Consider the following 117,869-nt stretch of genomic DNA (forward strand, 5'->3'; position numbering starts at 1 on the left):
CAAAACATGGGAAGATTCAGTCTATAAGCTCAATATTTTCCTATTAACTGACTTGCAATAAACTAGCCACAGTTTGCTTTAGAAATTATTTTCTTTCCTGCATTTAACTATTAATTGATTATGGATCTACCGTGATCATTTGATTTTGATTTATCGTAGTCACATATACCTAAGTACAGAGAGAGGCTTTGTTTTGTAAGTAGTACAGAGAGATCATAGCAAACATATCGGCTACCCTTAAGTAGAAGTGTTATTCTATTCCCATCGTAAATAAGATAAAACATTAACATGCTTTTTGTGAACCACTCCACACACCAGACATAATGTATGCTGCCAAACATCATTATCAAACATTACCAACACAAAATGGTCTGAAAATAGAACAAAGTTTTCAAAACCATATTAATCATCTGTAGTACTTGAAAGGCAGGATTACAGCCAGTGAACCTATTGCACTTTTAAGGATGATTAGAGGCTTTTCAGGGCTTCTTCTTCCCAATTTAGCATCACTGGAATTTTTCACTTAAAACCTATAATTATTCTTTTGTTTAATTTTTTACATGATTTATGCAAAATGAACTGCAACATATCTAGGTAGGTGATCATTGAGGTACAATATTTTTAAAACACAAACATTTGGGAAAATCTGAAATACAATGTCAAATATTTAATTTTTGGAGAATAGAATGTTAAATCATAGAGGCTGTATATTCATTTGGAATCACTTAAAATAAAGATAACTATATATAGAATGTCAAATTCTTTATAAAAGACATCTTGTGATATTTTGGTGATATTAAGTAGTTTAATCCATCTACACAAGGAGAATTCATCATTATAGAGCTAGATAAGGACACCACTCAGTGATGTTACACCCCCTTGGTGTTAAGTAGTGCCTAAAAATAGAATGAGACGTGAAAAGAATGGAAGATCATATATTGAGGAGACATCTTTTACGTTCAAGATCAAATCAAGCTATTTCTTTTCCATAAAATAAATACTGATAATATTTCAAATAAACTAGTGCTAATCACATCAATTTTTTTTTAAAAGTCCATATTTTCTAGGGCATACTATATAGCATTGAATATGGCTGATGTCTGCTTTTTACATTGCTTATACAGAGACTGATGTTCAACAGATATAAATATTTGCCTCCACAGCAAATTTTAAGAGAACCCAATCTATTTGTACTGTGGCCAACACTATATATTTGGTAAAATTCAGTTTGTTTGGTATTTTCTATTCTTTTTGTTTGGAAAATTGCACATTAAATTGTACAATAAAATCAGTTTTTTTTTCTAACTTGCAGCTTTAGAAACATGCACACATTTTCTACCACATAGCATCCCAAAATTCGTTTTTTTTCTGAGAAGCGTTGCAAACAATTATTAAAGTCAGAATGAGGAAAATGTGACTTTTCTTTTAGAAAAAAGACAGTAAAATAGTCAATCCCATAAATGTAATAAATATAGTTTCTGAAATCTTAATTGACGTAAGACAAAGGGCAACATTTTTATTTTGTCCTGCCCTTTCATTAATGCACGCACAATCGAATATTTAGTCTGGAATCCAACATTGACTGCCAGGATTTTTAAGTGTAATAATTCACCTTAGTATTTGAACCAACTCACATAATTCAATTTTGCTTGCACTCACTTAAATCATCGCAGATAAAATCAGTCACAAAGACTTATTAACCAACCCTTCCTCATTGAAGCATGTGTGATAACTTTGCCAACACTATCATCAAGCTATGCACTGAAAATGGTAGTACTTGTCATACCTAATTAATTGAAAGATGAGATCACCAGTGACATAAATGTCTAGTAATGGGTCATGATTTGCTCCTGTTTGCGAGTAAATGGTAGTTTGTTCATTACACATTCACTTGCCCACATATTTTATATGGCTTTTTCCCTATGGGGCATCTGGATTCCATTTAGACAAATGAGAGATAAATGAAATGGACATTTTAGTTCTAGAGTAATTAACATCTGAAGAAATGAGAATTCATACCTGTAAAAGTTAATTTTCAGTGCCAAAGAGTTTAGTTGGCATCAAGCAGTTTAAAAAATATTGCATTTAAAATGGAAGAGCAAATCTCTGTCTTTATCTGAATATTGTATGTAAATATAATGTGGGTACAGCAATTTCTCCCCACTCATTTATTTCTTTGTCAAGGCATCAATATAGTGTAGATTTTCAGAAAGGAGAGGAATTTCCTAACATCCAAGTTCAACAGTATATATGTGGTTGCCAGATCTACCTTTTTTTTTCTCCCCACGTTCACTCTTGAGACATCTGTAGCAAGTATTGTCATTGGTAGACCAGCATTATTGCTGATTTCTAGTTGCCCAGAGAATAGTCAAGAGTCAAACACATTGTTTTAGTCATGTGCTGCTGAGACCAGGTGAGGATGGCAGATTTTGTTCTCTAAAGAATGTTAATGAACCAAATAGATTTTTATAACAGTAGACAGTGTTAGCCCAAAAACACCAAAGAACTATGGGTGTTAGAAATCAGAAATTGCTAGAAAAACTCAGCAGGTCTGGCAGCATCTGTGGAGAGAAAGCAGAATCAACATTTCGGATTCAGTGACCCTTCAGAACTGACAGTTGTTAGCATCCGATTAGCCTGAATTTTTGTTCTAGATTTTTATTGAATTCAAATTTCACCATCCATCATGAAATGAGTCAAACCCCTGAACATTAGTTTGGGGTTCTGGATTACTAGTTCAGTGATGTTACCACCACACTACTGACTTACCATTCAATATTAGTGAAAGCTTCATACATACTTCTACAATAAAATTGGCCCATAATTTCTGCTTTGTCTGGATTTTATTGCAGAGCAGTTTCACAAAGCAATGTTCAGTGTTAAAGAATAGAGAGATTGGGTGAGTGTGCGGTAGCAGAGAGAAGATTGTAGCACTTACCCTTGCAGAATGCAGAAGGTCATTAGAAGAAGGTCATGCAGGAAGTCTTGTGGTATTGCTGCATGTTGTTTTGGATGGTGGAAGGCTGGCAGTATTTAGTGCTATGTGGGTCCTGGGAAAAGACAATGGCCCTTTACTCCACCAACCTATTCACCAGGACCTCCAGGCACCTGTGAGCAAAGTGGAGTGCTAACTTGCTAATATCCAGCCATGTCATTTGGAATTTCACTTTAATATACTAATGTCAGGTTCTGCCTTGCAGAGTGTGAAATGGTGCACAGCTGGGGTTAAAATTGGTGACCAGGTTATGCTGGAAGCTTCTGACACCAGTGAGCAGGTTCACCTCCGCTTGGTGTAAGATTGTGTGATAGCAGCATATGGAGGCAGGATGCCTAAGGAGGTGAGCGATGGAGAATTACAAGAGAAACAGTGTAAGGACTCACAGAGAGAAGCCATCCATGATAGTTCACCAAGATTGACACTTAGCCAAAGTATGGGAAATATTCAGCATAATGATTGTTATGTTTATATGATGTGGTCTATGTTGATCTCTAGTTCATAAACTATATGCTGAATGCTGCTTTGCTATTTTGCTTTTGTTTGTGTTTGGTCTGATAACAATTTCCCAACATTAAAATGTGGTTTTAGTGGAAAATAGTCTTGGATACATTAGTTTACAGGATTATTTGCCCTTCTGTCAAGTGGCTCTCAGCTTTGAAAAGAGTGGTATTACAGGAGAGAAGACAAGCAATGGGTGTCAGTGAGAGCAATGGATTGTTCCCAATTGGACTGTTTTGTGCTGGGGCTGCTGGGATTGGGCTGCACTCTGGTTTCTGTATTGGTATGTCAAGTGGCTGCACTTAGATTAGATGAGGTTCAAATAATGTGCTTGTCATGGACATCCCTGGGAATGAATTAAGCGGCTTCAGATACACCTTTAAGCTCCTCTTCTCCCATAAGAGTGAAGCAATCATCTTTTTGTTTCCTTGTCGTTGTCCTCCTCTGGTTCCAGTTTGCAAAACAATATTATGTCATGCAAGTGACAGAAGACTACTATCATTCTGGATATCCTGCTGGTGCACACTGGTCACCCGTGGATTTGACCACTCACTTTAGTTCTATCCCCTGCATCCAATGTGCTTCTGAGGCTTCTATTGTAACTTCCTGGATGCCAATAGTTGGGGTGTTCCAATATGGCATCAGCCACATCTTTAAAAGGTAGCCGTTATCTCCAAGTGTTAACCACGGAGTTTATGGGCCATTCAAATATATGTGGGAGACTTGAAATGCACAGATGAAGGCATCATATCAGGTTTGTGGATATGTTGCATGTGCATGATAATTCTTCAGGGGTCACATACCCAGTGAAGATAAATGGAATGGAATCCGTTTTGATTTTTGAATATTGCTCGGTGATATCAGGTTGCCTTGATCATTGCACGTGTGCAGTCGATTGAAGCTGTGAAAATTCAGCCAGAACAGCAAACCCCTCATTCCTACCAGTTTTATTGTATTGAAGTGGAAGGAAGTGGTTGCTGTATACAGCATGGAATCCTTCAGCTTGGAATTGTGCAATTGCACAACAGATGTAAAATTCTACAGGTATCAGATGAAGACCCCTGGGAGAAGCCAGAAGAAATGAAGTGCTGTGGTGATCTTTGCCATCACTAGCACTGCGTATCCACCTCGTTTAGAAGGAAGGAGATCATCTAGTTGGCTACATATGTCAGTAGCGACCTGATGTGAAGGTATGAGCTTCACAACTCACTCATGCTCAACCATGTCCTGAAAGCTATTCTTCTTACTAAATATTCTATGGCAGGAGTGTTAACACTGTGACCTTTAGCTCTGCGAAGTGACAGGGAGGTGAGTTGCAGGCAGCTTGGACTTCTCCTCATGGTGCTGCTCCTTTTGTTCCTCCTTACAGTCCAAGGTAGCCACTTGCATAAGTGGCTTCCATGCTGCTGTGAAGGCTACTGTCAAGTACAGATCAAAGCAAAGAAAAACTTCAAGGTAGACCTGCAAAGATTTTCAACGTTTGATAAACACTTCTGAAGCACAGTCTCAGAACAAGTACAGTTCTTGAAATCTGCAGTTCTTGAAATCTGAAATAAAACCAGAAAATGCTGAAAATACTTGATGCCTGTGGAGAAAGAAACTGTTAAAATATCAGGTATGTGACCTTTACAAATACCGCAACCATAAGCCTTTCACCCAGGTTAAAAAAAAATTGCCAGATTGTTGCCTTCAAAAACTTTCTAGCCTGTCAATTAGTCATCCTGCCAATCCTTGCAGTCCTTTTTCTTTTTGTTGAACTTGATGAATCCAGGAAGGCTTGGAAACCTGTGAGTCAGAATCCATAGTTAGATGAGAAGTCAAGTCTTTGTAGTAACAGAAGCACCACAGGGCTTTCCTATGAATTCAGGAATGAATTCAATGATGACATTCCAATATGCTGGCAATTTGTAATGTTTTAACTTTTTGCATATATCAATATGAACTCATTCTGACAGGTTAAAGTTTATTTATGAAGAGTACATAAGCTCTTGAGTAATAAAGCCTTTTCAATAACAAATTGGTGTTCTAGTTGGTTAATTAACTTCTCGGGGCTTACGTTAATATTCAATTAATATATGGTTCAAATGTGTTTCAAGAACCAAATGAATCCATTTGTGTGAAAATGTTCAAAAATTAGAACGTAAAGTATGATAATATAATAGTGATGCACTGAAGCTTTATTAAGATGATTTAAGTTTTCTCTATACTTACCATGGGAACCTGGAGTAGTGCAGCACATTTATCTCTCACTAGGTTAAAATAACACCAACTCAGCCTGTTGTTTCTGTCTAGGTTCCCTTGATAGTTCATGTTTCAGTTGCATGAGGGGTGACTACTGTACAAGTGGAATGTATCCAATGTGCTGTTAGGTCTAAAAATCCAAGATTTTGACCAAGTGTCAATGAAGAAATGGTGATATGTCCTCAACTCAGAATTGGTAACCTGTTCGTGGTCAGAGAGGAGAGATTACATTGGGAGTAAAACACGACCCGAGTGAATATATAGTTCGGGGTATTTGAAGGCTGCATGGGAATTTGGTGCAGAGGAGAAGAGATGCTTTTTTTTTTTGGTTGTGTTTGTAAGAATCTCTTTTAACCATGAAGAATTGAAGCCCAGGATGAGTAGTCCAGCACAAACATTTGACATTACATGCAAACTGCAAGTTCATTTGGTGTTGGTGATAGCTACTAATTTGACTATCTATTATAGATTGCTTTCAGATTGAAGTATATAAGGGAAATATTTACAGATTACAAACTAAAAGACCAGTCATCATTTTAAAAAAAAATCAATTAAGAACTATGTAAGTAAAATAGAGATGCTGGGCCAGACGATGTGTTGAAACTGTATGATGTGGGAGCTGATGGAACTTATTGTGGTTCATATAGACTACATCTTTAGGAAGTGTTGGTTGCTTGATCAACTGTGGCTCAGAGCTGATGAGCCAGAGTCTGAGCTTTGAACTTTGCACTCAGCACTCACCAGAAAGAGGGCAAGTTAACTAGACGCTGTGTTTCAGGAGGCAGTCACACCCTTTTGATTAACTACATCAAATTCAGTCAGTGGTCAGGGACAGGAGCATGTAACTATGAATGAGGCGGGTGGAAGGATCCAGGAGGTAAGCTGAAGGAGCCTCAGCCCTTGAGTTGATTGACAGGTTTGAGCTTCTTTCTCCCTGTGTCAATGTGAGTAGGGGCTTTAGGAAGGATGAGCAAACTGACCCATAGCATCTGGTTCATGGAGCCGTTCAAGAGGGGAGGAAAAGAGAAGTGTAGTTGTAATTGGGGTTAGTATAGTCGATAGGAATAGATACAGTTCTCTGGCCAGGATAGATAGTCCCAAAGGCAGTGTTGCCTGCCTGGTGTTTGGGTTCAGTATATCTTACGTGGGCTGCAGAGGAGCTTGGCGTGGGAGGGGAAAACCCAGTTGTCATGGTCCACGTAGGTACCAGTGATATAGGGAGAAAGAAGAAAGAGGTTCTGCTAAGGGAATAAGAACAGCTAGGAGCTAAATTAAAAACCACAACCAAAAAGATGATAATCTTTTGGTTACTAACTGAGTTATGACAAAATTGGCACAGGGTCAACAAGGTTAAAGAGATAAATACGTGGCTCAAACATTGGTGGGAGAAATGAGTTCAAATTCATGGAACACTGACACTCTTACTGGGGAAGAAGGCAGCTGTTCCAATGGGATGGGCTCCACCTGAACCATGCTGGAACCAGAGTCCTAGTGAATCACAAAACTTAGGGGTCTGGATAGGGCTTTAAACTAAATAGTGTAGGGTGGGATGGTTCAGCTGCATGGAAAATTATGAAATATGTTATGCGGAGAGCACTCAGTAATGGTTATGAAAGATACCTGAACGTGAATTAGGAGAGCGAGTATGAAAAGGCTTGGGAATTTAACTTCAGGCACAACAGATGAGGGGACAGTTATGAAAGGAGAGGGAGGGCAGACAACGCAAGGCTGAGGGTGTTGTACTTAACTGCATGCCATATACAAAACAAGTTAAATGAGCTTGTAGCGCAGATTAAAATTGGTAGGCACAATCTTGTGGGTATCTCAGAGACATGGCTGAAAGGGGATCAGGGCTAGGAACTGAATATCCAAGGATACGTGTTACATCAAAAGAACAGGCAGATGGGCAGAGGTTCAGACTTGCTTTATTGGTAAGAAATGAAATGAAACTAAATTGATAGCAAGAAATGATATGGTGTCAGAAAGCATAGAAATCTGTGTGGCTAGAGTTGAGGAACAGCACAGGAAAAAAAGACCCTGATGGGAATTATGTATAGGCCTCCTGGAAGTAGTCAGAATGTGGAGCAGAAAATGAATCAAGGGATATAAAAGACATGTAAGAAAGGCACTGTTACAATAATCATAGGGGACTTCAATATGCAGGTGGACTGGGAAAATTAAGTTGTAGCGGATCTCAAGAAAATAAATTTATGAAATGATTCCTTCTATGAGATGGTCTTTGGTGCAGCTTCTGTTAAAACCCACTAGAGAGTTCTGGATTTGGTGATAGTGTAATGAGGCACACTTGAATAGAGATCTTGAGGTGAAGGAACCCTCGGGTGCAGTGACCATAATATGGCAGAATTCACCCTGAAGTTTGAGGGAGAAGCTGGAATTAGATGTAAAGATATTTACAATTGAGTGAAGATAACTACAAAAATGTGAAGGAGGAGCAGGCCAGAGTTGATTGGAAGGGGAGCTGAGCAGGGTAGACAGAGGAGCAATGGTGACGAGATTCTGGGTGTAATTTTGGAGGCAAAGCTTAGATTCATTCTAAGGTAGAAGAAATATACTCAGGGAAGGCGATACAACCTTGGCTGACGAAGGTAGTTGAACAGCATAAAAGCTAAAGGAAAAGCATACAACATGGTAAAGGTTAGTGGGAGCCAGAGGATGTGGAAGCTTTAAAAAAGCAGCAGAGGATAATTTAAAAAAAAAGTTAGGGAGACAGGATGAAGTAGGAGGGTAAGCTAGCTAGTAAAGTTAAATAAGATTGCAAGAAGTGAGAGAGAGGCAAGATTGGACACTGGACTGCAGGAAAATGAGGCTGGAGAAGTAGTAATAGGAACAAAGAAATGGTGAGGAACTGAATAGGTACTTTGCATCAGTCTTTACAGTGGAAAACATCAGCTGCATACCAAAATTTCAAGGAAGTCAGGGCCAGAGGTAGGTGAAGCCATCATTAAGGAGAAGGGGAAACTGAAAGGTCTGAAGATGGACAGATGGACTATACCCCAGAGTTCTGAAGGAGATAGCTGAGGAGATTGTGAAGGCATTGGTGGTCTTTCAGGAATTAATGAAATCAGCAAGAGTACCAGAGGACTGGAAAATGGCTAATTTAACACCCTTGTTTCTGAAGGGAGAGAGAAGGAAGACAGGAATCTATGGGCTAATTAGCCTGACCTCCAGTCATTGATTAGATTTTAGAGTCCACTATTAAAGATGTGATTGCAGAGTACTTGAAAGTACATGGTAAAATAGGGCTGAGTTAGCATGGTTTCATCAAAGTGAAGTCGTGCCTGACAATGTGCTGGAATTCTTTGAGGAGGTAATGAGTAAGTTAGACAAGGGAAAGCCAGTGGATGTGATCTATTTGTATTTCCAGAAGGCAGTTGATAATTTGCCTCACAGGCTGCTAAATAAGATTGTCCCAACATAGTGGACTCATGTTTTGGCATGGATAGAGGATTGGCTCACTGGCAGAAGGCAGAGAATGGGAATAAAGGGTCTTTAACAGGATGTGGTGGCATTGGAGGAGGTACAGAGAGTCATTTCCAAGAATGATTCAGGAAATGAAGGGCATGCCATATAAGGAGCAGTTAATGATGCTGGGTCTGTACTTGATTGAGATCTGAAGGATGAGGGGGCACTTTATTGAAACTTAGAGTACTGAGAGGCCTGGATAAAGTGAATATGAAGAAAATGCTTCCATGAGTAGGAGAGATGAGAACCCGAGTACACAGCCTCAGAGTGAAGGGATGATCCTTTAGTTTTGAGATGAGGAGGAATTTCTTCAGCCAGTGGGTGATTAATCTGGAACTCATTGCTGCATAGAGCCCATTAAGTGCATTTAAGATAGATTCCTAATCAGTAAGGGGATAAAAGGTTATGGGGAGAAGGCAGGAGAATGAATTTTAATGGCAGAGCAGCCTTGATGGGCTGAATGATCAGGTTCTGCTCCAATTTTATGATTTTACAGACAGAACTTCGAGATCATGGTATTCCCACGTGCTTGGATGCTCTTGTCTTTCTTGGCAGAGGAGATCACACATTTGGAAGGTGCTGTTGAAGAAGACTTGATAAGCCATTGCTGTACACTTGGTATGTGGTGCATGCTGTAGTTATGGCACGCTGAGATGTTTAAGATGGTGGATAGGATGACAATCTACTAGGTTGCTTTGCGTTGGATGGTGTCAAGATTCTTGAATATTTTTGGACCCACACTTGTATAATCCTCACGTATGACTTTTGGATGGCAGAAATGATGAGCAGGAATTGAATACATGTGTAACTCACACAACTGAATAACTGGCCTCTAGTTGCTGCTTCTTGTAGCTACATTAATTAAGTGGCTGGTATTGTTTGGTTTCTGGTCGACAATAACCCCAGAATATTAATGATTGGGAATTCCATGGTGGCAATGCATTGAAAGTCCAACTACAACTTTTTGACAATGTCCTGTTGGTAATGGTAATTGACTGTTACTCATACAATGCAAATATTATATGCCATTTGTTAAGACAAGCCAAAATGTTTAAGGTCTTGCTGCATATAGATGCAGACTGCCACACTATCTGCAAAATTGAAATGTTATTCAACACTGTCAAATGATGGAGTGAACATCATTGATAATATAGCTGAATATTGTTGTGGCTGGAACACTGCTCTGAGAAACAGCTGCTGTGATGTCTTTGGGCTGAGATGACTGGTCTCCAAAAACTTCACTATCTTCTTTTCTCCTAAGTATGATACCAGACAGTGGAAAACTTTCCTCTGATGGCTACTGTCCTCCGTTTTACAGGGGCTCCTTGAGGCTACCTTTGGTCAAAAGCTACTTTAATGTCAAAAAGCATAAAATTTCACTTCATTTCTGGAACTTAGCTTTATTTATCATATTTAGACCAAAGCTATAATAAAGGTGTGAAGTTGAGAGGTCTAGGGGAAATCTAATTTGGTATTGACAAAAAAGAGACACTTGATAACACTCGATAATTTCTGTCCATCAGTTAATCAACTGATTTGGATTTGTCCTGCTTTTTATGGATAGAACATATGTGGGAAATTTTCCACGTTGTTGGCTTTGTTATCTGTGACTCTAGGTTTGCCTATTTTAAATAGTAAAGCTTATCTTCTCAATAGATAGACTTGAGTCAAATATTTATGGACATTGAACATACAAAGAAAATTCATGCAAATTTATCAAAACATTGTCTTTTTTTTGAAGGAATTATTTTCAAACAATGGCTCAAGAAAAACATGGGCCCAATTTTAACTTTGTGTAAGTGAATGGATTTTGAGCTGGAGATGACTGGTAAATTCCTACTCAAAACCAACAAAATAACAAGGACAATTCAATCGTGGGGCAGGGAACCATTTGAGGGATAAATCATCTCTAAGTAGAACTGACAAAATCTGTGAGGAGTTGTTCCTCTAACCACTGGCTACTTCTCTCCTGTGCTTGCTACTGGTTCACTGGTGAGACTATCATTGACAAATATAGGAGAGAAATAGCCTATCATTGGAGGAGCAGTAAGGAAAATGAATGGTGGCAGTGAAGCAAGTACCATGGTAGTCTGAGCTACCTTTGCCAAAGGCCAAGATTTTGGCAGGAAGCCATGCCTTTTGCTGGAGCCCTTGATTTGGTTTGACTTATTATTATCACATGTACCCAGATACCTACATAAAGTTTTGTTTTGCATGCAGTACACGCAGTTCATACCATACAAAGTGCATTACGGAAATAGAACAGAGCAAAGAATGCAATGTTGTGGCTGCAGAGAAGCTGCACAAAGAGCGAGATCAACATTTAAACTTAAAATTTGAGAAGTCTGATTACAGTGGGGAAGAAGCTGTTCTTAAGTTGGTAGGTGAGTCTGGAGCTTTTGCAGGAAGCCCTGGCAAAAGACAGCCAAGGGCCGTTCCATTTGCTGAGTGCTGGTGCCTTTTGCTGGAGGCTGGGGTGTTGTCTATCAGTCTCATCTTGGGAGACTGACAACTGCTGGGTTAGAAAATAGCCACATGGGATAAAGGGATAATAAAAAGGCACAAAGGGGTATTGAGGGAGGAGGTTCTTACAAGAGGAGTGCGTGAGAAGGACTCTGTAATAATGGGATGGTAGGAGAAGATTACAAGAAGACTTGGGATTGGCAGATTTCGCAAGAAGTGTGTGAGAGAGGGAGGCTGCAAAGAAGTTTAAAATCTCTCTCAAATAAAACCTCAGCTAACTGGGAGTCAGGAAAGTTGAAATCACGATAAAATATCCCTTGCAAATAGATGTGAAATATCTAGTTTGAGCTGCAAATGTCAGGAGCCATCATATGTGAAAAGATGTCATGTATGTTATTGCAATGAACAATGTGTGTCAATTGTTAAATTTGAACCTGACACTGAGATCTGAGAAGGAAAAAGGTAAATGGCCTTTATGAAATGTTCCCTGCTTTGAGTATATGCAATGTGAAATAACTTCACAGAAGCTGGAATCCCATCACCAAGTCACCCTTTATTTATAAATGGAGAGTCCTTGGCACTTATTCAGCTTTCTCAGACCCAACTCTGAGTGAACAGAATTTCCTAGTTATCTTTTTTTAAATTTTCTTCCATGTTGTATGTGTGCAGGTGTCACTCCCCTTTTCATTTTTTTCCCACACTACCACCTAACTGCGGTAGTGCTTATTCTTTCCCCAGCACCCATGTTGTGTGTCTGCAGGTGTGAGACACAGTGAGAAACACAAGGTGTACGAATCTTTATTCAATTTCCTAGTTTTTTTTTCTTTTTTCAATTTGTTTCATACGTGCATCATGATCCAGTGTGAGCTTATGCAGAACTTTGAGATTTTGTCAGGATCTGCTCAATGGTAATCTTACAGGATGATAGTGCAGATTTATTTTTATTCTTGTATGGGATCTGGGCACTGTTCGCATTTGCTGTCCTTGAATTGATTGGCTCCTGAAATAACTCCACAGAGGCCGGTATCCTGTCACCAAGTCACCCTTTATTTACATGTGGAGAGCCCTTGGCACTGATCCAACTTCCTCTGAGCCAGCTCTGAGTGAACAGAACCTCTGCTCCTGTTTATTATTTTAAATTTTTTTTCCAGAACCTCTGACTTTCCTATTTATTTTTTTATTTTTTTTCACACTACCGCCTAACTGCAGTAGTGCTTATTTTTCCCCCAGCACCCATGTTGTGTGTGTGCAGGTGTGAGACACAGTGAGAGACACAAGGTGTATGAATCTTTATTCAATTTCCTAGTTTTTTTTTGGTGGGCCTCCTGTTTATATATATTTTTTTTTCTTTCTTTTTTTTCCTCTTTTTTTATATTAACCCCCACACTACCGCCTAACTGCAGTAGTGCTTATTTTTCCCCCAGCACCCATGTTGTGTGTGTGCAGGTGTGAGACACAGTGAGGGACACAAGGTGTACGAATCTTTATTCAATTTCCTAGTTATATCTGTCAGCCAGGGCTCACTGATTGGGCTGTTAATCTGGTCCAATCAGGCCCACCAGGTTGACCTCATTACTATCGCTATACAATGGAAATACATTAGCTGTGACTTGCCAATTTAACATTGCTTGTTAGGTATCAAAGTGTGGGTATGTTATTTTGAGAAAAATAAAAGTTGTTAACTTTTGTCTACTGTCTTGTTTAGGAAATACGGTTGTTTAGGAAATTAAAGTTTTTCTTATGTGCTGTGTTAGATTTGATGGAGTATTATTAATTATTGAGGATGTTGATGAATTATTCTTTTCTAATTCTGTGTGAGTCCAGATACCTCATATGTCACACTAATACATAAGGTATATTGATTGCATCATACAATAAATTAGTGAGAATATAAAAGAAGCCCCTGAGAATAAAAAAAAGTGCTCAAGAAAATCTAAAGAAGCTGTCTCAAAAATATTTTATATACTGGTTTGAGGGAGTTAGATCTCATTATATCATTGCTAAATGATTGTTACTGTTATTGATGGTGATTATTTTTTAATTTAGCAGATTTGATCTGAAGATGTATGAACAATCAAAACTTTTCTTCCATTCACCATTCTGTTTTGGATGAGAGCTAATAAATCACATCTTCTGATTTATATCTATATGCCAAACCTCACTTTAATTGGAATGTAATCTAAGATTAAAAGATTCGTCAATATTGTAGATATCTAGAGTGATCATTGTGTTTTTCATTTTGCCTGACTCTCTTTTCAGTCTAGATATTCCCTTCCATTGGTGAGAACAATTAAGAAAAATACATAAACTCTAGTTCAATTTCATAATGAAAGTGTGACAAAATCTTTGTGTTAAAAGTAAAAAATTTATGAAATATCTATTTTTTATCTTCCCATATCTATAGTATGCTTTATTCCAAAATATGTATAAAAGAATTTTAAGTAGCAATACTGAGTTTTTTTCAAACATGCAATGCAAAACAGGCTTAGTGTAATGTGATTTTAATTTTTTTAGAATATTGATATTTTAGTTAGAATGCTTGTCAAAATGATTGAGAATTTTGTCATCAAAAAAACACTTTCTGTTTGTGTATAATGTGTTGTAACATAGCATGCTGCGTTTGTCTTTTATGGCTGCAAAATGGCTTCTGTAGCCAACAATGAACCACAAACTCAAAATGAATCTTCTGTTGAACAAAAATACCTGAAATTGATCAGACAAGAAGAATGAAAGAATTGTTCTCTGGTGATGTTTATATCAATAAATCAGTAGAATCACAGAGATGTACAGCACAGAAACAGACCTTTCGGTCCAACCCATCCAAGCCAACCAGATATCCCAACCTGATCTAGACACACCTGCAAACACCTGGCCTATATCCCTCCAAACCATTCCTATTCATATACCCATCCAAATGTCTATTAAATGTTGCAATTGTACCAACCTCCACCACTTCCTCTGGCAGCTCATTCCATACATGTTACCACCTTCTGTATGAAAACGTTGCCCCATAGATCTCTTTTATATCTTTCTCCTCTCACCTTAAACCAATGCCGTCTAGTTCTGGACTCCCCGACCCCAGGGAAAAGACTTTGCCTATTTACCCTATCCTTGCCCCTCATAATTTTGTAAACCTCTATAAGGTCACCCCTCAGCCTCCGACGCTCCAGGGAAAACAGCCCCAGCCTGTTCAGCCTCTCCCTATAGCTCAAATCCTCCAACCCTGGCAACATCCTGGTAAGTTTTTTCTGAACCCTTTCAAGTTTCACAACATCTTTCCGATATGAAGGAGACCAGAATTGCACCAATATTCCAACAGTGGCCTAATCAATGTCCTGTACAGCCACAATATGACCTCCCAACTCCTGATGGAAATGTTTCATATATAACAGTATAGTATTTGTAGAAATCAAACATTTCCAAAATTATTACAAGTAACAATTAAATGTATATAATGAAATGTGTCTAATTCCTCTATCCATAAACCAGTCTGTGCATAATGGAGTCAGAGTCATAAAGCACAGAAACAGTCCCTTTGGTCCAACCAGTCCATGCCGAACATAATCCCAAACTAAACTAGTCCCAGCTGCCTGCACTTGACCCATATCCCTCCAATCATTTTCTATTCATGCACTTATCTAAATATCCTTTAAACATTATAACTGTGGCTGCATCCAACACCCTCCTCAGGAAGTTCACTCCACATGTGAATCACCCTCTATGTAAAACATTTGCCCCTCATGTCTTTTTTAAATCCCTCCTCTCACCTTAAAAATATACTCCCCAGTCTTGAAATCTCCCATTCACCTGCCATTCACCTGATCTATACTCATTTGTTTTATAAACCTCTATAAGATCACCCCTCAACCTCTGGTTCAGTTACTCCATGAAAATTCTGTTTGTGCAAAGGAAAAATGCATTTGTGCATATTATATAATGATAGTATTATTTCCTAAGAATCAGTCCACATCATAGTCATTTGTTTTGTGCAGTGTAGATGTCAAACATGCAGATTGGAACAAGAGTAAGCCTCTTGATCGCTCAATCTTGTTCCACAATTAGTAAGATCACAAAACAAAAGAACTGTGGATGCTGGAAATCTGAAAAACAAAACATAAATTATTAGAGAAACCCAACAGGTCTGACAAAATCTGTGCAGAGATAGCAGAGTTAATGTTTTGGCTCCAGTAACCCTCCTTCAGATCACAGTTGATCTAAATGTTCCACATTTCTGCCTACCGCTGATAACCTTTCAACACTTGGTGTCAATAATCTATCTCTCTACCTTACAAAGATTCAAAGACTCCACTTCCACAACCTTCCAAAGATACTCAACCCTCCGTGAGTAAACATTTCCCCTCATGTTTTTCTTAAGTAGGTGATCCTTTAATAGATTACTTAGTGTGGAAACAGGCCCTTCGGCCCAACAAGTCCACACCGACCCGCCGAAGCGCAACCTACCCAGACCCATTCCCCTACATTTACCCCTTCACCTAACACTACAGGCAATTTAGCATGGCCAATTCACCTAACCCGCACATTTTTGGACTGTGGGAGGAAACCGGAGCACCCGGAGGAAACCCACGCAGACACTGGGAGAACGTGCAAACTCCACACAGTCAGTCAGCTGAGGTGGGAATTGAAATTGGGTCTCTGGCGCTGTGAGGCAGCAGTGCTAACCCACTGTGCCACCCACTGTTTATTCTTAAACCGTGCCTCCTAGTTCTAGAATCACCTATGCCTCTGGTGCCTTTATTCAATACATTTATAAAATTTGTAAAAGTGCTGTGGCCCCAGGCACACCATTTATTACATCTTGTCAACCAGAAAATTGCCCATTTATGCATATTCTCTGTTTTCTATTGGCTAACCAATCTCCTATTGAAGGAGAAAGTGAGGACTGCTGGTTATCCAAATCAGAGTGTGGTGCTGGAATGAGGCTCCTGGAAAAGCACAGCCGATCAGGCAGCATCTGAGCAGCAGGAGAATTGACATTTCAAGCATAAGCCTTTCATCAGGAATGAGGCAATGCCTGATGAAGGGCTTATGCTCAATGTCAATTCCCCTGCTGCTCAGATGCTGCCTGACCGCCTGTGCTTTTCCAACACCACGGTCTTCTAAGTCAATATGTATACATCTACATCACTAATTTTGTTTTCTGTAATTATCTTTTATAATGTCACCTTATCAAATTCATTTTGGAAGTCTAGATATGGTACCACACCACTTTATCTACAACACATGTTGCTTCTTCAATTGGGCCTACTCCCATAATAATGCTTCCTATGATGTATTCTATCACAGTTCCCAGCATACTATTTCCATCATATTTGTCTGCCATTTCTGAATGATGCACTTATTGACTTACTTTACATACATCAAACTGCATTCTTCCAGTTCCCATCAATGAAGCCAAGTGTTATTGTAGTATCAAATGCCTAAATTCTGTAAAAGTTGGACTTTCCCCATTATACTTTTTTTTTTACTGCTTGTTCCAGCTCCTTATTTCTGCCTTCTATGCACCTCAAGTGCAAAAGTCATCTTCCTGTGTCTTTTGGCTGTTTTATATAATCCTACTCACTGATTGTCAAAACTACTTCCATGCTGTCGTCAAATTTTGTGACTGTGCTCCTTGTACCCATCCAAATGTTTATATCTATTGAAAATTAAAAGTGAACACAGCATTGATGTTAGAAACAGAAAAAATCCAATTCCACCTTGATATGACGATACACTTTGGTCTAATAATTTGTGTTCTTGCTATCAATTAATTTTCTATCCATGCTGATATATCTTCTATTGTTCCAGACACCTGAACGTAATGAGCATCCTTGACGTACCTAATCAAATGCATTCAGAAAATTTAGATGAATCATTGTTACTGTATTTTCATTATTCATTAAATTAGTTACATTTTTGAAACAGAATATGCCTTTATAAGCTACACCTCTTAGTTTATCCTGAGCCCACTTCTTGGACAGACATATTAAATTAGGAAACTCCCATCCAATCAAATCTGCATAACTAGCAATACAGTTAATAGTCTTAAATTAGGGAAGAAAAAATTAACAGCTTCTATTTGGAAGGTTAGAGACAAAAAACTGAAGATGCTGAAATCCAAGGTAGACTAGTAGGAGGCTGGAAGAGCACAGCAAGCCAGGCAGCAATTAGGAGGTGGAGGTTGATGTTTCGGGTGCAACCCTTCTTCAGGACTGGGGAAGGGCTACATCCGAATCGTTGACTTCCCCACCGCCTGGCTGGCTGTGTTGTCCCTGCTTCTTGCTTGTCTATTTGGAAGGTAGCAACCTATCTTTGAAGTACTTGAATAAAGGCAAGATATTGTAGATGTTGGATATCTGAAACAAATACAGGGAATGCTGGAGAAAGTAAGCAAATTTGGCAGCATCTGTGGAGAGAGGAGTTCTGAAGAAGAGTCATACTGGGCTCAAAATGTTAACGCTATCTCTGTCTCCAGAGTTGCTGCCAGACATGAGTTTCTCCAGCTGTTTGTGTGTGTGTGTGTGTGTGTGTGTGTGTGTGTGTGTGTGTGTGTGTGTGTGTGTGTGTGTGTGTGTGTGTGTGTGCATGTTTTTTTTTTGAATGGATGCTCCTGTGGGTGTTAAGATGGGACAGAATTTGTTGTAATTCTGTTTTTCCAATACATTTTGCTTCTGAAATTCAAAGTTACGAGACCAAATTATTGAATAATTCAAATAGTTAAATGTCAATTTGCGTGACTTTTAACAATCAGGAACAGACTACTAATTGTTCAGAAGAGTGACAATTTGTCCTCCAAGCTGTATCAAAGCATTTTTTAACTTAAGGCAAAGCAGTGGCAGGGAAGGAAAGAAAAGTTAAGTAAATCTGATACTCTGGATCTGACCACATCATGGGCCATCCTGCCCCAGGTGTTCAAAGATCTCCATACATAGAGCCATGAAGGCCCATGGCAGAAAAAGTAACTTCAACCTTGAGTAGACATCTTCCTCAAATTGAAGGACAACTGACATTTAGAAAATTTGCACAATTTTCATCACTGTATAAAAGTTTAACCAGAAGTGTAGAACTATGAGAAGGACATTGGCTGACCTATACTGTGTTGGACTCACACATATTTCTCGATTTTTCAAAACAGCAGCAAGTTCCTAGTACCAAAAATGTCTGTGTCTGGAAGTTTCGTTATTTACTGTACAGGAAATTGCATTGTTCTGCAGCAGCCAAAAGGAGTAGGCAACATCCTTCTCTTTGCAAATATTTCTGCAACTAATTGAACTAGGAACAACATGACCTGCTTCTCAAATCAATAGGAATGCCAGATGGAATGAATAACAGGTGTGGCATCAAAAATTGCATTTTGTTTGTACCAAACTTGAAATTCCCGATCGAGATATTCTTGGCTAATATGCTTTTTCTTTTGGAACTTCAACAGTTTCTTTATTTCTTAGCACCAACTAATTCAGGGAAAAGTAAGAGTGGGATAGATTGAGTCAACCATGAGATGGAAATAATATCAGATTATTGGCCTTTACTATTCATGGCTTGGTTACAAAGAGCATGCATGTAAAGTTGAATGTTGTCACAACAAGCTGAACTTCCAAAGTAAACTGTAACACTGCTATCCTATTACTGCTTAATAATCATTTTCTTTTTTTGTCCATCTTTTTGTTGCATTTTTGCATCTTAATATTACAAGGATTCCAATAATTCCATTGCTGCTCATGTCAGACCTTTTCCTTTAAGATTTTCTTCTCCTTTTTCTTTTGTTTTCCTCAGCCATGTCTCAGTTGCCTCTGAATCACAAGATTCCAGAATCCAGTTTTGCTCCAATGCTGAAGTACAAAAACAACTCTGATACTGGTGCAGTACTGAGAAAGCACTGCACTGTTAGACATGCCATTTTTCCAGTGAGATGCATGTATGACCAGTGCAACTCTTCCTGGAGTTCTGGTCAATATTTATTACTCAATGTCATAACAACAGAAATGCTACATAAACGCACATCTTTGTTACTTTTCCATTCACCTATGAGTCAATCGAATCCCATAAGTTGTAATATTTTGTCTCATAATCTGAGATTTACTTCTCCCTATACTGGCACAAACTTACAAACTTTCCAGTTTCTACATCTCTCAAACAATTATAATTTTGTTTATAATTGTAAGAAAATTGCCAAAATTTGCATTGTTGCATCTGTTCATAAACTATATTTGATTTTTATTATTCGTTTCAAAAACCTTCAGGGATAGGACAATTGTACTATTGTACAATTACACTTTACTACCACCATTGTATCAGATAACATACTGACAGAACATGAAGTTATAGCGTTGCATTCAAGCGTCTTCAATGGTCTTGCTGAAACTGTTTAGATTCCTGGTTAGACTAACTTCAATATTTCATGTAAAGACTAGAACATTAATGTATCACTGAACTCTACATGAAATCAACAGGAATAATTAGGTGCCAGAGGAAAAGCTATAAAGACTGACTCAACAAATCAGGTGTCTTGAGAAATGCTTATTTTTTCATACAATATATTTTATTTATTTCCTTCCCTCATCTAACAACGTAAGGACCAAACAGTTCCTGATGAAGAGCTTTTGCCCTAAACTTCGATTTTCCTGGGATGCTGCTTGATCTGCTTTGCTTTTCCAGCACCATACTCTCGACTCTAATCTCCAGCATCTGCAGTCCTCACTTTCGCCTAATGTATCTAGTTATGTCTGTTTCAATCGCTAGATTTCTTTAGAACATGTTTGCAGCCTATCGCCTGAGGCTCTGGTAGCACAATCGCATAAAGTATAGCTGACCAATAGACTCTTCCACTCTTATACCAGACCAATCGGAAGAATCTCCAAGTTCAGCGCCAACCTATTTAGCCACAATCTCGTTGCACCTTCCTTAGCCATCAGGTCCTAAGTGGGACTTGAATCTCGTTCTTCTGTTTCTGTAGTGGGGACACAGCCCACTGCATTACAAAATTTCCTTCATAAGGTTATGTAACCTGAAATATATCAGATTACCAGAGAAAGTTGGTAGAGAGTTATACATGGTACTTTTAAGGTGATCGACAGCTGGAAGGACTTGTCAAGAAAGGTGCGTTTAGTTCGGGTCCGTAGATGTTGAGTGATGAAGACAAGGTAGATGGTACAATTTGAAGTCTTCCTTTGTAATCAAATTTCTGTAGTATTTAGAACAACATATTGAATCGGTAAATGAAAATGTACAGGTTAGAAACTGTGTTCGAAAACGGAAACTCCCCACGCACATTGAACAGGTGCATGAAGAACACGTCCGAAGCTGCCCTGGCTACAAACTATGGTGAACACTCATTGAAAAGCAATTGTTTGCTGGAGATTTCTCAAAGTTAATGGAAGATTTTTGATATAATATAATCAAAATGTTTGACTGAATGTATTCCAGCTTTGCAATTTGACGGAAAAGTTTGAATTTTTAATTCAAACAAAATTGAAAGTAGACTCCCAGGAATGATGCATCGGCAAAGACAGAACAGGTCTCACATATCACTGATGTCTGATGAATTTCGGCAATTTCTTTTGAAATAGATTGTAAAATGGAAATAACATGTAAACTTCAAGTAACAGTTGTCAAAGACTTTTATGGATTTAGGTCGGGACAATAAATGAACCAATTAAACTGATCGAATCTCGGGCATATAAGTTATAAAGGAAAAACGCGATTCCTAGAAACAAAATTGGAAAATTATATAGCATGTCAGTTAGTGTATGTCAAACCGTGGTTATATTTTCGAGGCTTTTTAAAAGAAACAGAATTCCAAACAGAATACAGTCTGCAGTATATGAATACTTTCGGTGTCATTGGGAATTGTATACACAGGGAAGACGAAATAGCTTACTGCAAATTGATGGGATTTTGGTAAACTTGACAACAGGCTGGGCGCATACAATCCTAAGTGATATTTTATAATGCAAATAATTCACGATTTTAAATATCACCTCTTTCAATATGCTCACAAATTAGGTACTCCTTAATTTTATTTCATCTTAATATTTCGACGTGCTTTGTGTTTGACAATAGAGAACCATTGTCCCAATATGCTGAAAATGCACAGCAAATCCACCTTCGTCTGAAAAGATGGGAAGGTTATATTTCAGGCAGTTCTAAAATATGATAAGTATTTCCGGTACTGTTACTGTTTTTATTTCAGATTTACACGCTTTACACATCTGTACTTTTGGATGTTATGCGCGCGTTTCAATTCGACAAATGAACAATGTTACGGGGGAAACAAAGGAAAATGTAAGCGTATATTGATGCACTAGGTATATATGTATCTGTGGTCCGGTCAACTTGAGCCCTTCATCTGACTTCATGAGGCTTTAAGCTAATTCTTTTTTGAGGATTTGAAGGTCTACAATGATTGGAAGTGTTAATGTAATGCTCTGTGCAAAGGGCTGGCCATGGTTGTCGTGGACTGACTATGGACCACGCTCTGATTGCGCGTCAGTTTGCTGCTGAAGCTCATGCCGCTCTCTCCAGGGTTAAAGCTGTCAGGAGCTGCAGACCCGGACCACCGCACTACGTCAATGCCTTAATCCCCATGGTAACCACCAATCAACTGGAAGCTTCAAGGTCCAAGGGAATCCATCTGTCTATTAAAAGTAGCAGTTTCAAGTAAAAGAAGTTCACATTCTAAGCTATAATAACGGAAGTGAATGTCACTGTTTTAACGTTTTCTAGAAGTTGGTTTTCTGCTTTAGATCTCAACTGTCTTCCATTTCCCAAAGATAGATGAACTCCACGACTTGAGCTGGGGTTTGCATTCCCAATGATAAAGAGCCACGAAAAACACACAAGCTTATCATAATAAATGTTAGGCATTTATATTACAGTTGCCCATTTTGTTGTACAACCGTTGTCTTTTTTGTGAATCTGCCTATTTCACTTCCAGTCTATTCTTGAGCTGTTTTCGGGCCAAAAGACTTTCTATCTGGCGGAGGGGATAGCCTGAATATTTCGGCGTTTGGAAACAACTTGAATAATTTTGTGAACAAATGGAAACGATTGCACAGTGGTAAATAATTATGATGGTGCTGAGTTCAGATCGTATTTTTTGTTTGGATCTGTAGTTAAGTGTTGTTTTTGTGGAGTGGGGGTGTGAGATCCCCCCCTCATGCTCCGCCTTTGGCAGGTCTCGGTTGCCAGGGTGCCGGGTCCTGGGTGTGGTCGGCGAGAGCGAGAGCGAGCGCGAGCGGCTGTTCCGCGGTCACTGACTAACGGTCCAGCAGGAGCGGTTACTAATACAGCTCAGCGCCGCCGTTATTATTAAACCGAGTTACAGTCATAACCCAAGGTCATGATTCAAGACTGAGGGGGCGACTCGGGGAAGAGCGACAGGAAGCCCCTCCACAATAACGAGTGCGGAGGGCCGGAGTCGGGGCTACTCATTCTCAGGTTAGATACTGCCGGGCTCCGCCGATAACATCCCTCCCACCTCACTCCCCACCCCCCGCTCGAGGTATCCCCTACTCCCCTCACATCCCAACCCCGCTCCCATCCCCAGCCCCTCTTCCCCCCCCCCCCCCCCCCCCACACACACACACACACACACACACGTGCCCCAGGTATCGCCCTAACCCATCTCCTCTTTCTCCCCGGCATCTACTCTCCTAATCTCCTCTACCCCCATCCCAACATCTACTCTCTCTCTCCCTCTCCTTTCTGTTTCCCACACTGGCACCTTCTCTTCACACATCCACCACCACCACCCAACAGCATCTACTGTCCCTCTTCTCCCCCACCTGGCATCTACTGGCGTCCCCCCGCCCCACCACAACCCCAGGCATTTACTCTCCCTTCCCACGCCCCCCCCAACCTGATATCTCCACCCCACCACTCCACCTCACCTCACTACCCCTCCAAATACCCCCACCCCACCAAATATCCCCACCCTGGCATCGTCTACTCCCCCAAACCATGGCAACATTTGCCCCCCACCCCCCCCACGCTGCCCTTGTCGCTCCCCCCCCACGCTGCCCTTGTCGCTCCCCCCCCACGCTGCCCTTGTCGCTCCCCCCCCACGCTGCCCTTGTCGCTCCCCCCCCACGCTGCCCTTGTCGCTCCCCCCCCACGCTGCCCTTGTCGCTCCCCCCCCACGCTGCCCTTGTCGCTCCCCCCCCACGCTGCCCTTGTCGCTCCCCCCCCACGCTGCCCTTGTCGCTCCCCCCCCACGCTGCCCTTGTCGCTCCCCCCCCACGCTGCCCTTGTCGCTCCCCCCCCACGCTGCCCTTGTCGCTCCCCCCCCACGCTGCCCTTGTCGCTCCCCCCCCACGCTGCCCTTGTCGCTCCCCCCCCACGCTGCCCTTGTCGCTCCCCCCCCACGCTGCCCTTGTCGCTCCCCCCCCACGCTGCCCTTGTCGCTCCCCCCCCACGCTGCCCTTGTCGCTCCCCCCCCACGCTGCCCTTGTCGCTCCCCCCCCACGCTGCCCTTGTCGCTCCCCCCCCACGCTGCCCTTGTCGCTCCCCCCCCACGCTGCCCTTGTCGCTCCCCCCCCACGCTGCCCTTGTCGCTCCCCCCCCACGCTGCCCTTGTCGCTCCCCCCCCACGCTGCCCTTGTCGCTCCCCCCCCACGCTGCCCTTGTCGCTCCCCCCCCACGCTGCCCTTGTCGCTCCCCCCCCACGCTGCCCTTGTCGCTCCCCCCCCACGCTGCCCTTGTCGCTCCCCCCCCACGCTGCCCTTGTCGCTCCCCCCCCACGCTGCCCTTGTCGCTCCCCCCCCACGCTGCCCTTGTCGCTCCCCCCCCACGCTGCCCTTGTCGCTCCCCCCCCACGCTGCCCTTGTCGCTCCCCCCCCACGCTGCCCTTGTCGCTCCCCCCCCACGCTGCCCTTGTCGCTCCCCCCCCACGCTGCCCTTGTCGCTCCCCCCCCACGCTGCCCTTGTCGCTCCCCCCCCACGCTGCCCTTGTCGCTCCCCCCCCACGCTGCCCTTGTCGCTCCCCCCCCACGCTGCCCTTGTCGCTCCCCCCCCCACGCTGCCCTTGTCGCTCCCCCCCCACGCTGCCCTTGTCGCTCCCCCCCCACGCTGCCCTTGTCGCTCCCCCCCCACGCTGCCCTTGTCGCTCCCCCCCCACGCTGCCCTTGTCGCTCCCCCCCCACGCTGCCCTTGTCGCTCCCCCCCCACGCTGCCCTTGTCGCTCCCCCCCCACGCTGCCCTTGTCGCTCCCCCCCCACGCTGCCCTTGTCGCTCCCTCCCCCACGCTGCCCTTGTCGCTCCCTCCCCCACGCTGCCCTTGTCGCTCCCTCCCCCACGCTGCCCTAGTCGCTCCCTCCCCCACGCTGCCCTAGTCGCTCCCTCCCTGTTCCCCATCGTCACTCCCCCCCCGTTCCCCACGCTGTTCTCATCGCTTCCCCCATTTCCAATGCTGTCCTCCTTGTCTCCTCCCTCTCTCTCCCCCCCCCCCCCAACATTGTCCTCGTCTCTCTCTCTCTCCCCCCCTCCCCCCATTCCCAACTACCCACGTTGTCCTCCTTGTCCCTTAACCCCCTTCCCCCCAATCAACGCTGTCCTTGTTGAGTCTAGAATACTGACAATCCAATTAATCTTGTAGTCCAAGATGTGGTAGATGCAGTAAAGGTGGTTAAAACATGGTAGGAAATCCATAATGTCCGTTCTTAAGACGAAACCCATTTTGAAAGAATTCCAAGTCTTTGTAGAACAACAATGTTTTTAAAAATTGAATTGCAACTTTTATACCTAAGTTAATACAAGAATAGCCTTGATGAAGTATAGTATAACTAGTATGTAATATAACTATGAGCAATACTGTACAATAAGGTTGTATGTACCACATTGACATTCAGATGATTAACTGCTGTGGTGAAATGAGGACGAGTTGCCTTTTATTGCCAAATATCTTTGCCTTTGAAGTATTCCCCTTTTGATTATAATGCACAATATTGGAGTAGCTGATTGCACGGGATTCTTTGACCTGAAGCACTTAGCATGTTATTTAATATAGTGTTACGGCTTTTTGATTGTGCTGTACATTAATAGCAGGCAGTGATATTTAGGCTATGTCAGAGTAAAAGGCTTATCAAAGTTAAGTAACATTTCTGTAGGTAATAGCCTATTGTGAGGATGACATTTGTTCAACTGCAAGAAAATCATTTTAAAATCCTTTGAATCTAATGCAGATCAAGTTCTCTTTATAAATTCTGCCTCAGAAATACTTGAATGTTTAGAATGTGCATACTGTAGAAAAATTGTTTGTAATTTGGAACTAAGCATCAATTCTGACGTTTCAGAAGCAGAGGGTCTATTGCTAACAAGCTATGTTAGATTACAGGTAGGATTTGTCTTGTGCTTCAGTAAGCAATATATGTTTGATAGTCAATTGGATGGCCCTCCTGTAATGCTCTATTCTGCATTGATGAGGGCAGAGCGGTAGATGTGACTTGTATGGACTTCAGTAAGGTGTTTGACAAGGTTCCCTGTGGGAGACTGGTTACCAAGGTTTGATCTCACGGAATAAAGGGAGCACTAGCCATTTGTATACAGAACTAGCTCAAAGGTAGAAGACAGAGGGTGGTGGTGGAGGGTTGTTTTTCAGACTGGAGGCCTGTGACGAGTGGAATGCCACAAGGATCAGTGCTCGGTCCTTTACTTTTTGTCATTTACATAAATGATTTGGATACGAGCATAAGAGGTACAGTTACTAAGTTTGCAGATGACACCAAAATTGGAGGTGTAGTGGACAGCGAAGAAGGTTACCACAGATTACAACAAAATCTTGATCAGATAGGCCAGTGAGCTGAGAAGTGGCAGATGGAGTTTAATTCAGATAAATGCGAGGGAAAGCAAATCTTAGCAGGACTTATACACTTAATGGTAAGGTCCTAGGGAGTGTTGCTGAACAAAGTGACCTTGGAGTGCAGGTTCATAGCTCCTTGAAAGTGGAGTCGCAGGTCGATAGGATAGTGAAGAAGGCATTTGGTATGCTTTCCTTTATTGGTCAGAGTATTGAGTACAGGTGTTGGGAGGTCGTGTTGCGGCTGTACAGGACATTGGTTAGGCCACTGTTGGAATATTGCGTGCAATTCTGGTCTCCTTCCTATCAGAAAGATGTTGTGAAACTTAAAGGGTTCAGAAAAGATTTACAAGGATGTTGCCAGGGTTGGAGGATTTGAGCTATAGAGAGAGGCTGAACAGGCTGGGGCTGTTTTCCCTGGAGCGTCAGAGGTTTACAAAATTATGAGGGGCATGGATAGGATAAATAGGCAAAGTCTTTTACCTGGGGTCGGGGAGTCCAGATCTAGAGGGCATAGGTATAGGGTGAGAGGGAAAAGGTATAAAAGAGACCTAAGCAGCAACGTTTTCACGCAGAGGATGGTATGTGTATGGAATGAGATGAGGTGGTGGAGGCTGGTACAGTTGCAACATTTAAAAGCCATATGGATGGGTCTGTGAATAAGAAGGGTTTGGAGGGAAATGGGCCAGGTGCTGACAGGTGGGACTAGATCGGGTTGGGATATCTGGTCAGCGTAGACGGGTTGGACCGAAGGGTCTGTTTCCATGCTGTACATCTCTATGACTCTATCTAGAAAAAGCAGTTTGGCTCCTCACCTCAGGCTGTGTGTATTTATTTCAAAGGATAGGAGGGTTAAATATTTCTGATTGCATCTAGGGCAAGGCTGATAATTGTCTTGTCATCTGATTCTCTTATACTGTTTTGTAATGTAACAGTGGTGCATTATATATTTCATTTAATTTTTGTTTAGATAAGAATCACTTAGCAAGAAATATCTTTATGGAATGTTGAGGTAATGCAGATAATTTGAAAATGTTTCCTACAAATAAGTGGAATGTGGATACTTCAGGGATAAATTCTAAAGAATCAGTTTTGTAAGCATGCAGTATGTCAAACGTCTTGCTATATTCTCTTTTTCTATCTCCATGTAAAATATTTCAAGACAGAATGCAATAGTTGTACTTCGACATAGAAGATATTTGTCCAAGGTTCAGCTGGTAAACTCAACATGTAATAGAGCCATTGAGGTTTGGTCATTCTATTGTTTAATCCTTTCTGTATATTGTTTTTCCAATTATTATGTTTACTGTGTGATAAATAATGAGATAAAGCAACACTTAAATGTTAAATGAGTACGGCAATGCTTGTAGACTTGTAGTTTCAGGCATTTCCTTCACCTAAAGATTCATAGGTATTTGCCCTCATCTCCACTACTTGAATTTGTCTTGCAATGTCACTGTCTCTGTGGTGGCTCATTAGCTAATGTCAATATGGGCAGCAACTGGGCATCTACAATTGGCCTTATAACCTGGACTGGGAAAGGAAACCTGGCCAAAGTCTGCTGTTGCTATCTTGTTGCTCCTACTTGAAAGTACATGCGAGCACACATTGGTTAATGACAGCATTGAACTTGACTGTGTGTGGTTGTGTTTGGTCAAATGTTTTGATGTTTAGACTATCTTGAATGAGGTCTTGGTAAGGATTGCTAGTGCTTATTATACAGCATAAACTGAGACAGAGAAAAGGTAGAATAAATCTGCATTAGAATTATATAGACCATATCAACTGTTGTTCTGATTTCAACTTTAAATAAAAACATGAATGAAAATACTTGTCCTGTCATGCCAATTCTTATGATTTAACTTTAATGCACAAACTTTTAGATGCAATGTCAATGTCACATTTGAGTAGGATTATTATTTGAATATATAGTCTATCTTCCTTCCCACCCATCCACTACACTCTCCCCATTAAACTATCACAACCATCCCCCACCTGCATTCACCAAGGTCTTCTCACTTACCTCCCATCCAGCCCCATTCCCACCCTCCTATTTACCTCTCAGCCCTCTTCACCCCCCCCCCCCCCCCCAAACGTTCCTGTTGAAGGACTTATGGTCAAAACATCAACACTCCTTGTTGGATGCTGCCAAACTTGCGCCTTTCCAGCGCCACACTTGGACTCTGACTCTCCAGCATCTGTCATCGTCACATTTTGTCATTGCCATACACTTGACAAGTGTTGCTAAATCATTTGTCAGAGGAGACTTGCTTAACACAAAACAAAAGAATTGCAGATGCTATAAATCAGAAACAAAAACAGAAGTTGCTGGAAAAGCTCAGCAGGTCTGGCAGCATCTGTAAAGAGAAATCAGTGTTAACGTTTCAGGTCTGGTGACCCTTCCTCAGAACTGATGGTACATTGGAAAATGTTGGTTTATATGCAGAAGATAGAGTGGGGGAAGGAGGTATGGATTAAATGGTAGGTGGGGATAGAGTCCAAAGAGAGCATGGAACAGTTTGACAGACAAAGAAGTCTGTAATAACTATCTAGCTGGAAGAGTGAATAGCTGTTAATGGAAACTGTTAGTGGCTGTAGAGACTGTATGTGTAATGGCAGCCTGTGTGGTAACAAGGTCTGGTGTGTGGGGTATGGGGCGAAGAGAGTTTAGGCCCTAAAATTATTGAACTTGATATTGAATCTGGAGGGCTGTAGGGTTCCCAAGTGGAAAATGAAGTGTTATTCTTCCAATCTGCACTGAGCTTTGCTGGATTACGACAGCAAGCCTGAGATGGATGTTGGCCAGGGAACAGAATAGTGTGTTGAAGTGGCAGGCAACTGGAAGCTCAGGACCATTTTTGCAGCCAGAACACAGATGTTCTGTGAAGTGGTCACCCAGTCTACGCTTCATTTCCCCAAAGTGGAGAAGGCCACATTGTGAGCAGACTTGCTTGTTGTCCATTCACTGTTATACAATGGGGATAAAAAAGTGGAAGGCAATACAGCATGTTTTGTTTTAGTAATTTTGTTTACTGTAGGTATTAGAACGTAAACAAAATACAGCAGCATTTCATATAGTTAGATATTTTATTATGCCTCGCTTGAGGTGTTTCAAGTGGATGAACATAAGTGGAACAAATAGAATAATACCTCTTTCCCTACCTTTTGCAGACTAAATTATTGTTCACTGGTGCACCTATTTCAGCTCAACAAACTAGGTGACAACCATGTGTTGATTGATTTATCAGGGCAGCGACTTGATCAGTCTGAGTCGACTTGCATGGTTTAAACAGTGTGGCATTTGACTGTCATCATCATTGGTGCATTTTCCATGGCAATGCCTCTAACAGAGTCCACTTGCCAACTAATAAACACACTCCATTCACACTCAAATGTTCATTTTCCTCTTAAATTGATATTCTTGTGACATTTTCTGATGAGTGCAAGATGAAAAACTTTGAAAGTTTTTTACAGGAACAATCTAATTGCTACAGCGCCACTGGGTTAGGTTTATATGTTAGAGAAAGAGAGAGCCATCAATTGGTTTCCATAGTTGTAACTCTGTTCCTTTTCTGTGCGTTCTTAGGATCCGCATTTGTGGTTATAGTCTTGATGCATTACAAGTTTGGTGCATGATTCTTGAAATGAATAAAATTACCAATATTTAAGTGTTGGTTTGGCTCAATGGTTGCTTTTACCTCAGTCAGAAAGTTGAGAGTTCCAGCCTTATTCCAGTGAATAAATGCTTACACCACTCCAAAGTGTTTACTGCTTGTTGGGGAGCTGTGTTTTGAATGTGATGTTCAATCAGTTCAAATGTGGGGGGAAAACAAAATACCTTGCTGCTATGGGATAAATAACAAGGTGCCTTATTGATGGCTGAAGGGTATATGTTGCATCAAAATAATTTGGCAATATAAATATTTCAAATGAGTTTATAATGTTTTATAATGAGTATTGAGTATTTATAATGTTTTAATACTTTTAAGGAAGGTGCTGTAGAATCTAATTTAACATAATTTATAATAGAAAACAGTGTTTCACTTAGTCTGTGGGTGGCACGGTGGCACAGTGGTTAGCACTGCTGCCTCACAGCGCCAAAGACCCGGGTTCAATTCCCGCCTCAGGCAACTGTCTGTGTGGAGATTGCACATTCTCCCTGTGTCTGCTTGGGTTTCCTCTGGGTGCTCCAGTTTCCTCCCACAGTCCAAAAATGTGCAGGTTAGGTGAATTGGCCATAATAAATTGCCTGTTATGTTAGGTGAAGGTAAATGTAGAGGAATGGATTTGGGTGGGTTGCTCTTCGGAGGGTCGGTGTGGACACTTCTGACGGGAGTTATATTGCAGAGTGAGAGGCAAAGAACAGGCTAATGAGGTTGACCTGAATTGTTCCAGCAGAAAGCTGCAAGGGACTCGATGGATGACATTGGTCACAGCTCAGGTGGTAGCATTCTATGATTCTATAATTATAGTGAGTTAGATTAGTCTTTGATATTTCACCCGAATGTCGATGCTTTGTATAATTTCACATGAAAACGGTTTTAATTGCTCCTTATGTAAAATAACATTTTTTTTGTCGTCATACCATAGTACTTGGTCGCAATCAATGCTAAATATCAGTCCAACTAGATTATTTTGACTAAATTACATTAGTTTTCAGCTAAATTACAGCTTTCTTTAAGGTTGTAATCTTCATGATTTCAGATTAGAAATGTTATGTCTCTATGCAATTAAGGCTTTTTCAGGGTGGCAGTACAAAAGATGCAAACACAATTGTTTTGGACCAAAGTCATTGAGAGTTGTGTAATATTTTTGCACGATTTAATATTTGACCTCTCAGATCAAAACCACATTGTGCAGAGGGACTAAAAAGTGGAAAATTAAGTGAGATCAAACTTGGTGAAAGATTCCAGGAAATGTATATGGCATTGTAGTACATGGTTGTACTTTGTGGTTACTTGTATCAATGTTTTGTGAATTTGAAAAATTGAATTGAGTACATTGACAAGTGTTTTCTCATCAAACAAAATTTATATTTTATGTATGAAAATTATTTCCTGAATAATTGCACATGCATTTCCAGCACTGGAATATTCTGAAGTGCACCTGTAGAGTAGGATAGATTTATTCGTTCTTCAGCTAACTATTGAAAATGTGTCTGAGAATATTGGCTAATTACTTGAGTGCATCTCAGTTGCTGTGCAGTACTAATGCCTACTCATTTGTGGTGTATGTTATCAAACTTCCGTAACATTACTGTTGCATTAAAAGTGCATCATTAAATGGAGGTTTTCCAGTATTTATAAAATGTCAATGTGGAAAAAGTCATGTATGCCTTCAAGTTTTTCACATTTTTATAAAACCAAAGGTGAAGTGCAACTTTATTTTACATCTGGAGTCTAGTCCAAAGAGAGACAGCATCTCAAATATTTTTAATTGTGCTGTAAATGCAGATTTAATGCACTTGCTATTTTTAAAACTCTAACTTGTTTCTGGCTCAACAATGGTAAAGTTATTTGAATTGCAAGTGGTTTTCTTGTTAACCAACTTATTGCAAATAACAGGATTAATTTGCACTTCACTAAGTGCTACTTTAGTGTATAACTGTGCAAAATTTTATAAATTGGCAGTCAGATAAATTTCAGAGCTCACTGGAGACTTCAACAAATTTATCACTTTTGGTAATTAGATGTCACATTTATTTAAACCCAGATCTCATTCCTTGTAGCCAATTAATAAAGTTTTTTAAAAAAATATAAAAACTCCAATGTTTTTATAACTGCTGAGAATGGGTAAACATGAAAATGGAAAAACAAATTAGGATTTTGGATCGTGAAATTGAAGTACAATTTAACTGAGTGTTATAATTGCCAACTGATTTTTTTTCTCTCAATACACTGTTAATGGTGTGAGTAATGCAGCATTAGTTGCAGAGCTTACTGCTTTTTTTAAAGAAATAATAGAACCTGTAATTGGAGAGTGAATTTGCAGAGTTTGTCGTCTTATGGGAAGTTACACAAGTTCTGTATGTTTGACCTGGATTTTAGCTGTAGAAAAAAAGTAACTATTTAAGGGGAAGTGGTGGCAGAGGAGGAGTACTTTGGAGGCCTAGGCTCTGGGTACACTGGTTAAAATTCCACTGTAACAAATAGAATTTAAATTCAGTTCCTAAATCTGATCCATAAAGCCAGTCAGAGTAATTTGCACCATGAAGCTATCGTTGATTTTTGTCGGAAAAAAAGGCACCTGGAAAACTAATGTCCTTTAGGAAAGGAAAGGAGGCCTGCCATCCTTGCCTTGTGTGGCCTACATGTGACTCTAGTTTCACAGCAATAAATCAGAGCAAACCAACATCCCCTGAAAAGGCCAAGGTCGTTCTGCTATAACACGCATTTCGTTAACACGAGTTCGCTATAACATGATTGACAAATTGAGGACACTGTTTGTAAAGCGCAAAGTTCTAAAGCATGTATTGGTCATAACGTGATTCCAACCCCATTAGTTTAAATGATGCTGCTATTATGCAATTTTCTTAACACGGGATTGCATGAGAATGGAACTATATGTTATAACAGAACTGACTATAAGCTAGTTGGATCAAAGGCAATTAGAGATGGCCAAGACATATTTGCATTGTCAGTATGAAGCCAGCATTCTGAAAGAATAAAGGAAAAAACAAAGTTACTATTTTTAGTTCTGATATCACATGGAATTATGTAGAAAATCTTGTCATTCTATGATCTTGGAATTCAAAAGATCATAAATGCAAATAATTATCATTTGATCCAACATGTCATCAGATCATTGAGCTAAACTTAAAAACTGAAAGCCGAACAGATACAAATATGTTATCCATAATGATTTAAACTAATATTTTTCTTCTTGATTGCTTTCTGTCAAGATTAACCACATTGTCATCTTGTTTGTGTGATATTTTTAATTTTTCTATTTTTAAAGGTGGCTTTTTGCCCTGCTTTGTTATATCCAGCCTGTCTGTCTGTCAAACCCGTCTGTCTCTGTCTGACCTATCTGCATATTGCCATTGTTCCAACCCCTACTACCTCATACCACCGACTCTCACTCTTTATATTGCCTGTTCCTGAATCTCTCCATCTTTTGAGGTTAGATGCCTGAGCAGTAGCAGTAATGAGAGCAAGCAACACAAGATGCTTTCTCACTTAAACTGAGATCATTTTATTTAATTTTAAAGAATGGAGAATCAGTATAAAGTTTTCAAAAGAGAAGTATTGAATATTTTTGAATATTGCTTTTCATTAGAACAGTTTTAATTTTCATAGCATCCACTAACACTTTCACGCAGAAGGTGGTACGTGTATGGAATGAGCTGCCAGAGGAATGATGGAGGCTAGTACAATTGCAACATTTTAAAAGGCATCTTGATGGGTATATGAATAGTAAGGTTTGGAGGGATATGGACCTGGTGCTGGTAGGTCATAGAGTCATAGAAATGTACAGCACGGAAACAGACCCTTCTGTCCAACTCGTCCATGCCGACCAGATATCCCAACCCAATCTAGTCCCACCTGCCAGCACCTAGCCCATCCTACTCCTATAACCATCCAGATGCCTTATAAATGTTGCAACTGCACTGGCCTCCACCACTTCCTCTGGCAGCTCATTCCATACACATACCAAGGTTGTCCCTTAGGTCTCTTATATCTTTCCCCCCTCACCCTAAACCTACGCTTTCTAGTTCTGGACTCCTCCCCCCCCCCCCCCCCCCCCCCCCCCAAGGAAAAAAAACTTTGTCTATTTACTTTGAGAAACAAATGTAAAACTTTAAAACACTTGCACCATCACACTTACAGCCAATAAATATTTTTCTTTCAACGTTCCTGTCTCATTGCTTCTTCTGGAACGCAGTGACTCATTATGTAAGATGGAAAATCGGGGCTTGACATTGGCACTCCAATAATCCCTTGCACATTTGACCATTCTTCAAGTGCAAGCTTGCAATATAAGCAATTATAGGACACAAAAACAGAAACTGCTGGAAAAGCTCAGCATGACTGGCAGAAAACAGTTAACATTTTGGGTCGAGTGACCCTTCTTCAGAACTCCTCGTTTGTGCTTGGACAAATCTAAATCTTCCAACTCCTTTCAGCTATAAAGCTCACAAACCCACAACTTTTTGTAATCCTGAGCATCTTCATCATCTCTAATCTTATACTTCAATTTTACATACCAGCTTCATTGTATCACAGCAGCAACATTTAAATCACAAGCCATTCTTAAAGCTAACATTCAGAATAATACTTTAAAATACTTGGCATTTTAAAATTAATACTAATAGTTTTGGGTTGAGGATATAATTTTCAGCTATACGATTCAATTTCCAAGCTAAAGAGTGAGAGTTCAAGTTCAATCACTTAACACCTGAAAAACATGGGATTAGATTGGGTTGGGATATCTGGTTGGCAAGGACGAGTTGGACCGAAGGGTCTGTTTCCATGCTGTACATCTTTATGACTCTATAAACATAAGTTTAAGAATGTTAATCACCAAAATGAATGACAAGAAGTGGTTAACTAACAACCGTAGCAATAATATAGTTTAGGTTGTGAAAGGTTAATATTCCAGATCAGGGCAGTTTCAGTCTGCAGGAATGATCACTTGTGATGGATAAAATTTATTTTGCGATTTTTGTTCATGTTCAAAAGCCTTTTACGTTAGTTTATTAACTGTGTTAAAATGGTAACTTTTGCTTTTGTTGAACATATTTACGTGCATTCAATACCTGAAATTTTGAAACATTAGAACTTAAATTACAGGTAATCAGATGCTGGTGTTAAAGCTTCAGCTCTTTTGATCAGTATACACTTTCCTGACAAAGAATTGATCCAAGTGTAATGCTATTCTCTGTTTTGGAAAGATGGTGTATATATAGTTGAGGTTTTCTTCTATAAGGGATGGAGGAGAAACTAAACTTGTTTGACTCCTGTAGTGTGCTTATTGACAGTGTTTCATTCTTGCTGTTTTATATTTAAAAAAATCTTGTGTTAATATTCTTCAGTAAAAGTAAATGATTTGAGAATGGATACTATTTTTGTTTGCAGGTAAAGTGTTCTAGATGCCATACGGAGGGACATGGAGGAGTTGTGTTACTAATCAGGGGGAATGTTATATCTCCATTCAGAGAGGACACACCGGAGGACTCATCCACTCAGGCAGTATGGGTAGAGATCAAAGGAATGTTGGGTGCAATCACTCTGATAGGATTATACTACAGGCCCCTCCAGCAGCCACCAAGAAATTGAGGAACAAATATATATAACAGATTATTGAAAGATATAATTTAAAAAATTGTCATAGTGAGTAACTTTAATTTCACCAATTTGACTGGGCCTCCCTTAGAGTAAGAGGCTTAGACGGGACAGAATTTGTTAAATGCATCTGAGAGGTTCTCTTGAAATAGTATGTGGATAGTCCAACTAGAGGAGGGGCCATACTGGACCTTTTGCTGGTTAATGAGCCTGGCCAGGAAACAGTGATCACAACTCCTTAAGTTTTAAGATATTTATGAAAAAGGATAAGCCAGCACCTTGTGGCAAAGTACTATATTGGAGGAGGGCAAATTATGTCAGTATTAGGCAGGAACCAGAGAGTGTTAATTGGTAGGAGCTGATATCGAGCAAATCCACATTTATAGAGTCATAGAGATGTACAGCATGGAAACAGATACTTCGGTCCAAGCCGTCCATGCCGACCAGATATCCCAACCCAATCTAGTTCCACCTGCCAGCACCCGGCCCATATCCCTCCAAACCCTTCCTATTCATATACCCATCCAAATGACTCTTAAATGTTGCAATTGTACCAGCCTCCACCACATCCTTTGTCAGCTCATTCCATACACGTACCACCCTCTGTGTGAAAAAGTTGCCCCTTAGGTCTCTTTTATATCTTTCCCTTCTCACCCTAAACCTATGCCCTCTAGTCCTGGACTCCCCCACCCCAGGGAAAAGACTTTGTCTATTTATCCTATCCATGCCCCTCATAATTTTGTAAACCTCTATACGGTCACCCCTCAGCCTCCGACGCTCCAGGAAAACAGCCCCAGCCTGTTCAGCCTTTCCCCATAGCTCAGATCCTCCAACCCTGGCAACATCCTTGTAAATCTTTTCTGAACCCTTTCAAGTTTCATAACCTCTTTCCGATAGGAAGGAGATCAGAATTGCACGCAATATTCCAACAGTGGCCTAACCACTGTCCTGTATAGCTGCAACATGACCTCCCAACTCCTGTACTTAATACTCTGACCAATAAAGGAAAGCATACCAAATGCCGCCTTCACTATCCTATCTACCTGCGACTCCACTTTCAAGGAGCTCTGAACCTGCACTCCAAGGTCTCTTTGTTCAGCAACACTCCCTAGGACCTTACCATTAAGTGTATAAGTCCTGCTAAGATTTGCTTTCACAAAATGCAGCACCTTGCATTTATCTGAATTAAACTCCATCTGCCACTTCTCAGACTATTGGCCCATCTGGTCAAGATCTTGTTTTAATCTGAGGTAACCCTCTTCACTGTCCGCTACACCTCCAATTTTGGTGTCATCTGCAAACTTACTAACTCTACCTCATATGCTCGCATCCAAATCATTTATGTAAATGACAAAAAGTAGAGAGGCCCAGCACCGATCCTTGTGGCACTCCACTGGTCACAGGCCTCCAGTCTGAAAAACAACCCTCCACCGCCACACTTTGCCTTCTACCTTTGAGCCCGTTCTGTATCCAAATGGCTAGTTCTCCCTTTATTCCATGAGATCTAACCTTGCTAATCAGTCTCCCATGAGGAACCTTGTCAAACGCCTTACTGAAGTCCATATAGGTCACATCTACTGCTCTGCTCTCATCAATCATCTTTGCTCCTTCTTCAAAAAACTCAATCAAGCTTGACGTGTGGGAATAATTTAAAGACCTGCTCTTTCCAGTGAGGAAGGACAAGGATGGCAAGGTAAGGGACCCTTGGATAACGAGGGAGGTTATGAATTTCATCAAAAGGAAAAATAAGTAAGTGTAAAGTTTAGGAAGCTAAGGTCAAACACGACCCATGAGGGATATAAACAAAGCAGGAAAGAACTCTAACAGGGAATTAGAGCAAGAACGGGCCATGAATTGACCTTGGCAAGTAGGTTAAAGAGAATCCTGAGGCATTCTATACATATTACAAAAACAAGATGATAATTAGGGAGAAGGTAGGACCATTCAAGGATAAAGGAGGGAACTTGTGTTTGGAGGCAAAAGATATCGGTGAAATCCCAAATCAGTAATTTGAGTCAGTACTCACTCAAGAGAAGGATCTGGAAGATAGTGAGATTTTGTGTGGAGCATGCTAACATGCTAGGTCATTTTGAGATCAAGAAAGAGGTCGTGTTGGGTCTCTTGAAGAGTATTAGGGTGGATAGGTCCCCCGGGCCTGATGGTGTCTACCCAGATTACTGAGAGAGGCAGAAGAGGAGATTGCTAGGGTCTTGACCAAGATCTTTGTATCCTTTATTAGCCACTGGAAAGATCCCAAAGGACTGGCGAGTAGCTATTCAAGAAGGGAAATTGTGATAATCCAGGCATGGTGGCTCAGTGGTTAGCACAGCTGCCTCACAGCGCCAGGGACCTAGGTTCAATTCCAGCCTCTGGCAACTGTCTGTGTGGAATTTGCACATTCTCCCCATGTCTACGTGGGTTTCCTCCAGTTTCCTCACGCAGTCAAAGATGTGCAGGTTAGGTGAATTGGTCATGCTAAATTGCCTATACTGTTCAGGAATGTGCACCTAGGTTAGGTGCATTAGTCAGGGGAGATGTAGAGTAATACATGGTAGGGGGATGAGTCTGGGTGGGTTACTCTTTGGAGGGTTGGTGTGGACTTGTTAGGCCAAATGGTCTGTTTCCACACTGTAGGGATTCCTGATGATCTATCAAACTATAGACTGGCAAGTCTTACACTGGTGGTTAAGAAGATGTTGGAGAGAATTTTTAGGATTTATGTGCATTTGGAAAAGTATGGTCTAATTATGGACAGTCAGTATGGCTTGTGCAGGACAGGTCTTGTCTTACTAACTTGCTTGAACCTTTCATGGAGGTGACAAAGGTCATTGAGGATAGAACAGTGGATATTGTCTACATGGATTTTGTAAGGCTTTTGACAAGGTCCCTCATGATAGGCTCATCCAGAAGGTTAAGAATCATGAGATCCATGGTAATTTGGCTGCGTGGATTCAGAATTGGTTTGACTATAGAAGGCAGAGGGTAATGGTGGAAGGTTGTTTTTCAGGCTGGAGGTCTGTGACTCATGGTGTTCCACAGGGATCTGTATACTGGGACCTCTGTTGTTTGTGATATATATAAATGACTTGGATGAAAATGAAAATTATTAAGTTTGCAGACGATACAAAGATTGGTGGAGTTATCGATAGTGTAGACAGTTGACAAAGGATGATGTCGGATATAGATGTAGTTGCATATATGGGCAGAGAAGTAGCAGTTGGAATTTAATCTGTGTAAGTGAGAGATGCTGCTCTTTAGGAGATCAAATGTTAAGAAAAAGTACACCGTTAATGGCAAGACCCTGAATAGCATGTACAGAGGAATCTTTGGGTTCAAGTCCAGATTCTTGCAAGTGGCCATGCAAGTAGATAGGGTGGTGAAGAGGGTATTGGCATGCTTGCCTTTATTGGTTGGGGAAATGAGTGCAAGAGTATCATGTTGCAGCTTTATAAGACTTTGGTTCGGCCACACTTAGAATACTGCTTTCAGTTCTGGTTGCCACATTTACAGGAAGAATGTGGATGCTTTGGAGAGAATGTGGAGGCTTTGGAGAGGATGTGGAAGAGATTTACCAGGATGCTGCCTGAATTAGAGGGTATAAACTATGAGGAGAGGCTAGAAGAACTGGGCTCGTTATCTCTGGAGTGGCGAAGGCTAAGGAGAGACTTGATAGAAATCTATAAAATTATGAGATGCATAGATAGGGTTGACAGTCAGAATCTTTTGTCACCGATGTAATGTCAGAAACCAGGGGCATGCATTTAAGATGAACAGGGGAAAGTTCAAAGCAGATGTGAGGGGCAAGTTTTTTTTTTACTCAATGGCTTGCTGCTGGGGTGGTTGTGGAGGCAGATATAGTAGGGGCATTTAAGAGATTTTTAAATAAGCACATAAATATATAAGGAATGGAGGGATTTGGACCAACGGCTGTCAGAAAGGATTAGTTTAATTTGGTGCCATGTTCGGTACAGCGTCTTGGGCCGAAGGGCCTGTTCCTGTGTTGTATGATTCTGTATTCTGTGTTCTAAACTGGGAAATAGCTACGTTGTAGTGCTTTGGAACCTTTATCATATTTTGTATAGATTTTATTTGAAACTAGTCATAAAGTACCTCTGTTGAAAACATTAACAGTTTTAGGTGCTAACTTTTCATTTAGATTTTTATTCAGTTGAGAATATTGTTGAAGTTGCTTGGAAAAGCAGCATTTGTTGTCCTTGAGATAAGGAATGATTGGCTTGATTTCAGATGGCAGTTAAGAATCAACCATGTTGCTATGGGTCTAGTGCCACTTAGCCCAGACTGGATAAAACCAGTGAACTTCATTCACTAAAGGACAGTAGTGAACTAGATAGGATTTATGACAATTTAAAAGTTTGTCGTATTAGTAGTTCCTATAGAAAATGAGTCAGGGGTATTAGTAATGAGAATAAAGAGATGACAGATAAATTAAGCAGGTATTTGGCATTGGACTTCCCTCGAGTATACAAGTAACATCCTAGAGATAACTAAAGTAGCAATTGAAAGGGAGGAAGGAGTTCAAGAAAATTACGATTAGCAGAGAAATAGTACTGAGTAAATTGTATCAACTGTGAATTGACAAGTACCTAGGTCCTGATGGATTTTAAAAGAAGTAGCCAGTAAAATAGTTGTGTTGATTTTAATTTTTAAACTCAAGATTAGAAAATTGCTGATTTAAATTCTTTTATTTAAAAAAAGAGGGGGGCAGAAAGCAGGAAACCTACAGGCCAGTTAGCTTAACAGCTATCAAAGGGAAAATGTTGGAGGCTATTAGAACCAATATGATTCTGTCAAAAGGAAATCATGTTTAATTTTATTGGGAGTTCTTTTGAAGTATGAATTTGTGGTGTAGATAAAAGGGAGCCAGTGAATGTATTGTATTTAGATTTCCAGAAGGCGAGGAGAGAAGGAGAAATGAAGCAAGGGATGCCGGGAAGGGTGAGTTTTCCTGCATTAAAAGGGACTTACCTCGGCAGTTGGACCTCCATTTGCCGGGAGGTGCGAGGGAGGAGCGAAGGGCTTCTGGGAAGTCATATATTTGTGTGGTTGCGTTACCCGAAACACTACTCAGGTAGTGTCTCCCACCCATCCTCCTCGTCCTCTAACAAAATAAATGACCTGTGCGCCAGATTGGTAAGGTAACGAGTTTTTTTTTAATTCCTAATTTTTTCAACAGTCTCTTTGGGAATTTAGAATATTGGGAATGAAGGTTAAGGCAATTGAATGTTCCTCCTGCAGAATGTGGGAGGTAAGGATCACCACTAGTGTCCCTGCTGACTACATCTGTGGGAACTGCACCCACTCCAGCTCCTAGAAAACCGCATTAGGGAATTGGAGCTGGAGCTGGATGAACTTTGGATCATTTGGGAGGCAGCGGGGGTTATTGAGAGGAGTTACAGGGAGGTAGTCACTCCTAAGGTACAAAAAAAAGGCAAATGGGTTACAGTCAGGGGACGGAAAGGGAACCGGCAGGTAGTGCAGGGATCCCCTGTGGCCATTCTCCTCAACAATAAGTATACCGTTTTGGATACTGTTGGGGGGGGGGGGGGGACTTAGCAGGGGAAAGCAGTGGGGTACAGGACTGTGGCACAGAGTCTGTCTCTGCTGCTCAGAAGGGAAAGGGGAAGAGGAGCAGAGCAGTAGTCATTGGGGACTCCATAGTTAGGGGGACAGAGAGGAGGTTCTGTGCGGACAAGAGAGAGAGACTCATGGTTGGTGTGTTGCCTCCCAGGTGCCATGGTTCATGATGTCTCTGATCGTGTTCTTGGGATCCTTAAGGGGGAGCAGCCCCAAGTCATGGTCCACATATACACCAACGACATAGGTAGGAAGAGAGATGGGGATTTAAGGCAGAAATTCAGAGAGCTAGGATGGAAGCTTCGAGCTAGGATGAACAGAGTTGTTGCCTGTGCCACGTGCTAGTGAGACAAGGAATAGGGAGAGAGATGAGTTGAACACGTGGCTACAGGGATGGTGCAGGAGGGAGGGTTTTGGATTCTTGGATAACTGAGGCTCTTTCTGGGGTAGGTGGGACCTCTACAAGCAGGATGGTCTTGATCTGAACCAGAGGGGTACCAATATCCTGGGGGGTAAATTCGCTAAGGCTATTGGCGTGGGTTTAAACTAATCCAGCAGGGGGATGGGAACCAAAATTGTAGTTCGAGTATAGAAAATGTTGAGAGTAGGGAGGTCCAAAATCAAGTTTCAGGGACACAACATGGCACCGGCAAGCAAGAAGTTGGTTTGAAGTGTGTCTACTTCAATGCCAGGAGCATCCGGAATAAGGTGGGTGAACTTGCAGCATGGGTTGGTACCTGGGACTTCAATGTTGTAGCCATTTTGGAGATATGGTTAGGGCAGGGACAGGAATGGTTGGTGCAGGTTCCAGGATTTAGATATTTCAGTAAGAACAGAGAAGATGGTAAAAGAGGGGGAGGTGTAGCATTGTTGGTCAAGGACAGTATTACAGTTGCAGAAAGGATGTTTGGGGACTCGTCAACTGAGGTAGTATGGGCTGAAGTTAGAAACAGAAAAGGAGAGGTCACCCTGTTGGGAGTTTTCTATAGGCCTCCGAATAGTTCCAGCGATGTAGAGGAAAGGATAGCAAAGATGATTCTCGATAGGAGTGAGAGAGACAGGGTAATTGTCATGGGGGACTTCAACTTTGCAAATATTGACTGGGAACACTATAGTACTATAGATGGGTCAGTTTTTGTCCAGTGTGTGCAGGAGGGCTTCCTGACACAGTATGGAGACAGGCCAACAAGGGGTGAAGCCACATTAGATTTGGTACTGGGTAATGAGCCTAGCCAGGTTTAGGCTTGGAAATAGATGAGCACTTTGGTGATAGCGATCACAATTCTGTTAAGTTTACTTTAGTGATAGAAAGGAATAGGTGTATACCACTGGGCAAGAGTTACAGCTGGGGCAAAGGCAATTACGATGCGATTAGGCAAGATTTAGGAAGCATAGGATGGGGAAGGAAACTGCAGGGGATGGGCACATTAGAAATGTGGAGCTTATTTGAGAAAAAGCTCCTGTGTGTCCTAGATAAGTATGTACCTGTCAGGCAGGGAGGAAGCTTTAGAGCGCGGGAGCTGTGGTTTACGAAAGAAGTGGAATCTCTGGTCAAGAGGAAGAAGAAGGCATATGTTAGGATGAGATATGAAGGCTCAGTTAGGGTGCTTGAGGCTTACAAGGTAGCCAGGAAAGACCTAAAGAGAGCTCAGAAGAGCCAGGAGGAGACATGAGAATTTGTTGGTGGATAAGATCAGGTTAACCCTAAGACTTTTTATAGGCATTTAAGGAATAAAAGAATGACAAGAGTAAGATTAGGGCCAATCAAGGATAGCAGTGGGAAGTTGTGTGTGGAGTCAGAGGAGATAGGGGAAGCACTTAATGAATATTTTTCGACAGTATTCACTCTAGAAAACGACAATGTTGTCGAGGAGAATACTGAGATACAGGCTACTAGACTAGGTGTGATTGAGGTTCACAAGGAAGAGGTATTAGAAATCCTGCAGAGTGTGAAAATAGATAAGTCCCCTGGGCCGGATAGGATTTATCCTAGGATCCTCTGGGAAGCTAGGGAGGAGATTGCCGAGCCTTTGGCATTGATCTTTAAATCGTAATTGTCTACAGGAATAGTGCCAGAAGACTGGGGGATAGCAAATGTGGTTCCCCTGTTCAAGAAGGGGAGTCGAGACATTCCTGGTAATTATAGACCAGTGAGCCTTACTTCAGTTGTTGGTAAAGTGTTGGAAAAGGTTATAAGAGATACGATTTATAATCATCCAGAAAAGAATAATTTGATTAGGGATAGTCAGCATGGTTTTGTGATGGGTAGGTCGAGCCTCACAAACCTTATTGAGTTCTTTGAGAAGGTTCCCCACAGTAGGCTATTGTACAAAATGCGGAGGAATGGGATTGTGGGAGATATAGCAGTTTGGATCAGTAATTGGCTTGCTGAAAGAAGACAGAGGGTGGTGGTTGATGGGAATTTTCATCCTGGAGTCCAGTTACCAGTGGTGTACTGCAATGGTCGGTGTTGGGTCCACTGCTGTTCATCATTTTTACAAACAACCTGGATGAGGGCATAGAAGGGTGGGTTAGTAAATTTGCAGATGACACTAAGGTCGGTGGAGTTGTGGATAGTGATGAAGGATGTTGTAGGTTACAGACAGACATCGATAAGCTGCAGACCTGGGCTGAGAGGTGGCAAATGGAGTTTAACGCGGACAAGTGTGAGGTGATTCACTTTGGTCGGAGTAACTGGAATGCAAAGTACTGGGCTAATGATAAGATTCTTGGTAGTGTAGATGAGCAGAGAGATCTTGGTGTCCAGGTACACAGATCCTTGAAAGTTGCCACCCAGGTTGACAGGGTTGTTAAGAAGGCATACCAGTGCTTTAGCTTTTATTAATAGAGGGATAGAGTTCCGGAACCATGAGGTTATGCTACAGTTATACAAAACTCTAGTGCGGCCGCACTTGAGTATTGTGTACAGTTCTGGTCGCCGCATTCTAAGAAGGATGTGGAAGCTTTGGAAAGGGTGCAGAGGAGGTTTACTAGGATGTTGCCTGGTATGGAGGGAAGGTCTTACGAGGAAAGGCTGAGTGACTTGGAGAGAAGAAGGTTGAGAGGTGACTTAATAGAGACGTATAAGATAATCAGAGGGTTAGATAGGGTGAACAGGGAGAGCCTTTTTCCAAGAATGGTGATGGCGAACACGAGGGGGCATAGATATAGGACACATGTCAGAGGTAGTTTCTTTAGTCAGAGAGTGGTAAGGGTATGGAATGCTTTGACTGCAACGGTAGTAGATTCGCCAACTTTAAGTTCATTTAAGTTGTCATTGGACAAGCATATGGACGTACATGGAATAGTGTGGTTAAATGAGCTTCAGATTGGTATGACAGGTCGGCGCAACATCGAGGGCCAAAGGGCCTGTACTGCGCTGTAATGTTCTATAAGGCATTTGAAGAAGTGCAACAAAGATTGTGGAAAATCAAAGCTCGTCATGTAAAGATGACATATTGACACAGATTGGCTTGCAAACAGGAAACAGTAGGCATAAAATGGGTCTTTTTCAGTTGGCTGATTGTCTTGAGTAATGTACCATGGGAATTGGTGCTTGGGCCTCAAACCTTTACAATTTTATATAAATGATTGGGATGAAAGGACCAAAGGTATGGTAGCTAAATTTGCTGATAGATAGGAAAGTGAGTTGAGAAGAGATCATAAAGAGCCTACAAAAGGATATTTATAGGTTGTGTTTTGGGTATAATGCGGGAAAATGTGAAATTGTCCATTTTGACAGAAAAAAGAAGCATGTTATCTAAATAGTGAGAGGTTGCAGAGTTCTGGGTGCCCTAGTGCATGAATCACAGAGAGTTAGTATGCAGGTCCAGCCTAATAGGCTGAGAGAATAATATAGGAGAAAGTGAGGACTGCAGATGCTGGAGATCAGAGTTTAAAAATGTGTTGCTGGGAAAGCGCAGCAGGTCAGGCAGCATCCAAGGAGAAGGAGAATCGTCTGAGGGCTGGGACTGAGAAAAGGTCGGGGGAGGGGAAATGAGGAAGCTGGAGAAATCCGCATTCATCCCCTGTGGCTGGAGGGTTCCTTGGTGGTTCTGTGGCTGTGGTAGCGAGTCTGTTTGAGGACGTGGCTGAAGAGCTTCAGGGAGAGGAGATGACCTGGGGGATGCAGTGAGAGAGGTACTCACTGAGATCCTTGTAGAGGGAGGAGGAGAGCTTCTTCAAGGAAGGCATCCTTGTAAGAGAATTCACAGTAGATTATGTGGCTGTGATGAATGCGGATTTCTCCAGCTTCCTCATTTCACCTCCCCTCACCTTTTCTCAGTCCCAGCCCTCAGACTCAGCACCGCCTTCTTGACCTGCAATCTTCTTCCCGACCTCTCCGCCCCCACCCCTTCTCCGGCCTATCACCCTCACCTTAACCTCCTTCCACCTATCGCATTCCCAACGCCCCTCCCGCAAGTCCCTCATTTTTATCTTAGCCTGCTTGGCACACCCTCCTCATTCCTGAAGAAGGGCTTATGCCCGAAACGTCGATTCTCCTTCTCCTTGGATGCTGCCTGACCTGCTGCGCATTTCCAGCAACACATTTTTAAGCTGAGAGAATTTTATGGTTTATTGTGAGGGGAATTGAATGCAAGAGCAGGGAAGTTATGTATCAATTATACAGGCCATTGGTGTGACTCCATCTGGATACTGAATACAGTAATGGTCACCAAACCTGTGGAAGGAGGTTAATGCTTTCGAAGCAGTTCAGGGAAAGTTTGCTAGACCAATGGTCAGAATCAGAGGTGACTTAATTGAAACATACAAGATTCTGAGGGAACTTGACCAGGTTGCTGTTGAAAGGATGTTTCCTCTTAAAATAGAATCTTGAGCTAAAGGGATCATTGTTTAAAACTAAGGGAATGCCCATTCTAAAACCGAGAAGAGGAGGCAGTTTTTCTGAGTGTTGAGCGTCTTTGGAATTCTCTTCCTCAAAAGATGGTGGATGCAGAATCTTTAAATTTTCAAGGTAGACAAATTCTTGATTACCAAAGGGATGAAAGATAATCATGGGTATGCAGGAATGTAGAGCTTGGCATAAAATTGGAACAAGCTTGAAAGAAGTAAGTGGTCTACTTGTGGTCTAGAAATGTTCACCATTCATTTCTTGAAGCATTATTTTTATTTCAGGCTTTTTAAGATTAAGTTTAAATTGCTCAGTTGGCACAATGAGTTTTACAGTTGTTTCTTGAGGTCAAGGCCTCTGGGTTAGTGCAGTAATGTGACCAGTAACCCTTAATTCAGAAGGCTGAATGCAAATTGTACAATGTGATGTTTGTCACCAGCAGTGAGACTTGGTTGCGTGAATTTAAAATAGAACGTGAACAATTGTGATTCGAATGAGGATTTGAATGTTCTGATTCAATCTTTTGTGGAAGTACCTGTGTTGTTTTCCACAGTACCAAAATAAAAATCAGGAGCGGGTTGGTAAAGCATAGTTTTGGCAGAATGTGAGAGTATTTTGACGCTAAATTTGTTGATGATTAAAGGATGCAGCAGTCAATTGAATATAGAAAGTAAACCTTTGTCATGAGCTTAGGAATGATATTTGGTTCAACAGCAGAGCTGATTTGTGCAGTTTTTAATTGTAAAGATTTCAGGAAATTATTTGAATACAGGTTCAGTGGGATAAAATATCCTGTTTCTAAATAAGGCAGCATTGGTATTTTGCCTGGCTGTTGAATTGAATCCTTTTGTATTCAAGTGCCACTTAGTCCATTTTGATAGATTTCGGTATTAATACTGAACAGCACTGGTAGTGCCTGGAAGTAGGATATCAGCATGTGTTGAATGGTCTGGAAAGAACAAAAGTCTAGATACTATGTACCTAATTTCTTTTTATAATGAAAAACACCCACACACCTTTATGGGAATACAAAATAGTTTCATATTTGGAAATAATTCTCTCATCTTGTTAAACATACATTGGCTTCCCAAGGGATACAGTGCTGTCATTTCAGAAAATGTTAATTTACAGCAAAAGAAATACAAGAAAATCAACATACTAGAAAAATGTAGGATACAAAATTCAAGGCATTCCTCTTGGCCGACAGTATCATAGTCATAGAGATGTACAGCATGAAATAGACCCTTCGATCAAACTCGTCCATACCGACCAGATATCCTAAATTAATCTAGTCCCATTTGCCAGCATTTGGCCTGTATCCTTCTAAATCCTTTCTATTCACATACCCATCCAGATACCTTTTTAAATGTTGCAATTGTACCAGCCTCCATCATTTCCTCTGGCAGCTCATTCCATACACGCACCACCCTGTGTGAGAAAGTTACTCCTTAGGTCCGTTTAAATTTTTTCACCTCTCCCCTTCAACCTATGTCCTCTTTCCTGGGACTTGCCTTTCCTGGGAAGAAGATCTTGGTTAATCACCTTATCCATGCCACTCATAATTTTATAAACCTCTATAAAGTCACGTCTCAGCCTCTGTTGCCCAAGGGAAAATAGCCCCAGCCTATTCAGCCTCTCCATATATTTCAACTGCTCCAACTCTGGCAACATTCTTGTAAAATTTTTCTGAATCCTTTCAAGTTTCACAACATCCTGCCTATAGCAGGAAGACCAGAGTTGAATGCAGTATTCGAAAAGTGGCCTGACCAATGTCCTGTAGAGCCACAACATGACACCCTAACTCCCAAGCATACCAAATATCTATTTCACTATCCTGTCTACCTACAACTCCACTTCCAAGGATCTATGCACCTGCACTTCAGGGTCTCAAATCAGACTCGTGGAAACTACTTGCCTTTTTCTGATTTGTGGTGCTCACTTTGAAAAATCTATATTCTATAGAAGATTTATTCTTGTGTGTTAATTTGGCCCTGTCTGATCCACCTTGGAATCTAATGTCAAATGCAGACTGTTAATTACCAGAACAATAAGGTGAACTCAATTTCTCTTCATTCCTCAAATGCTATAGCAGGAGCTTTGCACTTAATGCATGTACATAACTCCCATCCTATCCTTTACTCCCTTCTACTCCCCCCTCTCCACTCCCTGTCAAGTAACGCCATGCAAATTTGTTTATTTACAAAAAAATTGAGTCAGTCACTTTGCTAAAACAGGGAGAAAGTGAGGACTGCAGATGCTGGAGATCAGAGCTGAAAAATGTGTTGCTGGAAAAGCATTTCCCGAAACGTCGATTCTCCTGCTCCTTTGATGCTGCCTGACCTGCTGCGCTTTTCCAGCAACACATTTTTCAACTTTGCTAAAACAATCTTCAATAGCTGTTCAAGTTGGGATGTTAAATCCTTCAATTGATTGAAAAATGACTGGTGAGAATGAACAGCTCAGTTGTCATCCCTGGGCATCACTGTAGGGACTCATCAGGGTAATGTTCTACGCTGAACCATCTTCAACTGTTTTTATCAATGACCTTCATCAGAAACGGGGATGTTTGGTGATTGCATAGTGTTGAGCATTTGTGATTCCTCAGATACTGAAGAAGCCTGTCGCCAATGTCAGTATGCAGCAAGACCTGGACAAGTGGCAGGGTCATTTTTGTCTCCAGTGACAAGCATCTTCAACAAGAGAGAATCTAACCATTGATCAGAAACTGAACTGAATCAGTCCTATAAATACTGTAGGTATGAGCGACATATTCTTTGCTCCAGTGTTCTGTGCACAGCAGTCAGTCTGCCACTGTGGTTTGCAGTATTGACCTTTGGTTCTAGAAGTCACTACCACACATGAACTCAGAAAATAGAACAATTAGAGGACAGTGGTTACAAGAACAGGATGGAACATGGGAATTTTGCAGCAAGTAATCTCATCTGTCCACCATCAATGTGGTCCAAGTTCCTCTTCAAGCTGCAGATCATACTGATGTAGAACTTGTGTTGTTATACCTTTGTTGTCACTAGATCAAAGTCCTGGATCTCCGTTTTTAATATCACTGTGTCTCTGCCGCCTCCGGGCCCATCCACCAAAGTTTGCAACATTTCAAAGCAGTTCATCACTTTTAGGATAATTTGAGATGGGTAATAAATGCTGACCTGGCCAATGATGTCCACATCCCAAGAACAAATTAAACAGAAGTGTTTATATGCTTTTTATGCACAAGCATGCCTACTTGGTATGATTCAAACTGGTGCCTTACCCTCCAACAATTGATGCCATGACTCTCCAAATGAAATACACTGAGAACAGATTTGCTCTTACCTGGTCATAGCTTCATTCCAGTAATTCTACATTCCAAATTAATTGGAAACAGCTGGTCATTTAAAGGCAAGCTGTCTCTGGAAACCATAAATGTGCAAACTGTAGACCATGCCCAATCCTGTCATACAAAAATGAGATGCTGGCTTAGGGCATGCCTTGGCATTCCCAGCTTTTCTAAACACAGCAGAGATTCTGCATTGCAGAAAGAATCTGGGCCTTTGTGCCTTTCTAAGAATGTTCTGGAAGCAATAGCAGAGTAGTTATTGGCGACAGGCTGGATGAGAGGTTTTGGGTTGACTGGATTAATATAGTTAAAATGCTTCACCAATATGGAACATTGCTTTTGGACAAATTTTACTAAATATATTTGCAATGATTACTTAGGGCTTGAGATTCCTAATGAATAAAATCTGCATTGTACATTATGTATCTTTCTTTAACAGATTTGTGCTTTCAGGTAATCTCAAGGCACCTAAGTTGTGCCATTGCAGTGGTATTAAGATCCACAAACTGCTGACCTCAGTTCATTTGGTTCTCACGTGCATCCAATATGGATTTGTGATACTGCTAAAGCAAGATGGAGACTTCATTACATTCATTAAAAAAATTAGAAAATTGTCTGTGTGGACTATACTTTTTCCTTTTCCCTTGTGTCTGAGTTGAAGATTGTACAGTGTACTTTACCAACTTGTTTTTCTAATTAGGAGGCCAAGGTGAACTGCATAAAATGGCAGTTTCACCCTGTGGGTGAAGCTAAAAATTTTTAAAGAAAAATATGCAGTGCATTCATGTTTCCATGATTGAGGGGCATATAGCAGGTTTGGGCAAACATAAATATGTAATGCAGTGACTCAATCTGTAAAGAAAATCCCTGTAATTTAAAGGGCTCAAGATATGACAAATAAAATGTTGCTTGAATTCATGTTTACTCTTAAAGATAGTTCTTGACTATCATAATTTAATAATGACACTTCTGATAACTCATGATTTGCATCTTGTGACGTGTTTGACTGTTGACTTCTTGCTGTATCATGTTGGAAACTCAACATTAGGGAAAGGAAACTTCTGGTATTGTTTCAAAATATATCCAGGTTACAAAAATGTAATGACTGGCAATACCGTGGATAGCTGTAAGCTTTATTTTTAGTTTTAAGTTTAAAATCTGATGGTTTTAAATTCACCTTTCACTTCTGTAATTTAGGCTAAACTTTTGAGACAGCTGTGCACAGATGAGCCCTTTCCAGGGCTTCCCAATGAGACTAAGTTTTGTACTTACATTATTGCAGTAATTACTGTTAGAGCTTCAAGTGCACAAATGTAAGACAGTGTGATAGTTATGATTACATAGCCCTACTTGGTTTTAGATTTTTAATAGACATTTCAGAAGTTTATTTGAAAAGTAAAATTGAATGTAAATCAGCACACTGATGTTTCAGCAAGTTCAATTAAGTTATTTTTTGCAGCTCTTGCTACTTTTGAGATCAAATGGGTGTAGCAACTTTAATGGGTTTATGTTGCACATCCAGTTTGATTCAAGACTTGCAGTGCAGAAAGGTTGTTGCTCCCTAGTTAGACTATATCAATTGCAAAGAGGTGTGGTTTTGAGTTTCCTGTTTTTTTTTAAGATAGAACTGCAATTAAGCACAGAGTTTCAAAACTTTTCCAAATAGCTGTTGCAAGTATCACTATTCAAACTTATGACTTGAAGGTGTCAGTGTTGGACCGGGGGGGGGGGGGGGGGGCAAAATTAAAAATCACATAACACCAGTTTATAGTCCAATAGATTTATTTGGAAGCACTGGCTTTTGGAGTGCTGCTCCTTCTTCAATGATTGTGGAGGATAAGATCGCGATCACAGAATTTATAGCCGACAGAGTCCAGTGTCAAGGAGATGTGATACATTAAACAATTTTAGGTTAAATCTTTCTTCTTTTAGAATTGGATATGCTGGTTTATGTTCTTTGATATGTAAATCCCAGAACTACTTTTAAATTACATTCTCAAGATAGTTCAGCTTTTTTAACATTAGGTGTGAATTCTGTCTCTGTCGTAATGTTTAGTCAGACTGACAAGCCCTCTGTGTAGTTTTACAGAGTTTTACATGGATTCATGCAGTTTTGAGAAAAATAAACCGCAATTCTGCAAAAACAAATTCACCCCATAAACTTGTGCGCGCGCATAGGAGCGACAAAGTGAGTATGCATGTGGGTGTGAGTGCATGTGATGATGTGTGTGTGATGGGGTATGTGTCTGTAAGAGGGTGCATATGTGGATGAGAGTCTGGGTGGGGGGGTCTTGTGTGTGCATATGAGAGAGGGTTTGCACGGGGGTGTGTGTGTGAGAGAGAGAGTATTGTACAGTCGGGTTACCAGTCGCATGACATGAACCCAGGGTCCTGGTTGAGGCCATTTCCATGGCTACCGAACTTTGCTATCGGCTTCTGCACAGGGACTCTGCATTGTTGCTTGTTCTGAAGTCCGCCTTGGAGGATGGTCACCTGAAAGTCCAAGGCCAAATGTCCTGGATCGCTGAAGTATTCCTCGACTGGGAGGGAACAGTCCTGTCTGGTGATTGTTGCATGGTGTCCATTTATCTGTTGTCGCAGCGCCTGCTCGGTCTTTGCAATGAACCATGCCTCATGGCATCCTTGCCTACAGAGTATGAGATAGACCACATTGGCCACGTCACATGTGTCCTCACCAAGGTACGATGCTCAACTCATTGACTGCCAGTTCTGACACAGCGAGAAACCGTAATGACCTCCTCCGGAGACTGACAGAGCTACAACAGATAGGGTACCCTTCATTGTCTAGTACTTTCTTAGAGCCAAATGACTACGCCATGTTCTTCACAGCCTTCAACACATTATCGACGAGGATGAGCACCTTGCCAAGACCTTCCCCACACCTCAACTTCTCACCTTTTAAACAGCCACAGTACTTGAAACACAACATTGTGCACAGCAAACTGTCCAGCCTTCAGGACGTCAACACTATACAACCCTGTCAGCCACTGCAAGATATTTCAAAGTATCGACACGATAACAACATTACATGTGGGGGCACCTCCCTCCATCTACGCAGTGACGCGGCCAAAGTGGTGTACCTCATACACTGAGCAAAAGCTGATATCAAAGTTCTGTACCCATGGGAATGGCCTCAACCGGTATCTTGGGTTCACCCCCCACCCCCAACCCCTACATACATACTCATTCTGTCGCTCCTACGTGCATGCACATGAAAGTTTATGGGATGAATTTTGTTTCTGCAGAATTGCATTTTATTTTTCTCAAACTGTATGAATCCATGTAAAACTGTGCAGAGGGTTTGTCAGTCTGACTAAACATTGGAACACAGTCAGACTTCACACCTATTGTTAGAAATGCTGAACTATCTTGAGAATGTAATTTAAAAGTTCTAGGATTTACCTATCAAAGAATATAAACCACCATATCTGATTTTAAAAGATGAAAGATTTAATCTAAAATTGTTTAATGTATCACATCACCATGACACTGGACTCTGTTGGCTATAAATTCTGTGATCGTGATCTTATCCTCCACAACCACCTGATGAAGGAACGGTGTTCAGAAAGCTAGTGGTTCCAAGTAAACCTCTTGAAATATAACTTGGTGTTGTGATTTTTAAGGAGAAAGTGAGGACTATAGATGCTGGAGATCAGAGCTGAAAATGTGTTGCTGGAAAAGCACAGCAGGTCAGGCAGTATCCAAGGAGCAGGAGAATCGACGTTTCGGGCATAAGGCCTTCTTCAGGAATGAGGAAAGTGTGTCCAGCAGGCTAAGATAAAAGGTAGGGAGGAGGGACTTGGGGGAGGGGCGTTGGAAATGTGATAGGTGGAAGGAGGTCAGGGTGAGGGTGATAGGCTGGAGTGGGGGTGGGCGCAGAGAGGTCAGGAAGAAAGCAATTCTGTCTATTGTGTCTGCACCAGCTTGCCAAACAAGCATCACGACTTTGTGACATTCTTCTGTCTTTTCCCCTTACTTTTGTGCATTGCCTCTATTTAAATGATTTTCTAATGCCCTCTTGAATGGCTCAATTGAACCTGCCTTCACCACATTTCCAAGCAGTCATTCCAGATATGGACCACTTGTGTCAAAAAAGGTTCTTTTCACATTACATTTGCTTCTTTTGCAAATCAGTTTATATTTGTGTTCCTTGTTCTTGATCCGCTTACAAACAGGAGCAGTTTCTCTCCCTCTGTGCTGACCAGCTCCCCCATGACTTTGAAAACTTCCCTCAGTTCTCTTTTTCATTGCTTTCCTTCTAAGGAAAACAGTCCCAACCTTCCACTCTTTCCTCATAACTGAAGATATTCATTCCTGGAGCCATTTTTGTGAATCTGTTTGCACTTTTTCCAATGTGTTCTCATTCAACCTGTAGTATGGTGCTCAGAACTGTACATACTACTACAGGTGTGGTCTAACAATTGTTTTATGCTAACATTCAATATCACCACAATGCTCTTGTTCTCTGCCCCATTAACAAAGCTCTAGATATTGAATATTTTATTAACAGCTTTCTTCAGTTGTCCTGCCATTTTCAATGATCCGTACACATTTCCACTAAAGTTCTTCTGCTCCTCCACCCCCTTTAGAATTGTACCCTTTAGTTCATATTGTCTGTATATATTTTTCCTACTAAAATGCCTCCCCTCATACTTCACTGCATTTAATTTCACCTGTCATCTTGCTGCCAACTCCACTAATGTGTCTATCTTTTTGAAGTTCTTTACTATCCAGTTTACAGTTTACAATGCTTCCAAGTTTCATGTCGTCAGCAGCCGTTGAAGTAGTCCTCGTGCTCACCAATCACTAGATCATTTTCAGAAAATTAAGGCTCCTAAAATGACGCCTGATGAGATCCATTGTAAACCTTCCCGCAAATGTACTATGCCAACTACACAATGGCAAGTTGTGATAAAATGTGTGGTCAGATATGCAATTTGTTATCGACATGTAGATTATAGAGATGGTGGTAAACAGTTACAAGTATAATTTTCCCCCTTTCATCCATTGATTGTTACTGTGTTTTCTATCACCATTTTTGTATCCACATATCTCAGAATAAAAAGGATAGTAGCAATAATGTTTCTCATCACTGTTGTGTGACACCCTATTGAATGCTTTTTGGAAATCCATGTACGCCACATTGATGCATGATCTGCATCAAACCTTTCTATTACCTCTTCAAAATGCCAAGTTAGTGCACACAATTTTCCTCCTGTTCAACCCACCTTTCTCCATGTGACTGCTGACTCTATCCCTTTTAATTGTTTTTGAAGTTTCATTATCTTTGGTCAATAACCCAAGACAAAAAAAAAGATTTTCTTTGTTGAATTATGGCCAAGGTCATAACAGGGAAGTAAATGAACACTGAAAATTAAAAGTAGTAATTTGGGAAGAAATTATTTAGATGCAGCCGAATTTGGGTTTTAAAACACCTATATAGTGGGTATGTGGGATGAGATGACGACGAGGTTTTGGGGGCTGTTGGAGCAGAATCTGATATTTGATCTGAACTTTAATTTTGGCTTTCGTCATAGTTGGGGTATCTGGTTGGATTTTTGTAATTTGAAATGAGGTGACAGATGAAAAATAAGTGGTCCTTTTAACTGCTTTGAGTTTAATAGCCTTTTCCTAACAAACTCTTCTCCTTATGCATGGCGCAGCTAGTGCAAAAGGATGTTAACTCCTGCCAACTTTGACAGCTCATATTTGATTGTGTTCTGATCTCCGAGGAAATGAGAGGCTGGCAGTGGCTAGCATAATCACAATGAGTGTCTTATTGAGAGGAGAAATTGAACTTCTTTTCAAGGAAAGGGGGAAATTATACTTGTTTACCACCATCTCTCTAACCTACATTGTGATAAGACATGGTCGATAACAAATTGCATATCTGACCACATTTTATCACAACTTGCCATTGTGTAGTTGACATACTATATTTGCTGTCCTGCTGAGAGTTCAGAAACTGCTGTGACCCCACCATTAGTAATGTAATACATTTGTATACTCAGTATACATCATGAATGTGGACATAATAAAAAGGGCTTTGACTTTAAAGTGGAAACTAAATTCTGTTGAATACAAAATACTGCAGAAGCTGACAGTCTGAAATAAAAGAAAGAAAACCAAAAACTCTGTTGCTGACACAATGCCAACTGAGTGCACATGCAGAGATGACGGTAATAACCCCTCATTGCCATGACAGAGCTTCGGGACTCTACTCTAGCCGAGCCACTCACCACAGAGCCTTTAGCTGTTCCACTCCTTGTTGGTTGTCCTCCTGGTTCCTTCTGTTTCACACCCCCCCAACCTACCCTGCTGTTAGTTGCATTCTTCATTCTGCAGCTTGCCACTTTGCTTGGGGAGTGGAGCTGGCGATGAGTTACCAAGGACGTTTTTGAGTGCTTTTCTGTGCTGATTTCTCGTTCATTTCAGAGATACCCCTTGCATACATGCTTTAGCAGTCCATTATGCACACAAGTCACTTCTGCCATGTTGTAATGCCCATTGATTTCAGTAAGCCTATGTATGAGTTTTATTCCAAAACTCTGTTTTCACATGTGCACATCGCTGCAACAATTGACCATGGCATGAGCAATAAAGCCATCAACAAAGATGATGGTTTGTTGTTCTGTTAAAAGGGTCACTTGACCTGAAATGTTGATTCATGTCCTCCACGAATGTTGCCTGATGTGAGTTTGTCCAGAATATTTTCTATATATTAAATTAGATCTGCTTGCTCTGGCTCAATTGTCCCCTGCCCTCTGACCGTGCTTTATCTGAAGACATTGAGATCAAACGGTATTCTAAAATGCACTATTTGTACAATTGCTTCAGGATTGGTATTTTTGACACCTCATCGGTTCAAAATATGATTATAAAAGATAATGTTTATTGAAATTGAAGTGATTATAGTTTATTGCCTCAGTGTATGCATACAGAGATGCATAATCCATTTTGTATTTGTTTATCTTTATATATGTGAGCATAAAGGTAAGATGCATTACCAATTCAAATTAGCCATGCAAGAAAACTGTACAGTGAAAGATGTTTTGGGTTATTCTGGGATGAAGTTTTTTTTTAAAAAAAAATTTAGTGAATCTTTAGCCACCTTACCCTAAAATATTTAATTTGGAGTTTGCGGCTACACTTTTAAAACTAAACCTGCTTGGATGCATTATGGCACTTGTTATGCCTGACGAGAGTAGGGCTCCTTTGAATCCTCCCACTTCCTCCAGACCAAAGGGGTAGCCATGGGCACACGTATGGGCCCCAGCTATGCCTGTCTCTTTGTTGGCTACGTAGAGCAGTTGATCTTCCGTAATTACACCGGCACCACTCCCCACCTCTTCCTCCGCTACATTGATGACTGCATTGGCGCCACCTCGTGCTCCCGCGAGGAGGTTGAGCAATTCATCAACTTCACCAACACATTCCACCCTGACCTTAAATTTACCTGGACCATCTCTGACACCTCCCTCCCCTTCCTGGACCTCTCCATCTCCATCAGTGACGACCGACTTGACACTGACATCTTCTACAAACCCACCGACTCCCACAGCTACCTGGATTACACCTCTTCCCACCCTACCTCTTGCAAAAATGCCATCCCGTATTCCCAATTCCTCCGCCTCCGCCGTATCTGCTCCCAGGAGGAGCGGTTCCACCATAGAACACACCAGATGGCCTCCTTCTTTAGAGACCGCAATTTCCCTTCCCACGTGGTTAAAGATGCCCTCCAACGCATCTCATCCACATCCCGCACCTCCGCCCTCAGACCCAACCCCTCCAACCGCAACAAGGACAGAACGCCCCTGGTGCTCACCTTCCACCCTACCAACCTTCGCATAAACCAAATCATCCGCCGACATTTCCGCCACCTCCAAACAGACCCCACCACCAGGGATATATTTCCCTCCCCACCCCTCTCCGCCTTCCGCAAAGACCGTTCCCTCCGTGACTACCTGGTCAGGTCCACGCCCCCCTACGACCCACCCTCCCATCCTGGCACTTTCCCCTGCCACCGCAGGAACTGTAAAACCTGCGCCCACACCTCCTCCCTCACCTCCATCCAAGGCCCCAAAGGAGCTTTCCACATCCATCAAAGTTTTACTTGCACATCCACTAATATCATCTATTGTATCCGTTGCTCCCGATGCGGTCTCCTCTACATTGGGGAGACTGGACGCCTCCTAGCAGAGCGCTTTAGGGAACATCTCCGAGACACCCGCACCAATCAACCACATCGCCCAGTGGCTCAACATTTCAACTCCCCCTCCCACTCTGCCGAGGATATGGAGGTGCTGGGCCTCCTCCACCGCCGCTCCCTCACCACCAGACGCCTGGAGGAAGAACGCCTCATCTTCCGCCTCGGAACACTTCAACCCCAGGGCATCAATGTGGATTTTAACAGTTTCCTCATTTCCCCTTCCCCCACCTCATCCTAGCTTCTAACCTCCAGAAACTCGATCCCCTGACCTGTCCGGACTTGTCCGACCTGCCCAGCTCCTTTTCCACCTATCCACTCCACCCTCTCCTCCCTGACCTATCACCTTCATCTCCTTCCCCACTGACCTATTGTACTCTATGCCACTCTCTCCCACCCCCACCCTCCTCTAGCTTATCTCTCCATGCTTCAGGCTCTCTGCCTTTATTCCTGATGAAGGGCTTTTGCCCGAAACGTCGATTTTGCCTGTCCTCGGATGCTGCCTGAATTGCTGTGCTCTTCCAGCACCACTGATCCAGATCTGGTTTCCAGCATCTGCAGTCATTGTTTTTACCTGCAAGAAATCAAGTCCCAGACTTCCTGAAGACATCACAAAAGTTGAGTGTTTTATCAAAGTTGGCAAATTTAACAATTTATTTTTCAGAGACATGGGTCAACAGAATTTACTGACTAGGTTTCTGTACTTAATGTGAGCTCTTTATTACAAGGGAATAGATTATAGCCACAGGTATAAACTATGACCTTTCAACATGGAACTATTAGTTAAACTCTAACCCATCATAAAAGAGACCTAAGGGGTAACTTTTTCATGCAGAGGGTGGTACGAGTATGGAATGAGCTGCCAGAGGATGTGGTGGAGGCTGGTACAATTACAATATTTAAGAGGCATTTGGATGGGTATATGAATAGGAAGGGTTTGGAGGGATATGGGCCGGGTGCTGGCAGGTGGGACTAGATTGGGTTGGGATATCTGGTCGGCATGGACGGGTTGGACCGAAGGGTGTGTTTCCGTGCTGTACATCTCTATGACTCTATGACCCTCCTAAAATATCCCTTGCGCATGCACACAAATATGTGCGCATGGAGACATTCTTGAAGATGCAGGCAGGCAAAAGAAATTGGTGTTTTGGGGTGGAAGGAAAACTGCATTGGAACAGTTCAGTGGCCTCAGGATTAACTTGTACAATCTGTTTATTACCAGGCTTCTCTGTTTTCCAGTCTCTCTTCTCCAGGTTTTTTTCCTTTCTTCACCGGGGACGCCGGTGATTGGTGAGAGGATTGTGAGTTCTCTTAGTTACTGTTTAATGCTACAGCTTAAAGCAACTGGTGCAGTAAAATGAACTGACTCTCTTCTGGCTGTGGAAATTTTACTGAAGAGAAAGATCCAGTAGCAGATCCTCAGTTCAGACAGTGCATTAAATGCGTGAGGTCAGAGTCTGTCTGTACCCCAATCTTGAGTCAGACTGGTTCTATTTTCAAAGTGGAACTTGCAAACTATTACATGTATTGGCTGCCAGCAGATTGTGCCTTTTTTGAGCAAAATAGAATGTAACTGCAAGTATAATTCTGCAAATACTTATTCATCCCATAGATTTGTGTGTGTGTGTGCGCGCGCATGTGAGAGAGTGTATTTGTGTTAGTAAAAGCTTAAGGTTTGTGTGGTGTGGGTATGATAGAGTATAAGCCTGTGAGAGGGTGTGTGTGGGGGGGGTTTGTATGTGTGTGTATGAGCGAGAGTCTGTGTGAGTATGAACATGTGTGTATGTGAGACTGTATTGTGTGGTGGGTTCACCTGTAGTGCGACATCAACCCAAGATCCCGCTTGAGGCCATCCTCATGGGTACTGAACTTGACTGTCAATGTCTGCTCGCCCACTTTGCGTTGTTGGCTATCCTGAAATCTGCCTTGGAGGACAGTCACCCGATGATCCGAGGCCAAATATCCCTGACTGCTGAAGACTGGGAGGGAACACCCTGTCTGTTGATCATTGTGTGGTGTCCATTCATCTGTTGTTGTAGCGTCTGCTTGGTCTAGCCAATGTGCCATGCTTCAGGCCATCCTTGCCTGTGATGTATGAGATGGACAACATTGTCTGAGTCACATGAGCACCTGCCAAGTTGATGGTGAGTGGTGTCCCCACTGGTAATGGTGGTAAATTTGTCGACAGTGACATGTCTTGCAGTGATTGACGTAACGGGGTTGTATGGTATTGTGGTCGACGTTGCCCTGAAGGTTGGGCAGTTTGCTGTGAACAATGGTTCATTTAAGGTTTGATGGTTGTTTAAAGGCAAGAAGTGGAGGCGTAAGGCAGGTCTTGGCGAGATGCTCATCCTCATCGATAATGTGTTGCATGCTGAGAAGTACATCGCGTAGTCTCTCGGCTTCCGGGAAATACTGGACACCAAGGTAACCCTATTGGTTGCAACCCATGTGTGCCTCCTGAGGAGGTCATTATGGTTCCTCGCTATGGCATGTCAAGACTGGTGATTGATGAGTTGAGCATCATACCCTGTTCTTATGAGGGCACCCTTGAGCACCTTCAGGGGTCTGCCACATTCCACTGCATCTGACCAGTTCTTGTGTATGCATAGGGCTTGTCTGTAGGGGATGGCTGTTTTAATATGTTTAGGGTGGAGGCTAGAGAGGTGTAACATGGTGAAGTTATCCTTGGGCTTGCGGTAGAATGAGGTACTGAGGTGCCTATCCTTGATAGAGATGAATGTGTCCAAGAATGAGACAGATAGTAGAGACTAGTCCATGATAAGTCTGGTGGGATGAAATGTGTTAATATCACTTTGTAGTTGTTTCATTGATTCGTTGCCATGTGTTCAGAGGAAGAAAATGTCATCAATATATCTGGTGTATAGTGTTGATTGGAGCAGCAAAGAACTCTTGCTTGAACTTGTGCATGAAAATGTTGGCATATTTGGGTGCAAATTTGGTCCCCATGGCTGTTCAGTGTGTCTGGATGAAGAACTGGTTATCAAAGGTGAAAACGTGGTTGAGGATGAAGTGGATGAGTTATAGGATGGTGCTTAGAGATTGGTAATTGTTAATATTGAGTACTGAGGCTGTTACAGCGATGCTGTCATTGTGGGGGTGCTGGTGTAGAGTGCTGAAATGTCCATTGTGACTAGGAATGTTCACGTTTCAACTAGTCTGTGGTTACTCAGGTTCTGTAAGAAATATGTAGTGTCGGGACAGAAGCTGGAGGTCCCTGTACGATGGGTTTCCAGATGCCTTTGACCCCTACGCCTCCAGGTGTCAGTGGGGGAGCACTTTGGGGCCAGTGACCATAATTATATTACTTTTAAAGTAGTGACGGAAAAGGATAGACCAGATGTAAATTGGAGAAAGGCCAATTTTGACAGTATTAAGCAAGAATTTCGAAAGCTGATTGGGGGCAGATGTTCGCAGGTAAAAGGATGGCTGGAAAAGGGGAAGCCTTCAGAAATGAGATAATGAGAGTCCATAGACAGTATATTCCTGTTAGGATGAAAGCAAAGGTTGGTAGCTATAGGGAATGCTGGATGACTAAAGAAATTGAGGGTTTGGTTAAGGAGGAGAAGGAAGCACATGTCAGGTATAGACAGGATAGATCGAGTGAATCCTTAGAATAGAAAGGCAGTAGGAGTATACTTGAGAGAAAGCAGAGGGCAAAAAGGGGATGTGAGATAGCTTTGGCAAATAGAGTTAAGGAGAATCCATTGGGTTTTTACAAATAGATTAAGGACAATAGGGTAACTAGGGAGAGAATAGGGCCCCTCAAAGATCAATAAGGCCGTCTTTGTGTGGAGCCACAGGAGATGGGGGAGATATTAAACAAGTATTTTGCATCAGTGTTTACTGTGGAAAAGGACATGGAAGATATAGAATGTGGGGAAATAGATGGTGAAATCTTGAAAAATGTCCATATTACAGAGGAGGAAGTGTTGGATGTCTCGAAACACATAAAAGTGGATAAATCCCCAGGACCTGATCAGGTGTACCCAAGAACTCTGTGGGAAGCAAGGGAAGTGATTGCTGGGCCTCTTACTGAGATATTTGTATCATCAATAGTCACAGGTGAGGTGCCAGAAGACTGGAAGCTGGTTAACGTAGTGTCACTGTTTAAGAAAGGTGGTAAGAACAAGCTAGGGAACTATAGACCAGTGAGCCTGACGTCGGTGGTGGGCAAGTTGTTGGAGGGAATTCTGTGGGACAGGATGTTCATGTATTTTGAAAGGCAAGGACTGATAATGGATTGTCAACGTGGCATTGTGCATGGGAAATCATGTCTCACAAACTACATTGTGTTTTTTGAAGAAGGAACAAAGAGTATTGAGGGCAGAGCGGTAGATGTGATCTATATGGACTTTAGTAAGGCGTTCGACAAGGTTCCCCGTGGGAGACTGGTTCCCAAGGTTAGATCTCATGGAATACAGGGAGAGCTAGCTATTTGGATACAGAATTGGCTCAAAGGTAGAAGACAGAGGGTGGTGGTGGAGGGTTGTTTTTCAGACTGGAGGCATGTGACCAATGGAGTGCCACAAGGATCAGTGCTGGGTCCTCTACTTTTCGTCATTTATATAAATGATTTGGATGTGAGCATAAGAGATATAGTTAGTAAATTTGCAGATAACACCAAAATTAGAGGTGTAGTGACAGCAAAGAAGATTACCTCAGATTACAATGGGATCTTGATCAGATGGGCCAGTGGGCTGAGAAGTGGCACATGGAGCTTAATTTAGATAAATATGAGGTGCTGCATGTTGGGAAAGCAAATCTTAGCAGGACGTATACACTTAATGGTAAGGTACGTGGGCGGCACGGTGACATTTGTGGGCGGCATGGTGGCACATTGGTTAGCACTGCTGCCTCAGAGCACCAGGTTCAATTCCCACCTCAGGCGACTGACTGTGTGGAGTTTGCACGTTCTCCCCGTGTCTGTGTCGGTTTCCTCCCACAGTCCAAAGATGTGCAGGTCAGGTGAATTGGCCATGCTAAATTGCCCATCGTGTTAGGTAAGGGGTAAATGTGGGGGCATGGGTGGGTTACGCTTCGGCGGGTCGGTGTGGACTTGTTGGGCCGAAGGGCCTGTTTCCACACTGTAATGTAATCTAATCTAATCTAATCAAGTCCTAGGGAGTGTTGCTCAACAAAGAGACCTTGGAGTGCAGGTTCATAGCTCCTTGAAAGTAGAGTCGCAGGTAGATAGGATAATGAGGAAGGTGTTTGGTATGCTTTCGTTTATTGGTCAGAGTATTGAATACAAGAGTTGGGAAGTCATGTTGTGGCTGTACAGGACATTGGTTAGGCTACTGTTGGAATATTGTGTGCAATTCTGGTCTACTTCCTATTGGAAAGGTGTTGTGAAACTTAAAAGGGTTCAGAAAAAATTTACAAGGATGTTGCCAGGGTTGGAGGATTTGAGCTATGGGGAGAGGTTGACTAGGCTAGGGCTGTTTTCCCTGGAGCGTGGGATGCTGAGGGGTGACCTTTTGGAGGTTTATAAAATCATGAGAGGCTGGATAGGGTAAATAGAACAAGGTCTTTTCCCTGGGATGGGGGAATCCAAAACTAGAGGGCATAGGTTTAGGGTGAGAAGGGAAAGATATAAAAGAGACCTAAGGGGCAACTTTTTCACACAAAGGGTGGTACGTGTATGGAATGAGCTGCCAGATGAAGTGGTGGAGGCTGGTACAAATACAGCATTTAAAAGACATCTGGATGGGTTTATAAATAGGAAGGGTTTATGGGGATATGGGTTGAGTACTGGCAGGTGGGATTTGATTGGGTTGGGATATCTAGTCGGCATGGATGAGTTGGACCGAAGGGTCTGTTTTTCTATGACTCTGACTCTATGACAACTACCTGATGAAGGAGCAGCGCTCTGAAAGCTAATGCTTCCACGTAAACCTTTGGATTATTACCTGATGTATGTGATTTTTAACTTCGTCTACCGACCACCAATTCTTCGGAGAGTCACTGTGGGCCACATGGCTTGTTTCCACACTGGAGGGATTCTATTAAAGAAAAATAGTGGGAATAACGTAGAGGAACAAATCCGCAAAGGAATGAGTCATGCAAGCATATTGGATAGTTTCAATGGGAAACTTTAATTATCTGAATTTCGACTGGGATAGCAGTGAAATTAAGGGGAGAAAGGCACAAGTATTCTCAGATTGCACTCTGATGTTTCTGCAGCAGTTGCCTAGTTGAATGAGAAAAAGAGGTACTGCTAGACTGGTTCTTGGGCCAAGTTGATGAACTGTTAGTAGGAGAAACATGTTGAGGATAGTGATCATTGTGTCATAAGATATCGGATAATTGTGGGAAAGGGTAGAGTAATTAACTGGGGATAGCTAAATTTGGTGGGGAAACAATAGAGCTGGACTGGATAGATGAATTGGTGGAAAAACTGGAGCTGAATAGTGGGTTATCGTAGAGATTCCATCTTCCTGATGAAGGGCTTATGTCTGAAATGTTGATTCTCCTGGTCATTGGATGCTGCCTGACCTGTTGTGCTTTTCCAGCGCCACACTTTTTGACTCTGATCTCCAGCACCTGCAGTCCTTGCTTTCTCCTATCTTAGAAGAGAGTCAAAGTACATTGTCAAAAAGAAAAGGGTAAAAATTAAGGGCAAACAATCTAGAGCTCTCTGGATGAGAGAGGAGTTAACCCAGAGACCCAGGTAATGTTCTGGGGACCCGGGTTCGAATCCTGCCATGACAAATGGTATTTGAATTAAATAAATATCTGGAATCAAGAGTCTGTGATGACCAGGAATCCATTGTCGATTGGCAAAACCCACACTTTACTGATGATGTGAAACTCGAAACCTTGTAAAATTTGGGGAAGACAAAAAACTTCAAAAGGATATTGCTAATTTCATGGAGTTGGTAGATGACTATTTATTGATGAGATGGTGATATTGCTGGCTAGGCCAGCATTTATTTCCCATCCCTAATTGCCCAGAGGACAGTTGAGAGTCAGCCACATTTTCTGGTTTGGAGTTACGTATAGACCAGACCAGGCAATAGTTTTCTTCCTGAAGGGCGTTAATGAACCAGATCGGTCATGATCTTATTAAATTAAATGGACTAAACCCAGTAGATTCATTTGCGAGTCTCTAGTAGCATACAATGGAAAATCTAGTTCTTTGGTTCAGTTGTGTGGGATTCATTACAAAATGCTTTTAACCTGCGGCTTGAGAATCTGATAATACCTGCTTAAAGTTCCCTTATGTATCTGGATGATGCGCTGTTCACTTCAACTGTTTTGTATCCAATCACACATCAAGTCTTGAAAAGCTTTAGAAATAAAGTTCGACTAATGGTAGCCTGGAATGAATATTGAATAATTTTTTCTGTCACTTTTAGTTGTGGTTATTCTCAAAGGAATAGCTTCTCTGAACCAAATTCTCTTATCAATACGAAGCATATATTGGTGTTCTACTTTTGTTTTTGGTAGTAGTCCTAGATGTTATATTAAACCCTATTTAATGAACAGCAATTATTACTTTGCAGTTTTCTCACTATTTGGCACATTTTTAAAACAGTACTATGTCCTTATGAAGACTCAGTCACTGAAAATGTGAATTTACTGATGCTTGAATCTTATGTATTCCCAAATGTCATGCTTCGGGAATTTCAGGTCTTCTCTGACTGTCCCTTTAATATACTGGTGGTATCACCACCTGATGAGGAACTGTCCAGTCTTTATCTACAACCCCATTAGGTGATGCCATTTCCTCATCAGAATCTGATTTTTAACATAGTAACACTTCCAAAACCTCCCTTGGCTTTTGCTTGAGTGTTTGCAGATTGTGCTAACATGTTTGACTGGATCTGAGCCGTAATCATACTTAGTAAACCTTTTGAATTATCCAGATCTTTTTGACTGTGCTAATATGTGTGTGATATAAAGTTTTAACCCTTAATGGATTTTGTTAAAGCTTTGTTCTGGCACCACAAACTTAAAAAGCATATCCAGAAATTGTTCTTGTAATCTCACTTGGGTTTTCTGTGGTTATTGGCAAAGCTACAACTTTCATTCCATCTGGTAGTTACCTCTGAGTAAGTCAACCCATCTGTGCTTAATTTTTAACAACGTCTACTGTCACTGTTCTGCATATTAAGTCACATAAGTGCACATTGTGCAAAGTAACAGATATATACTCTCCAATTCTATTCATTAAAATTTTGGAAACGAAAATAATTTCCACAGCAAAAGGGTTCAGATAATTCCTTAACATAATTATGGCTGTATCAGTTGAAGAATAAGGGAATCCTTTCTATCTCTGAATGACCCAAGTCATCTCTCTGGCAAATACTGCAGGGTTAAGCTTTGGTCTCATGGTTGTAGATAGAGCTCAATTTGATCCATTGTGTTTTCATTCTGGGCGTCTTTCTCCAGATCACTCTTATGAAGCTCAGTAAGTCCTGTGGGTTTTCCATGCAACATTCTAATGGAAATGCTTAGGCCTTTGATTTTTACTTTTGTCCTTTGAGTCAAGAGTGTGGTGCTGGAATAGTATAGCTGGTCAGGCAACATCCAAGGAGCAGGAGAATTGACGTTTCGGGCATAAGCCCTTCATCAGGAATACTTTCTGGCCTGAGGAATAATTCTTGGCATTCTCAGCTATCCCTTTCCTACCCTGGTTACTTGCCTTCTTTTCACTCTCCTACATTCCATCTTTCTCTTGGGTTTATGGGGTTAATGGAAAAAGTGTTAAATTTTATGCCCAGCTTATTCAGCAGCCATATGGGCTGTTGTCTAGCTATGGCAGTATAATTACTGAAGGAATTGATTTTTTTAAAATTAGAATACTTTCACTGATAGCTTCCTGTGTGGAATTTACTCCTAATACCTTGATCCAATCGTTAAGATTATTTTGCTTTACTCTTTCAAATTTGAAGAATGTTTGTCTCAGATGTTCCCTTGTGTTTGAAAACGTTTACCCGTGCATCTTGAAATAACTTGTATGCACCAAGAATAGACTTCTTTTTACAATGTCATAGAACTCACATAGGAACCTTTTACTGAAAATGTTACATGTATCTAGTAATCTGTATTAATTACTTGGATGTCGAGCTAGAAAGTATTATAGCCACATTTGCAGATGACGCTGAAATAGGTGGGAATGTAAATTGCATTGATGAAATAAATTTGTAGATGAATATGGATAGGTTGGGTGAGTGGTCCAAATGAAGCTCAATGTTGATAAACATGAAGTATGTTTTGATAGAGTACAGAGGTAAGTCATTGGAAGCTGAGAGTCTCGCTGGACTTAAGGAACAAAGGGATTTCAGTACAAGTATGCCAATTATTACATGTTGCATTTCAGGTTAGTAAGACCTTTTTAAAAGAAAGCAAATGAAGCATGGATTTGACAAGGAAATTGAGCTGAACCAAGATCTAACCTTGGTGTACTTACAGTTCTGATTGCCTTTTTATTTTTTAAAAAAGGAACTACTGATACTGGAGATGATGCAGAGGAGATTTACAAAAGATTATAAGAGATGCATTGATATACATTTCAGGAAGTAATGATTAGGCTGGATCTCTTTTCGCTGTGTATAAAGCGACTGAAGGAGTGAACAATTGGAGGCCTTTCAATTTCTGAAAATATAGTTAGGTGAGGAGCCAATTATGAAATTTTGCCAAAATTGATACAGAAAGAATATTCTTGCATGATGAGGCAGTTAAGATAGTCACAAAGAGCTTCAATAGAGAATCAGTAAACTTATTTACCTGGAGCAGTGAGAATGTGCAGCTTTCTATCACAAGAAGTGGTTGCATCTACACTTTACGTCAATCAAGAGGAAGATAGATTACAGGAGAGGGGATGGGAAAAATGGCTATAATTGGAGATTTCTGAGAAAGATGTGAGGAGGCTGAGCTGGCAAATAAACACCTGCATATGAACTGTTTGTGTTGTATATCCTACATAATTTGGTGCATTTGTAAATTTATTTTGTATGATAATATACATTGCTGTAGTTTGGTTATATACTTTGGTTTGTTGTATTATTGGTTAAATACACTTGTAATTTTCATCCAACCAAATTATTTTGAGATTACATTGCATTACAAATCCTTTTCTAAGATGTAGGTGTAATTGATTGGGTGTGATGATTGTGCTGAGGACTGAACTTTAGAAGTATTAACCTGTTTGTTCTAAAAATATCCTCAAACATTGTAATCAGTCATAGTGTATATAACCTAACACTGTGTGATAGCTGAATGAATTTGAATAGTGCTGACTCGAGATGTGTTGCATTGCAGGTCTGCTTCCTGATAGTCTGTGGACATTTGATATCAAGCTACAACAATGAGTGAACTGGAACAGTTGCGGCAAGAAGCAGAGCAATTGCGGAATCAAATTAGGGTAAGATTTTACATCATCTATGCACTCTTATATTCAATTAAAAGAAAAATATGTAAATATTAGGCCCTCAGTAATTTGAAACTTGTATTAAAATTTGATTTTAATAATTTACTATGCCTCTTCTAATCTGGCATTAATTCCACGTTCGTGACTGTCTCATGACTGACTCCCTTCTCAATCAAAAATCTGTCCAGAAATCTTGGTCTTGAGAAATCTGCTCCAGAGGTCTGTACAGGTTGATTAAAAGTATCTAGAGTTAATGATGCAGTTTCCACTACTTATTGGGGAATTGTAAAACTTTTGAGGGTGCGCTTCAACTTTAAGACCGAGATCAATCAAGTTTATGGACTGAGTTGTAAGAGTCAATCTAAAGTTTACTAGTTCAAGTTTACTGGTCACTACAAGATTTATTCCAGGTACAGATATGATTCCACATATTTTACAGAATTTATTACATTTATTGTTACATGCACAGAAGAAATTGTATTTGGTAAGATCATGGTTTTACAGTTTATCAAATTCAGGATGCTATTCAGGACACTGGTCTGACTGCGCCAGTCTCTTGTTCTGTTGTAATGTTCTTATGTCTTTGGTCAATTTTCCTTGTCACGTCCAACCACTAAAACATGGGCATTATTAATCCATGCCAACCACTACCTACTGTGCATGATCAAAATATATCCTGAACTCTAATGAGCATATTCATTTACAAACAGTGCATTATCATTTTGAATTGGCTATGGAATATCTGCCCTGTTCTTGATGCATCACTACCTGCTGATGTCTCATTCGTGCTTTTGACAAATCCATCACTTTGTAAGATTTCCCTTTTTATAGCAGCTTGTCCCTTTTAGCTGAGCAATTCGATAGATCTTAACCAAGATTAGATGGTACCAGTTAGGTCGTCTGTGTATCTGCCTGAACATACTGTCATCATCTAGTGAATAACTATATCCCAGATGGCGCGTCTAGGAATTCTCCAAAATCTATCAGTATCCTTTAACTGCAAGAAGACTGTGAGACTCCGCAATGACTGTTGATCCCTAAAACAAATTGAAGCTCGAAATAACCGTACAAACAAATACATACAGACTTGTTGGACGTTCCAAGCTACTATCTTAAAATGTAGCTGTGTCCATTTTGTGTGTCAGTTTAAGTTTACATTAACCTGAGCCAAAAACAGCAATAAAACCTCAAAGCTCACTTTTGATCTAGCTGTTTGGTTTCTTCCCTACAGAAACTGTTTAACAGCTGACCATAGTTAAACAGATTGTGTAGTTTAATTCCTCACTTGTTTAAGTCAGTTATTAGGTATTGAAAAATAACACTCTCCTCCAGAAGAGAATTCCAAACAATGACAACACACTGCGGAAATTCCTCCGCATTCTCCAATTAAGTGGGAGTTCCTTTTTTTTGAAACTAGTTCTAGATTCCCACAAGGGGTCGCTCTTCGCAGTTACTATGTCCAGAATCTTATTTCAATCACCACGTCCTCTATTCCAATGAAGGTAGGCCCAGTCTTTCTTTTTCTTTGAGATCAGGGTGCCACAGGCGAAGCTAGAATGTTTCTATCCCTAATTGTCCTTGAATTGGACCATTTCAGAGGGAAGCAAAGAGACCTGGTAAGGGTGGCAGATTTCCTCCTTCAGACATTAGTGTATGAAATGGGTTTATTCAACAAATTATGTTAGTTGTCATGGTTGCCATTATTGAAACAAACTTCATTTTCCAGACTTATTACAGGATGATGTAGGTGGGCTGAACAGTGGCAAATTTAATACTGAAAAATATGAGGTAATGTATTTTGGAGGACTAATAAGGCAAGGGAATACATCTTGAATAGTTATCTCAGAACAATGAAACCTTGGTCAGATGTGCCGAGGAGTGGCAGTTGGAGTTTAATTTCGATAAATGAGGTATTGCATTTTGGTATGTACTTAATGGTTGGGTCCTGGGGAGTGTTGCCAAACGAAGAGGTCTTGGGGTGCAGGTTCATAGTTCCTAGAGGTTTATAAAATCATGAGGGGCATGGATAGAGTGAACAGCTAAGGTCTTTTTCCCAGGGTAGGGGAGTCCAAAACTAGAGGACATAGTTTTAAGGTGAGAGGGGTAGCATTTAAAAGGGAGCTAAGGGGTAACTTTTCACGCAGAGAGTGGTATGTAAATCACTGAGCTGACAGAAGTAGTGGTGGAGGCTAGTACAATGACAATATTTAAAAGGCATCTGGATGGATACTTGTATAGTAAAGGTTTAGAGGGTTGTGGGCCAAATGCTCGCAAATTGGACTAGATTAATTTAGGATATCTGGTCGGTATGAATGCATTGGACAGAAAGGTCTGTTTCCATGCTGTACAACTCTGTGGCTGAGTTTCCTATATAGATATCTCATCTCTTTAAGGTAACTAAACCCATAAGCAGTAGTATAGGAGCTATTCATCAACACTGTATTTGCAGTAAGACTTGCCTTCTTTTATATTCCATTTCATTTGTCGTCTTAATTACTTGCTGTACTTGCATGTGTTTTTTGTGATTTAAGTACTTGGAATCCAGATCCTCTGTATTACAGTATTTTTCACATTGTCCCCATTTATATAGTAATCTGCTTTACTGTTTTCCTACCAAGGTAGACCACTTCTCATTTTCACAGGTTATACTTTAATTACCAAATATGTGCCCACTCACTTTATCTACGTCCCTTCTGACATCTTCTCATTGTCAGTACATTTGGCAGTACACCTGATTCCATTATCCAGATCATTAATGTAGATCATAAATAGTTAAGGCCTGATTCCTGTGTCACTCTACTAATTACAGTTTGCCAACCTGAAAATACCTTTTCTCCTGATTTCCTGCTTCCTACTGATTAACCAATCTTCCGTTCACACTAATATATTGCCCCCAACACAAAAAACTCTCATCTTCCGTAGTAATCTTGTATCTGGCACCTTATGGTTTTTGGTTCTCTTTCTTTCTCTCCTGCTTATTCCTTGTAGAAGAAATAAGCCAAAATTAAAATGTCATTTGAGACTGAAGGAAGATCAAAGCTCCATTATTTGCTATTATTGAATTTGAAGTTGTTCGATCTTCCTGACTGAACTATCTAATGTGTTCATATTAGTACAATATAGTGTTTAAGGTTCCTTGAACAAATAGTTTTATCCTGCCTGATATTTCTTGTCCACAAAAGGTTGTGTTTTCAAAAACATAGTTTTCAATTCTTCCACTTTTTTTGCTACACCTTCCCTTAAGCCAACTACTCATTGATAAAACAAACAACTGCAAATGCATCCAGATCACTGGTAACCTCTGAAGTATTTGACCCTGATTTTTTACTGTGCATCTCCTCTGTCTTGGAGACTGCCCACTTCCACCTACATAAAGTCTTTTGTCCCTACCAAAGCCCATACATTGAAACTCTTTTTCCTACATTTTTGTTACTTTTCAATTCATTTCTTCCAACATTCTCCTGGCTGACATCAAATCCACCAAACCACGATCCAAAGAAACTGTTACAATTGTTGTGGTTCTGTTCGCCAAGTTGGGAATTTCTGGTGCAGACGTTTCATCCCCTGTCTAGGTGACATCCTCAGTGCTTGGGAGTCTCCTGTGAAGCGCTTCTGTGATCTTTCCTCCGGCATTTGTAGTGGTTTGAATCTGCCGCTTCCGGTTGTCAGTTCCAGCTGTCCGCTGCAGTGGTCGGTATATAGGGTCCAGGTCAATGTGCTTATTGATTGAATCTACAGATTCAACTGACAGCTGGAACTGACAACCGGAAGCGACCGATTCAAACCACTATAAATGCCGGAGGAAAGATCACAGAAGCGCTTCACAGGAGGCTCCCAAGCACTGAGGATATCACCTGGACAGGGGACGAAACGTCTGCACCAGAAATTCCCAGCTCGGCGAACAGAACCACAACAACGAGCACCCGAGCTGCAAATCTTCGCACAAACTTTGAAAACTGTTGCAATGTATTTGTCTGTTTCTGAAGTCACACCAGTCCTCTTTACCTATTGTCTCCATGTTTTTTATTGAGACCTGATCCATTTATACTTTAAATATAAAATTCTTATTTTAAATCCCTCCATAGTTCCCTTTCATTCCATCCTTCTGAACCTTCTTGTATGTTCATCCTCACCCCTCAATGCCCTTTATTCATGTGAGGAAACATTTGCTACCAGCACTTCTAACTTAGAGTCATCTATTTTCTGTTTTAAATGTCCTGTGCTATTCACAGAAATTAAGACTTAAAAAATAAAGAGGAAAATGATTGACAAAAATAAAATCACGGGATTGTGATTAGCTTAAATTTGATCAAGAAGGGTTAGTGTAAAAGTGAATGAAGTGACAAATGTTTTGTATGTGACTTGCATTGAGCATGGTAGAAAACAAATATACAATAAGGCAAATCTTAAATATTACAGTAACTGCCTACAAAAAGACATTTTTCATGTTGAAACTAGCACTAGTTTTGGCTAGTTAAATCACTGGTACTTTTGTTGTTGAGGAGTGAAAATCTGTGAATACGTGAAAGCTTGAAAGCAAGTAATGGTCGTGAAGGTACTTGATTTACTCATTAGGTACATACTCCTCTTCTAGATTTTCAATGCCACTCTTGTCCGATCATTTAATTGTTAGTAGTATCTGAAAATCCACAGCTACGTTGCACAGAATGTTTGACCACAGCACGATGCCAATTAAATCTCAAATGCATGAATGACTTAATGAAGGAAAGTTATTTTATTGGCAGGGCTCTTTTACAATGTACAATAAGAAGAATGGCATAAAGAGTGCCACCTAAGTAATTGTATTAGATTTATTATTTTAATGTTAAATATTTGCTAAGAGAATTTTTTGTTTGTCATTACAGGATGCAAGAAAAGCATGTGGTGATTCCACCTTAGCACAGGTAAACTCATTTAGTGGGAAATGGACAAATACCATGCACAAACCTTCTTGTTCTTTGCCTGTTGATCGAAGCACAACTAACTAAATCGTATTTTCAGATCACAGCTGGGCTGGATTCAGTTGGTCGAATCCAAATGCGTACAAGGCGAACATTGAGGGGACATTTGGCAAAAATCTATGCCATGCATTGGGGATCAGACTCCAGGTCAGTGTTTGAATGTTGACTTATGATTATATGATCAGATAGCTCAGTAACTTGTAGTGTCACTCCTATTGTGTTTACTGTGATGTTTACAATGAATCAGTTGTATTATTGAATGTAATCTGGGCTTCAGTATCTAACATTCAAATAGAAACCATGTGATTCTTATGCATTTCTTTCTTTTATATTACTGATATCTAGAGGTGTTCCTTGGGCATGATCCTTGTGAAATGTATGCAGCCAGATCTGATCTATTAATGTATTGCAACTATATTTAGAGGAATTGTTGTAATGATGTGCTTATGGATATGACTTGTTCTTGAAATTGCAGTGTTTTACTGAAAGCGATGATGAAAATGATGCGGCACTGATGAACATTTGCAACATAATTTCATTCATCTTATGCTATGAATGAAATTATCATAACATCCTGATAGATCAACAGTAGGTGGTGCAGTATAATGTAACTGTACTGGTATTCTAGAAGCCCCAGGCTAATGCTCTTGTCGTACTTGTTCAAATCTTAGTTAAGCTGCTGGAGTTAAGTTTAAAAAGTAATAAATTTAGATTCAAAAGATTGTCTTAGTAATGGTGACTACATGACTGCAGCAAACACTCAATGAGTTATTAATACCATTTTGTGAAGGAAATCTATTCTTGTGTGGTCTCGCATATATGTGACTACAAACCCATGACAATGTGGCTAATTCTCAACTATTCTCTGAAATAGCCAACGAGTCACTCCGTTAAGGAACGGTTGTGATGGACCACAAATGCCAGTGATGCTCATATCCTATGGAGAAAAAAAAGATGTACAATCATGCATTGCTCAGTCTTTGTCAACCGCCTGCATACTAAACGAATAATATTATCCTGCCATTATTAAGTCCCTAGATATTGTGATAGGAATAAATTTTTTGCTGTTCAATTAGGATAATTTTCATTTGATGCAATTCATTTCTGGTTTGCAAATTTTTGGTGTAATGTCTTCAGACATTGAACAAAATAAGACAAATATAAATGGTTGGAAAAACTCAGCAAGTCAGGCAGAATCAGTGGAGAGAATCAGAGTTAACGTTTCAGGTCAAGTGACTTCCTCAGAACAGAGGACCCTTCTGAGGCGAGGTCACTTGACCTGAAACATTAACTCTGACTATCTCCAGAGGTGCTGTCAGACCTGCTGAGCTTTTTCAATCAATTTCCATTTGCCTCTGATTTACAGCATCCACAGATCTTTTGGGTTACTTTTAAACAAAAAGAATACTTTTGGCATTATTGTCAATAAATGAACATTTTTTGCAGAAGCTTGAATTTTGTAGAATTCTGTAAGTTTATAACATTACAAATTTATTTTTAAACTCTGAGTCAACAATTCAGTGCATTCTGTATCAATTCTTGTATATAAGTTTTTTTTCAATTTTTTTCCAAATGTGTGCAGTTTCTTTCCAAAAGTTACTATGGGCTCTCTTTCCAATGTGCACAATGTCTGGTGCATCATTTGATGTTCTTGAAATCCTCTTGGGTTTTTTTTTGAACATTATTTTTAGACTACTGTGTTTGACGTTTTAGTGAGTAATTTGTGCTGTTTCATTATGAAGCCACTTAGTTGTGGAGTTTTCACAATTTATTTTATCAATTGTGAGCACCTGCCAAATCTCTTTCATTGTTCTGATTGGGGAGGGGCGGGGAGGAGGCTGTGCAATGAAGAAAGCATCAGTTTCTCTACAGCCTTCTAAAGTGTCTCAGCCCCCTTTCGTTTGAGTAAAATTTCTTCACATTGTGACATTGATATACTTCAATGAATAATATGTTTTTATATTGCAGACTTCTAGTTAGTGCATCTCAAGATGGAAAATTAATCATCTGGGACAGTTATACAACAAATAAAGTAAGAATGTAATTGATTTGACTACAATTCACACAATTTGGACCTCGATTAGTGTAACTCTGTGACCACTTGATATTTTCTTGTCTTTTCTGTAGATGCATGCTATCCCTTTGCGATCATCATGGGTTATGACTTGTGCATATGCTCCTTCTGGAAACTATGTTGCTTGTGGTGGGCTGGACAACATCTGTTCAATATACAGCTTGAAAACGAGGGAGGGCAATGTTCGAGTGAGTAGGGAACTACCGGGGCATACAGGTATGGTCATGTTGGAGTAAACCGTGTCATGGGCAGTGGGAGAATGGATGAATTTAAGTTATGATTGATCTTCCCCTGTTAAGCCTGAGACAGTGAGGTATTGTTTAATTTGCTTTTTCTTTGCTGTTTTATTCTTGTCCCTTACTGAAGTAGGCCAAGTTGTGTTCACGTAACCATTTTTCGTAAGCTTTCAATTTTAGAAGTAAGGACATAACAAAATCCCTTCATATACAATCAGAGATAAGGTTTATTAAAAAATCCTTCAAAAATGTTGAGTGGGGGGGCTGCTAGTGGTGGCTTCATTATTTGATGCACATAAAAGCATACCTGGTAGAAAGAAATAGAAAGTAAAGGAAGTAAATTGCAACAGTTGAATTTCTTAAATTAGTACCGACATCTTTGGTTATGTGACTTACAGTCCAGTATATCTCTGACCAGTTGTGAGTCTTTCATTTGGCTGATTTTGTAAGTTCAGTTCCTGGGAGCTGGGTTTCAAATGAATGGCAGTTAATGGTGCAGAAATATTTCTTATACTCTTGAGAATTAGTCCTGTTTGGCAAGTGAAGTCTGAGATTCTTTCTGGAGATGAGACTATTGAGAAAGAACTGGAGAGCCTGCCTCCTCGAATCTCAGGTCTGGAGCTGCTCTTCTCATGAGGTTAAGATAGCAACTGAAGTCAGAATTCAAAACTGTATATTTAACAATTTAATCAGTACAGGTTCAAGTCATGTGATGGGTGGTTTCTGCTACGTCATTTAGAGAAACAAGCTACTTTGATCATCAAAATGACCATTTATGAGGTGAAGAAGTGCTGATTTGTCCATCTTAGTGGGTAACCACTACCTTTCTGTATGGACAGTAGTAATTTATGATTCTTTTGTGGTATGGTCTTTATGGACGTTGGGAAGTTTTCGGGTAGTTTTTTGACTTAATTAGTGGCAATTTGAGCCTTCATGAATTAAAAAATTGTTAATGGATTAGTTGGCTGTGAATACTCATTGGAGTGCTTCCTTATAATGGCTTAATGTGGTATGCAACAAAAAAAAACAATTTATTCCACAGGACTGGAAACAACTATGGGATGATAACAGTTAATGTTTCAAATCCAGTGACCCGCCTCCAGCATTAGATGCGGGTTGGAAAAGGTGGTATTTCTGCTGATGATGGGGAATAAGGGTAGGGAGGAGTGAGTGGATAGCTGGAGGTGGCGCTCAATGAGAAAAAGAAAGAAATAAAGGTAGGCAGACAAAGGGGTTGTTGATTGTCAACTAAGGAAAAGGAGGAGCAAGATATGTGATAGTGGGGACTGAGTAGTAGAACAACCCAGTTCATGATAGGAAATCCTGGTGATGTGGAGGTAGTTAATAGACAAGGAAGGAGATATTCATCTCCACTTATAAGAAAATGGTATGTAGATATGTTATACAACTTTGAAGTTCCTAGTTTTGAAGTAGCCAAGGTGAATAAAAGTATTCGAGTTGGTTAAATTACTGCTTCTGCTTGGAGGGGGAAACACTGGTCAGGATTCATCTTCCTGCTCTATAACGAATAATTGTTCCTTCAAACTATGGATGTTGAGTAATGTCAAGAGTTGACTCCATTATGATGATGAGATTGAGCAATACACCAACTTTCTGGTTAAAGCACTGGGGAACGCGCTTGTGAAACTGACAACAAAAAGAGTTGGTGCCTTAAAGCAAGGAAGAAAAAGAAATAAGTTGCAAAACGATCTGCTGGATATCAAATATAAAGTCATATCAAACATAAAGCTATCATATACTTTGTTATGGAAGTTCATGAAGTCATTAATTTATGCAATATTCTCTGATTCCAAAACTGCAGGCAGCTATGCATGCATGTTCATTCAACAATGCAGAGCTCCAAGCACTGACATGAAATGTAGACTTTACATATGATGGCATGCACAAATGCATTACTGCATAAGTGCAGGGAAGCATACAATTTTGAACTGGGCTTCAATGGTGGGGAGGGGTGTGGGGATGAATAGAATAGAATCGCATCTACTCCAGTGCAGGAGTACATTGAAAGGTTTTTACAATGGCTGAGTTTAATGGCGCTACCTTAGGTACAAGTATCTAGGTATAAGTCTTGGATACAAAAGAGGATTAAAAAAGAAAAGTAGTAGCATTCCTTAGTGTCTGAAAAATAAGTTAGAAATAAAATAGTTCTAACAGAGTTAAAGTATTTACATTATAGACTGGCAAAGAATTTCAGAGAGCAGCAGCTCAGCATGTGGTCTGTCAGCTGGTGCCAGGCCCCAGTCCAACAACTGTCACATTTGGTTCCAGCCTTCAGTCCACTCTTCACTGGCACTCAGCTGCAGCAAGATACGTTGCACTATACTGAGAGTCTGGCTTTCCCGCTCCGGGACCCGGGGTGGAGGGGCCAATGACAATGAGAACCCTGGAGCAGAATTGGGTTGAGCTGGGGGTTCCGGGAGAATTTGCGCTCCCTTCCCTACTCTCCATGGCTCGTCTTCCTTTAGTTCTCTCCCAGATCCTGATGTTTCACTAACCCCCAATCTCCCTCTTACCATCCCATCTCCAACATCTGAACACTTAGTGCCTGGACTTCTCACCCTTCCAGCCTTTGGACCTGCAACGTCCCCACCTCCCCACCAAAAGCTGCGCACGCACAATTTAACGAAGAGCATAGCACTTGTGTCGGTGACAGCAAACACAGGCTTAATGTATTGTCTTGTCTACTCTCAAGTCTTTTTCTTATCAGTAGCAGTTTTCATTACTGCAGTGTGAAAATAAAGAGGCTAACCAAATATCAGAATTCCTTTGATTTATGTAATAACTTAATCATGCATAGATGATTGGCCATTTCATATTAAAAGCACTATTGGGGTTTATTCTGACAAGGCACTTTACACTGAGAAGGGCATTAATGTATTGAAAACGTATATAGAGAAGGAAGGAAGATTGCTTTAGGATGGCATCCTGTGCAAATTTCTTAAAGCTAGATTTATTCCGACAAGAAAGGTTTAGTGGTCCATGTTCCAAGGCATGAATAATTAGGCTTTTTTTAAAATGGGATTAAATTCTTTTTTACTAGAGGAGGAGGAATATGGTTTTGACCTCTTAAAAGCAGTTGTTAATTTCCAGATGAAACCTTTTGGTGCAAACTTAGATAGCCTGTGCTATGGTTCTTATTCTGCTGGAACATCATCAATGTTTGAATGTTATCTATGGACTCAATAGTTAGAATTAAGAGATGAAAACTGGTAAAAAAAATAATAATGGCATACTTACTTGATTATATTTTAAGTCCTTCATGTCATCCTTTCTGTCTCCATAGATGCTGCCAGAGTTTCTTCAACATTTTCTGTTTTTATTTCCAATATCCAGCATTTGCAGTAATTTGCAAATATATTTATTATATTTGTCCTCTTGCATTGAGCTGCTTCTTTTGGAAACAACTTGTGAATATTTTCTCTACTGTTTTACATGAAAATGTATATCAGATCGAAAGCTAGAATTAATTGCAGATATTTTAGAACCAATTATGAATACCATGAAAGCAAACTGTTAATGTTTGTTTTATTTTTCTCTACAGGTTACTTATCGTGTTGTCGTTTTCTGGATGATAACCAAATTGTAACAAGTTCAGGCGATACCAGTTGGTAAGTTGAAAAGTACAAAGTTTTGTAGCCCATGCCAGCTATTTGAAAGTTCTGTCTGGGCAGTCCCACTGATTTGGTCCTTCAAAACCCACTAAATATTTGCTCTCAAGTATTTATCCATTTCACTTCTGAAAGTTGCAATTGAATTTTCCTCCACTATCTTTTTTGTTACATTGCAATGCATATCATTAAAAACTTGCCATGTAGCTCTCTTCCAACCCCTCCTCTCATCTCCTGTCTGGCTCTTTTGCAAATTCAAATCTGTGCCAATGGTTACTGTTCATTTTGCTTCTGGAATTAGTTTCTTTCCTTCCTTACTCTTCACAAAATTATGCTTGATGATTATGAACATCTGTCAAATTTTTAACCCTCTCCACTTTAAAGAATAATCCAAGCTTCAACAACACCTCTATACAATTGAGCCCTATATTCGTGGCAAGGTTCTCGTACAAAAACAGAAATTACTGGGGAAATTCAACAGGTCTGGCAGCATCTAAGGGAAAAAAAGTGTTTCAAAAAATTTCTTCAGCAATTCTGTTTTATTTCAGATTTCCAATTCTGCAGTTCTTTATTTTATTGTACTATTCTCATAACTCAGTTTTGCATCCTCACTAAGTCCTTGACATTCTTCCTTATGTGTTGAGAACTGAACATATAGCTGCAGCTGAGGGCCAACCCTTATTTTATAAAGGTTTACCATAATCACCTTGCCTTGAGACCTTGCTCTGGCTTTTTTATGAAGTTCAGGATGCTGTACGTTTTTTAATAGACTTCTCAACTTGCCTAGGCACCATTTGAATGTTTATGTAGATAAATAGCCAGATTCCTAAGCTATCTTTTTCAAATTGTACAAATAGTTTATATTGCCCCAGCTATTCTTCCTACCAAATATATTAAAATTCCTGTTATATTTTAACTGCCACGTGTCTGCACATTTCATCAATATGTACTGTTTAAAGTCTTAGTATCTTCATTACTTTTTATTCTTTTTCTTAAGTGTTGTCTTCTGCACCTATTGAAATTATGTTTTATATATTAGTTATTTTTTTATTATGAGAGAGTAGTCCCAATGATAAACTCTAGGGGGCACCATTGTATTTTTCTCTCGAGCCCAAGACATAACCTTTCACCAATGTGCTCTCTTTCTGGTGGCTTAGCTATTTTTGCTTTCATGTTAATATTGTAGACTTTTATTTTGATGATATATCTGATTGGTGGTACTTCATTAAAAAATGTTTAACGGTTCGTATACCAAACATCAGCTGTATCATCCACAGAAACTCATGTATTAACTTCATCAAAGAGACCAAATCAGGTGTTTAGTGACAATGATTAGCCTTTGATACCCCATGTCAGGTAATTTATTGTCCTAAATTTTTGCAAGTGTCAATATATTTTGTCCCAGTTGTTAAGATAGTGTCTTTTTGTTTTTTACATTTTTAATTGCAAACTGAAATGGGAAAAGAACTGCTTTGAATTCAAGGCTGATGAGTTGCTGCACTTTTTGAAAAGCTGTGTATAAGTGAAGATTCAGTTGGCAGCGTGTAGCTGATTGGTCTGAGCTAGTGACCAGTTATTGATGACATGGAACTTCTATTTGCCAACAATTGAGATTGCCAGCTAAAATCTTGGGGCTGTGAACAAGATAAGGAGAAGCTATCATCTTCGCAAACTCAAAAGCTCGGTTTTCTGCAGTAAGAAACACTGTCAAGCTGAAGGAAGCCAGTGTATTTTTTCTTTCATTAGTTGCTGTAATGTGAGACTTCAATTAAACATCCTTAACAATCTTTTAAAAGTGTGAAACAGTCAACTTGTATCTCCTGTAAAAAGGCGAAAGGATCTGGACAAGGAAGGTCAGGAAGCAGTATTTCGAACAGTGCAAGAATCATCTCAGCAAACTCTGAGCAAGGACCACTGCATTGTTTTCACAGTCTTTCTCTCTGCTCATAACACCCATGTATTTTCTGTTTGTCTGTGTGTATGTAGAAGGGGAGTTTATAAGGTTTAGAGTTTAACTAGCAAAGTTATTTGTTGACTGTTCCAAATTGTTTTGATTTGATTCTTGATTCTTTAATGCCAAGTGTACTGAGATACAGTTCCTATTCATATACCCATCCAGATGCCTTTTTAAATGTTGTAATTGTACACACCCCTCTACCACATCCTCTTAACAGCTTGTTTTATACACACACCACTTTCTGTGTGAGAAAGTTACCCTTAATGTCCTTTTCAAATCTTTGTGCTAACCAGCCAAATCATATCTTGCTTAAGTATATCAGGTTAGTAAAATAGAATGCAGGATATAGTGTTACAGCTTCATGAAAGATGCCGAGGAAGATCAGCTCTAATATATGAGAGTTCACTTCATAAGTCTGATAACAGCAGGGAAGAAGCTGTATTAAATCTGTTGTTATGTGTTTTCAAACTTTTGTATCTTCTAAGCGAAAGTAAGGACTGCAGACGCTGGAGATTAGTGTCAAGATTAAAGTTGTGCTGGAAGTGTACAGCAGGCCAGGCAGCATCTGAGGTGCAGGAAAATCGTACTTTGTAGCTTCTACCCAATGGAAGAGGGTGGAAGAGTTATAACCAGGGTGTGGAGGGTTCTTTGATTATGATGTCTGCTTTCCGAAGTAGTAGAAAGCATAGACTGAGTCAGTGGAAGTAAAGCTGGTTTTCGTGATTGATTGGACTGCATTCACAACTATCATTTGCAGTCTTGTGCAGAGCAGTTGCCATACCACACTGTGATGCAACTGGATAGAATGCTTTCTCTGGTGCACCTATAAAATTCAGTAAGAGTCATTGTGCAACATGTTGAATTTCCTTATTCTCCTGAGGAACATAGAAAAGTACAGCAAAGAACAGGCCCTTTGGTCTACGATGTTGTGCCGAGGATTAATCTGAATCTAGAATAAAATAGGAGAAAGTGAGGACTGCAGATGCTGGAGATCAGAGCTGAAAATGTGTTGCTGGAAAAGCGCAGCAGGTCAGGCAACATCCAAGGAGCAGGAGAATTGACGTTTCGGGCATGAGCCCTTCTCCCTTCCTGAAGAAGGGCTCTTGCACGAAACGTCAATTCTCCTGCTCCTTGGATGCTGCCTGACCTGCTTTGCTTTTCCAGCAACACATTTTCAGTTCTAGAATAAAATAACCTAACCCATGCACCCCTCAATTCACTGCTGTCCATGTGCATGTCCAGCAGTCGCTTAAATGTCCCTAATGTCTCTGCTTCCACCACACTGTTGGCAATGCATTCCATGCGTTCACATCTCTCTGCGGAAAGAACCTACCTCTGACGTCTCCTCTATACCTTCCTCCTAATATCTTAAAACTATGACCCCACGTGGCAGTCAGTCCTGCCCTGGGGAAAAGTCTCCGGCTATTGACTCTATCCATACCTTTCATTGCCTTGTACACCTCGATCATGTCAGTTCTCCTCTCCAGAGAGAAAAGTCCAAGCTTAGTCAACCTCTCTTCATAAGACAAGCCCTCCAGTTCAGGCAACATCTTGGTAAACCTTCTTTTCACCCTCACCAAAGCCTCCATGTCTTTCCTATAATAGGGTGACCAGAACTGGACACAATATTCCAAATGTGGTCTCACCAGGGTTTTGTACAACTACAACAAAACCTCGCTTCTCTTAACCCTGATGCCCCTGATAATGAAAGCCAAACACACATGCTTTCTTAAAAACGCTATCCACTTGGGTGGCAACTTTGAGGGATCTATGCACTTGAACATCACGATCCCACTGTTCCTCCACACTGTCAAGAATCCTGTCTTTAATCCTATATTCAGCATTCAAGTTCGATCTTCCAAAATGCATCACTTCACATTTATCCAGATTGAACTCCAGCTGCCATTGCTCAGCCCAACTCTGCATCCTGTCAGTGTCGTGCTGCAGCCTGCAACAGCCGTAATACTATCAACGGCACCTCCAACCTTTGCGTCATTAGCAAATATACGAACCCATCCCTCAACCGCATCCAAGTCATTTGTAAAAACTACAAAGAGCAGAGGCCCAAGGACAGAGCCCTGTGGGAAACTACTCACCTCCAGGCAGAATACTTTCCATCGACAACCACTTTCTGCCTTCTGTCAGCCAATCAATTCTGAATCTAGACTGCCAGATCTCTCTGTATCCCATACTTCCTGGCTTTATGAATGAGCCTACCATGGGGGGAACCTTATCAAATGCCTTGAAGTCCATATACACCACATCCACTGTTTGACCTTCGTCGACCTGTCTCGTCACCTCCTCAAAGAACTCAATAAAATTTGTGAGACATGACCTGCCCCTCTCATAACCATGCTGAGTGCTTTTAATCAAGCTATGCTTTTCCAAATAGTCATACATCCTATCCCTCAGAATTCTTTTCAAGACCTTGCTGACCACAGATGTAAGGCTGACTGGTCTGTAATTGCCAGGCATTTCCCTATTAACCTTCTTGAAAAGAGGAACTACTATCTCCTCTCTCTAATCTTCTGCTATGACTCCCATGGAGAGTGAGGAAGCAAAAATCTTCGCCAGTGGCATAGCAACCTCCTTTCTCGGTTTCTGGAGCAACCTAGGATAAATCTGGTTTGGCTCTGGGGACTTAAAAAAATTTCCAGCATGTCAACTTCCTCAAACTCTATCTGTTCAAGCCTGTTTCCCGTCTCCTCAAAGTTCTCATTCGCAACAAGGTATTTTTTCCTTAGTGAAAACCGAAGCAAAAAACTCATTTAGGGCTTCCCCCATCTGCTCAGATTCCACGCACAAGTTCCCTGTGCTATCTCTGACCGGCCCTACCTTCCTCCTGACATTCTCTTATTCCTCGTGTAGGAGTAAAATGCCTTTGGGTTCTCCCTAATCTTTCCCACCAAGCCTTTTCATGCTCCTCTGGCCTCTCCTCCGTCCATTTTTGAGCTCCTTTCTAGTAAACCTGAAATCCTCTGAAGCTGTGCTAGATCCTTGCTTCCTCCACCTGTACATAAGTTGCCTTCTTCCTTTTGATGAGAAGCTCCTCTGTTCTCGTCATCCAAGGCTCCTTAATCTTGCCCCTTCTTGCCTGTTTCGGAGGAACAAATTTATGCATCACTCATAACAACTGCTCTTTAAACAGTTTCCATATGTCTGTTGTGCCCTTTTTGTGGAACAGTTGCTCCCAATCTGCACTTCTCAACTCCTGTCTGATAGCGTCATAATTTCCTTTTCCCCAATTAAATATCTTCCCATAGTAACTGCTCCTTTCCCTCTCCATGGCTATGGTAAATGTGAGGCAGCCACCAAAGTGTTCTTGCACCACGAGATCTGACATCTGTCCTGGCTCATTGCCGAGTACCAAATCCAAAATGGCCTCTCCCCTTGTCGGCCTGTCTACATACTGAGTAAGGAAACCTTCCTGAACACACCTGACTGAAATGGCTCCATCCAAACCATCTTCACTAAGGAGGTTTCAGTCAATATTGGGAAAGTTGAAGTCATCCATAACAACAACCCGGTTACATCTGCATTTTTTCCAAAGCAGAGGTGTTGATGTGCTTTTTTTGACTGTATCATCGACATGGATGGACCATTGGTGATATTTATTCCTCGGAACTTGAAGCTCTCGACCACTTCCATTTCTTCCCCATTGATACAGACAGGGGAGTGTCCACTCCACTTATTGAAGTTGATGACCAGCTCCATCATTTTGCTGGCATTGTTGGAGAGACTATTGTCTTTACACTACACTATGCCATTAATCTGTCTATCTCCTTCCTATACTTGGTCTCGTCATTGTTTGAGATCTCACCCATTATTGTAGATGTTTAGCCGAGAATTTGGCCACACAGTCACGTAGACATGCAGCATGGAAACAGACCCTTCAATCCAACTCATCTGCACCGACCAGACATTCCAATCTTAACTAGTCCCATTTGTCAGCAATTGGCCCAAATCCATCTTAAACCCATCCTATTCATATACTTTTTAATTGTTGTAATTGTACTCCCCTCTACCACTTCCTCTGGCAGCATGTTGCATACACGCACCATCCTCTGTGTGAGAAAGTTACCCCTCAGATCCCTTTTAAATCTTTCCCCTGTTACTTTAAACCTGTGCCCTCTAGATTTAGACTCTCCCACGCTAGGAAAAAGACCTTGGCTAGTCACCCTCTCTATGCCCCTCAGCCTCTGACACTCCAGGATCAGAAAAGCCCCAGCTTATTCAGCCTCTTCCTATTGCTCAAATGCAAAAATAATTGACAAAGGCAAAGCAATAGATGTTGGCAGTATGGACTTCAACAAAGCTTTTGACAAGGTTCTGCATGATAGTCTGCTTAGTAGGGTTAGATAACATGGGGTCCAGGGGGAGTTAGCCAATTGGATACAAAATTAACTTGAAGGTAGGAAACAGTGGATGATGATAGAGGGTTGCTTTTTTGCACTGGAGGCCTGTGACCAGCGGTGTGCCACAAAGATCAGTGCTGGGTCCATTGTTTTTTGTTATTTGTATAAATCATTTTGTTGTGTATATGAAGTATATTAATAAGTTTTCAAATGATGCTAAAATAAGTAGTGTAATGGACAGTGAAGATGATTATCTCAGAGTACAGCAGGACTTTGAGTTGATGGACTAATGTGAGATGTTGCATTGTGGGTGTATAAGGAGTATAGTAAGGGGCTGAAGTATATAACATTGTGGGGTGCCCGTGTTGAGGATTATTGTGGAGGAGGCATTGCTGCCTAAACTTAGTATTCGCAGTCTGTGGGTCAGGAAGCGAGGATCCAGTTACAGAAATGGGAGTAGAGTCCTAGGTCTGAGTTTGGAGATGTGTTTTGTTGGAATTATGGTGTTGAAGGCAAAGCTAATAAATAGGAGTATGACATAAGTGTCCATCGTTATCCAGATGTTACACATGTATGGCCAGGGAGATAGAATCATTGAATCCCTGCAGTGTGGAAGCAGGCCATTCAGCACATCAATTCCACATCGACATTCTGAACAGCATTCTACCCAGACCCACACCCCTACCCTATTCTTGTAATCCTTTTTCCTGTGGCTACACCTAACATGCTCATCCCTGGACACTGTGGGCAAATTAGCAAGGTCAATCCACTTAACCAAATGGTGTCTGTCGTGCACCTATTGTGATGATAGGCAAATTGTATTGGATCAAGGCAACGTGGGAGGCTGGAGTTCACGTGTACAGTTACTAACCTCTTGAAGCATTTCACAATTATATATGTCAGAGCTGCTGGGCGGTAGTCATTAAGACACATTGCCTGATCTATCGAGTGTGATAGTGACCTTTTTGAAGCAGATGAGGACCTCACATCATAGTAACGAGAGGTTAAAGATGTCTGCAAATACTCCCGCCAACTGGTCAGCACAGGAGCCAGAGACTCCATCCGGGCCAGTCGCTTTCCGTGGGTTCATTCTGAGGAAGGCCGATCTGATGTCTGTGACTGTGCCTCTGGGAACAGGTGCACCTATGGCTGTCAGGGCAGGTGACATCATATCACTGATCTTCTGTTCTGTTTAGCTGTAGTTAGGATTTATTTCTTTGTATTAAATAGTAATTTGTACATACAGAAACCTGGTTTATGCTTTCTATCAATCTAGGTCTAAAAGACAGATAAATTAGGGAAATTTTGTGCGCTTTTATAACATCTTTAACTTTTGTATCAACTCCGGGTGGAGCAGCACTTAATTTTCAGTATGGTACCCTGGTGAGATGTAGCACAGTTAAATGGCCTGTAATTCTAGGTTATCTATTTGAATAGCAGTGTAACATTTGCAATCCTCTGGTCCTGCAGTACCTTTTCTAAATTTTGTAGAATATGTAAAAAATATGGCCAACATCTCTGTAATTTCTACCCCATGCTCCCTTGGAAATTGAGAATGCATCCTATCCAGACTGCGTGCTATTTCTTGTTTACATAGTGCCAGGTTTTAAGTAACTCTGCTTGATTTGTTTTCACCTCATCCAATATTGTTACTGTCTCCTATTTTGTTGCTACTTTTGTTAGTCATCTCTTTTGCCTCCAAAGGAAGGTCTCCATTCTATCCCTAATCAGCCTTTGTGACTAGCATTTATAAAGCTAATTATTAAATTATTCCTGTTCCCTATATTTTCCCCTCTTTCTTCCTTCCTTAATGTTCTCTGTATTTTATGTTCAGCTTCTATCCAGTATTATGAAGCATAGGTTTAGTATAAACCTTTTTCTGTTCAGTTCTTTATTTCTGGAGAGCTCTCCCTGTGGATGACCTTCTCATCACCCCGTCCTGCTGCATTTGCTTTTGAAATCCCTACTCTGTACCTGAACCCTCCCTCCTAATGTTAATTTACTATGCTGTCTTCCAATTTGGCAACCAACCTGGGCCAGATCATTTTTCAACTCGCTGAAATTATTCCTCCTCCAATGTTAAAATCTAACATTTCATTGTTTCTTTTCATAGAATCATAGAATCCCTACGGTGTGGAAACGGGCCCTTCGACCCAGCAAGTCCACACTGACCCTCCGAAGAGTAACCCACCCAGACCCATTCCCCCACCCTATATTTAGCCCTGACTAATGCACCTAACCTAACATATCCCTGAACAGTATTGGCAATTTAGTTTGGCCAATTCACCTAAACTGCACATCTTTGGATTGTGCAGGTTAGGTGAATTTGGAGGAAACTGAAGCATCAGGAGGAAACCCATGCAGACACAGGGAGAATGTGCAAACTCCACACAGACAGTTGCCTGAGGTGGGAATCGAACCTGGGTCCCTGGCGCTGTGAGGCAGAAATGGTTTTCCATAATGGTTGTAAAACCTTTTTGACTTCCCCAAATGCTGTACCACTGACACCAGCTTCTGTTGACCCATTTCATCTTTTTTTCTTAAAAAAAGAGAGCAGGAGTAGGCAAAACAACCATTGAGCCCTTGAAATATCGTAAGGTAACAATTACATCAACTTCATGTTCCATTCCTATCTCCACATCCCTTGATTCCCTTTAGTGCTCAAGATTCTTATCAATCAAAGCCTTGAATGTACACAAGTACTGAGCATTCACTTGTCCCCTTGATCTTGAAACTGACCTTAAGGATCTAATCATTTTCTTTCTTTTGTCATTAGTTCCCATCACATGGCTGTCCCTTCCTGACTCTGGTATCTGCATCGACCAGTGCTGTCCTTTTATTCTGGTACTCGGGAGGAAACACCATGCAATACTAATTCTGAAGGAGAGTCATATTGGACTCAAAGCATTTGCTCTGTTTCTCTCTCTATAGATTCTCAGTTCTGCTGATTTTTTTCAGTGCTATGTTTTTATTTCCGATCTCCAGCATGCTCACAACTTTGCTTCTTTTTCACTAGGCAGTACACTCCTCACTGATTGCAAAAATATATACATACCTCTTCCTCACACTGCTGCCTCACAGCGCCAGAGACGCGGGTTCAATTCCCGCCTCAGGCGACTGACTCTGTGGAGTTTGCACGTTCTCCCCATGTTTGCGTGGGTTTCCTCCGGGTGCTCAGGTTTCCTCCCACAGTCCAAAGATGTGCAGGTCAGGTGAATTGGCCGTGCTAAATTGCCCGTAGTGTTAGGTAAGGGGTAAATGTAGGGGCGTGGGTGGGTTGCGCTTCAGCGGGTCGGTGTGGACTTGTTGGGCCGAAGGGCCTGTTTCCACGCTGTAATGTAATCTAATCTAATCTAATCTAATCTAGGTCATTGTACTCTTTGGAACCAATGACATAGGAAGAGAAAAGGATGAGATTCTGAAGGGAGAATGTAGAGAGTTAGGCAGGAGTTTAAAAAGGAGGTCCTCGAAAGTAGTAATATGTGCATTACTCTTGATGTTGCAAGCTAGTGAGGGTAGGAATAGGAGGATAGAGCAGATGAACGTATGGCTGAGGAGCTGGTGTATGGGCGAATGATTCACATTTTTGGATCATTAGAGTCTCTTCTGGGGTAGATGTGACCTGTACAAGAGGGACAGGTTGAACCTGAATTGAAAGGGGGCTTATATAGTGGCAGGGAGATTTGCTAGTGCTGCTCAAGAGGACTTAAACCAGTAAGGTGGTGGGAAGTGGGACCCAGGGAGATAGTGAGGAAAGAGATCCATCTGAGAGATACAGTTGAGAAAAGAAGTGAGTCAAACAGTCAGGGCAGGCAGGGACAAAGCAGAGAACAAGGTAGGGCGGATAAATTAAACTGCATTTATTTCAATGCAGGAGGCCTAACAGGGAAGGCAGATGAACTTAGGACATGGTTAGGAAAATAGGACTGGGATATCATCGCATTTACAGAAACGTTGCTCAGGGATGGGCAGGACTGGCAGCTTAATGTTCCAGGATACAAATGCTACATGAGGACAGAAAGGGAGGCAAGAAAGGAAGGGATGTGGCGTTTTTAATGAGAGACAACATTACAGCTGTACTGAGGGAGGATATTTCGAGAAATACATCCAGGGAAGTTATTTGGGTTGAACTGAGAAATAAGGAAGGGATGATCACCTTGTTGGGATTGTATTATAGACCCCTGATAGTCAGCAGGAAATTGAGAAACAAATTTGTAAGGAGATCTCAGTTATCTGTAAGAATAATAAGGTGGTTATGGTAGCGGATTTTAACTTTCTAAACATAGACTGGGACTACCACAGTGTTAAGGGTTTAAATGAAGAGGAATTTGTCAACCCTGTACAAGAAAATTTTCTGATTCAGTATGTGGATGTACCTACCAGAGAAGGTGCAAAACTTGACCTACTCTTGGGAAATAAAACAGGGCAGGTGACTGAGGTTTCAGTGGGGGAGCACTTTGGGGCCAGCGACCATAATTCTATTAGTTTCAAAATAGTGATGGAAAAGGATAGACCAGATCTAACAGTTGAAGTTCTAAATTGGAGAAATGCCAATTTTGACAGTATTAGACAAGAATGTTCAAAAGCTGATTGGAGGCAGATGTTTTCAGGTAAAGGGACAGCTGAAAAATGGGAAGGCTTCAGAAATGAGATAATGAGAATCCAGCGACAGTATATTTCTGTTAGGGTGAAAGGAAAGGCTGGTAGGTATAGGAAATGCTGGATGACTAAAGAAATTGAGGGTTTGGTTAAGAAAAAGAAGGAAGCATATATCAGGTATAAGACAGAATACATTAAGTGGATCCTTAGAATATATTGAGTGGGGATCCAAGATGGCAACCACCCAGCAAGTCTGAGTCTACAGTGCTCCTCCCAAGACTTGGGCAAAGTGGGTCACCCACCCCCACCACACTCACCAAATTATTTAAAATAGCTTTTACTTAATGTAATTAGTTGTTTAGTATTGAATTTAAGCAATTTAATCTCCAGTAAAAATGACTCTCAATAAGCAGCTCTCAGTAAGCAGGAACTCCTCCCCCACCCTCTCCAGCTGCAGCAGAGGTGTCCGCAGCAGCCCTTGGGGACTTACCTACGGTGGCGAGCCTCGTGGAAATCATCTCCAAACTGGATGCGAAGATCGACGCTTTTATTGAAGAGTCCCGAAGCCGATGGGACTCACTCTCGGCCGCGCTGCAAAAGCACGACCGAGACATTAAGGAAATCGAGCACTGAGTTGGAGGGGCGGAGCTAAAGGCCGCGACCTCCGAAACTACAGCACAGTCGGCCGTGGATCGGGTCCGGACTCTCGAACAGCGAGTCCGGACCTTAGAGAACCACATTGACGACCTCAACAATCAAAGTCGTCGAAAAAATATTCGTTTGCTGGGCCTTCCCGAACGGGAAGAGGAAGGCCAGCTTACAGCGTTCCTTGAACAGTGGCTTCCACAGCTTTTAAATCTGGAGGCTGGATCAGGCCAGGTAAGGGTAGAATGGGTCTACCGGGTTGCAATACGCGGGCCCGGCTCAAACCAGCGCCCCCGCCCGGTCCTTTTCCGGCTGCAGAGCTATAAGGAGAGGCAGATACTCTTAGAAGCCTCCAGAAATCTTGGAAAAGGTCCCCAAGCCATGATCTATAAAGGATCCAAGATCATGTTATTCCAGGACTTTTCCCCAGCTCTGGTCCGAAAGAGGAAGGTGTTCGATGAGGCGAAGAAGTGTTTAAGGGACTTAATTATTCAGTACTCCTTGCGCTACCCAGCGATGCTACACTTTAACCATGAAGGATCCGTGTATAACTTCGGATCGTCGGAAAAGGCCAAGGAATTTTTGGACTCTCTTAGATAAATTGTGAGAGATAATTGATATTGGTTTGCTTTCCCCCCCACTCTGGTTTACATCCCCCCCTCCCTTTTTTTATATATGTTCATCCTTTTTATCTTACTGTTTAATATTATCTTGGGGGGTGGGGAGAGGGATTTATTTATTTGTTCTCTACTTAACGATTTTCTCCCCCCCCCCCGTCCTTTTTTTTTATTCTATATATATGACCAGGGGGGTCTAGTTAATGTTGGTGGGGGGAGGTGGTTACCTTATTCTAATTTACCTGTGTCTCTAGGAGCGGGGTTGTTTTCCCTTGTTATTTTGTATTATTATATTTAATTATTACTTTGTTGAGGTTGAATTTTATAGTTATGTGTGTTTATACATGGTACTAACAGTACCAAATATATCTAGGTGTTGGTGTGGGTGGGGGGTATGTGTAGAGTGCTCACTGTTAATTCTAGCTCTGTAGTATATTTGAATTTTCCTCATCCTATTGAGGAGCGCCTGGGTCAAGGATGGGGCACTGGTTGGGAGAGGATACGATGGATCTTTGGAAAGGAAGTGATACCCCCCTGGGAACGCGGGGGAAAATCTCCATTTAAATACGTTTTATTTTTTTTTTATTTAGAAATAGTTTTTTATTATACTGTTGTGAGTGTATTAGAGAGCCTTTATTTTTGTGAATTTTATATGCTCTATGCTCGGGATGTTCTGGATAGGGTTTCCCCTCCCGAGGGGGTCTCAGATTTGCCCGGACGATTATGGTTGATCAGTTGGTTAAATGGTGCACCTGGAATGTCAAGGCGAGTAATTCACCAGTCAAAAGGAAGAAAATATTATCAAACCTCAAGAAAGAAAGGGTTGATATAGCTCTCCTACAGGAGACACACCTGTTGGATAAAAAACACTTGAAATTACGACAGGGTGGATTTCAAAATCCTAAATCAGATAAAAGACGAATCTGGACGATATATTCTGATTAAAGCCCTTATAAATGGAGAGGAATATGGGATTTTAAATTTGTATTGCCCCCCGGCACATCCTTTTAAATTTATAACGGAAGCCTTCTCAAAGTTGATGGCTCTCGGTGCTCGTCATACAATTATAGGGGGAGACTTTAATTGTATTATGGATCCGGAAGTAGATAGGATTCCCAAGAGTACTGCAGGAGTATCTCCCAGATCTAGACAATTGGTGGATTTGAACAAAGAATTAGGAGGTGTCTTCATCCACAGGGCAGAGATTTTTCTTTTTACTCCAATCCACATAAATGTCATACCAGAATCGATTTGTTTTTTGTCCCCTCGATTTTTTTAAATTCCATATCATCCTGTAAAATAGGCAGTGTAGCAATTTCCGATCACGCTGTTGTATATATGGAAATCAAGGCGAGGAACAATGGGACATCCCTTCGGCATTGGCGTATGGTCCCCATCCTGATGAAAGATAGTAAATTTGTAAGGTACTTCTCTCAAGAATTTAAAACTTTTTTAGAAATTAATTTAAGTACGGCTAGCAACCCATCAATGATGTGGGAGACCATCAAAGCTTACGCGCGAAGTTTGATCATCTCATACTCAGCAAACCAGAAAAAATTAAAGGGAGAACAACAGCGTCTGCTTGAAGTTCGCTTAAAAGCGGCTGAAACAGCATTCGCTGACAGACCTATTATCAAATTGCAAAGGATTACGGCCCTTAGAACAACTCTAAACACCACGCTTGCCCAAACGGCTAAGAGGGAAATATTATTTGCAAAACAAAGGTTGTATGAATTTGGCGATAAACCAGGTAGATATTTAGCATTTCTTGCAAAGAAAAAGAAGGCCCTTCAAACTATCACGTCTGTCAAGGAAAGTATGGGTATTTTGACTCCTGATCATAAAAGGATTAATGCAATTGTTAGAAAATTTTATTCTGATTTATATAAATTGCAGGATTGTGAAGACAGGACTAGGAGGATGCAATCATTTTTTTAAAATTTGACTCTTCCGGACCTAGCTCCAGAACAGGTATCAGTCTTGAATGTTCCCCTAACAATCCAAGAAAAACTTGACGCAATCAGGCAACTTCAGAGCAGTAAGGAACCGGGTCCAGATGGCTTTCAAGCTGAATTCTATGAAGAATTCACAGGAATATTGGCTGGTCCACTTATGGACATGTATAACTACTCATACAGTCAGGGCTGTCTCCCGCCTTCGCTGAAAGAGGCAAATATCTCTCTTATCCTTAAAAAAGGAAAGGACCCAGAAGATTGCGCGTCATACAGACCAATTTCCTTGCTAAATGTAGATTTTAAAATCCTCTCTAAAACGTTAGCATTGAGGCTAGAAAGGGTATTGCCACATATCATAAAGGAGGATCAGACGGGGTTTATTAAGGGCCATAGATCATCCAATAATGATAGGGTTTTGAATATGATTCAGGCCTGCCATTTGGGAAAGATACCAGGTGTAGTAGTATCATTAGACGTGGAAAAGGCATTGATAGGGTTGAATGGTCATATTTGTTTTACACATTGGAAAGGTTTGGCATTGGAAAGGTGTTTACCAAATGGGTTTCAACACTGTATAGTGATCCCAAAGCAGTTGTGATTACCAATGGATTAGGCTCGGATAGCTTCAATGTGGGTAGGGGCTGCCGTCAGGGATGTCCCCTCTCGCCATTGCTATTTATGCTAATAATTGAGCCACTAGCAGAAGCTATACGGGCTGACCCTAATATAACAGCCCCAAGGATTGGTACAGGTAAACATAAGATTATCCTTTATGCAGATGAGGTTCTCCTATTCCTCAGTAATCCTCTGATGTCCATGCCTTGCTTAATCCAAGTTATTAATACATTTAGTGCATTCTCAGGCTATAAAATTAATTTCTCAAAATCGGAGGCTATGCCAATGGGTGGCCTTGCTAGGATACCCCACTTAGTGGACGGATCCCACTTTCCCTTTTGGTGGTCCCTGGAGGGTTTCTTATATTTAGGCATTTTTATTACCCAAGTATTTGGTCAGTTATACAAGGCTAACTTTGTGCATTTACTGGAAAGGATAAGGCAGGACCTCCAGCGATGAAGACACCTTCCAATTTCCTGGCTAGGTAGAATAGCACTAATTAAAATGAATGTCCTGCCCCGTCTCCTATACCCTATGAGAATGCTTCCGGTGATGCTGCCGAGGCTGGCACTACGTAAATTATATGGCTGGTTGGGTTCTTTTATCTGGAATCATAGATGGCCCCTTATTAAGCTGAAGAATCTACAACTTCCACAGGTAAGGGGAGGATTGGATTTCCCAGATTTCAGGAAATATCAGTTAAGTTCCCTATTAAGTTACATAGCTGATTGGGTCTTGTCTGACCCGCAATCAATCTGGCTGGACATCGAGGCTTCTCAAGTAAAATGCCCACTTATTAACCTTTTATTTTCAGACAAGAGGAAAATCATCACGGATCACTGTAAAAACTCTATAATACTAAACACAATTAAAGTTTGGAATATAATGCAGCAAAATGAGGGCAACTCACATAAAACATCACTTGATGCTCCGATAGTGGGAGCATGGGGATTTCAACCGGGGTTTACAGATGCCACTTTCAAACTCTGGAGATCCAAGGGTATTTCTTGTTTAGGGGATCTATTTAAAGAAGGGGTCCTGATGTCTTTTGAACAGCTGCGTCAGAAATTCGGATGACCTAATGGAGACCACTTTCGATACTTCCAAATTCGAGATTATATACAGAAGAAGACTGCGTTACTAGATAGTCTTTATAAATCAGATAGAGAATGCAGAGTGCTACGGCTAATGGGGGTATCTTCCGTCAGTACTATTTATCATTTACTACATGATGAAATATCGGGAGATATGGACAATCTGCTTAAAACATGGGATCAGGATTTTGGACTAGAAATGTCTATAGAAACGTGGAATGACATTTGGGAAAATGCCAGAAGAATCACCATCTGCAACAGAACTCAGGCTATTCAGCTGAAGATACTTCATAGGGCCCATATAGCATTGGATTGATTGGCAAAATTTAAGGCAGGAGTATCTCCAATGTGTCCCAAATGTAAAATAGAGGTGGGCACTCTTGTACATTGCCTATGGACCTGTCATAAGATCCGTAGATATTGGACTAAAGTAGCAAGTGCTCTGACAGAAATCTTAGGAACGAAAATTAGAGTGGACCCTGTATCTTTCCTTTGGGCTTTTCGAACTTACCCTCCCTGGATATGCACGGGAAGAGATTATTTTCTATTCTTTCTTTCTGTGCAAGGAAAAATATTTTGGTAAACTGGATGGCTGAGGGCCCCCTGGACTTTCAAACTGGCACAGATTAATTATGGAATGTATTCCCCTTGACTTCCTTACAAATATGGTGCACCAAAAGATTGAATTATTCCATAAAATATGGCAGCCCTTCTTGAATTATATAAATACAGATATTTCAGCCATCCTAACAAGGGCTTTTTTTTAATTGAGATGGCGAACCTGGCTGGTCCGGGGCCCATTAGGAGAGGATTCCCACACGAATACGGGTTTTGTTACATTTGATGTTAATACATTCTGAGCATGTATCTCACTACCCAATTTCTATGTTATCCGTTGTTTTTTTTTCTTTCTTTTATTTGAATAATGTAAGAGACTTAATTATACACTCTGGTTAGTTGTAGGTTAGATTAGTAGTTAGTTGAGTTTTGTTTTTTTCTCTCAGTATTTTTCTTTAGTTAAATTTTGGTTATTATTTATTTAAGATTTAATTGTATATCAATGTTTATACTTGGGATTTTTTTTATTTTTATAAACTTGTAAAAATGTTAAATTTTTAATAAAAATATCTTTAAAAAATATATTGAGTGAATCCTTAGAATATAAAGGCAGGAGGAGTTTACTTAAGAGATAAATCAGGAGGGCAAAAAGGGGACATGAGATAGCTTTGGCAAATAGAGTTAAGGAGATTCCAAAGGGATTTTACAAATACATTCAGGACAAAGAGGTAACTAGGGAGAGAATAGGCCCCCCTCAAAGTTCGGCAAAGCCGACCTTTGTGTGGAGCCACAGGAGATGGGGGAGATACTAAACAAGTATTTTGCATCAGTGTTTACTGTGGAAAAGGACATGGAAGATATAGAATGTGGGGAAATAGATGGTGACATCTTGAAAAATGTCCGTATTACAGAGGAGGAAGTGCTGGATATCTTGAAACACACAAGTGGATAAATCTTCAGGACTTGATTAGGTGTACCCAAGAATTCTGTAGGAAGCTAGGGAAGTGATTGCTGGGCCCCTTGCTGACATATTTGTATCATCGATAGTCACAGGTGAGTTGCCAGAAGACTGGAGGTTGGCTAACGTGGTGCCATTATTTAAGAAGGGTGGTAAGGACAAGCCAGGGCACTATAGACCTGTGAGTCTTTCGGTAGTGGGCAAGTTGTTGAAGAGAATCCTGAGGGACAGGATGTACATGTATTTCGAAAGCAAGGACTGATTGGGGATAGTCAGCTTGGCTTCATGATTGAGTTTTTAGAAGAAGTAACAAAGAGGATTGATGGCAGAACGGTGGATGTGAATCTATATGGACTTTAGTAATGTGTTCAGCAGGGTTCACCATGGGAGACAAGTTAGCTAGGTTAGATCTCACGGAATACAGGGAGAGCTAGCCATCTGGATACAGAACTGGCTCAAAGGTAGAAGACCAAAGGGTGGTGGTGGAGGTCACTTTTCAGAATGGAAGCTTGTGACCAGTGGAGTGCCACAAGAATCGGTGCTGGGTCCATTACGTTCCATTATTTATATAAATGATTTGGATATGAGCATAAGAGGTATTGTTAGTAAGTTTGCAAATGACACCAAAATTGGATGTGTAGAGGACAGTGAAGAAGGTGACTTCAGATTACAATGGGATCTTGATCAGATGGGTCAGTGGACTGAGGAACAGCAGATGGAGTTTAATTTAGATAAATGCGAGGTGCTGCATTTTGGAAAAGGAAATCTTAGCAGGACTTATACACTTAATGGTAAGGTCCTAGGGAGTGTTGCTGCACAAAGACACCTTGGAGTGCAGATTCATAGCTCCTTGAAAGTAGAGTCGCAGGTAGATAGGATAGTGAAGAAGGCATTTGGTATGCTTTCCTTTATTGGTCGAGTGTTGAGTACAGGAGTTGGGAGGTCATGTTGCAGCTGTACAGGACATTGATTAGACCACTGTTGGAATATTGCGGGCAATCTGGTCTCCTTCCTATCGGAAAGATGTTGTGAAACTTGAAAGGGTTCAGAAACGATTTACAAGGATGTTGCCAGGGTTGGAGGATTTGAGCTGTAGGGAGAGATTGACCAGGCTGGTGCTGTTTTCCTTGAACTGTCTGAGGCTGCGGGGTGACCTTATAGACGTTTATAAAATCGAGGGTCATGGATAGGATTAATAGGCAAAGTCTTATCCCTGGGATGGGGGTGTCCAGAATTAGAGGGCATAGGTTTAGGGTGAGGGGGGAAAGATATAAAAGATACCTAAGGGGCAAATCTTTCACACAGAGGATGGTACATGAATGGAATGAGCTGCCAGAGGAAGTGGTGGAAGCTAGTGTAATTGCAACATTTTAAATACATTTGGATGGGTATATGAATATGAAGGGTTTAGAGGGATATAGGCTGGGTGCTGGCAGGTTGGACTAGATTTGGGTTGGGATATCTGGTCGGCATGGACGAGTTGGACCGAAGGGTCTGTTTCCGGGCTGTGCATCTCTGACTCTCTGGTCTACCACAGTGGTCTTTACTAAATTTACTAAAATTATTCTGCAATTAAACATATGAAGAATGGGACCCTGAAAAACGTGGTACAAATTTTAGCCTACTTAATTTTCCTTTTGTAATTTCCTTTGAGTAATTTTATACTGATCTCTATTGCTTTTTCAACCCATTTTTTTTCCTGAAGCTTCATATGAAATTGTAGCCCAAAATTAGTCATGTTGCAATAATTGCATTTTAGTTAATCAAAATACACATCATGTATATGCTATGGGGAATGGGGAAACCACTAAATGGTTACATTCTGACAGTTGAGTCTGGTCAGTCCTTTCCCCTTGGTCAAGAGGAGTTGATGTCATAGCCAACAAACATCTTCATTCAGGTAGTGCTTTTTTTCATTTCCAAGGCTGTTTTAATGTGATAAAACATGCAAAGATAAATATTGACAGAGTCATAGGATGAAATATTTGGTAGCTGACTTTGTAAGATTTTGGAGTGCACTTGAATTGTCAAACCGATATGTTACCATCGTGGACTGAAGTCTGAGGAAGCCCATCTAGTCGTAATTAGTTACATGACCCATTGCAGGTACAAACATATTTTCACAAGTTCTTTAAAATTTAGTAAGTTGATCATAAAGACAAATGAAAAAAAGACTTAATTGAAACACTTTATTGGTGTTTTCAGTGCTCTTAACCTTTTCATGGTGGGCTACTCGTTCAAAACAATGGTTTGACTGGACCACCAGTTTCTTGTTCTGTTCTGCTGTCTCAACATCTGTCTTTTATCATCTTCCTTGTGCATCAAACCACTAAAGCCCAGGCCTTTTTAAACTTTTGCTTACCATTACCCCGGTGCATGTTCAGAGAAACCTTGAACTCTTATTAGTATATAAACAGTTTATGATCAATCTGGGATTGGCTCGGTACTCTATGGCTAATTCTTGATTTGTTCCTTTAAAAGAAATGATCATCTTTAGTGACATCACTTCCTATGTCCCTTCATTAATTTTTATACATGGCAATTATATTTTAAGATTGTCTGTTTTATATGTCTATTTTAGCTTAATTCCAGAAAAAAAGCACCAGTGTTCAATTAATCCATCTACTTAGGTTATGTAGTGTCATCTCCCAATGATGCATCTAAAATTCTGGAAAAAAAATGAGTGTCCTTCAATTACAAGAACTATTTGTGACTCCACAATAATTGTTAATAATTTAGAAAATTGAATTAACCACATCAATTAATAGGCTCATTAAGTACTTTTAAGTTACCATTTTAAAATAAAGTTGTGCTTCAAAAGCATTTTCACATTTGTCACAAAGTAGAAATTGCTGGGGAAATGCAGCAGTTTTGGCAGCATCTGTGGAGAGAAAAATATATAACATTGAGTCCAGTGACCCTTCTTCAGAACTTACTTTTAATCAAGTCAAAACGATTAATTATTGAAAAATAACTAAATCCTACAAGTTAGCTTGGCTTTAAGAATAAATGGAATGATTTAGTAATGGAATTCCAGACTTAGGGTCGAGGTACTCTAGGCATGACCACAATGTTGGGGAGTAGGAAACGGGCAATGTGCAAGAGGCCAGAATTGGTGATGCAGTTCTTTGAAGGTTATAGAACTGGAAGCAGATATAGGGAGGTGTGAGGCAAAAAGGTTTTGATGACTGACATCTGGTGGTAGTTCAGCAAACATATAGGTGATAAATGAGCAGGGCTCTGTGTGGATTTGGCAGCAGAGGTTTTTGGATGTACTCACATTTGTAAATGGTGGAGAATGACATTACCAAAATTACATATCAGTTTTAGAAAAACTGATTGATTGTCAAACTGGAGCACATGAAAATGGTCTTTTTCCAAGGTTTTTGATTCAGTCTAAATTTAAGGGAAAAGACTTTGTCTATTTACCCTATCCATGCCCCTCATAATTTTGTAAATCTCTATAAGGCCACCCCTCCGCCTCCGACGCTCCAGGGAAAACAGCACCAGCCTATTCAGCCTCTTCCTATAGCTCAAATCCTCCAACCCTGGCAACATCTTTCTAAGTAGTTTCTGAACCCTTTCAAGTTTCACAACATCTTTCTGATAGGAAGGAGACCAGAATTGCACGCAATATTCCAACAGTGGCCTAACCAATGTCCTGTACAGCTGCAACATGACCTCCCAACTCCTGTACTCAATACTCTGACCAATAAAGGAAAGCATACCAAGCGTTTTCTTCACTATCCTATCTATCTGCGACTCTACTTTCAAGGAGTGACGAACCTGCACTCCAAGGTGTCTTTGTTCAGCAACACTCCCTAGGACCTTACCATTAAGTGTATGCGTCCTGCTTAGATTTGCTTTTCCAAAATGCAGCACCTCGCATTTATCTGAATTAAACTCCATCTGCCACTTCTCAGCCCATTGGCCCGTCTGGTCAAGATTCTGTTGTAATCTGAGGTAACCCTCTTCACTGTCCACTACACCTCCAATTTTGGTGTCATCTGCAAACTTACTAACTGTACCTCTTATGCTCACATCCAAATCATTTATGTAAATGACAAAAGGTAGAGGACCCAGCACCGATCCTTGTGGCACTCCACTGGTCAAAGAGAAAGATATAAAAGAGATCTAAGTGGCAACTTTTTCACAGAGGGTGGTACGTGTATGGAATGAGCTGCCAGAGGATGTGGTGGAGACTGGTACAATTGCAACATTTAAGAGGCATTTGGATGGGTATATGAATAGGAAGGGTTTGGAGTGATATGGGCCAAGTGTTGGCCGGTGGGACTAGATTGGGTTGGGATATCTGGTTGGCAAGGACGGGTTGGACTGAAGGGTCTGTTTCCATGCTGTACATCTCTATGACTATGACTAAATGTCGGAATAAAACTTTTGGCGGCTGACAGGAAAGCAAGAGAGTTATCAAAAGCATGGATGAGAGTTTTGGCAATAGGAGATTGGAGATGTTAGCCATGTTAAATAGATGTAAGCAGGTCGTCTTTCTCATTGAGTAGGTCACATCAGATGCTGAGATTATAAACAAGTCCTTTTCAGTCTGAAACATTGGCTGTGGGACAGAGAATTCGGTAGAAACAGTTTGTAGTGGAGATGAAGCAATGGCAAGGAAGGTTGGACACAGGACAGTAGCCCGGAACGTTAAAGATGTGATGGTGGAATTTTGAGGGAGCTGGTGATGATAGTGGATTTCAAAGGGAAGAGAGGGAATTGTTTAATATATCAGTTAATTTGGGTGTCATGAAGAAATGTTAGGTGGTGCTCGGACATTTAGTGGCAATAGGGTGGAGAGTGTGGGAATTGGACCTCATGGACAGGCTGAGCTCAAAGAGCATGAGAGGATATCTGAGTGGAATTAGGGAAAGATAGATAAACTTTTTGCGCTATGTCTGTTAACATTCTACTCAATACTACTAGGGTGTCTGTGGGAATGGTCCAGAAACACACACCAACAGATTATCCTCTATTCCACAAAACACATCTGTTGAAGATAAACCTGTAGTTTTATGGAAAACCTACTGCTGGTTTTGTAATACTGATGAAAGCATTAATGCCCATTTTTGTATTTACAGTGCTTTATGGGACATTGAAACTGGCCATCAAACTACCATGTTCACAGGACACACTGGGGATGTCATGAGTCTCACACTTAGTCCTGACATGCGCATTTTTGTTTCTGGTGCTTGTGATGCTTCTGCCAAACTCTGGGATATTAGAGATGGAATGTGCAGACAGTCATTCACTGGACATGTGTCTGATATTAATGCAGTTTGTGTAAGTATACTTTATTGGTCATTTCAATAACATAGAAGAATTTCTGGGTCTAGACTATGACAACTTTGTCTGAAGGATAATTGTTAAAAATATAAGTAATTTTTAGACTATTTCATTGGTGAAGTCCGTATGATTTGAGCTGACTTTGCATTCGTTTTAAATCAAAAATACATTGTGCATGTTATAAACTACAAGATTAGGGATTTTGAGTCACAAGGATAAATTGGAGAAGCTGTGGCTGTTCTCATCACCGTGGGTGGCACAGTGGTTAGCACTGCTGCCTCACAGCGCCAGAGACCCAGGTTCAATTCCCACCTCAGGCGACTGACTGTCTGGAGTTTGCACATTCTCCCCGTGTCTGCGTGGGTTTCCTCCGGGTGCTCCGGTTTCCTCCCACAGTCCAAAAATGTGCAGGTCAGGTGAATTGGCCATGCTAAATTGCCCGTAGTGTTAGGTGCAGGAGTAAATGTAGGGGAATGGGTCTGGGTGGGTTGTGCTTCGGCAGGTCGGTGTGGACTTGTTGGGCCGAAGGGCCCGTTTTCACACTAAGTAATCTAATCTAATCTAATCTAATCTAAAAAGAAAAGGTTAAGAGGAAATGTTATGGGCATGTTCAAAATCATTATCTGTGAATGCTTGTTGGGGCAATTATTCCCAGTGGAAAAGCTGAGTACTCCTGGACACTAATTTAAAATGAATCATGGAACAGTTGATGGTGACAAAGGGAAATACTTCTGTTTGAAATGTGATTAGCATCTAGAAAGCACTGCCAGAGAGAGAGGTGGAGGTAGTTCCAATTGTGACTTTCTAAAGAAAGTCAAATGAGTAGGTCAAATGAATGTATGGAAAAATGTGGGGAAAATCACTGGCCCACAGGAAAAGGTCCAGAGATTGGGATTAACTAAATTGCTCCTGCAGAGAACTGACGTGAACACAACAGACTGATGGCCTCCCTTTGTGTTGTAAACGTTTTATAATTTATGATTGTATGTGAATTCATAATACAAGTAATTACTTTATAATTGGTAACATTGTAATGTAATTTTCTATCTCCACCTCTACAATTCTATTTAACTTAGTTACAATTTGACAAGATATTGTATTGTATTGCCACAGTTCTTCCCTAATGGAAATGCATTTGCCACTGGATCTGATGATGCCACTTGTAGACTGTTTGACCTCCGAGCAGACCAGGAGCTGATGATGTATTCCCATGATAATATTATCTGTGGGATCACATCAGTTGCGTTTTCCAAAAGTGGTCGCCTTCTGTTGGCAGGCTATGATGACTTTAATTGCAATGTTTGGGACTCTTTGAAAGGAGATCGTGCAGGTCAGTAAAACTATAAATGTTTTTTCTTTAGAATAATTTACCATGTCAGCTAAGGGACAATATGATTTAAAACACGAACAAAATTTACCCAAAGGCCTTACAATTTTTTGATGTAGTTGCATATTTTAGCTTATTATCTGGAGCTATGGGGAGACTTGTGAATATTTTACTCCACTGGAACAGCTTCTTCCATCTTCTGTCTTCTATATATGGAAACCTGATGTGTTTTAAAATTTGGAATAAATGTTGGTAGCTGCTTCCTTAAGTGGACCATTACCAGACTCAAAATTGGACCATGCATCCTTTCTACCCAGAATTTCACTGTTCTTGTCCAATATCTGATCATGTCAAAAGGCCAAATGTTATGACAGTGATATGTTTTATGAACTTAGTAATTTCTGTATTTGTTTGATATAATATCTGGACGGAAAGAAATAAAGATGACTGAGTCATTTTAATGTCAGACTTGGCCACACTAATATGCCCCTGACGACAAGCCATCCATGTTCTACCCTTCATGAACTTGAAGTCATCCAAATCCCCATGTGTTCTTACTCCTAACAAATCCAGTACATAATTCATCTCTGTTCACTGGCTTAGGGTTAAATAACATCTTGATTTAAAAGTTTCCATCTTTGTTTTCAAATCCTTCCTTAGCCTTATTGTTCCCTATTTCTATTTCCAGCCCACCATGTTGTGATAGCTGCATTCTTCTAATTCTAATTTCTTGAATGTCTCTTATTTTTAATTATTCTGCCATTGATATGGGCCAGGAGCAGGCAAGTGTAACTAGTTTAGTTCGGAATTATGTTGGTCTGGACTAGTTGGACCAAAGGGTCTGTTTCCATGCTGTATGACTCCATGGTGGCCTTGACTTCAGCTGTCTAAATCCTATGCTCTGGCTTTCCTTCCTCAGCACCTCAATTTTGCTTTCCAACATTAATATGCTGCTTGAATCATACCCCTAACAAAATTGTAGTTAACTGCCCTAATAGCTCCTATTTGGTTTGGTGTCATAGTTTTAGTGCCCCTGGAATTTTTTGAGGATGTCACCAGTAGAATAGATAAGTGAGAACAAGTGGATGTATTGTATTTGGATATTCAGAAGGATTTTGATAAGCATAAGCAGTTAGTGGACAACGTTACAACACTTGGAATAGAGGCAGTGTATTAGCATGGCTTGAGAATTGTTTGACAGGAAGGAAATAGGGAGCAAATGAATGAGTCTTTTTCTCTGATAACAGTAGTGACGAGTGGTGTCTGCAGAGGTCAGTTTGGCCTCCAGTTATTCTCAATACATATAAATGACCTGGATGAAGGAACCAAATGCAAGATTTACAAGTTTACTGATGGTACTAAACTGGATGGGATTTAGAGTTGTAAGGAGGAGTCAACAAGGCTTCAAGGCGATTTAGACAAGTTGAATGATTGGGGGCAAACATAGCAGGTGCAGTACAATGAAGCTAACTGTAAAGTTTCACACTTTGTTGTCAAAAATAGACTGGAAATTATTATTTAAATGATGATATATTGGGAAGTGTGGCTTTACAAAAGGTTCTAGGTGAAGTTATACACCATGTGATAGAAACAAGTATGTAGGTGCAATAAACAATTAGGAAGGCAAATGATATATTAGCATCAGATACAAAAGGATTTGAGTTCAGAAATAGTGATGTCTTACTGTAGTTGTACAGGGCCTTATGAGACCACACCTAGACTATTGTTGGTTTAACTCTAACTCAGGATGTGCTTACTTATTTGAGTCCTTGGATGAGGGGTCACAGTCTCAGGATATGGGGTTGCTTCTTTATGATTTGAGATGAAAATTTTCTTCACTCAAAGAATTGTGAACTGGTGGAATTTTCCACCATAAGGCTTGAAGCCAAAGTCACTGAGAAAGAGAATTTCCAGATTTTAAATGTGTCTAGGGATTTGGGGAAGAAAGCAGGGATATAACATAAGATCTAATTAAATGGTGAAGCAGGCTTAAAGAGTCAGATAGGCTCCTGCTCGTTGTTTCTATGTTTCACAGAACTGGAAACTAAAATCAATTTTTCCTCCACTTTGGAATCTAAGTTCTCAAATTATAATCTATTACGAGCATACTTTATACAAAAGTGGGGAAATAGCCAGGTACATTCCACCACGTTTGCAGTTATCTCTCATGTTTCCTTGGGTTCTTTCCTAAATTTTAGTTTTACAGCTTTGCCTAAACTAGAGATTGTGGGCATTCAGTGATGCACAAAGTTCTGAAGATTGTCTGCATAGACATTTAGAGCTGGAAATGTGTTGCTGGAAAAGCGCAGCAGGTCAGGCAGCATCCAGGGAACAGGAGAATCGACGTTTCGGGCATAAGCCCTTCTTCAGGAAGCCCTGAAGAAGGGCTTATGCCCGAAACGTCGATTCTCCTGTTCCCTGGATGCTGCCTGACCTGCTGCGCTTTTCCAGCAACACATTTCCAGCTCTGATCTCCAGCATCTGCAGACCTCACTTTCTCCTGCATGGACATTTAGTAAAGCTTTGACAAGGTTCTGTATGATAGACTGTTTAGTACAGTTTGATCACATGGAATTCAGGGAGAGCTTGTCAGTTGGATACAAAATTGGCTTGACGGTAGGAGACAGGGTGGAGTGTTGGTTTTTGGACTGGAGGCCAGTGACCAGCGGTGGTCCATAGGGATCTACCGTTTATAGGGATCTATCATTTATTTATATAAATGATTTGGATGTGAATTTAGGAGGCATAGTTCATAAATTTGTGGATGACACCAAAATTGATGATATAGTTGATACTGAAGAATGTTATCTAATAGTACAAGGGGAGCTTGATCAATTGGACTAAAGAGTAGCAAATGGAGTTTAATTTGGATAAATGTGAGATATTGCATTTTGGTAAAAACAAACCAGAGCAGAACTGAGACAGTTAATGATAGGGCCCTGGGTAGTGTTGTCGAACAGCGACCTAGGGGGTTCAGGTACATAATTCATTTGAAAGTTGTGTCACAGGTGGATACCAACATTTAGCACACCTACCTTCATTGCTTAGACCATTGAGTACAAGAGTTGGGACATCATGTTGCACTTGTACAGGGTGTTAGCGAGGCCACTTTTGGAGTACTATATACCAGTCTGGTTGCCCCGCTGTAGGAAAGATGTTATTAAACTGGCGAGAATTCGGCAAAGATTTACCAGGATGTTGCTGGAACTAGAGGGTTTGAGTAGGGGATAGGCTGGGAATTTTTTTTTTTAAAACTAGATTGTAGAAGTTGTAGAGTCAGTTTCCATTATTTATGTATGACCCTAAGTGTGGTCATTTATGAGTGGTCATCATGAAAATTAACCATTATTATTCTAAGCATCCACTTGACTTACTATCTGTTGGTGAGGAAGCTTTCCACCTTTGCCTGATCTACACGCACTTAACTTCAATCCTGCGCCATGTGGCTGTCTGCCATTTAATTGCTGGAAGAATTGCTATAAAACACAAGCCAACTGACACCACAAAGTATCCACGTTGTGCTTATGTTGGAAGAGCTGGAAATGTGTTGCTGGAAAAGCGCAGCAGGTCAGGCAGCATCCAGGGAACAGGAGAATCGACGTTTCGGGCATAAGCCCTTCTTCAGGAGGGCTTCCTGAAGAAGGGCTTATGCCCGAAATGTCGATTCTCCTGTTCCCTGGATGCTGCCTGACCTGCTGCGCTTTTCCAGCAACACATTTCCAGCTCTGATCTCCAGCATCTGCAGACCTCACTTTCTCCTCCCTTATGTTGGAAGAGTCCAGACACAAAAATGTTGCTTGACTGATGTGTTGCATTTTCATATTTTTTATTACTGGATATGTTCTGTCTCACCTGCAGAATAGAATGTCTGGGGCTAGACAAGGTTGTTTCACAGTTGGATGACTCTAGTCTTGATATGCCATTGAGTCTCTTGATTATTCATTATAAAATTAGTGGTACTGCTTACTGCCAGTAATTTCACCATATTCATTTTGCATAGTTAGGTCAAAAATTTATTACCTTGATAGCTGAGGTGTTATAACCTTTGTTTAGATTCCCTACAGTTCAGCCCAACAAGTCCACACCGACCCTCTGAAGAGTAACCTACCCAGACCCATTCCCCAACCCTATACTGACACCTGACTAATGCACCTAACATTATGGGCAATTTAGCATGGCCAATTCACCTGATCGGCACATCTTTGGATTGTGGGAGGATGCCCACGCAGACATAGGGAGGATGTGCAAACTCCACACAGTCACGCAAGGCGGGAATTGAACCCGGTTCCCTGGCACTGTGAGGCAGCAGTGCTAACCACTGAGCCACCGTACCACCCTTTGAGCAACTAGAAATGGGCAATTGCAGAACTCTTCAAAAATGAGTTATTAAAACTTATTCAATGGCTATTTAACAGCTTGGTTAAATATTCTAACACTTTCCAAAGTCAGTGATTATGGATTTTTGATGTTATCCATATTTTGAAAATTAATTATTGTACATACCCAAGGTGGAGTCATAATTTATAGCATAGATGGATAACCTGAATAAATTAGATTTCAGAGTAGTTGCTAGCAGAGCTAAGTGCATATTATTGTATTGGTAAAGGATGAAATATAATTAAAACATTATTATAATGCTTTTAACACTAAAGCTTTAGTTGTTAATCTTGGAATTTAAAATTGCTTTGTTTCATTTGTCTTTTCTTCCCGTCTTCCTCTAGGCGTGCTTCCTGGACATGACAATCGTGTCAGTTGTTTAGGTATCACTGATGATGGAATGGCTGTAGCAACAGGATCATGGGACAGTTTCCTAAAGATCTGGAATTGAAGAAATGTCACCTGAATACCATTCATTGAGACTGGGCTGCCTAAGATGCAGTTAATGGCAATGAAATAACATTCTTTTTATCTAGTATTTACAGGTGATTTTTTTTTTCTATCATTGAATACAGCTGTATAACAAGGCTTCTGTAAAGTAGGCAAATCTACCAGGAACATATCCTGACAACTGCGAAATTTAAGAAGGGGCTAGCACTAAACTATGTTGGCTCGAAAAATATTTCAAACTAACCATTGTTTAGTTTTAATGGCTGAATTATTTGGAGGGTTTATTGGTTGCTCTAAATCTGCTAACTGTATTGTTTTGTACATATGGAATGTACACATTCTAGCAGCTAATCATGTAAAAATCACATTTTTAAAACTAGGTTTTTAGCCTGTTTTTTAGACATCACAGTTTGACTCCAGTGATGGATAAATTGATTGCTGTTGGCATTTTATTTCTTGTGAATTAACTTATTGTGAAAATAACTTTGGTTGTATGTATGCACATTTTTTGCTGCAGTTTTTAAATTATAAAAAACATTCCACCTGTATGCTTTATTTTGTAAATGCATTTGCACTGTTTAACTATACACAGATGTTCAGCAGCAGGATCCATTGTTAAAATTACACAATTTACAAGATGTTCATGAACCATTTGTGATAACACTTATCTGATACATTGCACCCAGAACAGAACACCCCTCCCAAAAAAATCACTAGTTTATGGCGACCATTACGGCAGCTCACAGGTCTCTGCAGGATCTTTCTCACTTTATCTGTGAAAGGTAGTATCTAGACATTGATAGGTCAAATAAAATCATTATTCTGCCTAATACTCTGAAATAGTACCATTACACACATGATCAAGAGACAAACTTTTTCTGCATTCCTTCCCTCCAACCAGCTACCACCCAAAAAAACTTTGTTTTCAATAATGTGCGATTGAAGTGGCACTTTCCCTGATTCATATAGTGAATTTACTTGCTGATCTATTGGTGGGGGGGGGGGGGGGGGTGGTTTCAAAAATAATTATCTTCCTCTCTAAATGTCAGTGTATGTAGACTTCTTAATGTAATAAATAGCCTTTCTCTCACATGGCTTGAATGACAATTTAGGAGGAAAATAGTTTCTTCAATTACCAAATCATTTTGAAGCATGAGTAATTACAACTGAACATGAAGCCTGTTGTTTACATTGCAATTTATTGGCTTTGCTTCAAAATCAATTGCAACAAGAGAAGTTCTGAGGGTCACTCAACCCAAAACATAACTAATTTCTCTCCACAGATACTACCAGACCTGCTGAGTTTTTCCAACAATTTCTATTTCTGTCTGATTTACAACATCCACAGTTCTGTTTTTATCAGTTTTGAATTGTGGTTTTAGAATGTCATGACTAGCCCCTTCAAAGTTGTTGACCAATCTTGTGTAATCTGAAAGATATAAACTACATAAATCTAGTAGCTTTCTTTACTAAAGATACCGATGTTATTGGTGCATCAATATAACAAAGTGCATTGTTTTGAAGTCAGTTTTAAAGCTTTGGGACCAACAAACACTAAACAGGTTTATGCAGAAGTAATCTGCTTCCTCCAATACAGCAGCTTTGAACGAACTTTTCTTTTACGAATATCAATAATTTGTGCTGTTCCTTAAAGTCAGGCCAGTATTATCTTTTGCAGGTGCATTGAAAATTTAAATTGCCTTTAGACAAGTTTATTGTAATAACTTTCAATTCAGTAAAGACCCTAATTATTTCCATCATGATAAATATTTTGATTAGATACACTTATTTAATCCATATTACCTGGAAGAGCTGAGTTTGAAAGCATTATGTAATTAATTTGGACAACAAGATGAAGCATTTAGTTTAAATTGTTTAAATGTTGTGAAGCATTTGATTAAAATCAATGTGTCATAGATTCAAGTATAGAACTTCAGCTTGAAGTGTATATTTTTGACCTGGAGGTTTTCAAATAGGCTTTTAACTTTTAAAATTACTATAAATTATTAGCCATACTTTGAAACAAATAATTACTTAACTCTGAGTATTATATATACACTATAGCCCAAGTATAAAACCAACTTAATGGCTTAAGTAATCAGTGTCATGCCTTTTGGTTTTTGAAGTCTGTAGTCTAGCAAATTGTACAGCTAACGATTGCTTGGCTTAACTTGTCTAGGATGAACTATGGCTTTGCACGTGGGTTTGTATGCCCTGCAGCAAATGGTGCAAATGCAAGCTTGTTGAGTGAGCAGTTAAGTTTGAATCAGTTTAACATTAAATATTGAAAAACCTGGGTATTGCCAATTTAGATATCCACCTTGAAAGTGGAAATGTGCACTTATGATTTTGATTGCAATGCATAAACTTTAGTTTAAGTGCATTGCTTTGGGGGACATCTGGAGATTCAGGATAGAAATTATATCTTGGATCCAATTAGTTGTACTCTGAAGCAAACCAACAAAAACAATGCCCTGAGCCTTCCAGCGTGGATATCTACAGTGTAAAATAATGTCTGGAATATACATGCAGTTTTGTGTAACTTGCTATCAAATTCAGTAGTAAAATTATTGGTCTGAAGTGCAAAACCAGTTGTTCAGCCTGTATAATACAGAACTTTAGGTGTTTAAACATTTTTCTCTGGTTACAGTATTCACACCAATTTTGTAATACTGGACTGCCTTTGGATTTTGTATCAAAATAAGAATATTAAGTTTTCTTGGCAGCCAATAAAACCAGCAACTTGTGCCATGTGTTTTCTTCTGTTGTGCTACTGTATAAAATATGAAATTATCTTCACTTTGTATCTTTATCGTCTGATTCACATCAACTTCCTTTGTATTTGTACAGTGGCTCAGTGAAACTAATGTTGCGATAAATTGATTGTAACTGATAAAAATGCTTTTAACCAAGTCTATTACAAGACTGTCTTTGTGTAACATTAAGGTTCCCCTGCACATTATTTATAGATCCATCTAAAATACCATGTCTGTAAAGATATGGTCACTCAATGTTTGGCTATACCTACACTCAAGGACAGCAGCAATTCAAGAAGGCAACTTGCCATTGCCACTAAAGAATTTTAACAAAATGAAGGCTGCCACTTTTACTCATTTGCTTTAGTTCAATTTTGTGTAAATTCATTTGTCAAGATTCACTGCTTTTAAGAAAAATACAAATACAAGGTTTCTGAAGATAAGATCCTTCTATAGAAACCTGCAGAATGAAAACTTTGAACCTGTTTGAGCTTTCATACCCTAGAAGCCCTGGGCAATTGGAATAATCTGCATCGAGCTTTCAAAAGTAGAAGCAAGAGTAGGCCGATTGGCCCTTCGAACCTGCTGTCCCTTTCAATATGATCACGATTGATCTTCTCTCTACACCATATTCCCACTTTCTCTCCATACCCCTTGATGCCTTTATATCTCAATCTATCATAGACTCATCCAGCATGCTTTTCGGCATCTTTAACGTTGAGTTATCTTTGCTTTATTTTGCATTATGATCTCATTCATTTTCCACCCTTGCTTTTTCAGTCTTTCATTCCTATGGCTGTTGCCTCCTCTGTCATCTTACTCAGGTTCGCACCATACTGCCACTATAGTTTAAATCTTCCCAAACAGCACTACTAAATAGTATTACCCCTAAAGTCCCAGGAATCTGAATCCCTCCCTCCACTCTTTCTTCAGCCATGTATGCATGAGATATATCCTATTATCTTGACAAGCACATAGGCACTGGTAGTAATTCTGATAGAGTACTGTTGAGGTCCTTTCTTAAATTTGTCCTAATTCCCTATGCTTAGCTTGCAGGATCTCATCCATTTTGTTTTACCTGTCATTGGTATTGGTATCAATAGCCACTGGCAGTTCACCTCCTCCAAGCCACTCTTGATCCTGGCACCGTGGAGGCGTTGTACCCTGGAATCCCTTTTGCAGTTGCAGAAATTAACTCTGATTAAAGACTCTCCTTGCAGTAAGGATTTGCTGAGACCTTTGAGTAAAGGAATTGGGATTTATGTTGGGGTTGTACTGAATGTTGGTGAGGCCTCTTCTGGAACACTGTGTCCAGCTTTGGTCTCCCTATCGCAGAAAGGATATTAAAATATAAAATAATAAAGGGTTTAGATAAGGTGAATGGCAAGTGTCTTTTCCCTGCAAGACTACAGAGCATTTTTTTAAGGTTCGAGGAAAAAAAATTTTAAAGATGTGGGCAATTTCTTTTGTTTTACACAGCATGGTTTTTATATGGAATGAACATCCACAGGAAGTGGTGGATATGGATATAGTTACAACATTTAAAAGACATTTAAATTAATACCTAAATAAGAAATGTTTGGTGGGATATGAACCAAGCACAGGCAGGTGAGATTAGTTCAGTTTGGAATTACAGTTGGTATGGATTGTTGCACCAAAGGGTCAGTTTCTGTGCTCTTTGACTCTGTGACTGCCTTATGAAGAAAGGCTAGAAATGCTAGGCCTGTATCTGGAGTTTAGAGGAGTCAGAGGTAATTTAGTTAAAACCTGTAAAATCCGGAGGGGACTTGACCAGATGAACACTGAAAGCATATGATCAACCATAAGCTAAAGGAGCAAAATTAATCAAATGGCCGAGGCCTGAATGGACTACGGCCATTGTGTTTCTCAGTGCCATTCCACTGCCTTCTCCCTGTAAGTCTTGAAGCCCTTACTAATCAAGAACCTATCTCTATCTTATAAATGACGACTTGGCCTTCACAAGCCTCTGCAGCAGAGTTCTGCTAATTTACCACCCTCTGCCTGAAGAAGTTCCTCCTTTTCAATTCTAAAGGGTTGCTGCTTCACTGAGGCTGGTATCCTCAGGTCGTAGTCCTTCCTCTTAGTAGAAATATCTCCACACTTTATCCAGGCCTCTCAGTATTCTGCAAGTTTCAATGAGATAGCTACCCCCATCCTTCTAAACTCCAAAGTACAGATCCAAAGTCCTTAAATGCTCCTTGTGACATGCTGTTCAGCCCTTGCATTCTTATAAATACCCTCTGGACACCCTCCAATGCCAGAACAACCTTCCTTAGATATGGGGGCCCAAAACTGCTCACCCTATTCCAAATGTGGTCTGACCAGATCCTCATTCGGCATCGGCAGTTCATCCCTGCTTTTAGAGGTGCTTTAGCCCTTGAAATGAATGTTAACATTACATTTGCCTTCCTAACTGCCAACTGAACCTCCCATTAACCTTAATAAAATCCTGAATTAAGACTCCCAAGTCCCTTTGTGCTTCAGATTTCCGAAGATTTTCCTCTTAGAAAATAGTCTACACCTCTTCTTCCTACCAATGTGCATAATCTCTCACTTTCCCACTTTGCATTCTGTCATTTCTTTGCCCACTCTTGGCCTGCCCAAATCCATCAGCAACCTTCCCACTTCCTCAGCATAATCTGTCTCTCCACCTATCTTTGGGTTATCCGAAAACTTAATGCCCTCAAGTTCCTTTGCCCAGATTGGTCGTCTATAATGTAAATGATTATGATACCAACACAGATCCCTGCAGAATTCCACTAGTCACTGGTTACCATCCTGACAAAGACCCCCCCCCCCCCCCCCCGCCTTAATCCCTACTCTCTGCCTTCTGCCAGTCAGCCAATCTTCTATCCATGCCAGCACCTTGCCTTAACACCATGGACTTATTTTATTTAGCAGCCTCCTTTGTGGCACCTTGTCAAAGGCCTTCTGGAAATCCAAGTAGATTACTTTCACTAGGTCTCCTTTGTACGTTACTTCCTCAAAGAATTCTAACAGATTTGTCAGGTGTGATCTCCCCTTGCTGAAGCTGTGCTGACTCAGCCCAATTTTACCATGCATTTCCAAGTATTCTGAAGCCTTATCCTTACTCTTGGACTCTAAAATCTTACCAATGATGGAGGTCAGGCTAACTGCCCTATAGTTTGTTGTCTTCTGCTTCCTTTCCTCCTTTAACACTGATGCTACATTAGCCATTTTCCAGTCTGTCTGACTTCAGGTGATTCCTGAAAGCTCACCACCAGTTTCTAATATCTCAGCTATCTTCTTCAGTATGGTTTGGTGTAGTCCATCCAGTCCAAGTAATTTATTCACCTTCAGATCCTTCAGCTGTGCCCTGAGTCATGAAGTTCTGATGGTGTTTAGCACTGTGAAAACTGATGAAAGATACCCGTTAACTTTGAGTGTCTTTCTTTGGTCCCAAATGCTACTTCTCCAGCCTAAAGTTTCCAGCAGTCCAATGTCCACTCTTGCCTCTCTCTTGACTTTCACATATCTATAATAACTTGCCATTTTCTTATGTATTACCACCTAGCTTATCCTCATATTTCATCTTCTCCCACACTTTTTTAGTTGTCCTCTGCTAGCTTTTATATACATCTTAATCCTTTGGTTTCCAACTAATCTTCACCACATTTTATGCTTTTACTTTTGCTTTTATGCTGTCCCAGACTTCTCTTTTTAGTCATGGTTGCCTTGTCCTCCTCTTCGTATATTTCTTCTACTTTGGGATGAATTTCTGCTGTGCCTCCCCAACAGAAATTCCTGCCATTGCTGCTCCCTCATATCTTTGTAGTTACCTTTACGCAATTGTAATGGTGTCGCATCTGATTCCAACTTCTCCCCCTCAAACTGCAGGGTGAATTCTATCAAATTATGATACTGTCCCCCTGGGGTTCCTTCACTATAAACTCCCCCATCACACAGCGTCAAATCCAGAATTACCTGTTCCCTAGTGGACTCTATCACAAGCTGCTCCAAAAAAAAAATCACTTCATAGGCATTCCACAAATTTCTTTTCCTGGGATCTGCTACCAACCTGTACGTCTCAGTCCACCTGCTTATTGAAGTCCCCCACAATTACTGTAATTAAAAATGTTATTTAAGAAAGGTACTATCTCCCCTGACTTACTTTCTGCCCGTCATCCTGACTATATTGCTCAGAGGCCTGTACACAACATCCAACAGTGTTTTCCTACCCCCTGTTTGCAGTTTCTAAACTCTCTCCATACAGATTCTATGCCATCTAACTTGACATCGCTTCTTGCTATTGATTTAGTTTCATTTCTAAATAATAAGGTGACTGTCCACCTGCCTGTCCTTTCGATAGGATGTGTATCATTGGATATTTAGTTTTCAGCCCCAATCCCTTGCAGCTATTCTGAATGCACACATTTTACATGCCAATTTCAATCTGCGCTACATACTCATTTACCTTGTTTCATGTACTGCATCCATTTAAGTACAACATTCTCAGTCATGTGCTGACTGTCCTGCTTCTTATAACTGATTCCTTATCTGCTGAACCTGAAATTAGACTCCTAATTCTTTCCATACTCTGCCTCATTACTTGTTCTGGAAACTTTAAACTCATTAGAGGGGGAGGGCTCAGCAGAGGTTATTGAAGTCCTTGGGATCTCAATTTACCTTACCCGAATACATCATACATTAAAAGGTACAATGCCTTAATGCTGTCCTGTTATCACATTATTAACAAGGCAACTCCTGCCCCTACACTCTTGTGGTTTCTTGGCACAATATGATATTCACACATTCTGTTCCTTTTTTTTAAATGATAACAATCAAACACCATAATTAACCATCAATCCTACTGCCTCTTTTACCTTTCATTTTCAAATTTTCCATGCAACTGAACCCACTCCCTTACTATTTAGTTTAAAGCTCTATCTGAACACTAGTTATGTAGTTTCCCCTGAATGGTAGTCCCAGCATGATTTAGGTGGAGCCCATCCCATTGGAATATCTCGCTCCTTCCCCAGAACTGATGCCAATGTTCAATTATTCCCACACCAATTTGATTTTTAATCTTGCCATGTGTGCTAATTAGCTTGAGATTAAGGTAGTAATTCAGAGATACTTACTTTTTGGTTCTGCTTTTTAATTTAGCTGTGCCTATTCCCTCAGCAGAACACTTTCCTCTTTCTACCTATATCTTTGATACCTACATGAACTATAACAATTGGTTCTTTTCGCTCCAACTCCACGTTCCTCTGAAGACTAGATGAGAGATCCTGAACCCAGGCGCCTTACAGGCAACGCAGCCTTCCGGACTCTTGATTTGGCCGGTCTTTATTCCCCTGACTATACTATCCCCAATTACAATCACATTTCTCTTTTCTCCTGCCTTTTGAATGAGTCCTTGTCCTATAGTGTTCTGATCTATTTGCTCATCCTCCCTACAGCCCTGGTTTAGTCCACATTGGGAACAAGAATCTCAAACCCATTAAACAAGCTCAAGTGAGAAAGCTTCTTCAGCTCTACCTTCTGGATCTCTCTACCTGCCTCGCTTTAGTTGCATTTTCTTGCCCCGACGGCTGACCAAATCGGGGTAGTTAATCGAAGCGGCTCGACTGCGTCCTGAAACATGACATTCCGGTAACTCTTCCCCCTCCTTAATGTGTCGCACTGTTCAAAGCTCAGACTCCAGCTCATCAACTGAGTCAGAATTCCTCAAGCAACCAACAGTTGCTCCATATGTGGTCACTATGAATCACAACTGGGTCCACCAGTTCCTACATCATGCAGGTACAACATATTTCCTGGCTTGGCATCTCTATTCTTAGTTCTTAATTTTTTAAAACAAAAATCCTACTTCTTTTTCTCCCATTTGTAATCTGAGTATTTCTCTTATTTCCCTTCAATCTGAAAGTTACCCCTATATTAGTGAAATTAGGAATGCTTACCAGCCAATTTTCCTGTGATATCACTGTTTTGTGCTGGGCCTTTGACCATGGTCTTCAATTTATCCTGTTATTAAAAAAGCCTTATCAACCATGAGCCAAAAGAAAAGGAGGCAAAAGGCACCTCTTCCTCTCTGCACCAAATTCTCCGAACGATATATTCACTCAGGCTGCCTCAAAATCCAGGTGTGATCTCTCCTTCCTGACAATGAGAGTCATTTCCACAAGTGAGAAAATATAGAACAAGAGGATCATAGTTTAAAAATAATGAGGCACTAATTTGAAACAAAGATGAAGAAACTTGGAATTCCTTTCCTCAAAAGGCAGTGAATGCAGAATCTTTAAATGTTTTTAAAGCAGAGATAGATACATTATCTATAATAATCTTTCATCCACTTGATAATGCAGGAATGTCAAATGGAGGTTAATATCAGATTCTCCATTTTATTGAAGGGCTGAGTCACCTACTCTTGTTCCTTGTTTGTATGTTTTCTGCCCTAGATGTCTGTAAGCTCCACCCATACAAATTCCACTTCACCAGAACTGACTGCCTTTCTCACTATTGTATTAATGTCTCTGTCAATAGCAATGCTACCCCACTTCCTTTTCCTTTTTGTCTGCACTTCCTAAAAACCGAATGCTGCTGCATATTCAGTTCCCATCCCTGGTCACCCTGCAGCATGTCTCTTTAACCCCAAGTATTGATATCTATTTGTAAGACTAATTCATTCACTTTATTGCAAATGTTCGACGCAAAGTCTTAAGTCTCATATCAACTATTCACATTAGTTTGTACTATGGCGTGAATTCTTCACCAATTACTCTTATCTTTGATTATCTCTTTTGGGTTTTGTCCTTGTTTTCCTTTCAACTGTCTCCCTGTATTGGTTCCTATCCACCTGCCACTTTAGTTCAAACTTTCCCCAAATGCACTAGCAAAGTCTCCCTCGTACATACAGTTTCGGTCCTGCTCAGGAGCAACCCGTTCCAACTTGTACTCATTTCATCTCCCCCAGAACTGTTCCAATTCCTCAGGAATCTGAAACACTTCCCCTCGCACCATCTCTCAGCCATGTATTCATCTGATATATATACTATTTCTACACTGATTTGCAACGTGGTACTGGTAGCAATTCTGAGATCACAACTTTTGAAGATCTACATTTCAACTTGCTTCTGAACTCCCTATATTCTGCATTTAGGACCTCATATTTTTATTTCTTACATATGTCACTAATACCGAAGTGCACTTCAATCATTGGCTGTTCACCCTCCCACTCCAGAATGTCCTGCAGTTACTC

General features: G+C 40.8%; 1 protein-coding gene across 1 annotated transcript; it reads left to right on the forward strand.

The window, feature by feature from the left end:
* The first annotated feature begins 22,917 nt into the window (after positions 1–22,917).
* Positions 22,918–110,787, forward strand: LOC122555940 (guanine nucleotide-binding protein subunit beta-4). Its single transcript, XM_043702235.2, has 10 exons — positions 22,918–23,119; positions 68,057–68,159; positions 73,031–73,069; positions 73,167–73,273; positions 75,095–75,158; positions 75,254–75,416; positions 78,999–79,065; positions 101,512–101,713; positions 102,830–103,046; positions 107,765–110,787. Exons 2-10 carry the CDS (start codon positions 68,103–68,105, stop codon positions 107,869–107,871), a joined length of 1,023 nt encoding a protein of 340 aa, XP_043558170.1. The 5' UTR covers positions 22,918–23,119; positions 68,057–68,102; the 3' UTR covers positions 107,872–110,787.
* The last annotated feature ends 7,082 nt before the right edge of the window (positions 110,788–117,869 follow it).

Source organism: Chiloscyllium plagiosum, unplaced genomic scaffold, assembly GCF_037043375.1.
Source record: "Chiloscyllium plagiosum isolate Xiang-an unplaced genomic scaffold, Cpla_swu_hap1 HiC_scaffold_13, whole genome shotgun sequence".
NCBI lineage: Eukaryota > Metazoa > Chordata > Chondrichthyes > Orectolobiformes > Hemiscylliidae > Chiloscyllium > Chiloscyllium plagiosum.

What these genes read in the sequence shown, in the direction of transcription:
- LOC122555940 (XM_043702235.2), top strand. Translation starts at nt 68,103, where the DNA reads ATGAGTGAACTGGAACAGTTGCGGCAAGAAGCAGAGCAATTGCGGAAT. An exon ending in CATTGGGGATCAGACTCCAG is followed by an intron (nt 73,274 to 75,094) that starts GTCAGTGTTTGA and finishes TTTATATTGCAG; the next exon opens with ACTTCTAGTTAGTGCATCTC. An exon ending in AGTTCAGGCGATACCAGTTG is followed by an intron (nt 79,066 to 101,511) that starts GTAAGTTGAAAA and finishes TTGTATTTACAG; the next exon opens with TGCTTTATGGGACATTGAAA.